At 38.6% G+C, this 144,179-nt stretch overlaps 1 protein-coding gene and 1 pseudogene across 1 annotated transcript; one reads left to right on the forward strand and one right to left on the reverse strand.

The window, feature by feature from the left end:
- Positions 1 to 3,314: 3,314 nt before the first annotated feature.
- On the reverse strand, positions 3,315 to 3,412 carry LOC126033192 (uncharacterized; annotated as a pseudogene).
- A 1,130-nt stretch (positions 3,413 to 4,542) lies between these two features.
- On the forward strand, positions 4,543 to 98,873 carry MRPL1 (mitochondrial ribosomal protein L1). The gene is made up of 9 exons (XM_049790284.1): positions 4,543 to 4,602; positions 18,018 to 18,129; positions 36,015 to 36,273; positions 38,280 to 38,363; positions 39,988 to 40,059; positions 44,199 to 44,310; positions 64,269 to 64,375; positions 97,090 to 97,171; positions 98,753 to 98,873. Exons 1-9 carry the CDS (start codon positions 4,572 to 4,574, stop codon positions 98,869 to 98,871), a joined length of 978 nt encoding a protein of 325 aa, XP_049646241.1. The 5' UTR covers positions 4,543 to 4,571; the 3' UTR covers positions 98,872 to 98,873.
- The last annotated feature ends 45,306 nt before the right edge of the window (positions 98,874 to 144,179 follow it).

The raw sequence follows: 144,179 nt of genomic DNA on the forward strand, positions 1-144,179 counted from the left end.
GGGGGCCTTAGGGAGAGACTGAGAGAAGTTTATTACAAAATTAGATTTTGTCATACCTTCATCATGACTTCATCAAAGCCTGCAGTGAAGAGAAAGATTGATGACGAGCACAGACAATTTCAGGAAAAGTGGGAGATGCAGTATTTCTTTGTTGAGCACAGGGTCATCCCCACATGTCTTGTTTGCTCAGAGAAAGTTGCCTTGCACAAGGAATACAACTTGAAACACCATTATTCAACTAAACATGCTGAGGAACGTGCAAAATACCAAGGAAATGAGAGAGCCAAGCGGGTTGCCAATCTTAAAGCATGTCTAATGAGGCAACAAGATTTCTTTAAGAAAGCAACCAAAGAGAATGTTGTATCAGTCGAAGCTAGGGCCCGGAGAGTTAGCACAGCGGCGTTTGCCTTGCAAGCAGCTGATCCAGGACCAAAGGTGGTTGGTTCGAATTCCAGTGTCCCATATCGTCCCCCGTGCCTGCCAGGAGCAATTTCTGAGCAGACAGCCAGGAGTAACCCCTGAGCAACGCCGGGTGTGGTCCAAAAACCAAATCAGTCGAAGCTAGTTACATGGTTAGTGAGATGATTGCTAAGGCAGGGAAACCATTCACAGAAGGAGATTTTGTTTAAAAAATTGCATATTACAGGCTGCAAGTATTATCTGTCCAGAAAAGAACAGCCAGTTTAGCAAAATCAGCCGTTCTGCCAACACTGTGGCAGAGTGCATTTCTGACATGTCAAGTGACATTTATCATCAACTGTGTGAGAAAGCCAAATGTTTTGATGCATACTCAGTTGCTCTTGACGAGGGCACAGGTATAACAGACACTGCTCAGCTCACAATTTATGTCCGTGGTGTTGATTGCAATTTTGAATTGACAGAGAAGCTGCTCACAGTAATTCCAATGCATGGCCAGACCACTGCTAATGAGATATTTCAGCATCTGTGTGATGCCATTAAGAATGCAGGGTTGCCATGGAAGAGGTTTGTTGGAATAATAACCAATGGAGCGCCATTGATGACAGGGAGGAAAAGTGGATTGGTGGCACTTGTTCAAAAAAATAAAAAAACTTGAAGAGGAGGGTGTAGAGAAGGCCATTGCTCTTGATTGCATTACCCATCAGCAGGCCCTTTACAGTAAATGCCTGCCGTGTGACAATGTGATGTCTGTTGTGAAATGCATCAACCAAATCAGATCCAGGGGCTTAAAGCACAGGAGGTTCCGTGCTTTGTTAGAGGAAATGGAGTCAGAATATGGAGATGTGCTTTATTTCACTGAGGTACGTTGGCTCAGCAGGGGAAATGTCCTGAAAAGATTTTTTGAGTTGAGAGAAGTGAAAGCCTTCATGCAGAAGGATGGGAATGCTGTTTCTGAGTTGAGTGACCACAAATGGCTCATGGACTTAGCTTTTCTTGTTGACATAACACATAAGCTGAATGTACTAAACAAGATGTTACAAGGCCTGGGCAGCTTATAAGTGCTGCCTATGACAATGTGAGAGCATTCTCGACAAAACTTGTGTATGGAAATCCCAGCTCTCTCAGACAAACCTTTGCCATTTCCCAGCATGCAAGAAACTTGTGGATGCAGGCATACCATTCAGTGGTGAGAAATATGTTGATGCTATTTTTAAGTTAGAGAAGGAATTTGATCACACATTTGCAGACTTCAAAAAGCACAGAGCCACTTTCCAAATTTTTGTGGACCCCTTTTACTTTGATGTGCAAGATGCCCCTCCTGTGTTTCAAATGGAGCTCATTGACCTGCAATGCAACTCTGATCTCAAAGCCAAGTTCAGGGAGATTAGTGGAAAAGCAGACATGCATGGGCAATTTTTGAGAGAATTGCCCCCCAGCTACCCTGAGCTTTCCCAAATGTTCAAGTGCATCATGTGCCTTTTTGGGAGCACATATTTGTGTGAAAAGTTATTCTCCACATTGAACTTTAATAAGTCAAAGTACAGGTCTAGACTTAATGATGATCATCTTCAAGCCATACTGAGCATCTCAATTGCTTCCTCTCTGAAGCCAAATGTGGTTCAGATTTGTGAGAAGAAGTGCTGTCAAGTCTCTGGCAGCAAAGGATAGGCAAAAGATGCCAAGTTCAGAAGAACTGTTCATGATCTTCACTCAATATTCTATTCATGTTCAGAATAAATAATTAAAACTGTTAATAATGATGTTTGAGGACTTTTTTTTTTTGTGAAATCCCTTATGCGGCCCTGCCTCACCCCGAATTTGGCTCCTGCGGCCCCCAGGTAAATTGAGTTTAAGACCCCTGGCCTATGCAAAAAAAAAAAAAAGAAAAAAGTTGGGACGTGAATTACAATATTTCTGTATTTTTCTACAAAACTGAAGGGAAAAAAGGAGAATGAAGGTCAGGTGCCAAGTGGTCTCTGGTGCATTGAAGAAAAAAAGAAAGAAAGAAAGAGAGAGAGAGAGAGAAAAGAAATTGGGCTGGAGAGATAGCATAGCAGTAGGGCATTTGTCTTGCATGCAGCCAACTGAGGATGGATGGTGGTTCAAATCCTGTCATCCCATATGGTCCTCTATGCCTGCCAGGAACAATTTCTTAGTCTAGAGCCTGGAATAACCCCTGAGCACTGCTGGGTGTGAAACAAAAAACCAAAACAAAACAAATAAACAAACAAACAAAATTACTTTTGATGGACTCTGAAGACAATATTGGGTCAGATATCAAACCTGGGTTAGCTGCATGCTAGGCAAGTGCCCTACCTGGTATATCTGTTCCAGCCCTGAATTTTTTTTCTATATATGGTTCTGCTATGCCTCTCTCTCTCTTTCTCTCTCTCTTTCCTTCTTTCTCTTTCTTCTTTTCCTTCTTTTCTCACACCTAGCTTTCTGAGGACTTACTCCTGGTACTGTGTTTAGGATCAGTCCTGACAGTGTTTGGAGGATCAACCATATGTCATGTGCAAGTTAAGAATCCCATATAATTTCATGTCCCATATATATTCATTTATTTAAGCAAACATTATAGTCTTCCTTATGTGCAAAGTACTGTAGTATATGTTGAGAAAATAAAAATGAGTAAGACATGATTTCTGCCTAGAAAAGAGTTGAGGTTGGTGGAGAAAAGATACTATGGTTCTACAGCTCTGAAAACACTAAAGAATATTGAATTAGTGAGTTTTATGGCATGTGGATTTTATGTCAGTAAAAGTGGTTAAAGTAAAATTCGTTATCAGTCCCTGGGCAGAGTATAAAACCAGGAAGAGGGGCTGAAGTTGCTAAACTGTCTGGGACTGAGGGATAATTTATTAGTGATCAAAATCTAAATTGAAATATTTTTTTAAATCATGGAACGCTTTATAAATTTGCGTGTCATCCTTGTGCAAGGGCTATGCCAATCTTCTCTATACTGTATATATATATATATATCTTAGTATATGTGCTGCTGAAGTGAACACATATTGAAATCTTAAAACAACAAAGTTATCTTGGTAATGTGGAACAAATTTTTCCAAATGGGACAGGAATTTCTCAAGTCGTGCAGGTGTGTGTGTGTGTGTGTGTGTGTGTGTGTGTGTGTGTGTGTGTGTGTGTGTGTGTGACAGGAATGGAGCTAGAAGTTTTTATTTAATTGGGAAGTGATAATACATGATCATATTTGTTTTAGATAAACCACACCAACAATTATGATGTCATGGAAAGGATGCTAACTTTTATCCCTCTCTGAGAATAACCTGCGCATAGATCTGCGAATGGATAACTAGAATGACCACAAATTTGTTAAATATTACTACTTGATTGATGTCAATGGCATATTTTGTCAGCAGGTGGTAAGTATGGAGTTGAATAATTTAAAATCAGGCAGTTTGTTTTGTTGTTGTTGTTTATTTGTTTTGGGGCCATATCTGGCAGTGCTCAGGGTTTACTCCTGGCTCTGCACTCAGAAATCGCACCTGACCTGGGGGAACCATCTGGGATACTGGGATTCGAACCACTGTCGTACAGGGTCGGCCGCGTGCAAGGCAAATGCCCTACTGCCCTCCAGCCCAAAGCAGAGCTTTTAAAAATGTTTTTTTTTTCTTTTTTACACACAAGTGCAGCCACATACACAGCCTCCTTCAGTGACAGTGAAAGATCATAAACGAATTTTGACAAAGCTGCAAACGTAGTCGAAGCTGGCGAGTTTCTTTAAATTTTTCTCTTCTCTTGATTTTCTCAGCACTCTCGTTAAAAAATGATGGTTTTTGCATACACTTGCAGAATCAAAAACAGGTGGGGCGGTGTTTCAAACAGGATATGGTTACGGAGACCTCATTTTCCTAAAAGAGTCTATTTCCTTGAAGATAGGTCCGTTGTCGTTCCGGAACTACGCGACCGAAGGGCCTAGGGAAGCACGGAAGACTTGACTTGTAACACCTCCTCCTGGCATCGGCGTCGCCCACGCCCCTGCCGCTGGGACTCCGTCTGGTTCCCGTCCCCTTCTTTGTGTGCCTTCTAATTCCTTCCCCGCGTCACTAGTTCCGGATAGGAACTTTTGATCCAGGTCTCCCGTGTTGGGGTGTCGGACCCATTTCGTTAACACCTTCCGGATTGCCAACATGGCGGCGGCCGTAACGTGCCTCGGTAGAGGTAAAGCAGGGGGTTGTCTGAACCTGAAGGGGGAAAGTGACTTTGTGGCACAGTTTCCAGATGCAGCCAAATGCAAACCAGACACCTGGGCACTGGGAACTTGCAAAACATCCTCTTTCTGAGCCCTCAATTCTCCAGGGATCATTACTTCTTAAAAGCAACCATGGGCCAGAGAGAAGATAGCACAGCAATAGGGTGTTTGCCTTGCACGCAGCCGACCCGGGACGGACTGTGGTTCGATTCCCGGCTTCCCATTTGGTCCCCCAAGCCAGGAGCGATTTCTGAGCACAGCCAGGTGTAATTCCCGAGTGTCACCAGGTGTGGCCCGAAAAGCAACCCCCCCCCCCCCCAAGAAAAGAAGAAACTATGAGATTTCACTCACTGCATTATTGGGCCACCAGCCCTTGGGTGGCTTGGAATGAGGCGACTTGGATGGGAACTTCTCCACGCCTAGTTGGGGCCTTGGCTTAGCTAGCACAGGTACTCCGATGTGGGGATGTGGATGTGGGCTGCAGTTCTGCAGTTTCCTTACCAGAAGCAGTTCAGTTCTGAACCAGAACTGAACTGCTTCTGGTAAGGAAAAGTGGCATATTTGAGTGGCTCACATCTGTAAACTTAACAAGCTTCCAAAATGCTCGTGGGTACCTTGGAAGTTTGTTTCGACTGTGATTCCGAGTCGTAAAATTCCAGATATTATTTAGATGCCACCTGTACAGTAGTATTGTTTCTTAGCACTTTTAAGAAGTTAATATAAAATTTGTTGACTATAACAACCCTATATTTGTTTGTTGTGCTGCTTTATTTTTGATTCGTATTTCTTTATGAATGGTAGGTGTTGCTGTTTAATAAGGATAGAGATAGAAAAAAATTAAAACAAGGATAGAGATAATAGCTATTTACATTATCCTTCTTTTACAGAGATACGTCTAACCTTTTAAGGATTTGGTTTAAATAATTTAATTATTATATGGCAACTGAAGAATGGAAGGTTGTATTTCTTGGTCAGTAATTTTTTTTTTTTTAAACAGCTTGCTGGTTTTTTGTTTGAACTTGAAATAGTGGTTATTTAAAAGATAGGAGTTGCAGGCCCTAATAACTGCTAAGGGAACAAAGAAAAAATTTATCTTTACTGAAAAGAAACTGATGACATCTTCATTGCCGTAGAAATAACATGTTTAATAAACCAAAGAAACGGAAGAGTTACATTTTTCTCCTTGACACATTGCATCAAAACACCTCACTGCCTTCATCATCTCTGTCATCATTCCTCACATTTACTTTGTGAATTTTTTTTTTTTTTTTTTTTTTTAGTTTTGGGTCACACCCTATGGTGTTCAGGCATTACTCCTGCGTCTGTGATTAGGAATCACTCTTGGATACACATGGGATGTCAGGGACCCAACTCTAGTCATCTGCATGCCAGGCAAGCACTTTACCTGCTGTGCCTCCATTATTTTTTTTTTTTCTCTCCAATCTTTTGTCTTGGAACCACACAAGTTCCATCCTTTATTCCATCCCTTATTTTCATGTCTTTTGTGTCTGAATTCTCTCTTAAGATCTCATCCAATTCTTGTGACTGTTAATTTTTTTAGGGTTGGTAGTGTGTTGGACCACACTTAGTTGTGCTCAGCTCTGCACTTAACCCTGCTCTGCTTTTTCATTCCTTGCAGAGAGATCATTCTTTTTGGAGCTCTGGGAATTGTATAGGGTCCCGGGGATTGAATCCTTGCCAGTACTTGCAAGGCAAGTGTCCTACCCACAGTACTATATTCCCGGCCACCAGAATCTGACTTACTGCAATGAAGTAATTTACTTAGTAAGTGACTAGTCATTTACTTAGTCACTTACTTCCCTCAGTTAGATTTCTCTATAAGATCAGTGAATAGTAAAACCGACTCTTCAAGAATTGATATCGTCATATCATTTCTCACTGACTCTCCCTACCATTTAAGAAATTAAATTGGGGCCACATAACAGTTTTATGTAGGGGAATATCTTTCATGGACTCCAAGTAAAGTTGCTGGGGCCACGATAGCTATATCTGGCATTTTTGAAGGCTGGAAGGTAGACATGTGAATGGGGATAGAACTTAGGGTTTTACATTATAACTACATTTCTGGCCCCCCAAAAACAAAGTTCTTAAAGTGACCCCCAGTTTTTTTTTTTTTTTTGGTTTTTGGGCCACACCCGGTGACGCTCAGGGGTTACTCCTGGCTATACGCTCAGAGGTCACTCCTGGCTTGGGGGACCATATGGGACGCCGGGGGATCGAACCGCGGTCCGTCCTAGGCTAGCGCAGGCAAGGCAGGCACCTTACCTCCAACGCCACCGCCCAGCCCCATGACCCCCAGTTTTTGCTCCATTTTGTAATTCTATTATTGAGCATTTCACATCTGGCTAATCTGAAGTCAATTTACTGAATTACTGAATTAAACGACTTAAAATTATGCATATGGCTTGCATTCTACTTATGCTGTGATGTTTAGAGCTTTCACATCATCTGGGTTCCTGGTTTCACCCATCACCACTTGTTCAACTTTTTTTGGGGGGAGGGCACACTGGTGACACTCAGGGTTTACTCCTGGCTATGCACTCAGAAATCGCTCCTGGCTTGGGGGACCATGTGGGACGCCAGGAGGTTGAACTGTCGTCCATCTTAGGCTAGTGTGGGCAAGGCAGATGCCTTACCACTTGTGCCATCACTCCAGCCCCTTGTTCAACTTTTTAAATTCTTCTCTACACTTCCCCTAGTTGACAGCTCTAGTTCTAGCATGTCAACATCCTTTTTTCATTTTTCTCTTTGTTTTCTTTTGGTTTTTGGGCCAATCCTGGTGGTGTTCAGGGGATACTCCTGACTCTGTACTCAAAAATTACTCCTGGCAAGTTTGGAAGACCTTATAGAAACCAGGGATTGAATCCAGGTCAGCCACATGCAAGGCAATCTGCTGTGCTATTTATTGCTCAGGCTCCAGACATCCTTATTTCATAAACACAATGAGAAATCTTCTGGCTTGGAAGGACATTTTTCAGAAGTGGAATGTGCCATGAACATTTTTTTCTTTCTAAAATAATTGTATGACTAACTTTTCTCATTTCTTAACAAGTTTAAAATACTACCTTAGCCAGCCACTTTCCCCTTAACTCCCAGTTTTATTTACTGGGTTCTCAAACTATGACTGATATATATCCCATTAGGATGTAAGCTTTTTGGTGTTGTTTGTTCTTGGGCCACACCTGACTGCTCAGAGATCACTCATGGAAGGCCGAGGGGAGGCCATATAGGATGCCAGGAATCTAATACATGTCTGCTGTGTACAAAGCAAGTAACTTACCACTGAACTTTCTGATCCCTAGAATGTAAGCCTATTGAGGACACGGATATTTGTGTGTTTTGTTCACCAAGTGCTTAAAGCAGTGCTAGCATGTTTTGTTGATTTTTGTGAAATAAATGGAAGAATGGAGTTTCAACAAAGTGTCACCCTCTCCCCTTTACATTTGTTGTAATGAATACAATTTAAAGTAGTTTGAAGCAGTATTTTTTGTTGTTGTTGTTCATGATATCTTCATTCAACCAGTATTTATTGATGTCTCGTTAGTGACCACTGTTAGGTGTTAAGAACAGAATGCTCGGGTTAATTATCAGTTGTGAGGCAGACAATAAGTGGATGATTATTTCTCTAATTACAAATTAAGTGTTGTGAGAAGTATAAGGTGCTATAAAGAGTATAAATGAGGCAGTCCATTCTAAGTCTATTGGGAAGACTTTTCTGAAGAAATAGAGTCCAAAACAGATCCCTGGATAATAATGAACTAGCTATGGAAGGGAAGTAAAAATAATTAAGGAGAATGTCCTAGATAGAGGGATAATTACATTTGAAAGCCCTGGAGTGGTAAAAAGTAAGATGTGTTTCTTCTCAATGGAAAAGAAATGTATTTATTTCTTTTTATTTTGCATAGTGCCAGGAATTGAACCTAGGTCTCTTGTATGTTAGGCATGTATTTTTACCACTGAACCACATCTCTGCACTCAGCTTTTGTATTTGAAATAAGGTGAACATCACAGAGAGTGTGTTATTGATGAAATTCACTGTAGAAATCAGAAGAGGTTCATGGACTCTCCTACCAGTTTATTAGGGGATAGAGATATAGCTCTGTATTTGAGTATTTGCTTGCATATGTGACCTGGGTTCAATCCCTTGTAAGAGAGTCAGAGAAAGACTAAAAATAGGAACCAAAGAAAGTACCAGTTCTAAGAAGGATACTACAAATTCTTCTATTTAGTGGTAGTGTTCAGTTCCTTTTATTTGAAAAGTAACATCATCAGATCAGGAATGTGGCTCAGTGCCTGAGCATTTGTCTTGTATGTTGCTGACCTGGATTACATCTCCATTAACTCTGGTCCCATCACCAGGAGTGATTACTTAGTGCAGAGCCAGGAGTAGGCTCTGGGTATCACCTTGAGTAAATCTGAGCACAGCCCATAGGGCTTTAAAAACAAACAAAAGAAAAAAAACTCATAAAAATGAATGTTTTAATTTCTGGTTGTCATTGGGGATTCCTACTAGTAGTGGTTGAATAATAGTTTATAATGGATGTATCCCAGAGAATTATTTTGAGTATCTTTCCAAGGTTATTATTTAGTACAATGAAATTATTGTTTGAAAGTATTTGCTAAACCTTAAATAGTTACTTATTTCTACATTAACCATATAAATATTTAGATGAGTGGCTTTAAAAATATGAAGGATCATCTCTTAGACTTTAGATTTTGGAGATTGCTCGCAGCGCTACTTGGGGGCCAAGTGGTGTCAAAATCATAACCAGGCCTTTTTTTTTTTTAATTTTTTTTCTTTATTTAAGCACCATGATTACAAACATGATTGTAGTTGGGCTTCAGTCATAAACAGAACACCCCCTTCACCAGTGCAACATTCCCACCACCAGTACCCCCCTCCCTCCTTCCCATCCCCTGCTTGAATTCGAGACAGGCATTTTACTACAGTTATATATTTTTTTTAAGTTTAGTAAGCTGTTTTTGTTTCTTTCTTTCTTAAAGGATAAGTGTTTAAAAAAATACAGTAGTAATGGTGTGAGAGTGGCAATTGCCATTGTTTGCATAGGCCCAGCAAAATATGGGGAAAACGGAAAAAAAAGCCTCGGCCTAATTACAAGGAGACCTCACCCCTGAAGTTTTCTGGCATAAGACCGACTCTGGGCTTCAGGCATACCAGGCTGCCCAACCCCTGAGTCATTCTCCATGGTCCCGGCGAAACTTTTGCACATTAGCTGTTGCTGGTGCCAGGTTCCTGTAGTTAAAGATTCTGGTTTCTGCGCATTTAATTCATTGAGTCAGGTTGATTTGGAGCGTCCTCTAGTTTCACTTCACCATTAGATGAGGAGACACCTGCTCTGAAAGCAGGTTGTTGCTGTTGATAAGTTGTCTGGGTGTTAAGAAAGTACTCTTTGGAGTAAGTCAGTGAGTGGTAGGGACTTCCCTGGTAGAGGTTTACTTCCTGGTAATGTTATAGAAAATTGTAGTTGTTTCCATAATGGTATCCATGGTTCAGGGGTGTATAGGCAATGCTCATTCTTCTGAGGTCTGAGCCAAGTTATTATTGCCAATGTTCAGGGTATAAGGCCTAACTGCATTACAAAATTTGTGTTCCCATCTCTATTAGATAAGAACTTGTTTGCATAATGTAATATTTTCCCATTTTAATGTGTCTATGCAAAAGAGGAACAATGCCACAAGGTATTATTGGTAAATTTCAGGGTTGAGGGAACAAGTCCAACATTCCCTGTAACTTGGTTTTCTAACATGAATTCTATACAGAGAGAATTCCTCTTCTACCAGAATTTCTTATTGAACAGATACCAAAAGGGGGGGGGGGAAACAAACAAACAAAAAATAACAGTGGGAAAAATTGTCACTATATAAGAGGATATTCAAAAAGAGTTATAAATGTTAAGAGAATACATCTGGGGCCGGAGAGATAGCACAGGGGACATTTGCCTTGCAAGCAGCCGATCCAGGACCTAAGGTGATTGGTTCGAATCCCGGCGTCCCATATGGTCCCCTGTGCCTGCCAGGAGCTATTTCTGAGCAGATAGCCAGGAGTAACCCCTGAGCACCGCTGGGTGTGGTCCCCAACCCACCGCTCCCCCCCCAAAAAAGAATACATCTAAGATATACAAAGGAGATACACATGTCCCTTTTATGTCTTTAGAAATAGTTGGGGGAAGGGTGTTGAGTACGAAACCCAGGCCTTTTGTAAGCAAAGAGTACACATTAACCTGTTTCCAGCTATAAATATAAGAATGTGAATGGAGGCAAGGAATTGCATATTCTAATTTTCCTTTTTCTACTTACCTGCATTGTGATCTTTGTCCCACAGAGAATTCCCAGCAATAAAGAACATTTTTTTTTGTTTTTGGGCCACACCTGGTGATGCTCAGGGGTTACTCCTGGCTTTGTGCTCAGAAATCTCTTCTGGCTCCGAGGACCATATGGGAGGCTGGGGATCGAACGCAGGTCTGGTTTGTCCTGGGCAGCTGCATGCAAGGCAAATGCCCTACAACTGTGCAATCACTGCAGCCACAACAACCTTTTTTTTTTTTTTTTTTTTGATTTTGGGTCACACCTGGTGGCGCTGAGAAAAATGCATAGGAAATTACTAACATGGGAGTGTGAGAAAATATACTTTTGTAATTTCTAAATAAAAAGTTTTCTGGGGCCGGAGAGATAGCATGGAGGTAAGGCGTTTGCCTTTCATGCAGGAGGTCATCAGTTCGAATCCCGGCGCCCCATATGGTCCTCTGTGCCTGCCAGGAGCAATTTCTGAGCGTGGAGCCAGAAATAACCCCTGAGCACTGCCGGGTGTGACCCAAAAACCACAAAAAAAAAAAAAAAAAAAAAAAAGTTTTCTAATATTTCTTTTTTTTTTTTTACTTTTTATTGTGACCAAAGTGCATTATTTATAAAGAATACAGCATCTGTGGGGGTGAAAAGAGTATAGCATGTAAGGCTCTGGCCACCCCCCCCCCAAAAAAAAAACAACAAAGAACAAAAAAAACTCAAATAAAAAACCAAACCAGGGGCCGGAGGGATAGCACAGCAGTAGGGCATTTGCCTTGCATGCGGCTGATACAGGATGGACCTGGGTTTGATCCCTGGTGTCCCTTATGGTCCCCCGAGCCAGGAGTGATTTCTCAGCTCATAGCCATGACTGAGCATCACCAAAAAAAAGTCAAAAACCCAAACCAATAATATAGCATAACTAAAGCACAACTTAAAGCTCTTATATACATTGTTAAGCGTAATACATATTTAACACGGGCCAGAGCGGTGGCGCTAGCAGTAAGGTGATTGCCTTGCCTACGCTAGCCTAGGATGGACCTCAGATGGATTCCTCGGCATCCCATATGATTCCCCAACCCAGGAGCGATTTCTGAGCGGATAGCCAGGAGTAACCCCTGAGCGTCACCGGGTGTGGCCCCCCAAAAAAACAAAAAAAAAGTTATCAGGGGCCGGAATGGTGGTGCAGTGGTAAGGCATTTGCCTTGCAAGTGGATAATCTAGGACAGACCAAGGTTTGATCCCCTAGCATCCCATATGGTCCCTCAAGCCAGGAGCGATTTTTGAGTGCATAGCCAGAAGTAACCTCTGAGTGTCACTGGGTGTGGCCCTAAAAACAAAACAAACAAACAAAACAAAAAAAGGAGAAAGAAATTCTTATCAGGGGAACACAGAGATAACTTAAATGTTAATTCACATACCTAGCATGTAGCAGGGCTCTGAGTTTGATTCTTTTTTTTTTTTTTTTTTTGGTTTTTGGTTTTTGGGCCACACCCAGCGGTGCTCAGGGGTTACTCTTGGCTGTCTGCTCAGAAATAGCTCCTGGCAGGCACTGGGGACCATATGGGACAACGGGATTCGAACCAACCACCTTTGGTTCTGGATGGGCTGCTTGCAAGGCAAATACTGTTGTGCTATCTCTCCGGGCCCCTGAGTTTGATTCTTATCCCTATCCCTAGCACTTAGGACTCACACCTTCATCACAGTAGAACCAACTGCTCGGTTTGTCCCCTATTAGTACCTTCTAAGGCCCAAGAGCCTTACAGTGGTCCTCAAACTATGGCCCGCAGGCCACATATTGTATTTGTATCTGTTTTGTTTCTTCATTGCAAAATAAGATATATGCATTGTGCATAAGAATTCGTTCATAAGTTTTGTTTTTACTATAGTCAGACCCTCCAATGGTCTGAGGGACAGTGAACTGGCCCCCTGTTTAAAAAGTTTGAGGACCCCTGCTTTAAAACTTTTTCATTTACTTATTTTTAGACATAATTTCTTTTCCAGAATTTCTATATCATTCTCTTATGTTTCTGTATGGCTTTAATGCATATTAGATTTTCTATTGAGTATATACTTATTTATACTTATATACTTATGTATTTGTGTCCCTAAATATAATACTGTTTAGTTATGATTTTGAATTTTATTGTCCTATTTTTAAAAACAATTTTTAGTGATGCAAGGTAGTTGTTTTTTAAGATTTTAAAAAATTATTTTACTTAAATATCCTAGTTTATAAGGTTGTTCATAATGCAGGTTATTTTCCCCCATAGTTACAAAGTTCATGATTAAGTTTCAGTCATACATTATCCAACACCCTTCCCCAGACCCCTTCCCTCCACCAATGTCCCTTTTCCTTCCTGCCCTCTTCCTTGCTTGCCTCTGTGACATTTTTCTTCTCCTTCTTTCTCTCATCTTAATTTTTTTTCTTTTTGAGACTGTGGTTTGCCAGAGTGCTACTGAACTGTTGTCATGTAAATTGCTTTATCTCATTTCAGCCCAGTAAAGAACTTTAAAGAAAAGTTTCTTTCTCCACTCATCTGTTTTGGGGCATTTGAGTTATTTTGATATTCTGACTATTTTACTATTCTGCGAGTGGTGCTGCAGTGAGCATAGGAGTACAGATGCTTTTTTCTGCATTGTATTTTTGGGCCCCTAGGGTATATTTCCAGGACAGACAAGATATTTTAAACAAGGTTTTAAAATACCCAAAATAAAAAAAAACATATATTTGATTATAGCAAACACATGCATAATTCACAGGGCACTCATAGTCACACTCATACACACACAATGTTTTCCCATCCCTGTTAACTTTAGACTTGGGCATGTATTTTGCTTTGAGTAATAGTGTATTCACAACATATCACTTTCAAACAGATGGCTTTTAAAGAATTCTTTTTCCCCCCTTTATTTAACCACTGTGGTTACAAAGTTGTTCATGATTGAATTTCAGTCTTACATGTACACTACCCTTCATTTATGAATGTTTTCCCTTTACCAATGTCCCCAGTTTTTCTCCCACTTCACCCTGCCTGCCTCTGGGGCAGGCATTTTACTCCTCTCTCCTCTCCCTCCCTCTCTCCCTCCCTCCTTACCTCCCTTCTTCCCTCCCTCCCTTCCTTCTTCCCTTTCTTCTTTCTTTTTTATATTTTTAGACACTGTGGTATGCACTATTATCAATGAAGGGGTACCATGTATATCACTATTTCCATTCAACACCCAGTTCTTGTCCAGAGTGATCAATTTCAACTATCATTTTCATAGTGGTCCCTTCTCCACCCTAATTACATTGCTCCACTATTTGTGGCAAGAGTGAAGCAAGGTAGTCTTTATCAAATGCAACTCAACCAGAAAGATATTAAGGAAGAGAAAGAGGAATATATATTTAAAAGAGAACCCAGGCAGCAAAGAAACAGAAACAAGCAAGCAAGATAGATGTTCAAAGAAGAACATCTTGAAGAGCAAGCCTATTTTGGTTTTTGGGTCACACCAAAATTGGCAGCACTCAGGGGTTACTTCTGGCTCTGTGCTCAGAAATTGCTTCTGGAGGGGCTGGAGTGGTGAAACAAGACGCAGCGTGTTTGCCTTGTACGTGCTAACCTAGGACAGATTGTGGTTCGATCCCTGGTGTCCCATATGGTCCCCAAGCCAGGAGTGATTTCTGAGCTCATAGCCAGGAGTAATCCCTGAGTGTTACTGATTGTGGCCCAAAAACTAAAAAAAAAAAAAAAAAAAAAAAAGGCCCGGAGAGATAGCACAGCGGCGTTTGCCTTGCAAGCAGCCAATGCAGAACCAAAGGTGGTTGGTTGGAATCCCGGTGTCCCATATGGTCCCCCGTGCCTGCCAGGAGCTATTTCTGAGCAGACAGCCAGGAGTAACCCCTGAGCAACGCCGGGTGTGGCCCATAAACCAAAAACCAAAAAAAAAAAAAAAAAAAAAAAGTTGCTCCTGGAAGGGTTGGGGGACCATATGAGATGTTGGGATTCAAACTGGGGTCCATCCTTTGTTGGGAGTGTGCAAGGCAAAATGCCTTACTGCTGTGCTATCGCTCTGGCCCCAAACTTGACTTTTTTTGGCTCAAAATTATTTTGTGATATTCATGTTCTGTAGTCTGTTTCATTCCTATAGCATTTGAGTATAGAATTATATCACAATCTGACCATTCTATTACTATCGATAAATGTTAGAACTAATTTTTGAAGTTTTGCCGTCATAATGTTATTTATTTTGGGGGGGGTCATAGGAGTTACTCCTGGCACTGTGCTCAGAAGTTATTTCTGGCAGTGTTTGGGGATCATATGGGATGCTGGGGATTGAACCCAAGTTGGCCGTATGCATGGTAAACATCCTACCCACTATACTATCGCTCCAGACCCCATAATGTTATGTCACTAATGGAGCATGTCTCTCAGTACTTTTGTGTAGTATAGTCTAAGGCACTGTTTCTCTATGGGGAATACATGACTCCATGTGAGCCCCTAGGATGTTCCAAGAGGGCCACAGGTGAAAAATCTCATAAATGGTGTGGTGATGGGAGCATAATATGAGTCTAGAGGACTAATAGAACTACAGAGAGGAACCAAGAGGTTGCAGTTGGAAGAAGATTAAGAAACTGCTCTAGGGTACATGCCTAGGAGAATTGCTGCATAGCTGAGATGTGTACTGGGATGTGTGTGCTCCACCTCACCAGGCCACACTATGTTTTTTTCCCAAGTGATATTTTCTTTCAGACTTGTCTTTGTGTGAGATTTATCATTATTTAACATTTTCAGCAACCTGAGATTGAAAAAAATGTTTGCCAATCTGATACACGTAAAGTAGCACTACTTAAATTATCTTATCTCTAGACAATTACTGTTCACAATAAGTTCAAATACTTCCTTTATGGGGAAAGTCTAGTGAAAACAGTTTTATCAACCCATGAGTTACAGACTTCAGGATGTGGTTGATTTGCTGTTGATATGATTGCATTTTGCTTGCAGGCTAAAAACAGAAAGGCCCATTGACCACTTTTGAAACATTACTGTAAAATGATACTGTGTTTTATATTAATATTTGCCTGATTACTAAGGGATTGTATATTTTTCTCTGCACTTCTACATCATTTGTTTTCTTTTTAAATTAGAAGCCTATGCATCTCTTGTTTGTTTTCTTTTTGTTATTTATTTAGGTTAATATCAAGTATGCAATATTAGAATATTTGCTGGCTTCTGACTTATTTTTTCACTTTCTTTAAAGTACCTTTTGATAAATATTCCAAAACGAATATCACTTTTTGTTTTTGTTTTTTTGCTTTTGCTTTTTTTTTTTTTTGGGGGGGGGGTTTGGACTGCACCAGGTGGTGTTGAAGGGTTTTACCTAACTCTTCATTCTTATTCTCTGGCATTGTTCTTCACTACTGGGATTTGAACACCAGCCACTTTTATGCAACCTGTGCTTCAGTGCTGTGAGCAGATTATTTCTCCAGCCCTAATCACTTTTTGGGTAGTACTTTTGAGTTTTGTTTGTGAGTTATTTCCTCCCCAAATTTATAAAGATATTTTCCTGTATTATAAAACCCTGTAAGAGTTGTCACAAAACTCACAAGCTTTGTCCATTAGGTTAGATTTTGTGTGCATGAATATGTTTGAGAAGGATCTAAACACAGTTGATCTATGAACTCTGTTAGATTTGCTTTCTCTCTGTACAGTTGAAAATATTTGTATACATTTTGCATCACCTGCAACCTAACTGCTGTTAGCTACTGCATCAGTAACTGCTGAATGAAACATCAACAGTCAGTTAACACATTGCTTATATGTTACATGTATTTCATACTGTATTTTTATGACGAAGTTAGAGCAAAGCAAATGCTAAGAAAAAGTATAAGAAAAGTACTTCCACTGTACTCTGTGTTTGTAATATGCCATCTGTTGTTTACCCAGTGAATCATCTCAGTATCTACATAAGTCCTGTCTCATGTTCTAGTATTATAAATATCTTATGTAGACATGTCTGTATGTACATAGATCTGCTGCCCAGCTGTTTATTGTTTTATTAGCTTGATTTTTCTATCTAATAATAATGCCAAAATATTTTAGTTATCACAGTTTATAGGAAATTTTGATCAGGCATTTCACTTTGCTCTTAACCTTCAGAAAGAATTTGGACAACTCTATAAATGTACTGTCTATTTAAAAAACAAACTATTTTAAAAAATTCAGGATGCATATACGTATTTCATAATAAGCATACTCTGTTGAACTGAAACTAGCTTAAATTAAAAATAAATGAAATCAGAGTTTTTAGTTAGATGTATTTTCTTGTCTTTAGTTTTGAGAATTGTGGTTTTTATTATTTTGCTGTTTTTGTTTTGAACTTTGGGCCATACCTGGCTTTGCTCAGGACTTTCTACTGTGCTCAGGGATTACTTGATGGGTTGGAGGATCATATGGGATATTTACAGCATACAAAGCAAGTTCCTTACATGCTCAACTTCTCTCTGGCCCCATCTGTTTTACAAAGGTTGAGTCCAAAGAATTGAATATTTTTTTTCATGCTTGTTTGAAAACACCGATTACGAATATTAAAAACCTGGGAAATGGAAAGAGAACACAGGATTAAAACATTTACCTAGCATATTGCCAACCTAAGTTTGAGCTCTGGCACCATGTCTGACCCTTGGATCAGGAGTGACTCCTGAGCACAGCGCTGGGAGTAATGCTGGGAGTAAGTCTTGAGCATAGCTCTATGCTTCTGTTCCTTGCCAAAAAAAAAAAAGAAAAAAATATATGAAGTTACTTGAGCTTTGATAACAGATCTGAATTGGGGGAGAGGAAAAAAGGCAGATGGACATCATTAAAGCTACTGTAAAAATGAAAAGATCTGAAGGTAGACTGCATGGATAATATTAGAGGAAAGGTACTAACTTGTTTCATATGCAGCTTGTTTGAATAACCCACATGAATGGTTCTAGAGCACTGTCTAGAGTCACTTCTGAGCACAGAGTAAGAAATAGCATAAAAAAGTAATTATTTAATATAAATATTTTACATGTTTTTTTTTTTTTTTCCCCAAGCCTTGATACATCATCAAAGGCATAGTCTTTCCAAGATGGTATATCAGGCACCTCTTTATCCTGGTTCTGTGTATGTTCGAGTGCCTAACAGACATTATGCTGCTGCTACAAAGTAAGTATTTTTTTTTTTAAACTTATTTGTTATCACCCAAACATGTAATTAAAAATATACTTGTTTCTGTAAAAGCATATTAGGGCATCTTCTTAATAGAGAGCTTGTCAAAAGTTAGAAATATTATCATCTTTGCTTCTTTGACTTTATAGTAGTAAAGAAGTAAAGGATAGCTATGATTTAAAATATAATAATATTTAATACTTATTGAGAACTGCCATTCACTGTGTAATTTCTATAGTAGAATTATGTAGAAGCTATTGCTATGTACTTTTTCTATTTTGTTGTGTTGTGTTTGCTTTTGCTGCCACACTCAGTTTCATGCTTCTAGTGGAACTTGTGGGCCCAACCAGTGTCGGGGGTTGGTTTCATTTAGTGCAAGAGCCTTAATCTTTAGATTTCTCTATCCCTATACTCTTATTGTTTTTCCATGGTCTTTTTCTGTGAAATGAAAAGCTAGACAGGAATAGATTGTCTGTTACTTGCCCAAGGTTACAGAGCAGAATTAGTCAGTGTTAGAATTAGGTTTTCGTGACATGGTAAGACATTGAGTTTGTTTCTTTGAGTTTCTGACAAGAATTTTGAAACTCTGCTGCTATCTCCTGAGTGATTTGAATGAAGGAGTATCTTTTGCTTTAGTTTTTGGCTTAGTTCCCGATACAAGGCTCCTAAAAGCCTTATGCTGTTTTTTTGAGTACCTTTTGTTCTATTAAAACGATTCTTTCCCATATCCTTCTCCTGGGGCATAGATATCTGGAAAGATCAAGACCTTGTTTACAGCTTGGTATTTTCAGCCTTCCAGATTGGGTTTAGGTTGATTGTTACCTATGTGTTGATGGTGCCTTGGTAAGAATTCTGAACCATGGGCTTCAGAGAGCTTCTGAATTTGTAATTACATCTACATGCTGATGGATGGTGCACTCAGCCAAGCTTAATGTACTTCAGGCCATCTGGACCTTAACTTATATAACTCTTTGATGTTCTATATAACATCTAGATGTTCATGTGTCTCCTTTGTCTTAGTCAATACTTTAATAAAAAACAACAACAGTAAATCTTAAGTAATTCTCTGAGTTCTGTAAGCTCTTCTAGTAAAATAGGAGGAAGAGGTCTTGGGAAGCCAGTTGTCTTGCTTGTGATGGGATCTGAAGTGGGGGTTGTCTTGTAGGGATGAACCCTTCCCTTGTGGAATCTGATGCTAAATCCAGGTAAACAGTATTGGATTGTAATGAACAATAGGATGTCCAATAAGATATCCATCTGGTGTCAGAGTGCTCATTGGACCACACAGTTACTGTGAGGGGAAAAACTCATATTTGATGTTAGAATTGTGAGAGGAAAATATTTTCATATTTAGTGATAAGTAAACATCTTGTTAGTTTTTAATTAATGGTATATTTGAGGATAGCTTTTTTCAAATAAAGCTTTCTAGTCATTTAAAAAATTGAGTTATTATTGGCAGATTAAATTATACTCATTCAGTATAAATAATGATTACTTGAGTATTATTCCAAAATGTCTCATTAATATCCATCACCATACAAAATTTATCATTTTTTTCTTTCAGTTACATCTTTATGAAGTAGCTTTTAACCTTTAACCCTCTTCACTTTCTCTCTCTTTTTATTTTTTGAAGGAGGTGGGGAGTGGTGTGGTGTGGGTCATACCAATGATGTCTAGGAGCTCCTTCTGGCTCTGCTCAGGATTTCTCCCTGAAGTGTTCAGTGGATTATGTAGCATTAGAGTTCAAACTTGGGCCTGCTGCATGCAAAGCATGTGCTCAATCAGTTGGATTATCTTTTTGGCTTCCCTCTTCATTTATTTTAACTGTTCTGGCCCTCCTAGCAACTACTAGTGTATTCTGTACAGAAAAGTGAGATCATATGGTATGGCTTCCTCTGAGTTTTTCAATTTGCACTATGCCCCTTATGTTTGTGTTTTCACAAATGGGAGAGATTTCATTAATTTTCTATGACTAAACTTTTTTACATTGTATATCTTATACATTACATTTGGAGGGGGGATTTGGCCATATTCCATGGTGCTTAGGGCCTACACCTGCCTCTGTTCAGGAATCACTCCTTGTATTGCCTGGGGGGAACCATACATTGTGCTAGCATTCAAAAGGGGGTTGGTCATGTGAGCCAAGTACATTACCTCTTATATTCTTTTCCTAGTCTTCATAAAGCAGTCAGATGAAGTTCCAGGATCAGTCAGCTTTATTTCACGGTCCTAACCACCTTGTGCATTTCCTCACACATGGCTCCTATGCTAAGCCTTTTCCAAGCAGCCACTTCTCTGTTCCTACTCTGGCTCTCCAGTCTATCTCCCTTTCAGCTGCTTTCCAGGCTTCCTTCTTGACTGACTCCCTTTGCTGACTCTAACTTTTCTTCTTCTTCTTTTTTTTTTTCCCTTAATTTTTATTGCGGCCAAAGTGAGTTACAAATCTTTCACAGTAATGTTTAAGGTACATAGTGATAATGAATAAAGAGAATTCCCACCACCAGTGTTGTCCTTTCTCTATCCCTTTTCCCAGCATGCGTCCCACTTCTCCCTCCTTTATCCTCGAGGATGCTAGTGTAACTGGTCCCCACTTGTATAGCTTGTTGTAGATTGGGTATCCATTCTGTTGACTTTGGGTTTGGTGTTCTAGTCTGATCATTTTTATTTCCACTAAATGTTCATATTGCTGCCTAGTCCTGGTACCGTCCATTTTCCTCTTCAAATTATGAGGCTGAGCAAGATTATTTAAGTAATGTGGTTTTGTTGGAAGTATGAGAAATGAAAAGGGAAGAAAAAAAAAAAAGAAAAAAAAAACCCTAGAAGGAATAGTCTAGGTGTTATTCTAATTCTTCTTATCCCCTGGGTCTGGCATGGGCAAGATAAGTGCTTTACGCCTGTATTATCTTTTCAGCTCTTCTGGTTAATTTTAAAAACATACTTTGGTAACTAAGAAACATAACATAAGGAATATGTATGGTTCAAAAAACTTGGAAGAATCATTTTTAGTAATTTTTTTCATGTCTGATAATGAGTTGTTTGATAACTTGATAAAAGTTAGAGTATTCATAGTTTTAGTTGTATTTGTAATTTTTAGTATACCGACCAAAAAAGTTTAGGTTTTTCAGATCTTTCTTGTCAAGATCTGAAAGCGGGTAGTGTCTTGTGCTTGCCCTCTCTCTCATTCATTCTGAATGTCTTCTTTCTGCTTCATGTGTACATATACCCAAAGTTTGCCAGCATCAGTGTCTCATTAAAAAGACTATTAAAAACAAAATCTTGGGCCGGAGAGCCTTGCATGCAGCCAGTAGTAACCCTGAGCACTACTGGGTGTGACCCCCACAAAAATTAACAAACAAACAAGACCCCCAAATCTCTGAGTCTGATTTGTTTCTTTCCTCACAATACGTTTTCATGTTTGTGTCTCTCACAATTCCCCCCCCCCCCCCCCCCCCCCCGCATGCTAGGCATCTTATTCAAAGCAGAGGAAACTAAGGTACTTAGTATTTTTACTTTGAAACTGGCTTGTCTGGGGCCAGAGTGATAGTACAGCAGATAGGGCATTTGCCTTGCACAAAGTTGAACCAGCTTTGATTCCTGGCATCCCACCAAGTCCCCTGAGCACCGACAAGAGTGATTCCTGAGTGCAAAGCCAGAAGTAACTCTTGAGCATCTCTAGGTGTTTAACCCCATCCCACCCCCACCAAAACAGAAATGAAAGGAAGCTGGCTTGCCTTTTCTTCCATCTGCACTGAATCCACCCAATAAGAAGGTGAGTGAGGTTTTGCTTCTGTTGCTGTGGTTACCTTCAGCCTCAAATTTTTGTACTTTCATGTTCAGGGCTAGGGGATTGGGTGGCTAGAAGATTTTTCTCAACATTCTTGCCTTTCCTCAGTTTTTTGCCAGTCTGCAGCTGTAAGCCAGAATGGGGTCTGTCTGTCTGTCTGTCTGTCTGTCTCTTCTCTCTCTCTCCCCCCTCCCTCTCTCTCCCTCCCTCCCTCCCTCCCCCTCCTTTCTCCTCTCTCAACCCTTTTAAGCTGTTGACTGCTGTTGTTCATTTTGCCCATTAAATTGGTAATGTGTAGATGAGAGATTCTGTTTTCCAAATAAAGCCTTCATTTTAAGCAGGCTCATTTGGCTCAGGCCTTGGAGGTGGCCTGTTCTCAGTTTTTATTTTTTTTCCGTTTCCTTTTTTTTTTTTTGGTTTTTGGGTCACACCCAGTGGCTCTCAGGGTTATTCCTGGCTCTGCACTCAGAAATTGCTCCTGGCAGGCACGGGGACCATTGGGATGCCTGGATTCGAACCTTTGTCCGTCCTGGATCGGCTGCTTGCAAGGCAAAAGGCCTACCACAGTGCTATCTCTCTGGCCCTGACTTTTCTTATTTTTTCAGTCATCTTCACTTGTTCTTGTGAGCCACTCACCATGTTAGGCTTTACTCCCAGGACTATTAATGCCAGAGATCAAACCTGGTCTCCTGTATGCAGAGAATGTGCTCATCTCAATGAGTTATCTTTCTGACTCCTAAGTTGAAAATAGAGGGCAGCCTTTCTGTGTGTTGTGTGTGTGTGTGTGTGTGTGTGTGTGTGTGTGTGTATGTGTGTGTGTGGCTGTGTTTTGAGTCCAGCCCCTTTTACAGGCAAGGCAAGACCTTTACCACTGAGCCATATTCCCAGTCTCTCCTCAGGGGTCACTTCTGGCACTGCACTCAGAATGACTCCTGGTAGGTTTGATGGGCCATACCTGCCTGCTGTGCTCTGGCCCCACCACCCTTTAGATTTAGCTGATTTTTTTTTTTTTTCTTATCTGCTCGTCTTCTTTCACTCTGCCATAAATGTGCTGATAGACTGTGTGCGTGTGAGAGGGGAACAGAGACTGACTCATTTTGCCCCATGGGTTTCAGTTTTGTTATGTAAACAAAAAAGTTGAAATTTTATTTGATTCTTTCTCATTGTATGTTGACTGGGTTCTATTCTATCAGCTTTTTTCATTGCAAGTGGAAGCAGAATGCTGTATTTACTTTACTGAATAAATTAGTATTGGAGATGCTAGTCAACTTGGTTGTGTGATTATACTGAGAAATAAGAATTCCATTCCATTTGTTTTTTATTAGTATTTGTCTACTAAGAGCATTTTCCTTTTAGTTCAGTTTAGTTTGACAGGCCTGTTTTTTTTTTATTAATTTTTTTGGGGGGGCCACATCTGGTGATGCTCAAGGGTTACGCTTGGCTATGCACTCAAAAATAGCTCCTGGCTTGGGGACCATATGAGACGCTGGAGGTTCGAACCCCTGTCTGTCCTAGGTTAGTGTGTGCAAGGCAAATGCTCTACCACTTGCGCCACTGCTCTGGCCCCATGACAGATGTAGTTTTACCCTCCACTCCTGTCTAACGACTCCTTAGTGTAAAAAAGATATTCTTTAGCCTTGAGAAGACCTGATTTGGTCTTTCTGGGATGAGAGGTCTTCAAAAGCCTTGAAAAGACTTGGATTTGGTCTTTCTGGGATGAGAGGTCTTCAAAAGACCGTCAACATTATTTTAGCACTGATTGTTTTCTTATTTGATTTCATTTCAATAGAAGCATGGAATGACTTTTCTCTCATGCTTTATTAGCTTGGGGACAGAAGAGGCAGAGAGAAAGTTATTACCTGAGTATAGTCTCTTATTACTCATTTAATCTGTGGGTTTAGTTACCCTGGTAACTGCACCTAAACTCTGTTTTCGTGATCCAGACTGCCAGGTTTCTCTCTCACCTTCCTTCCCCAAACCCTTGGAGTCAAATTTATTTTCCCTGGGAGCCATAGTATTAAAGCTCTCTTGATAGGGCTGTGCCTAATTGCATGAACAACAAAAGTTCTTCTGGGCGTGATTTTTATGAATAAATATATTTTGTGGAAGGTCATAGAAGGTTGTGAGTCTATAAAATTAACTATTATTTGCAAATTTTTTCTATCTAATTTTTATTATAACACTACGATTGCCAGTTGTTCATAATACAGTCATTTGAAGCATTAAATGTTCAAACACCAGTTCCACCACCAGTGTCACTTTCCTTTCATCATCATCCTCAGTACTTATCCATCACCATAGTCTGCCTCTATATTTATTTCATGTTGCTTATCACAGCACAAAGGCAACTAAAATGATCGAATCTTAGATCAGCACAGGTCAATTTGAAATGACTGTTTTATCTCTCCATGGTATTACTAAAATCAGTGTCTTAAGGATTTACTGGTTTGCAGTTTGGTGTTAGTTGAACCTTCTGTGCTAATAATGGTTAAGCTCACTAGGTGGTTAGAGTACTATGGAATTTTCCATCAGACTTCCTGTCATACTACTGATTGACACCGCAAATACTGAGGTGAAGTTGCATGGTTCTAGATCTAAAACAAATTTAGGTGGCTTGGTGTAGATTAGCATTAAGTACTTTTATCTGTTAACTATGTCGGCCCTCCACCCTGAGGTGGATTGAGTCTGGTCAATAAAAAATATCAGGGGCCGGAGAGATAGCATGGAGGTAGGGCATTTGCCTTGCATGCAGAAGGATGGTGGTTCGAATCTTGGAGTTCCATGTAGTCCCCCGAGCCTGCAAGGATCAATTTCTGAGCATAGAGCCAGAAATAATCCCTGAGTGCTGCCAGGTGTGACCCCCCCAAAAAATTTATCACAGGGAGGAATCTCCCCTGACCCCCATGCTTTTCTCCTTTAAGTCTATCTTGTTTTCCTTAACCCTTGTGGTGCCCTTGCTTCACTCATTCACCTGGGATTGAATGACAAGTGGAATCTTCACAATTCAGAGGTTTGATTTATCAAACTTAATTCACAGAGCTGGGTCCTTTCTGTTGGAGGGTGTCAGGGATGGTGTTGGGCTGTTGTAATTCATGCAGAATGGGGAATTTGCCTCCCTCCTTTCTGATAAAGTCACAGAGGTATCAGCCTGGACTGAAGGACTACCTGGGAAATACGGGCAGCCTCTATTTTCTTCTGTTTCATGGCTTTTTAAGGAAAAGTTTTCCTTAACGTTTTCTCTCTTTATTTTGTGGAGGAGAGGGTGGCTTCCCAAATTGCTCAGTAGTTATAGGGGTCATTCTGGGATATTTGACTTGTGGTGTGGGCCTAGTGTACAGGGCCGTTAGGGCTGCATCCAGTAGTACTCTGGGGCTAGAACAATTGTACCTAGTTGTACTCTGGGTACCATGTAGTGCCAAGAAGAAAAATCAGGCTCTCTACATGCCAGGAATGCATTGAACCCTTTGAGCAATCATCCCAGCTCAAGTTTTTTCTTTTTTAAACACTTATAACCACAAGGTAGCAAAATTCTAGGTCATATAAACAAAAATGTCAAGAAAGGAGAAAATCGGAGGGGAGCAGGGAAAGAAGAAGTCTGGAAGTAACATAGGGACAAGGGTTTTGGGCCTTGGACTCATGTCAGGGTGTCTGTATATACCTGAACCACTACACCCAACACTATCAGAGACTTAGGATAAAAACTACAGCAATGAAATTGAACAGTTTGTCTGTCAAGGAGTCAAGTGGCATTGGAATCTGGAGTTGGTTGATGGTTAGGGCTATGAGATCTTGGGACTAAAGATGGGGACATTGTAAATCTATATAAATTCATTGTAAAACACCTATATAAAAATGTTGTCTAAATAAAGCAAAGCATTTTCACCAAACTACCTCAGATATTTTATGAAGCAGGCCCACAGTATTATAAAAGTAAATTTTGGCCTTTTCTTTGGCAAATCCTGGAGATTTGTCCTCAATTCAACCTGAGATACACACTGTCTTCTTTCACTTGCTCCACATGTCTCTAAATAAAATTGTTTCACTTAGGCAAAAATGAAAAAGGAAAATGGGGGTGGTATGGAGCAACACCCTGTAGTGTTAGGGCCTGTTACCTGAGCTCGCTCTCTGGTTAGGGAATCTGTGTGGTGGTTTGGGAGATCAAATGATGCTTGGGATTGAGTCCAGGCCTCCCACATGCAATGCATGTATTTCTTTTTTTTTTTTTTTTTTTGGTTTTTGGGCCACACCCGTTTGACGCTCCGGGGTTACTCCTGGCTAAGCGCTCAGAAATCGCCCCTGGCTTGGGGGGACCATATGGGACGCCGGGGGATTGAACCGCGGTCCTTCCTTGGCTAGCGCTTGCAAGGCAGACACCTTACCTCCAGCGCCACCTACCCGGCCCCACAATGCATGTATTTCATCCCTTTGAGCTTTCTTCTCAGTCCTAAGAATGTAGGTGCCATTATACCCAACTCAGTCTCTTTTACTGAGATTTGCAAATAGTTTTTTTTTTTTTTCCTCTTTGAAGTGAAGAAACTGCTTTTGTTAAGAGAGAAAACTAATTAAATTTTTTTTGGGAGGGGGTCCATACCAGGCTGTGCTCAGGGCAGGCGTCAGGGAGCCATATAGGATTATGATGATAGAACCTGCATCATGCAAGACAAGCACTGTAAGACAGGATACTAATTCTAAGGAAAATGTGGCATTCTCCAGAATATACGAGAGAGAGAGAGAGAGAGAGAGAGAGAGAGAGAGAGAGAGAGAGAGAGAGAGAGAGAGAGAGAGGAGAGAGGAGAGAGAGAGAGGAGAGAGGAGAGAGAGAGGGGAGAGAGAGAGAGAGGAGAGAGAGAGAAGTGAACAGGAAAGGAAATCTGTGTCCTAAATACAAATGCCTGAGAGAGAAATAGAGAGAGAGAAATAGAGAGAGAGAAATAGAGAGAGAGAAAGAGAGAGAGAGAGAGAGAGAGAGAGAGAGAGAGAGAGAGAGAGAGAGAGAGAAGCGAAAAGGAAAGGAAATCTGTGTCCTAAATACAAATGACCTGAACAACCCTGTAAAGGAAAACAGAGATTATGCATCCAGAGTTGGGAAGCAAGTGACCATGAAGTAGAATCCACCATATAGGAAAGGCTTTGCACACTTATAACAGATGGCTGTGGGTGACTCCAAGATAGAGTGGGCCATAGAGAAATTTTTAATTTTTTTAATTTTTAATTTTAGGTGGACATGGGCAGTTTCAGGATGGAGGTGTGACTGCAAATACTTACAAATAAGTAGAAATCTTATTTCCGTCCTTGAGAATTAATATTGATTGCCAACTAAGTGGACAGGTTCATCTTTGATGAGAGCTAGAAAGTTGAAATCAGCTTTTGTGTAAAGGAAGCCTGTAGGCTATAAGTCAGGCATAACTATTCTATTTGTTTTAGATTAGGTTAGTGTATTGCTACAACTGACTCCTAGGTTTCTTCTTTCATGCTCTCTGCTCTTTTATGAATTATAAAATGAACTTCTTCAGTTGGAAGGCTTGGAGATTTGTGCTGTTCTTCCAAGGTAGATTTTGAGGCATGTTGTTTCCATTGACTCAGGCACCTGCTTAGACTTGTTAGTAGTCCAGACAGACACCTGTGTCCTATTAACAGATGAGTGTAGTCATTAATGGCTGCCCTGTGGAATTGCTGATTACCTGGGAGGCTGTACGTTTGGTTGTGATAATAAGGATTCATTGAGTGCTAAGAGTGTGAAAGGAATTGCTGTGAGTTTTGAAGACTAAAAAAATTTTGATTGCCATTTTTTTTTCATCAGTTTTCTAGGAGTTCCTATTAGTTTTGTATTACTACCAGTTTACCTCGTTTATTATCTTGCAGTTCTGTAGTCCATAAGTTGAACATAGATCTCTCAGGGATAGATCTCGGGGATCTCATCAAGGTGTCACAAGAGCTCATTCCATTTTAGAGGACTTAGAGAGGATGTTTCCTTGCATTCCCAACTTGTAGAAGCTGCCTACATTAATTTACTTGTGATGCTATTTTCTCCATCTTTAGAGCCTGGCAAGCAGGCTTGGAGTCTTTTTCACTCTCGAATTCCTACTATTTCTGCCCATCTCTTAGTTTCAGATGGAAGGGGGAAAGATGTTTCTGCTTTCAAACATTCTTTTAATTAGTTATAGTCCATCAGCATGATCTTATATCCATTTAGGATATCTTGAAATCTTTCAATTTCAATTTCAATGTCAGAGATCTCTATATGATCAATATGGACATGTTTGGGAAGTCATTCTGCCCAGAAGTCACACTTATTTATAGGTAGTTACTAATGTACAAGTTTCAAGGTTAAAAACTCTTAAGGAGCAACTGAGTTTAATAAAGAAATATATCACCTCTAGTTCTGTGTTTTCTTCTTATCTTCAAAGTATCATCTGCATTTGTTGAATAGATTTTATTAGCTCTTTTGTAAACCTCTTATCTTGCTAGTAATAAACCATCCCACAATTATTTGTCATTACCCACACATCATCTCTGTGTCACCTAGTATAAATAGATTTGAATGGTGTCTCTGATGACCAGCTCTGAATCTGCAGCTCAGCTGAGAGTGTCTAATCTAGCCGAAGGCACTGGGAGCAGCTCTGTTCACATGTCTCACGTCCTTCCCCACCTTTGGGCTAGTCCAGTCACGTTCTTCTTGTGAAGGTGGCAGAAGTAGAGATATACAAGTGGAAAACTGAGAAGGCCCTTTTAAGATCGAAGCTTAGATCTGAGAAACTTAATTTTGTCGCCAGTGGCTTGGTTAACTGGGGAGCAAGGGAGGTAAACTCTAGAAGAGTGATTCTACTGCGCTCTGTTCCTCCTACCTTGCCTACCAGCACTCATGTCCTGCCAGTCTCATGAGGCAGCCTTCAAGCTACACCTTGAATCCACTTGGTCTGCACAACATGGGAGATGATCCTTATTATTTTCTTGGGGAGCTCTGGACTCAGGCTGGAGTGAGGAATTGTTCTTTTGCAGGAAAAGGAAAATCAGTCCCAACTTTAGCACAGGCTTTCTGGGTCTGTTTTTTTTTTCCCTTTCACAGAAAAGAATCTCAAGTGGAGGCGAAATTTTGAAGCCAAGTAATTTTTGTTGAATTAAACTTGCTTAGATCTGAGAAGAAAGAAAGAGAGGAATTATGTGTGCAAGAGAGAACAGTCTTCCTCAGAGTGGAAATGAGCAAAGAAATAGAGACAAGCAAGTGAGATACGAAGTCAAGGGAGACTAGGCTTGAAGATCAAGCCCTAAATATCTTTTGGGAGGAACTTGTATGATTCTTCCAACTGGGCTTTTCTGAAGTTTTGAATACATAAAAGTTAATCTTGTGCCAGAATATAGGGAAGAGAGGACAGATAAGAAAAATAATCGGGGACGGGGAGAACAGGAAGTAATGGTAGAACAGAAGTCTGAGCTTCAGGTATACTGGTGATATGGGAAATGAATAGCCAAATTGTCAAATCATATATTCAACAATACTGCAAACATGAGATCCAAATTACAAAGAAGGACTTTAAAATGTGCCTGTTAAGGTGGCAAGTTTGGGGTGGGATAGGGAAGTAGGAGAATGCAAGGGACACTATTGGTGGGAAGTTGACACTGGTGGCTGGGTTGGTGTTGAACTATTGTATGCCTAAGTCATCTATCAATAACTATAAATCATAACTCTTTAAATAAAAATAAGTAAAAAGAGTTAATCTGGGCATTGTCATAGGAAAACCTTCTACCGCTGATGGTCATCTCACAATTTCATCCTTTGCACTGTTGATTGTCCCTTCATGATTCCATAGGCTCTTCTGTAACGTCTCCTTTTCTTTTTTTGGTTTTTGGGTCACATCCAGTGGTGCTCAAGAGTTACTCCTGGCTCTGCACTCAGAAATTGCTCAGGGGACCATATGAGATGTTGGGACTTGAATCACTGTCCTTCCTGGGTCGGCTGCATGCAAGGCAAATCCCCTACTGCTGTGATCTCTCTAGCCCCTGTAGCTTCTCCTTTTTATTTTGTTTGTTTGTTTGTTTTTGTTTTTTTTTTTTTTTTTTTTTTTTTTTTTTTTTTTTTTTTTTTTTTTGGTTTTTGGGCCACACCCGGCGGTGCCCAGGGCTTACTCCTGGCTGTCTGCTCAGAAATAGCGCCTGGCAGGCACGGGGGACCATATGGGACACCGGGATTCGAACCAGCCACCTTTGGTCCTGGATTGGTTGCTTGCAAGGCAAACGCCACTGTGCTATCTCTCCAGGCCCAGCTTCTCCTTTTTAGAGGTTCCAACCTTCTCTGGACTTCTGCATCTTGGTGGTACCTCAGTTTCTCTTCAAATATTTCAGGATGTGATTATGTCAAAGGGGTGTCATCTTTATGTCTTTGGGCTACTATTCAGGGCTAGGTAATCTCTTCTTAAATTTTATTATTTCCCAAAAATACATTGCCAGGGCCCCCCTACCTATCTGCAACAATTTTGTTTTATTCTTTTGGTCCAAAATATCACCTAAGTCAAAGTTTCTGGGAGATATACTTCATCACGTGGAAGGATAATTTCAGAGTAACTTTAGCAAAGGAACTTGAGTGGAAGTGAACTTTAGAGGGAGGTGAAGAATTGGGGCAGTGATGCAATTAAACTCACACTCAAATACTTCATTGTTCCACACCTCACTCATCCCTGTGACTAACTTCCTCCCAAGAATCTGGTTTTGTTTTGTTTACTTCTGATACTTGTACAAGTTATCTATCTAGTGACCTGAATTATAAACTGCAGAAGTGGGAGACTGGAAAGATACATAGCAGACAGAGTTTGCTTTGCATGCAACCGGACCAGGTTCGATCCAGAGTACCCTGTATAGTTCCGCAAACCCTCTAGGTGTGTTATACCTGAGTACAGAGTCAAGAGGAAGCCCTGAGCACAGCCAGGTGTGCCCCCAAAACCAAAGCCAAAACCAAACCAAACCAAAACAAAACAAAACAAAACTGGAGCAAACAAATTGCTGAAATATTCTAGGTAGAGTTTCTTTATTTTCCTCTTTTCCTTATCTTTAGTATTAACCTTGTAAATATCTCTTCAATCTTTTATCTTCTTTAGATTGTTAAGACTGTTACCATCACTACTCTTAAAATCTCCTTAAGAAGGAAAGGAGTCTCTTAATTGTTTTCTGTCTTTTATTTATTTATTTGTTTTGGGGGGGCACACCCGTTTGATGCTCAGGGGTTACTCCTGGCTAAGCACTCAGAAATTGCCCTGGAGGACCAGCGAGGTGGCACTAGAGGTAAGGTGTCTGCCTTGCAAGCACTAGCCAAGGAAGGACTACGGTTTGATCCCCCAGCGCCTTGGTCTAAATACAGGGAGACCCTACCCCTAAAGTTTCCTGGCATAAGACCAACTCTAGGCTCCAGGCAAACTAGTTTGTTCAATTTAAGTCATTGTCTGTAGTGCCAATACAGTTTTATTTTTCACGCAGTCTCTATTGTTGGCATCAGGTTTCTGTATTAAAGATCCTGGAATCTGCACATCCTACGTTGAAGTCAGGCTGGTGTGGAGTATCCTCTAGTTTCACCTCTCAATGAAGGGGCAATACAGAAAGCCCTGTCCAGTAAGCAGGTCATTGTTGTTGTTAAAATCTTCTCAGTGTTAAGGGAAGTCTCTTTTGAGTAGGTCGATGTCAGAGCAGTGGTAGGGTCTTCTCTGGTAGAGGATTGCCTCCAGGTTATAGACAACCTTGGATGTTTTGTAGATGTCTTCCCTAGATCAGGGGTGAATGGAGAATGCCCATTCTTCTGAGGCCTGTGCCAGGTCATTATGTCAATGTTCAGGGTGTAAGATCCCATGGCCCTACAAGATTTGTGTGTTCCCATCTCTATTAGATAAGAACTTATTTGTATGTATTTTCCCGTTTTAATGTGCCTAAGCAAACAAGAAATAAAGCCACGTGGCTTTATTGGAGTATATGGGAGCATAAGAACCGATCCAATAATACCCATGACTTGGTTCAAACATAAGCATTAAACTGAGGGACTCTTTCACCAAATTCCCTATTGAACAGTTCACAAAGAGAAGAAAAGATAAGAAAAAAAGAGAAATCGTCAGTGTATAAGAAATATTCAGGGGCCGGGCGGTGGCGCTGGAGGTAAGGTGCCTGCCTTACCTGCGCTAGCCTAGGAGACGGACCGCGGTTCGATCCCCCGGCGTCCCATATGGTCCCCCAAGCCAGGAGCGACTTCTGAGCGCATAGCCAGGAGTAACCCCTGAGCACTGCTGGGTGTGGCCCAAAAACCAAAAAAAAAAAAAAAAAAAAAAAAAAAAAAAAAAAAAAAAGAAATATTCAGCAAGAGTTATAGCCGTCAAAGAAAACACACATAAAATGTTGAAAAGACATACGTGTACATTCTATGCCTTTTGGAATAGTTGGGAGGGTGCTAACTCCAGGGCATCACTATGGTCTGTGACTTAGGATTCTATAGTACTTAAGTTAAAAAGGGTAAATGTGGAGTAATGATGATAGGGGTTAAGAGAGTTAAAGAGAAAAATGATCTTTTGTAGGGGTGTGCAAAAGGGCAGAGTACAAAAATGGACATTCTGAATATACAAAAACATAATTCAATGATAGTGAGAACTATTAATGTAGCGCCCCCGTGCGGTTTTAAAAATATAGACTGGTAAGAGATTACCAGTGACTGCTTTAGTGCAACCCAGAAGTAAAGCCTAGGGCAACCTTCAAGCTCAGCTGAGGGACCCACCTCGCTGGCTTGCCCAGGCATGTGGCCCGGGGAAGCCCTGGAGATCTGGAGCAAGGCGGTAGAGGGGCTGGGGTCACCCAAGTCCTGCACTCCCACCCAAGCCTGGTTAAGAAGGCCTCTGGCATGGGCGGAGGCCTGCCGAACCCCATGCTGGTAGAGACTCTGGGCTCCCATGAAGGAAAGAGAACCTTCAAGAAGCTGGGAGGCTGGAAGTTCAGGATCCCCACCCAGACCCTCCCTTAGGAGCCCCGTGGGGAATGGGGTGGGGAATGGGGGAAAGCCTAGGGCAACCTTCAAGCTCCGCTGAGGGACCCACCTCGCTGGGTGTGGCCCGGAAAAAAAAAAAAAGAGAGAGAAATTGCCCCTGGCTTGAGGGGACCATATGGGACACCGGGGGATCGAACTAGCGCTTGCAAGGCAGACACCTTACCTCTAGCTCTACCTCACCGGCCCCTTTTTTATTTTATTTATCTTATTTTTTTAATTTTTTATTTATTTTATTTTATTTTTTATTTTTATTTTATTGGTTTTTGGGTCACATTTGTCAGTGCTCAGGAGTTACTCCTGGCTCTACGCTCAGAAATCGCTCCTGGCAGGCTTGTGTGGGACCCATATGGGATGCCGAGATTTGAACCACCGTCCTTCTGCATGCAAGGGAAACGCCCTACCTCCATGCTATCTCTCCGGCCCCAGTCTTTTATTTTTAAATGACTGGGTAAAAAGAACAATAATTTGTGACATAAGAAAATATGACATTGAAGCTGTTTTTCATGAATGAAGTTTTATTGGAACATACATTCATGTTTGTATTGCCTATGATTGCTTTTATTTTACAGTGGTAGAGTTGAGTAATTAGGACAAAAGACCATAGCATATTTTCTCTCGGTTCCATTACATAGAAACTTGGCTACTCCCTGCTTTAGTCAGAACCTTTAATAGTTCCCATGTGCACCATTTCACTTTATGCCTCAATATGTTTATTATGTTGTTTTTCCTCCAGGCTAATCCTATTTTTAAATAATAGCTTCATTAAGATATAACTTAATCACTTTATTGAGATATTATTTTCTTTACAAATCACTAATTTATAAGATACCATTCAGTGGCCAGAGAGAATGTACAGGAAATAAGGTGTTCAGACCAGTTTAAATCCCCAGCACAAAGCCAGGAATAAGCCTTTAGCATTGTCAGATATTGCCCCAATTTAAAAACTAAATAAAAGGGACTTGAGTGATAGTGCAGCGGTAGGACATTTGCCTTGCACGCGGCTGACCCAGGACCGACCTCTGTTCGATCCCAGGCATCCCATATGGTTTCCCGAGCCAGGAGTGATTTCTGAGCGCAGAGGCTGGAGGAAACTCTGAATGTCACATGGTGTGGCCCCAAATCAAAAACTAATAAAAATAAGTAAAAGATGTAATTTATTGGTTTTATATATATTCAAAGTTGTTTGGCAACCCTCTCATTTTCCAAACATCTTTATTATCTTCTCTAGAGGCTCATGATCATTAATTGCCATTACTTGTTAGTAGTCATTACCTGTTCTTCAACCTCCCTACCCCACCCCTAGACAACTGCTGAATCTATTTTTAATATCTAGATCTGCCCATTTATGATATTTCATGTGATTGGAATCATCTAATGTGTGAACTTTTGTGACTAGCTTGTTTCTTTTTTTTTTTTTTTTTGGTTTTTGGGCCACACCCGGTGACGCTCAGGGGTTACTCCTGGCTATGTGCTCAGAAGTCGCTCCTGGCTTGGGGGACCACATGGGACGCCGGGGGATCGAACCGCGGTTCGTCCTAGGCTAGCGCAGGAAAGGCAGGCACCTTACCTCTAGCGCCACTGCCCGGCCCGTGACTAGCTTGTTTCACTTAGCCTAGTGTTCTTATTGCTTATATATATTATAACATATATCAGTATTTCATTCCTTTTCATTACTGGTTACTATTTCAGTTGTATAGTTTAACACTTTTTATATATTTGTAAGTTGATGGACATCTGGGGTCTAAATGGTTTTTCTATTATTGTTAATGCTGTTCTAAAATTTTTGTACAAGTTTTTCTGTGGCTGGTTATGTTTTCATTTCTCTTTAACATATACCTAGCTTAAACTTTTCCATCTGTTTCAGAATTGACATTGGGGTCAGCCTTTCCCAGAACCCATCCTCACTTTGCCACAGTGGTTGCCTTTGCCCTAAAGCTCTTATAAACTTCTATAGTACTTACTCTATTCAATAGAATCTATTGTATTAAAATGATCTATTTGTATGCTTGTTTTCTTAGTTCCTGGAAGCAACATTAATGTCTTACTCAACTTCTCCTCTATTGAAAATAATTCTGAAGCTCAACTACTGTTTGTGAACTGAAAAAGCTGTAAAACTGTCTATGCTTCTGAATTGAAATAAGTTTTATTTTTTTGTTTTGGGGGGGGCCGCATTTAGTGGTGCTCAAGGCTTACTCTTGGCTCTGTTATCTCAGTCATCACTCCTGGCAGGCTCAAAAGATCAATGGGGTGCCAGGGATTGAACCCTAGTTAGCCACTTGCAAGAATTTACCTCCTATTAATCTCTCCAGTCTATTAGGCTTTATCTTTTGCTGTTCTTTTTTTTTTCTTTCTAATTTTTATTATAAAACTGTGTTTTTCCAAGTTGTTCATAATACAGTCATTTCAGGCATTAAGTGCTTATCACTAGTGTGACCTTTTCACTAGTGTTCCCCACTCTACCACTACCATAGCCTGCCTCCATGCAGGCACAAATTTCTATAACTTGTTATAACATGAAGGCAAATGGAATTATCACCTAGATCAACAAAGGTTAATTACAAATGATTGTTATATCTTTTTAAAGTGTTACTCAAGTCAGTGTCTAAGGATTTACTGGGCTGTGGTTGGTACTAGTCTAGCCTTCTGTGTTAGTTTAGACTTGCTGAGGTGGGTAGAAAACTATGTTGTTCTCCCATCAGATTTCTTGTGATACTGCTAGACTGACACTACTATAAAATATTAAGGTATCATGGGACTGTGTGGTCCAAGATTTATAGATCTAAAACAAACATGGTGGATTGGAAGTTTGATAAGGTTAGGTTGGGCTGTTTCTTTTGTGATGGGGTTAAAGAGATGGTGTTTAGCTACTCCAGTTTGTGTATAAAGGGGAATCTACTTCCCACCACCCACCAATGCCCCCTTTCTGAGAATACCACAGAGGTATGAGCTAGGACTGGACTACCTTGGAAGTATCAACAGCCATTATTTTCTTTTTTTTTTTTTTTGCTATTTTTTTTTTAATCTTATGTGCATCAGCTTTTAAAAAATTTCTTGGGATACATATTGACATAATTTATCTTCTTTTTAAAGGCCTGCAAAAACGTCAAAAAAAGATGCTAAAAAGAAAATATCAGATGAAAAAATAATTGATATAGAAAAAATAAAGTCATACCCCTATATGGAAGATGAACCTGAGGATGATGTCTACTTAAAACGCTTATATCCAAGACAGATATATGAGGCGGAGAAAGCTATTCTTTTGCTTAAGAAATACCAGATTCTGGACTTCACTAATCCAAAGCAAGGTGTTTATCTTGATTTGACACTGGATATGACATTAGGGAAGAAGGTATGTAGATGCAATTTTGTAAACAGTGTTTATATGAATTTTTTTATGTAACAAATATTTAGCCTCAATAATTTTTAGAAAATGTAATATTTTTCTATACTTAGACATGAAAATTAAAAATGCAAATAGAATTATGTTGTGGGTACACTCTATAGATTTTATCTCCTTTTTACCTTGAGAATAACTGGTTGGGCTGGAGAGATGGTACTGGGGTTAAGGTCTTGCCTTGCATGAGGTTAAGTCTTTCTATCTTGACACTGAAGATAGTCCCCTCAGCACCTCCAGGAGTAATCCCTGAGCATAGAGGAGATGTTAGCCCTGAGCACTGCCGAAAAAAAAAAAAAAACACAACCAAACAACAATAAAACTTTGGCATACCTAGCTGGTATTGGGGCCGGAGAGATAACTCAACTGGCTATAGCACATGCTTTGACGGTGCCCAGTTTTGATCCCTGGCACCACCTGGTTCTCCAAGGATTCCCAAAAGCAACCTCTGAGCCAGGAATAGCCCTTGAGAACTATTAGTTGTGCTTACCAAACAAAAATGAAAAATTACGACTTTCTGATATGAGTCCAGGGAGAAATCTCAGAGGGCTGGAGTTTGTGACTAGTGTGTGCAATGCCCAGATCTGATCTATGTACCACATGGCCTCCCATGTATCAGTGTGTGTATTCTGGTGGTCCCAGAACCATTGGGGATATCCCAAAACAGAAAAGAATAAGTGCTAAAAATCTCAACAAATGGAGTTTCTAAATGAATTGAGATATTGCTGTAATTTTGTTGACTAAGTTATCTACCTGGTCATGATTTTTTTTTTTTTTTTTTTTTTTTGCAGAGGGCTTTAGATAAGCCCATTCATTATGGATGACCTTTAAATGTGTGCTTTCTGGTCCTAGATTGAGACTAAGATTGTTAGACTGTGTGCTAAGCCCATCACTCTTGCTTCAACCAGAATCTTTCTGCTTTCTCTATTTAAATATGCAATTTCATGTGAAGACTTAACTGAAAAAAACCCTTTAAAACCAGGGAAAATATTGGATTAGAATTGAGACCCATCACAGCTCTTACATTTTTGTTTTTGTTGTTGTTACTGGTTTTTGGGGGGAGGGTCACCTGGTGATGCTCAGAGTTTACTCTTGGCTCTGCACACAGAAATTACATCTGGCAGGCTTGGGACCATATGGGATGCTGGGAATAGAACCCGGGTCTGTCCCAGGTTGGCTGCATGCAAGGCAAATGCCCTACCACTGTGCTATCTCTGCAGCTCCTAAAGATGCTTTTTAATGATATTATAAATTTTTATATATTTTTTAAATTTTAACTTGTAGCAAATATTTATTAACATCTATCATGTAGAAAGTATTGTGCTTGGTCTGTGAAGATATGTATAGGCAAGTTCTTCTTTGTGTGGGGGTGGCAGGGCACCCCAGGGATGTTCAGGGGTTACTAATGGCTCTGTTCACAAGCATTAATTCTGCCAGTGGTTGGGGGACCATATGGGATACTGAGGCTCAAACCTGGGTGGTTCTTTTGCAAGGCAAGCATCCTACCCCCTGTGCTATCTTTCTAGAAAATTGTTTTTACTATCCAAGAGATTATGATGAATAATATTGATATAGAAGCTATGGGAGGATGGAACTGGGAAGAGAGTTTGTTTGTTTTTTGTTTTTGGGCCACACCCAGTGATGCTCAGAAATTGCTCCTGGCTTGGGGGACCATATGAGACACTACAGGATTGCACCACGGTCCGTCCTAGGCTAGTGTAAGCAAGGCAGACACCTTACCGCTTGCATCACTGCTCCGGCCCCTGGGAAGAGAGATTTTTATTATGGTTTCTTATAAAAGAAATATAACCCCTTATACCTTTAAATTATAACCAGTAAGTAGTTTTGGATTAATGAGAGGTCATATGGTAGACTCAGAACAATAAAAACAAGTCAGTTTTTTAGATATGAGAGCAGTAGAAAAGGTGAATGAATTTTAAATAATATTTTTTTTTTTTTAGAAAAAAGTGGAGCCATTTGCCAGTGTTCTTAGTTTCCCATATCCATTCTCTTCAGAAATCAATAAGGTGGTTGTATTTACAGGGGTGAGTAACCTTTTTTAACTTCTATATTATTTACTTTGTTTTTTTACATACAACATTGGTGAATGGATAAATGGTGAATAGAATAAATGAATGGAATGAGTGCCAGAAAATCTTAGTATTCACTTCATATTATTTTCCCCATTTGAAGCTTAAATGAAAACAAGTTAAATGACTTGTTTAGAGTTATATTACTGGTTTGAAAAATGAGTTAAATGGGAATATTAATTTACCATGATTAGTCTACAACATTGTTTCTCATAAGAAACTAAAGAAAATTATAGGATTTATCCAAACTCTTGCTTCCTATTTAAACTTCTCTTTCAAACAATTGCAAAATGATTATTTTGAATCTAGGGACATAGTTGATGCTTTGCAGGTAGTAATTATTACCAAAAAAACCTAGCCTGCAAAATTAAGAAAGTCAGGGATATTGTAAATATATTATGATGATTTGATTTTTGTGGGTTTTGAATATGAAATTTGAAACAAATAATTTTTCATTTTGGGTGCTTAGGGCTTACTCCTGGCTGTACAGTCAGAGATCACTCCTGGTTGTAATTGGGGTTGGTTGTGTGCAATGAAAGCACCCTACCCACTGTACTATCTCTTCAGCTCTAAATGATTTGGCAGGGTTATTTTTTGTTGTTTTTGTGGTTTTTCTTTTTTCTTTTTTTTTGTTTTTTGGGTCACACCTAGTGACGCTCAGGGGTTACTCCTGGCTATATGCTCAGAAATCACTCCTGGCTTAGGGGACTATATAGAATGCCAGGGGATCAAACTGCGGTTCGTCTTAGGTTAGCACATACAAGGCAAATGCCCTACCGCTTGCACCACTGCTCTAGTCCCAATTTGGCAGTATTTTATATTACAAATATTTGCATATGAATTTGTTTGATACCTCCATAGCCAATTCACTTTCTTCCTAGGAAAATGGTAAATGTAGCTGTTAAATGCCACAAAATTAACTAACGAAATGGCATCAATGAATACTATATAGAAAAAAAAATAACATGTCTATACATTCCAGTTTATTTTTGAATTTTCAAACAACTGGCTAGATTTTGCTTCTGTCATCTCTTGTTAAAATATTTTTTTCAGGGGCCTGAGCAATAGTGCTTGCTTCTAACAAGGCTGACCTAGGGCGGAATTGCGTTCGATCACTGGCATCCCATGTGGTCCCCTGAGCCAAGAACGATTTCTGAGCGCAGAGCCAGGAATAACCCCTGAGTATCACCTGGTATGGGCCCAAAACAAAAACAAAACAAAATAAAAACCTATTCTTTTTTTAGTTGGATTGATAAAATGGCTTTAAGTTAGTATTTTATATTTTTCTTTTATAATATGATGTATTGCGAGCACTAAAGACTTACGTTCCTAATATGCCACTTGAATGAATTTTCTTATTTGTTAGTCAAAAAACTACTGAATCATACAGATGAAACTCATTTTGGAGACAATATATCTGATAAATCTAATTAAAAACAGCTGCATTTTCAATTAAAAGTAAAAAAAAAACAACAACAAGATTTTCCCTTTTTGTACTATAATACTGTTTTGGTGAAAGTACTTGAAGCCAAATGGAATTTGTTTAAAGATTGCTTTCTAAACGTATTTTATTTGGTAGAATGCCTCAGAAGTTAAAATAGCAGAGGAAAATGGAGCTGCGTTTGCAGGAGGAATTGATCTGATTCAAAAGGTACAGTATTGTTTTCATACTCATCAATTATATATATGGTTCTGTTATCTTTACTATTTATTGATTTATTACTTGTGGAACATAACCACTTTGCTTATTATATCTTACTGAATGGTTAGTAGGGAAAAAAACCTCCAAAAAACCATTGTTGTTACTGTTGTTGCCTGGGCTACAGGGCCACTGGTAGGGAGCTTGAGACATGGTGGGGGTACAGTGCTACTTCAGCCTGGGGCAAACAGGGTCACAATCAGCAATGTTCAATAATTCAATAATTCATGCAGTGCTGGTGATTGAACTCAGACCCCATGGTCTTGCACCATCAAGGCTTGTGTTGTGCCACTTACTCTGCATCTCTGGCTTTTTCTTCTTTTTTGATCCTTGTAGTCTAGCTATTCAAGAACCAGATTGAGGGTAATTTCGCTTGATTTATACTGGGGCTCTTATTTTTATAACTTTCTGTGTATTTGTGAGAGTTTTGTGGGTAGTCTAGAAAGAACAATTTAACTTTTGTGGTTTTGAATGTGAAATTTAAAACAATTCAAAAAGAGTTCACACAGACATTTCAGTTATAAAAATTAAATTTTGGCTTGCTTTGTTGGAATAAAATATGTGATTGACTTTAGTAGATTCAAGTGATAGAAAATATATCACTTTTGTAAATAATGGAGCTTTTAGTTACTTTTAATTTTGGGGGGTTATTCCCCAAATATTTCTCAGGAAACCTGGGATCCCCACTCAGCAACTCTGTCAATCTGAGTTTGATCATATGAAAGAAGACCTTAACCTTTTATTAATTTCCCAGGCCCAATTTACTCTTTCACTTTTACCAGCCCAGTGAGTTTAGAGTGACTACTGGCTCAAAAAGAAGGTAATAAATGATTCTGTTGTCTGTCTTGAGAAAATAATCAAGACATTGGGGTGTCTGCTTGATTCAAAAATATATATATTTTAAAAGCGATCTGAGGAACAGTCATACTTGCTAAATTTTGGGAGTTTTATCTAGACCACTTTTCTAGAGGGCAAAGTGATAATGCATCGGTTAAGGTTTTTCATGCAGTGGACCTGGCTTCAATCTCTGTCCCCTAAACACTGAGAACCAGTCCTATACACAGCCAGGTATGGCCCTAAAATAAAATAAAGTGAATAAAATCTATTCTTCTAAATTATCCATTAAAGTATGTAATACTGCTTCTGGAACAAGAAGAGATTTAGAAATTCTCTGTACTCAGCATTTCATTTGTGGTTATTCTAGCTGGGTCTTTCCTTTGAGACTAGAAGCATTGTTTGTAGTTTATTTTGTGTTTTTTTTCTTATGTTAGCAATCTAAATATGATATAGAATCTGGATTTTTAACGTGAGAATGACTTGAGGAGGCAGAACTAATGGAACATGTGGAGAAATTATATTTTCATATAGATTCCAGGTCAAAGTGAAGAGGCAATATCCAATTCTTTTGAGATCTTCTGAATACTAATTTATCAAAATTTCTATATTTTTAATGATCAAAAAAATAATACAGATTCCTTGGAGTTTGAGTATATACACTGATCCTTGGACTTACGAATCAGAAACTATTCTTATATTTGTTTACTGCTTTCCATCTGTTTTCTTCCTACAAGCTTAGTATCTTGTAGAACTGTCATAGCAACAATGGAATTTAAATAGAATCCTCCACTCCTTAAATGTTAAGTTACTTCTCCAGAAAGGTTAAGAAGCAGGAAATGTTCTGCAGCCTTTAAGTTTATTAAGTAAATATATTTGAAAAAAAAAAATGGTCCAGAAGGAAATCAGGTGCATTTAGGAGCATTAGGAGTACAGAATTTCTATATATATTTAGTGATATAATATTTGTTTTGATTGGGAGGGAGCACACCTGTCAATGCCCAAGGGTTACTCTTGGCTTTGCACTCAGAAATGATTCCTGGAAATGCTCCAGGAACTATTTGGGATGTTAAGAATCAAACTGTGGTCTGCCGCATAAAAGGAAATCACCCTATTGCTTACACCCTACGTTGTACTGTTTCTCCAATTCCAGGTGATAAAATATTTGAGAGAAAATGCCACCTGATTTTATAGCCAGAGTATTTTTGCAAGTCATCCCTATGGTATCTCTTAAAGTTATCCATGTTATTTTTAGAAGATACTAAAAATTATTACTTAAATTTAATTCATTTTTATAAATAATATGGCTGGGATTTTTTAAAATACATTCCCATATACATATACATATATGTATATATGTTTTTTTTTTTTTTTTTGATTTTGGGCCATACATGGTGATGCTCAGTGGTTACTCCTGACTATGTGCTCAGAAATTGCTTCTGGCTCAGGGGACCATATGGGACGCTGGGGATTGATCCGCTGTCCGTCTTGGATCAGCCGCATGCAAGACAAATGCCCTACTGCTTTGCCATCGCTCCAGCCCCACATTCCCATATTTTTAGTTGAAATAGTTTAATTACTATTTGTAGAGGTAAATAAAGAATAAATTTACCTAATGTCAAACTTCTCATTACCTGGCTGAGACCTTTCTTTTCTTATTAAAAATCTGTTTTTGTGCTATACTTAGCAGTAGTTGCCTTACATGAATGTTGTCATACAGAGAGTTCATTTACATTTCAATATTGTGTCAGGAGGCCTAAGAGATCACTCAAAGGGGTAGGTTACATGGCCTTGTATCCTTGAAGTCCTGAGTTCCCTCCTGGACTCAGTAACAATTAACCCAAGTAACTCTGCATCACTGGACTGGGCACTGAATTATCAGACACACATGTCTAGACTCTCAAGCACCTTGAGGAATTCCCAATTTATAAAAACAAAAGACTGTGGGAGAGAGCTCAACAGACTGACCATATGCTTTGCACATGGGAAGCTTGGATTTGACCCTTGGCACTCCATGGTTTCACAAGCACCGCTGGGAGTGCCCCACCCCACCTCCATTTTAATATTTCTAGCAGTGAGAGGCTTGGTTCTGGGCCCACACTGCCTTTGTTTATGTTCTGAGTCTGTCTTTTATAAGTTTACAGACATACTCAAATTTTGCATCCCTAGGTATCTGTATCTGAAATAAGTGGTCAGTATTAGTACTAGCCATGTTATATCTGGATGTTCTAAGCCATGTCGGATATTTAACAGAGTGCTTGCGTCATGATAAATACTAGTTTAATGTAAGTTGTTGTTTTGGGGAACACAGTATTTTAAGAAATAAAATAATTGTAGAAAGAAGTTACTGTGTAATATCATACCAAGACTTTGAATACATATTATGGTAAAGTTTTTTTGCAAATACAAACCATTGAGAAAAACATTTGTTGTCTAGGCATATTATTATCAAAAGTCCAGTTTATAACCATTTAAAATTTAAAGGTATCATAATTTGGGTGTTTTTCTAAATTAATTGAAAGTGTCATTTATAAGTTGACTTATAGTGGCAGAAGAAATATCAGAGCGGTATGACATTTGCCTTGCACATTGCCAGATTCAGTCTTCAGCATCCCATATGACTGAGTACAGAGCTTAGAGTAAACCTTGAATAAAATCGAGAATAAAAAAAAAGAATATTTTATCTTCCTTTAGAATTAGATTATGTACATTTTGATTGTCCTTCTCTTTTATTTTTATTATTTTTGTTGTTGGAAGCATTTTTAGTTTCAGTTCATATTATTGTGGACATAATTATAAATTTAGTTTTGTTGGTGCTGTGAATTCAGGAAGGTAGTATAGTTGCTGTTGATTTGGTAGCTAATGGTCACTGGTTTTAAATGTATCTGTTGTAAAGTTTTGAGCATGCTGATATGCTTTTAATGAACAGAGAAATTCAACTTTTGAGGATATAAGCCTTGTATTAACCGTGCTATATTCTAATTTATAACACTTTTGACTAACACATCTCCATGGAGAGAATTGAAGCCATAAAAAAATTGTTTTCAACAAATGGAGCATGGCTGTTGTTAAAACATTGGGAAATGTTTAGCTTTCTGATTGCTTTCATAATTATTAAATATGTTCATGTTTCTTGTGTGTTAAGAAACGAATTGCAATCAATGTCTGTTTCATTACTATAAGGGAAATTATTATTTTTCAGAAGCATAAGGCCTTTTCATATAAACTAAAGTTATCTATTTTCCTCTGGCTTTTAGATTTTGGATGATGAAATTCAATCAGATTTTTATGTCGCTGTTCCAGAAATAATGCCTGAGCTTAATCCACTAAGGAAAAAACTACAAAAACGATTTCCAAAATTAACCCGAAGTAAGAGATAATTCTTTCTTTTATTTAAAAATGCTGTCAACAACTTTGTTGTTCAACTTTGTTTAGTTAGAAAGCAGAATTGTTCATACTTATGACAAATATGTCCTGGTATAGGTTTTATGTTCTATAAAAATGGGAATTTTATTTTTATTTTTTTGACATTGTTAATAACATAACTTGAGAATGTGGTTGTTTTGTAATACTAGCTCTTATGTACTAGGTATGTTACTATCTTATTATTTTATGCCTCTTTTCCAATATAATACTATGTTTATTAATGTTATCATTCAACAGCATATATACTAATGTCATATATATAAATGTATACTGTGTACACAGAGCCTGTGACTCTGCAGGTATTTTCCTTAGGGGACTTTCTTCTTATGGATATGTTGTTTGTATGAAATCTACTAAGATTAGGAAGGTTGCTGCAAAAATAGCCGTGCTATGAAGTCTGAAGTATTACAAATGCATAGGGTGATGTAGGCATTTAGTGGAGGGGGAATTTGCTATAGATGTGGGGGGGTCATCAGGGACGTTATTATGAAGGTGGTGGCATAGTACCTTGATGGAGCAGGAAGATGGTTTAGTGGTTAAATAACTGTCTTACAGTAGGCATGAGGCTTAGAGTTCTATTCCTAGCTCATGCATGTGCCTGGTGAGCATGGCACCTTCGCTTTGTGTTGGCAGTTCTGATGTCTTGTGTCCCTGGCACCACATGTGATTTTTGGCTGCACTGTAGCGGTACTCATGTTAAGTACTTAAATATACTATCTGAAGGATACTGCTCTTTCCTAAAAGCTTTATCCCAAAAGCGTGTGTGTATGCCCCAACCAGGAATGTGAGCATTCTACCCCACAGCCTCGTTCCGTTTGTGTGTGAACACAACTGAAGATTTTGATCCTTGTGAGCCCTTTGACTTTGTGTGTGGCCATCACAGCCAGATGTGTGTGTGACCCCATCATTGAAACAGCAACATCACACACTAAGTACTGAACATTATATTGCTGAAACTCAATCATAAACAACTTTGTAATTGTGTATTCAAGGAGATTCAATTAAAAATGTACTTTTTAATAAAAAAAAAGCAACATCAGTAGAAGGGTGGGAAAAGGTTTATTTAAGAAAAATTTTAAAGAAAGAAATTACCTTGAATATTTGAATTGGGTCTGTAGATTATGATTTTTTTTCTCTTAATGTTAACATCTATTCAACTTATAAATATTAATTGAATTTCTTTTTAGGAATTTTTTTTTTTTTTTTTTTTTTTTTGGTTTTTGGGTCATACCCGGCATTGCTCAGGGGTTACTCCTGGCTGTCTGCTCAGAAATAGCTCCTGGCAGGCACGGGGGACCATATGGGACACCGGGATTCGAACCAACCACCTTTGGTCCTGGATCGGCCGTTTGCAAGGCAAACGCCGCTGTGCTATCTCTCCGGGCCCCCCTTTTAGGAATTTAAGGGAGTGTTTTTTTGTTTTTGTATTTTAGGTGACATTTAACTTTATTATGGAAAGGAATGTGATCTTTATTTATTTTTTTATTATCTCTGGGACTAAGTGATAGTAAAGTGGGTAGGGCATGCAACCAATCTGGGTTTAATCCCTGGTATCTCTCATGGTTTTCTAAGTACTGTTAGGAGTAATTCCTGAATGCAGAGCCAGGAGTAAAATAGCTGGGTATGGCTCGAATTAAAACTATTTTAGGGGCCAGAGAGATAGCACAGCGGTAGGGCATTTGCCTTGCATGCAAATGACTCAGGATGGATGGTGGTTAGAATCTCGGCACCCCATATGATCCCCTGAGCCAGCCAGAAAAGATTTCCCAGTGAAGAGCCAGGAGTAAACTCCTTGTAAGCGCTGCCAGGTGTGTCCCAAAAATCGAAAACAAACAAAAATTTCATTCTTTATTTCAAACAGTAATTTCAACATATAAGGTTAATAAGTAGTAATTTCCTTTAGAATTTAAAGAGTGATGATAACTTACCTTCATCTATAATTAGAGATGAGCTAAACTATCATTTTAAAAACTTTAATGCAATGATAATGGTTTTTAGCTTTCAAAAAAGTGTTTCCCTCAATAGAAAGAAAGAGGAGCCATACTTAGCACAAAGGTGTTTTCCTGAAGAGCTGGAATGTGTGCAGGAGTCCTGGATCTGTCTCCATCACTACCTGGTTACCTGAGCACAGCTAGGAATGACTTCCAGTAGTGTAGGATGCCCCCAAAACCATATCTTACTTAAAAGTGAATAAGATGGGCTGATAGTACAGCAGGTGAGGCACTTGAACTTGCATGTAAACAACCCAGGTTTAATTTCCAGCCCTCCATATGTCCCCAAATACTGCCAGGAGTGATTCCTGCATATAGAGCCAAGAATAACCCCTGAGCATCACTGGATTTGGGTCTCCCCCAAAGTCAAAAAGAAGTTTTCTCCAATTTGAATTGTGTGGTTTGAGATGGTGCTCAGTCCTCCCACATACAAAGCACTTACTTCAATCTATTGAGCTATTTTTTTTGGTCTATGCCTTGATAATTTAAGCCACATTAAATTAATTTTTTCATACCTTACTCCTTTATGATCTTTGATATCCAGGTATCAAAGTGGGATATCCAGAGGAAAATCTTCACTTTCTTTTGGAGTGCAGGCACTATGTATGTATAAAATTTAGGAAGAAACTCTTAATCTTCAGATTATTTTTTTACTTTAAATTAAAAAATTTAAATTTAATCATGATGAAATACAAAATTATTCATATTTGGATTTCAGACATACAGTGTCTTTGTAGCAGTCCCTTAACTCTCTACTTCCTTCCACCAATGTCCCCAGTTTCCTGCCTACCCCTCAGCCTGCTTCTATGACAGGCACTTTCTCTTTTTTCCCTCTTAGACACTATGGTTTATAATACTGTTATTGATAGGGTATTATGCATATTACTTTTCCCCCTTTAAGCATCAAGTACTTGCCTAAATCAAATTTGTTTTGTTTTGGGCCACACTTCGTGATACTAAGAGGTTACTCCACATTTTGTGTTCAGAGATCATTCCTGGTGAGCTAGGAGATCATACGTAGTATGAAGGATTGAACTCAGGCTGGCTTCATACAAGGCAAGTATCCTATCCATTGCACTTTTGCTCTGGCTTTCCAAATTATTTGGTAAACAATTCTATTGTTTATTAATTCCAAGCATTTTAAAAAACTACCATACTTTTTTTTCTCAGTTCTGACATGTGTCTTTCTCAGGGGCCATGCCTGGCTCTGTGCTCTGATACTATGTTCCTAATAGTGTTTGGTTGACCATGTGGTGCCAGGAGTAGAACCTGGGCCTCTTACATGCAAGGCAGGTGTTCCAGCCCACTAAATTATCTTTAGTCTCAACTGGTGTATTCTTTTGAAAATATCATAGACGAAGTTTAGAAAGTTACAAGTTAACCAGGCTTTAAGTTGGACCCAGGACAGGAAAATAATTTTCAAGCAATCACTTCTCCATTTTCCAGTTGGAAGTGGAATTATTGGGGGCAAGGTAAGAAAAAGAAACATTGAGTAGGATACTAGATTGTGTCTGGGCCCTCCTGCTCTTAAATTTTGTAAATTGAATGGGTGGCGGGTTTGGAGAGTTGGTGCAGCTGTTACGTAGAGGTACAGATGCAAAGACCACCAGTGACCCGCAGTTGAGTTTTACTAACGTTAGAGACAGGCCTAGACCACCCTGGGAAATAAGAGGGTTTGAAGGCTCAGCTGGTTCCTGGCCTGCCTAGTGATAGTCATAAAGGCTGATGTGGCTTAACTGTTTGATCATCACTGAGGAAGGAGGTAGTCATTTGAGAGAGAATTCTTGACTACACAAACTTCTTCATAACTCTCTGGAGCCATGTGCCTTCACAACATGTTGCCTTGGGAATACTGGGAGTAATAGGTGATGAATTCCTGTTGTAACATTTGGTTTTTACAAAGCACTTTTCAGCTTCCATTCCAAGCTGTAGTTGGAAAATGGTCAATAGTTCCTGTCAGTCAGTGTTCCCCATGACATGCAATAAGATGCTCTCAAGTTCTTACTGGTATTGTCTGCAACATGTGTCGCTGCTAGAGAGAATTGCTATGTACCTTCTCTCTGTGATACATTCTTTTAGGATCACTGAGAGGCGATCTCATTGGATTGAGACTTGAGCATGGCATCTCTCTGGCCTCATCTCTATTTAATCAGCACTGAAAATTACAAAACTCCCTTTGGGAGGGTCATGTAACTCTCCAGAAGGCCTGGGGTATGATAAGGGTTTGGAGGCCACACTTTCACTTGGGACTGCAGTTTTCCACTGCTTCTGGCTTCCTCAAAAATATTAAGTGTTCAAATTATTTTGACAGTGACAGCATCCAAGTCTTTTAAGTCTAAAGCTGGGTCCTGATAATATTAAGACTTGGACAATGGTGTGTCTCATCTCAGAGGTTCCAAATTTCTGTCCATCTTGGGTCTGCTTGTGTAAGATGACTATACAGATCCTCGACCTGAACTCTAATAGCCAGCCAGTAAGATACATGGGGAGGGTAGAGATACTATAACGAGCAAGGTAATTGCCTTGTACATGGCCAACTGGAATTAATCCCTGGTACTACATATGGTCCCCTGAGCACTTCCAGTAGTGATCCCAGAGTGTAGAGCCAGATGTAGCCTCAAAATCAAAACCAACAAACTAAAAAAGATATTTTGTAAGTAGAAAGAATCTGTTGGTCATAGATACTGAAGTAAGTTAGAATTATTTTTTGAGATACTAAAAGACTAGTGGATATATATATATATATAGTCCTTATATTAAAATGAAGGAAAGTAATGGGAAAGACAAGTTTGGAAAGTGTATACTGATGCAAAATGAGAGAGCTGTTGAGAAAAATACCTATACTTTGGGTGGAGGTCAGGAATCTCTTAGTTAATTCTGTAGCACTTTAATCTAGCAAGAGTTATTTTTTTGTTTATTTAGTTCGTTGGTTGATTTTTGGGCTACACCTGGCTGCATGCAGGGCTTACTCCTAGGTCTATGCTCAGAAATTATTCCCAGCAGACTTGGGGGACCATATGGGATGCTGGGGATCGAACCCGGGTTGGCCACATGCAAAGCAAATGTCCTACCCTTTGTGCTATTACTCCGGCCCCTAGCAAGAATTTATAAGATGTATTGGCATGAAGCAAATTTAGAGGTAGGGACCAAAGAGAAAGTTGCCTTGTATACAGCAGGTCCTGGCTTGATTCCCAGCACTGCCTATGGTTCCCAGAGCACCATCAGAAATGTTCTCTGAGCAAAGTGCTTGGAATAAGCCCTTAGGACTGCCAGGTCTGGCACCAAAACAAATTAAAAACAAAAAGAGCCCCAAAAACTAGAGGTAGGGAACTGAGTTCATATGAAATCACAAGAGAGTAATAGTCTTTCTAATTAGACTATTAAGTTGACAGTGAAGATGAAAGTGAAGTGGAGATGATCTCATCAACATTTTGTTGGACTTTGCACTAAGGACTTAAGAATGGACTTGTTGAGAGCGACAAAGGGGAAGAATCAGGTGATTCTGAGATTCAGTTATTTCCCCTCACTAAATGGAGTTTTTTTTTTTTTTTTTTTTGGTGAGGGGGCAAATCTGGCTGTGCTTAGAGCTTACTTCTGACTCTGTGCTCAGGGATCACTTGGGGCTCAGGAATTTATATGGTGCTCGGGATCAAAACAATTCACACATATTCAAGTAAGCACCTTCCTGTTATACTATGTCTCTGGTTCCCACTGTGTTTTTTTTTTGTTATAGCTATTGTTGCACATACTTTGTTGTGTTTTTTTCAGGGTTCTCACATCTAGGTACTAAGCCAATGTTCACCACAGGTTATAGTCATTTAGCTGTATGCACATCTTTTTTTTTTTTTTTTTTGTAGTTTGGACCATTGTCAACTTTCTGCTAGGGGAATTTCTCCTGTGCATCTTGGGGGACCATATGGGTGCTGGTGCTCTCTCTTTGCCCAACTCCCACTTGCATTCTGATATAGTGCTGGTACATCGTTAGGTGCAGTGCTTCTCAGGGGGTCACACTTTAGTTGGCAGACTTACACCCGGCTGTAGTGCTACAGAGATCACACATCCTATTGCATCACTGGCAGTCTCTGTTGCAGTAGAGTCATCAGGATCATGTCCAGTACTTGTGGGCATGCACACTTACAATGAAGCTGCTTTTGGCCACTTGGCAATTGCTTGGGACCCTTGTTGAGATGTTTAAGTTTCAGTATCTTGTCTAAAAGTTGATGACATGGGCCCGGAGAGATAGCACAGCGGCGTTTGCCTTGCAAGCAGCCGATCCAGGACCAAAGGTGGTTGGTTCGAATCCCGGTGTCCCATATGGTCCCCCGTGCCTGCCAGGAGCTATTTCTGAGCAGACAGCCAAGGGTAACCCCTGAGCACCACTGGGTGTGACCCAAAAACCAAAAAAAAAAAAAAAAAAAAAAAAGTTGATGACATTAATAAAAAATAAAGGGCAAACATTTTAAATAAGGTATGGGAAAATTTGGTGTGTGTTTATTTTTTTTGCCAGGTACATTGGTAGTGCTGTTGTCTTCTATGGCTAATTAATGTAAACAGTATTTTATAATATAAAGAAATGTTATATTTTTTGGGGGGAGATTTGTCTTCAGATTTCACTGCCAGTTGAGTGGAAAATAAATCCTGCTAAAACTCTTCATACTTGCTAGCCACTAACATGGATTTGATTATAGATCATGTTCTTTATCTTGAACAAATTCAAATGAAGTCTCCATTTTGTTGTACTAATACTCTGCTTTGAATAGCACATTTTTATTAGTTATTGGACTTAGACATCATTTTTAGTAAGATTTTCAGTTTAGTAGTTTGTTGTGGATTCAGACTTTCATAAAAACTGGAATTGAACATTATTTTAAAAACTAAGCAGTTATTGTTGAAGTTGAACATAAACATTTCTAATTTTATTTCTAATTTAATTCAAGTTTACCAGAGTTGAGCAATATTAAATGTAGTCCATTAAAATTGAATATCACATTATATTATAATTGTATATTTTTCACAACAATTAGTTTTGTCGCATTTGCTTTCTCCCTTCTCTGAATAATCCTCTAGTCCCAATTTTCTTTATCCTTGAGTTTTATTAATTGCCATTTCATTTCAAAACTTGGGAATATTATGATAAATAATATTTTCAGATAGTGCAATCAGGAGGTTTATTAATAGAAATTTTTATTAGTATCAGTAGACTTTATTTCTACTTTTAAAATGACTCCTAGCTTCCCTAGCCCAGGACATGGTAAAGTTACCTCAGTTTGATCTTGCCACATTTGCTTAACAAAGCATTTTGAAAACAGAGTGGCCTTTCTCTTTCTCTAACCTTTTCCTCTCACCCCCACATGATCTGTTAACAGCACTGGCAAACATTTGTGTTCGTTAAACATGACCTGTCAGAAATGTTAAAATAGAACACACCAGATGTGCTTTAGAACAAGTGAAGCTTGTTTGCTGCGTTTTTAGAGCTTATTCAGATTCTTCTTTAAGAACATTTGATTCCCCTTACATCCAACAGAAGACTTGAGGGTAAAATAGAAATTATGTTTGGAACAACTGGATGAAATTAAAAAACAAACAGCAAGTCCCTGCAGCTGAGCTCATTAGTTTCCCATTTTGTCTTATATTTTGTTTTACTAATGTGAGTGGGTGTAACCATCTTGGCTTGAAAATGCACATTTTAAAGCATGTTTAATGCTGTGGTTTTATTTGTTTTATTTTAATTGCTTATGTAATGGTAGGCAAATTCTCTGTTTATCAAGTGCACAAAGTCAGTGCTTTTCTTAATTTTTTTTTCTTTTATGCTGTAAAATTTTATTCTTAAATTAAGTTGGGCTTTATTTTGCTTGTCAGCTATCTTTTTGTTTAGATGTTTTTGGTTGTTTTTTTTTTTTTTTTTTTTTTTTTTTTTGTGGGACATCTGATGCTCAGGGATCAGTTGCCCTCTAAAGTGTTATTGGGGAGCATATCTTCTGGAATTGTTTTATCGTGGTTGTAGACATTATTTTTTTTTTTAATTTCAGATTTACTGATTTTTTTTTTTTAACATTTACTGAATAAATACCAGGATAAAACATCTCTTTTGGGGGGAGTTGCTGAGGATGCTTTGGGATCCTTTCCATTGACTCTTGGTGAAGTGGGCCATTGGTTCCTAGGTCCTGCTTGGACCCTGCAGAGCCATCTACTTCAGGAGATCTTATTATTTTCTTTTTCTTTTGTTTTCGTTTTCCTTTTTAGTGAAGCAGTATAGTTTTTATTGAACAAAACTTTGCTTAGAAGATGTGAGAGGAAAAATAGAAAAAAATAGAAAATCCGACTTATTTATTGATCAGCAGATTTTGTTGTTGGTTTTGGTTTTAGGGCCTTACCCAGCAGTCCTCCAGGCTTACTCCTGTCTCTATACTTACGTATCATTCCTGGGCATGGGGTACCATATGTGGTACCAGGGGTTGAACCCGGATCAGCCATATGCATGCAAGGCAAATATCCTATCTTCTGCAATGTCTCTCTGGCCCAATCAGATGATTATTATTTTCGGGGGTGGAGAAAGGTTTGGGGCCACACCCAGTAGTGGTTATTCCTGACTGTGCTCAGGGTTCATTTCTCATGGGGCTCAAAGGATTTACTGTGCTTAGAAGTTACTTCCAGAATTGGGAAAATTTAAATTCATATTACCATGGTTTGAAGAGAAGACAAAAAGGAATGGGAATATATAAGGCCAAAGGAAGGTTGTTGTTTGTTTTATGATGGAGTCTTAAGATTTCATGCTCAAAACCCCTGAAATCTGTACTCTCCCCTACTGTATCTCTTTTTTTCTAGTGTCTTACTTTAATTGTAGACACATTTCCCCCAGTATTTCAGCACCTTCACCTCATTATTTTTGTGTGTTGGTTGATCGGTCAGTTTTGGTTTTTGATCTGTGGTGCTCAGGGCAGTCCTCATGGCTTATCTCTGGTGCTACACTCAGAGATTATTCCAGGTGGGACACAAGGAACCTAATGGCGTTCTGGGGATTGAAATAAGGTTGGTCCTATTGGTTTACTATCGCTTTGGCTCCCACTAGTTAATTTTGTTTCTCTTTGTTTCAGTTTGGTGTTTTGTGTTCAGTTTATTTTAATTCAGAACTGTTTCTTCCTCTTTAAGTATTGTTTTGCCCACTTGTTATCTTTACAATATCATGATGAAATTACAAAATTCATCCTTTTTTGGTTTTTGGGCCACGCCCAGCGGTGCTCAGGGTTACTCCTGGCTGTCTGCTCAGAAATAGCTCCTGTCAGGCACGGGGGACCATATGGGACACTGGGATTCGAACCAACCACCTTTGGTCCTGGATCGGCTGCTTGCAAGGCAAACACTGCTGTGCTATCTCTCTGGGCCCCAATTCATCCTTTTTTTGAAGGGGGGGGGGGCAGGAGCCTTCCAGGCAGTGCTCAGGGAACCTGAGTAATACTCAACTAATCAGAGTCAATGCTCAGACCAAAGGATGCAGTGGTGCTCAGGTCCTATACTGCAAGAGACCATCAGATCAAGTCCTGCATTACTCACAGGCTTCTGTGGCTGTACTAATGATGCTTACTTAGCAAGCTCTGTAGTGCCAGGGATCCAACCTAGGCCAGGCGCATTCATCATCTAACCACTTACCTTTCTTTTGGTCTTTATTCTTTTAGCAAATATGTCATAGTCTTCCTGTAAATTATTTATCTGCCTCAAGGTGTCTAAATCAAGTAGGTGGGAAATCAAAAAAGAGCTTGTGATTACAGATATGATTTGACAGCTGTCAGTGGAGAGATGATGTTTGAAGTCTATGTCTGGAAAAAATTATTTATGGATTAAAAATAAGCAAAACAGATCAAATGACTGAGCTTTTAGGTTATTCATTTTGAGAGATTAGCTAAATGATGGTCACTGTGGTGACAGAAATCAAATGGAACAGTCAGTGAGAACAGTGAGTCAGAGGAAAAATAAAAGTGTTCTACTACATGCTGTAGTTGGGTCAAATCAGGGACAATGTTCACTGAATTTTGAATTTGCCAAAGTGAATGTCAGTGTCACTTTGATAAACTTTTTTAATGTCACAATAGGGATGAAAGTCTGATTGGAGTATGTCTAAGAGAAAATGGAAGAAGGGATACAAAGTAGAGAAGTTAAGGAGAAATGTAAAATGGTTTGGCCAGATTCTCCAGCACTCACATTAGAATGTGCAACTGAGGGGCTGGAAAGATAGCATGGAGGTAGTGAGTTTGCCTTGCATGCAGAAGGACGGTAGTTCGAATCCCAGCATTCCTTATGGTCCCCTGAGTGCTGCGAGGTGTGACCCAAAAACCAAAAAAAAAAAAAAAAAAAAAAAAAAGAATGTGCAACTAAAAAACAGTACTTTGTCATTCATTATTCCAACTCCATATCTTTTTCTACAGGTTGTGTAGAAAAATCATGAAAGTCCTGATTTTCTCTTTCTTTTTTTTTATCTTACATATTCCGATAAAACAAATTGGATGCACATAATTTTCTACTAAACTATGGATAGAAGGTGTCCCATTTCCTACGAGAATTTGACTCCATTTTTTAATGTGTTGAATCTAATATTCACTTATAATGCTTTTTTTTGAGTATGCTTTTTTTAAATTTTTTTCCCTTTATTTAAACATCTTGGTTACATATATGATTGTGATTAGGTTTTAGTCATGTAAAGAATACCCCCTTCACCAGTGCAACATTCCCACCACCAATATTCCCAAATCTCCCTCCACCCCACCCCACCCCCACCTGTACTCCAGACAGGCTTTCCAATTCCCTCATTCATTCACATGATTGTGGTAGTTCTTTATGTAGTTATTTTTATAACTGCACTCACCACTTTTTGTGGTGAGCTTCATGAAGTGAGCTGGAAGTTCCAGCCCTCCTCTCATTGTCTCTGAGGATTGTTGCAAAAATGACTTTTATTTTTCTTAAAACCCATAGATGAGTGAGACTATTCTGCATCTCTCTCTCTCTCCCTCTGACTTATTTTACTCAGTATGATAGATTCCATGTACATCCATGTATAGGAAAATTTCATGACTTCATCTCTCCTGACGACTGCATAATATTCCATTGTGTATATGTACCACAGTTTCTTTAGCCATTCATCTGTTGAAGGGCATCTTGGTTGTTTCCAGAGCCTGGTTATTGTGAATACTGCTGCAATAAATATAGGTCTGAGGAAGGGGTTTTTGTATTGTATTCTTGTGTTCTTAGGGTATATCCCTAGGAGTGGAATAGCTGAGTCACATGGGAGCTCAATTTCCAGATTTTGGAGGAATCTCCATATCGCTTTCCATAGCGGTTGGACTTAGACGGCATTCCCACCGGCAGTGGATAAGAGTTCTTTTCTCTCCACATCCCCACCAGCACTGCTTGTTCTCATTCTTTGTGATGTGCGCCAATCTCTGCGGTGTGGGGTGGTATCTCATCATTGTTTTGATTTGCATCTCCCTGATGATTAGTGATGAGGAGCATTTTTTCATGTGCCTTTTGGCCATTTCTATTTCTTTTTTATCAAAGCGTCTGTTCATTTCTTCTCCCCACTTTTTGATGGTATGAGATGTTTTTTTCTTGTAAAGTTCTGTCAGTGTCCTGTATATTTTGGATATTATTAGCCCCTTATTTGATGGGTATTGGGTGAATAGTTTCTCCCACTCAGTGGGCGGTTTTTGTATCCTGGGCACTATTTCTTTTGAGGTGCAGAAGCTTCTCAGTTTAATGTATTCCCATCTGTTGATCTCTACTGTCACTTGTTCGGAAAGTGCAGTTTCCTCCTTGAAGATGCCTTTAGTCTCAATATCATGGAGTGTTTTACCGACGTGTTGTTCTATCTACCTTATGGTATCAGGTCTGATATCAAGGTCTTTAATCCATTTGGATTTTACCTTCATACATGATGTTAACTGGGGGTCTATGTTCGCTTTTTTGCAAGTGGCTAACCAGTTCTGCCAGCACCACTTGTTGAAGAGGTTTTCCCTGCTCAACTTAGGATTTCTTGCTGCTTTGTCAAAAATTAGGTAATTGTATGTCTGAGGAACATTCTCTGAGAACTCAAGCCTATTCCACTGATCTGAGGGTCTGTCTTTATTCCAATACCATGCTGTTTTGATAACTATTGCTTTGTAGTACAGTTTAAAGTTGGGGAAAGTAATGCCTCCCATTTTCCTTTTCCCTAGGAGTGCTGTAGCTATTCGAGGGTGTTTCTTATTCCAGATGAACATCATAAGTGTTTGATCCACTTCTTTGAAGAAGTCATGGGTATTTTTAAGGGGATCGCATTAAGTCTGAACTGTAGATGGCTTTGGGGAGTATTGAAGAATGTCATGGGTATTTTTAAGGGGATCGCATTAAGTCTGAACTGTAGATGGCTTTGGGGAGTATTGCCATTTTAATGATGTTAATCCTGCCAATTCATGAGCAGGGTATGTGTTTCCATTTCCGTGTGTTCTCTCTTATTTCTTGGAGCAGGGCTTTATAGTTTTCTTTGTATAGGTCCTTCACGTCTTTGGTCAAGTTGACTCCAAGATATTTGAGTTTCTGTACCACTAATGTGAATGGGATTGCCTTCTTGACTTCCTTCTCTTCCCTTTCATTATTGGTGTATAAAAAGGCCATTGATTTCTGTGTGTTAATTTTGTAGCCTGCCACCTTGCTATATGAGTCTATTGTTTCTAGAAGCTTTTTGGTAGAGTCTTTAGGGTTTTCTAGGTAGAGTATCATGTCGTCTGCAAACAATGAGAGCTTGACTTCTTCCTTTCCTATCTGGATTCCCTTGATATCTTTTTCTTGCCTATAGCAAGAACTTCCAGTACTATGTTGAAGAGGAGTGGTAAGAGCGAACAGCCTTGTTTGTACCAGAATTTAGAGGAAAGGTTTTTAGTTTTTCTCCATTGAGGATAATATTTGCCATTGGCTTGTTGTAGATGGCTTCAACTAGATTGAGAAAGGTTCCTTCCATTCCCATCTTGCTGAGAGTTTTGATCAAGAATGGGTGTTGGACCTTATCAAATGCTTTCTCTGCATCTATTGATATATTCATGTGATTTTTATTTTTCTTCTTGTTGATGTTGTATATGATGTTGATAGATTTACGGATGTTAGACCATCCTTGCATTCCTGGGATGAAACCTACTTGGTCGTAGTGTATGATCTTTTTGATGATGCATTGAATCCTATTTGCCAGGATTTTGTTGAAGATCTTTGCGTCAACATTCATCAGGGATATTGGTCTGTAATTTTCTTTTTTGGCAGCATCTCTGTCTGGTTTTGGTATCAAGATGATGTTGGCTTCATAAAAGCTGTTTGGGAGTGTTCCCATTTTTTCAATATTATGGAAGAGCCTAGCTAGGATTGGTAGTAGCTCCTCTTGAAAGATTTGAAAAAATTCATTAGGAAATTCATCTGGGCCTGGGCTTTTCTTTTTGGGCAGATGTTTGATTACAGTTTCAATTTCCTCAGTAGTGATGGGGGTGTTTAGATATGCTACATCCTCCTTACTTAAATGTGGAAGTCTATAAGTGTCCAAGAATTTGTCCATTTCTTCTAGGTCTCATGTTTAGTTGCATAAAGTTTCTCAAAGTAGTCTCTGATTACCCTTTGGATCTCTGCAATATCTGTCATGATCTCCCCCTTTTCATTTCTAATGTGGGTTATCAGATTTCTCTCTCTTTGTGAGTTTTGCCAATGGTCTATCAATCTTGTTTATTTTTTTAAAGAACCAACATCTGCTTTCGTTGATCTTTCGGATTTTTTTTGGTTTTCCACTTCATTGAGTTCTGCTTTCAGCTTTGTTATTTTCTTTTGTCTCCTTATTTTTGGTTCTTTTTGTTGGTCATTTTCTAATTTTTTGAGCTGCGTCATTAAGTTATTCAGGTATGCCCATTTCTTCCATCCTGATATGTGCTTGTAGAGCTATAAATTTTCCTCTCAGGACCGCTTTTGTGTGTCCCATAGATTCTGGCAGTTGTGTCTTCATTATCATTTTTTTCCAGGAAAGTTTTGATTTCCTTTTTGATTTCATCTCGGACCCACTGGTTGTTCAGTAGCAGGGTGTTTAATTTCCAATTGTTAAAGTTTTTCTTCTGTGTGGCTTTGTAGTTCACATCTAATTTCAGAGCCTTGTGATCAGCAAAGGTAGCCTGCAAAATTTCTATCCTCTTGATTTAAGGAGGTATGTTTTATGTGTCAGCATATAGTCTATCCTGAACAATGACTCATGTACATTGGAGAAGAATGTGTATCCAGGTTTTTTGGAATGGAGTGTCCTACATTTATCTACTAGTCCTCTTTCTTCCATTATTCTTTTCAGGGCTAGTATGTTTTTGTTGAGTTTTAGTCTGGTTGACCTATCAAGTGTTGATAGGGCCGTGTTGAGGTCTCCCACAATTATTGTGTTATTATTGTTTTCTTTCAGATTTGTCAGTAATTGTATTAGATATTTTGCTGGTCTCACATTGGGTGCATATATGTTTAATAGTCTAATTTCTTTCTGTTGCACATATCCTTTGATTAGTACATAGTGTCCATCTTTGTCCCTTACCACTTTTTTTAGTATAAAGTTGGTGTCATCAGATATTAATATGGCCACCCCCGCTTTTTTGAGGGTGTTGTTTGCTTGGATGATTTCCCTCCAGCCTTTGATTTTGATTCTATGTTTGTTCTGACTATTCCGATGTGTTTGTTGTAGGCAGCAGAAGGTTGGATTCATCTTTTTGACCCATTTTGCCTCTCTGTGTCTTTTAATTGGTGAATTTAGTCCATTGACATTGAGGGAGATGATTGTCATAGGATTTAATGTCATCTTTGTAGATAAGCTTGCTGTGTTAGTTGATCTCTCTTGTCTTAAAGTAGACCTGTCAGTTTTTCCTTTATGGCTGGTTTTTCATCTGTGAAGTTTCTGAGCTGTTGTTTATCCATGAAGCTATGTATCCTTCCTCCAAACCTGAACGTGAGTCGAGCTGGGTGCAGTATTCTCAGTGAGGCATTCATTTCATTCAGTCTAGTCACAATACCCCACCACTGTCTTCTGGCCTTGGGAGTTTCTTGTGACATGTCTGCTGTAAGTCTTAGGGATGCTCCTTTGAATGTAATTTCCCTTTTTGATCTTGCTGCTTTCAGTATTCTATCTCTATCTGTGGGATTTGTCATTGTAATGAGGATGTGTCTTGGGGTTTTTCTTTGGGTCTCTTAGCTGGTACTCTTCGGGCATGCAGGATTTGATTGCATGTAGTCTTTAACTCTGGGAGTATCTCTTTGATGATGTCTTTGACAGTTGATTCTTCCTGGAGATCTCCTACCAGGGCCTCTGGGACTCTAATGATTCTTATGTTGTTTCTATTGAGTTTATCAAAGACTTCTATTTTCATCTGTTCGCATTCCTTTAGTACTTTTTCCATTGCCTTTTCGTTTGTCCTAAGGTTCTTTTCCAGTTTCTTCTGCTGTGTTGAGTTTTTCTGCATCTCATCTTCCAGTACTCCGATTCTCTCCTCAGCTGCTGTTACCTTGCTGTCGAGGCCATCCACTGAAGTTTTCAGTTGAGCAACCATGTTTTTCAGATCTGCTATTTCAGTTTGGAGTTTTCTGATTTCTGTCTTTTTGTTCTGTTTAGATTGATCTATGCTTTCTTGGAGTTCTACAAACATCTTCCATATTTCTAATTTAAGTTCCTTATCCAAGAGGTTAATCAGATGGTTGGAATTTTTTTAGGTCATCCAAGCTATCGTCTTCATTCTCTGTGCATGGTGTTTGCCTGCGAGTTTTCCCCATTGTCATGCTAGTAGTGTGGTTTTTCCTGCGTGCTGTGGTGGGGCTTATTGGTTAGATATCCGCTTTGCTTCACGGCTGCGCTCTTCTGGGGCCTCTAGGTGACAGTTTTTGGGAGTTCGCTTCCCAGGGCTCAGAGGAGAGCTTCAAGAATTCTGGAAAGACAGAGAAGCACAGGACAGGGCTCCCTTCAGGTCCTCAGTTTTCTCAGAAGAAGCACAGCAGGGCGGAGACTCCTGCAGGTAGAGCAATCAGCACTCCACCTGGCAACCCCCACAGCCAGGCCTCTGCAGGCCAGAGAATTCATCTTATTGGACGGCGACCCCCACAGCCAGAATTTACTCACTGGGTAGTTTTAAAATGCAGTTTTTTGGAGGTGCTCTCCCTAGGCCTCTGAGGAGACCTTCAGGTATTCAGAAACATGGGCAGACAGGCACAGAAGTTTCCCTTGAAGTCCTCAGAGTGAACAAAGGTACTGAAAGTCATGAATTTCATTTATATCTGTCTAGTGGCTTATAAACCATGCTAAATAACTCCTATTATCCCTAGAAGTAATAACACTTAAAGATCATTTATGCTCTTTTTATAATGAGATCTTTACATCATTAACTTATCCTGAAAATGATTGACTGCAGGAAGCATAGTAGGAATGGAATGTCTTCAATGGCACATTCCTCATTGTGTTTTCTTTCTTTTTATTTAGTATTAATATCTTGAGTCTTAATAGTTCTTCAAAAGTTCTGAATTCAATAACATCAGAATACTTTAATTTATGCATTTAAGCCACAGTATTGTGATCAAAATTCATAGATTTTTCTCTGCTGAATCATTGACTCAATGTTTTGTTGCTGTTTTTTGCCTTTTATTCTTCACTGTTTATACTTTTGATGATGTCTTTGACAGTTGATTCTTCCTGGAGTATATAAAGTGAGTATAGCGCCCATGATATTAGCCTATGTATGAGCCATTGAGAGCAGAAGTTTTATAAAAAGAATTATATTAGAGGTTCAGTAATGTCTAGCTCTCTACCTTTTAAAAAAATGTTCTTTATTTTAAACACCATAGTTTACAGAGTTGCTTGTAATACAGTTATTTCTGGCATTCAGTGTTTCAATACCAATTCTACCACAAGTGTAACATTTGCTTCACCCTTGTCATTAGTTTCTGAACCCTCCCCAAAGCTGCCCCTTGGCAGGTATGAATAATTTACTTAATATTGCTTCATACAACTAAATGGTAATGGAATTACTGGAAAAAGACTTCATTAAAAGAACATTTGTGAAAATTGTCATATCTCACAATGGGGTCATTATATCATGTCTGAGATTTACTAAGCTGTTTTTTTTTACTAGTTGAGTATTCTGTTGTTGGTTTTGTTTTGTGAGCTTATGGGGTTTCTGTGATCATTTTACACCTAATTTGATATATTCCTACTGGGAAGTCAGATTTAAAATTATGGCGATGTGTGGTCCAGTACTTTGAAGATCTGTGGAGTTGGGCTGATGAGCTCATTTGGCAATGGCAGTGGTTGATAAATGCTGCTGGGACTTCTGGAAGTACAGAGGCTCCAAACCATCCCTAGAGACGTCAGCCACAAAATCAGCATACCTGGAGTTTTGGGCAGCTGGGAGTCAGTGCAGAAATTAATGGAAAAGTGCTGAAGCTGGGCCATTCGTGTGGCAGCAGTTGTAGGGTGATCTGTTGTGCAGCTGCAGGGTTTCAGCAGGACTTGATCCACTTGTACCCACTCATGTGGAGTGTTCCAGTGCTGTCACCCTCTAGGCCAGTATATTCATGAGTTTTTGCTGCTAGTTTTATCTCTGCTTTGTTTTTAATAGGTATTATGTCCAAGGATGTAAGGTACCAGGGCTGCATTAGGAGGTTCTTGGAGCTATGTGCTAGGGATCAAACTTTGTATGGGCCAGGCCCTCCATGGTTCTTTTTAGAATGATTTTCCCAATCTGAAATTGGTTCTCAGTCTAACATCCTCAGGGCTAAAAAATGAGAAGTTGCTGAAAAGTCACTGCAAAGGCTCCTGCATTTGTCACATTGTGATTGTGACTGATTATATGGAGTGAATTCTGATCAGTTTTGCTCAGACTTGTGTGTATTGTATTTTAAACTTAATATCATATATGCAAAGTATGTACTCTATCATTGAGAGAGATCTCCTATTGCTCATTGGATTTACTATCTATTTAAGTAATTCTTATTTTATACATGCAAAATTGAAAAAATTTAGGAGTTGGAGCAATGGCGCGGAAATGTAAGGCGTCTGTCTGCCTTGCCAGCACTAGCCTACAACAGACCGAGATTTGATCCCCTGGCATCCCATATGGTCCCCCAACCCAGGAGTGATTTCTGAGCGCATAGCCAGGAGGAACCCCTGAGCGTCCCTGGGTATGGACCCCAAAAAAAACAAAAAGAAAAGAAAAGGAAAAATTAGGTTAACTGTTAAGTTATTGTTAAGTGTTAAGACATGTATTTTTATGTATTAGAGTTAAGATGTTAATGACTGGCCGGAGAGATAGATTGGAGATAGGCAGGACAGTGGTTTGAATCCCTGCATCCCAGATGGTCTCCCGAGCCTGCCAGGAGCGATTTCTGAGTGTAGAGCCAGGAGTAACCCCTAGGTGCTGCTGCCAGATGTGACCCAAAAACAAAAACAAACAAAAAATGTTAATTACCAAAGCTTAGGAAAGTATCTTTTATTCTGAGGTCTTCTAGGCGATCCATTTAAATTGTATTATTTACCTTGGCTGTTTTTCTCCCCTTTTAGTTGTATTGCTTTTTATACCCTAATAGAGTGCAAAGTAACTTTAAATAAAATTGTAGAGTTATAGTCTGCTTCAAGACTGTGTCATTCATTTCTATTATTTCCACAGCTAAACGTTATAAGTTTATAAGAAAATTTATGAGTTTCTTTCTTTTTTTGAGGGGATGGGGCACCACAGGGAGGTTTGGGCCACATCTAGAGGTGTTCAAAAGTTACTTCTGAGTCTGCACTCAGAAATTACTCTTGGTGGTGTTTGGAGGACAATATGGCAACCTGGGATTGAACCCAGGTTGACTGAGAGGAAGGCCACTGGATCTTCTTCTTTTGTTTTTGTTTTAGGTGAATTTGGCATGAAAATAGCTAATAAGTCTTTTTAAAAAGTCTATGACTTGTACTTTTAGCTTTTACCATCATAGCTTATTTTAGAGATTTTTAGTTTTTTTACTGATGTTTCTAAAGTATCATCATTGCATATACTTATTAATTATCTAGTACTGTGCATTGATATTATGAAAGACTTAGTGTCTTTTTTTGTTTGTTTGTTTTGTTTTAGGGCCACACTGTGCAGGGCTCAGGGGTTACTTCTGGTTCTGAGCTCAGAAACTGCTCCTAACAGGCTTCGGGGACCATATGGGATGTCGGGAAACAAATTTGGGTCTGTCCTGGGTCTGTCAGTGTGGAAAACAAATGCTCTACCACAGTGCTATCGCTTTGGCCCTAAGATTTAGTGTTCTAAAACAACTTCTGTGATTTTAATTTTTTATATCTGGAATATTTACAGAGGTTCTCTGCTTCAGAGTCTAAAAAAACTAGTCAAAGTGCAGACTGGGGATTGTACTCTCATCTAAGACATGGCTAGGGAAGGAAAGATCTGCTTCCAGACTTGCTGATCTTTGGTGGAATTTAGTTACTTGAAGGCTGCTGGACTGAGGGTCATGGTTTCTGACCCTGTGACCCTCCATTTGGCACCCTGCAGTATTACAACTTGTCCGTCATCAGTCAGTAGGAACAGTCCTCTTAAGACAGGTATTGAAGTTTTATGTATGTCACCATGAACACATGCTCATTTAATCTCTGGGTTAGAAACAACTTGCAGTTGCAGCCACTTTCAAGAAGAGAGGCTCTCACGAAAGAGCTAACTCCCCTGAAGTTTGTCTATAATTATTTGCTATGGTTTAATATGATGAATAAGAGAGGATATCACACAAGAGCAAACTTCCCTGAAGTTTGTCAATAATTATTTGCTATGTTTTAATATGATGAAAGTTTCTAATTTTTGTCATTTAAAATTGTAATTTATGACTTTTATAGATGTAGTAATAGGTGTTGATTTTTTTTTAAACTAGATTCCATTGGTCGTGACATTCCCAAAATGCTTGAATTATTTAAAACTGGATGTGAAATTAAGGTAGATGAAGAAAGGGAGTACCTTCTCCAGACCAAAATTGCAACAGTAAGTCACAGCGGAAGTTATTAAATAACTCTTCTTTTTTTGTTTAACTAGTTCTTTGATAATTTATGGTATGAGATATACTAGACACTTATTTTTTCTTGTTATTAGCATTGGGAATGACATTAAACATTACACATAGGTGATTTGTTTATTCTTTAGATTGAACTCATAAATTTTAATGTTACTTGAGAATTCTTTCCAGAAAGAATTATGTGCCATTCACTGACATTTACTTACACTTTGCATTATTTAATGATCTAGTGTATATGTTATTTTTGTTCCCTAATATTTTAAGCTAATTAGATTGTGTCTGTCCTTTAAATATTGCATAATGATGATGGCATAGTTTTACAATATTTAATATATTAAATTTTAGTACATAGTTATGCCTATTCAATATTAAATGCTTAGTACATAGTTATGTATATTCAATACTATTTTTGTAGAATTGAGTAATATATTTATTGTTGTGAATTGTTTCTGATTACTTTTGTTTTTAAAACTGTCCACCTACTGAGGGGGAAATAATGGAGGTTACCAAGATCAAACAGTCATATGAACATTGAGTAGAAATAAAAAATGATCAGACTTAGGTATCAAATCCAAAGCCAATGACAACAGGATCGATATCCAATCTACAACAAGCCAGACACAGAGGGGACCACTTATACTAGCAGCCCGGGGAGCAAAGGAGGAGGATATGGGATGCATGCTAGGAATGAGGGGAGAAAGGGAGGACAACATTGGTGGTGGGAATGCCTCTGATTCAATGTCACTATATACCTAAAATTATACTGTGAATGATTTGTAGTCCACTTTGGTCAAAATAAAAATATTTATTAGAAAGAAATAAAAGAGATGGCTAGGTGAACCCCACCAAAGATTAAAGATTCAGAAGGATTAAAAGAAAAACATCAAACTGTCCACCTAGAGATAAAGCTAGAAATTGATTTCCAAAGTTGTTAGGACATTCATATCTGTTTGTCAGATTTATAGCATCCAATTTATGTTGGTTTGGGGCCTTTACTCAACAGTGTTTACTCCTAGTTTAGTGCTCATGGATTGAAGCAGGGTTAACTGCATGCAAGGCAAGAACCTTGATCCCTATAACTCTCTCATCCTAATGACACTATTTTTTTGACAGTATTGATAGTATAATGGTGAGCATAGATCCCTTCCAGTAGTACTATATTTTCATATAAATTTTTGTTAATATCTTTCATACTAAAGAATTTCCAAAGTGCCTACTTAACATTTATAATTTTTAATAAGTACAGGAGTACTGATAATATCTGTAGCAAAACTTAAAGTATTATCTACTTAGTACCAGTTATGTTTTAAGCACTTTGAATATATATTTTATCTTTTAACCTTTAATTCTGTCAGAAGAATTATCATCTCTGATTTATAGATAAAAGCATGGAAACTAAAAAAGGTTAAATAATCTTTCCAAGTTCTCACAGCTAGTATGAGGTAGAATGGTGTCACCTTCACTCTCTGTTCTTTACCTCATGATTCTGTGACATGATTAGAGTTTTGAATAGGTATTATTTTTCATCCCATCCTACTTCTTTTTTTCTTTTTTTCTTTTTTTTTTTTTTTTTTGTTTTTGGGTCACACCTGGCAGTGCTCAGGGGTTATTCCTGGCTCCAGGCTCAGAAATTGCTCCTGGCAGGCACGGGGGACCATATGGGACACCGGGATTCGAACCAATGACCTCCTGCATGAAAGGCAAACGCCTTGCCTCCATGCTATCTCTCCGGCCCCCCATCCTACTTCTGTGAAGAATTTAGTCTTATACGTAATAGCTGTGATCATTATAAATCATCAGAAATATATAACTAATACTCAACTAGTTTTATGAAAGGAAAACTGTCTTATAAATGGGGCAAAGCAGATTTAACATAATCAGGTATTTGAAAAACTCTTCCTTGACATCAAATCTGAGCTCTAGTTCATTTGGCATTAAGCTCTTCTGGAATCTGTTGTTGGAATTTCCTTGTCCCAAAAACTGGTAGTGCTTCTCATTCCTTAAGGATGCCACATCAAAATGTAAGAAGTAAGCAATGAAACAAACATATTAAGTGAATATTTTGGAATTTGGAAAACTTAGATTTGAGTACCTGTTCTAATTGAAGTATGGCGGTCTTTAAATAAGTTTCTTTTGGTGCCACAGTGATAGTACAGTGGGAAAGGTACTTTCCTGGCAAGCAACTGGCCTGGGTTCAATACCTGCCATCCCATCGGTTTCTCCAAATATCACCAGGAGTAATCTGATTGTGGAGTCAAGAGTAAATCCTGGGGCCAGAGCGGTGGCACAAGCAGTAGGGCATTTGCCTTGCTAACCTATGACGGACCACAGTTCTATCCCCAGCACCCCATATGGTCCCCCAAGCCAGATGTGATTTCTGAGTGCATAGCCAGGAGTAACCCCTGAGCGTCACAGGTGTGACCTGAAAACCAAAAAAAGAAAAAAAAGAGTAATTCCTGAGGCAAAGCAAATCAAAACAACAATGAGAAACCATAATACCACAGAGACTGGCATACATCACAAAAATATAAGAACCACCTGTGCTGGCATGGATGTGGGGAGAAAGGGACTCTCATTCATTGCTGGTGGGAATGCAGACTGTTCTAGCCTTTTTTGAGAAACAATATGGACATTCCTCAAAAAGTTAGAAATTGAGCTTCCATATGACCCAGCAGTTCCACTTTTAGTGGTATGTCCCAGGAACACAAAAACACGATACAGAAATGCCCTCTGCACTCTGATGCTCATCACAGAACTGTTTATAATAGTCAGAATCTGGAAACAACCCAGTTGCCTGACAACAGATGAGAGGCTAAAGAAACTATGGTATATATGCAGCTGTTAGTAAACTTGCTTATGGATGGACATGGAGATTATTATGCTCAGTGAAATGAGTCAGAGGGAAAGGGATGGACATAGAATAATCTCAGTCATTTGTGTGATATATGAAAAACCAGAGATAGTATGATGATATCTATTATCTAGATATCTAGAGACTAGAGATATAAGGGTCAGAAGGTCCAGTCCAGGCTAGAAAGCTTGCCACAAAGAGCAGTGAGTGCATGTAGAGTAGAAAAGGGTTGACTATGACAATGATAGTTGGAACTAATCACTCTGATCAAGAACTTGGTGCTGGCCCATAAAACATATCTTCCTAAAGTCAAGAGGATAGAAATGGTACATACTACCTTCTCAGATCACAAGGCAATGGAATTAGTAGTGAACTACAAAGAGACACAGAAGAAAAACTCTGACTCCTGGAAATTAAAGAGTGTACTACTCAACAACCAATGGGTCGGAGATGAAATCAAAGAGGAAACCAAAACATTCCTGGAAACAAATGACAATGAAGACACAAATTAACAGAATTTATAGGACACAGCAAAAGCAGTAGGTACTAAGAGGAAATTTATAGCTTTGCAAGCACACATCAGGAAGGAAGAAGGGGCTTACATAAATAGCTTGATGGCACAGTTTATAAAATTAGAAAATGATCAACAAAAGGAACCAAAACTAGGTATGCAGAAGGAAATAACAAAGCTTAGAACAGAAATCCATGAGGTGGAAATGAAAAAAATAATCCAAAAGATCAATGAAAGTAAAAGTTGGTTTTTTTGAAAATAAATAAATAAATAAGATTGATAAACTACTAACAAAACTCACAAAGAAAAGGAGAGAGAGAAACTTAATAAACTATATTAGAAATAAAAAGGGGAGATCACCACAGATACAAAAGATATTCAAAGGGCAATTAGAGACTATTTTGAGAAACTATGCCATGAAACATGAGAACCTGAAGAAATAGATACATTTTTGGACTCCTACAGTCTTCTACGGTTAAACCAGGATGATCTAGCATATCTAAAAAGACCCATTACTACTAAGGAAATTAAATTGGTAATCAAAAGTCTTCCCTAAAACAAAAGCACAGATAGATTCACTAATGAATTGTTTCAGACCTTTCAAGAGGAACTACTACCAATTCTTTTCAGGCTCTTTCCTGAAATTGAAGAATCAGGAAACTCCCAAATAGTTTTTATGATGCTAACATCACCTTGATACCAAATCCAGATAGAGATGCTACAAAAAAGGAAAACTACAGACCAATATCCCTGATGAACACAGATGCAAAGATCCTCAACAAAATTCTGGCAAATAGGATCCAATGCCTCATCAAGAAGACCATATACCACAACCAAGTAGATTTTATTCCAGGTATACAAGGATGGTAGGATGGTTTAACATACATAAATCAATCAACATAATACACCATATCAACAAAAAGAAAAATAAAAACCATATGATTATATCAATAGATGCAGAGAAAGCTTTCAATTAGGTTCAATACCCATTCTTTATTAAAACTCTCATCAAGATGGGAATGGAAGGAACTTTTCTCAATATAATAAAAGTCATCTACCACAAGCCAATGATAAATATTCTCAATGGAGATCAGCTAAAAGACTTTTTTCTAAAATTTGGTACAAGAGAAGGCTGCCCTCTTTCACCACTCCTATTCAACATAGTGCTAGAAGTTCTTGCCATAGTGATTAGGTGAGAAAAAGATATCAATGGCATCCAGATAGGAAAGAACGAAGTTAGGATCTCCCTGTTTGCAGATGACATGATAATATATTTAAAAAACCCTAAAGACTCTACCAAAAAACTTGCAGAAACAGTAGACTCATATAGCAAAATGGCAGGATACAAAATTAACACACACAAATTAATGGCCTTCTTATACACCAATAATTATAGAGAAGAAATAAACATTAAAAATCAGTCCCATTAACATTAGTTCCACACAAATTTAAATATCTTGTAGTCATCTTAACTACAGATGTTAAGGATGTATTTAAAGCAAACTACAAAACCCTGCTTCAAGAAATAAAAGAGGTCATAAGGAAAAATGAAGAAACATACCCTGCTCATGAATGGGAGGATTAATAGCATTAAAAAATCAGTACTCCTCAAAGCATTGTACAGATTTAATGCAGTCCCTCTAAGAATACCCATGACATTCTTCAAAGAAGTGAATCAAACACTTCTGAAATTCATCTGGAACAATAAACACCCACGAATAACTGGAGCAACCCTTGGGAAAAGAAATATGGGAGGCATCACTTTCCCTAACTTTAAACCATATTACAAAGCTATAGTCATTAAAACACCACAGTATTGAAATAAAAATAGACCCTCAGATCAGTGGAATAGACTTGAGTATTTATATAATGCTCCCCAGACATACTAATCAACTAATCTTTGATAAAAGAGCAAGAAATCCAAAATGGAGTAAGGAAAACCTCTTCAACAAGTGGTGTTGGGACAGCTGGTTGGCCACTTGCAAAACAACCCCAAAAACGAACTCATATCTCCATGTAACACCTTGCACAAAGGTCAAATGTACATGGATTAAAGACCTTGATATCAGGCATAAGGTGTACAAACCATAAGGTGTAAGGAACAATACGTAGGTAAAACACTCTAAGACTTTGAGACTAAAGGTATCTTTAAGGAGGAAACAGCACTCTACAAACAAGTGGAAGCAGACATAAACAGATGGGACTATATTAAGCTGAGAAGATTCTATACCACAAAAGAAATAATGCCTAGGATACAAAAGCCACCCACAGAATTGGAGAATCTATTTGCCCAATACCTATCATATAAAGGGCTTATATATAAGTTATATAAGGTACTGACTGAACTTTACAAAAAAAAAAAAAAAAACCATTTACCCCATCAAAAAATGGGGAGAAGTGAATAAACAATTTCTCAAAGAACTAGAAATGGCAAAAAGGCATGTGAAAAAAATGGTCCACATCACTAATTAGAAAGATGCAAAACAAACAAAAATGAGCTACCATCTCACACAACTCAGAGCCTGGCACACATCACAAGGAAAAAGAACAATAAGTGTTGGGGCCAGAGCTGTGGCGCAAGTGGTAAGGCGCCTGCCTTGCCCACACTAGCCTAGGACGGACAGCAGTTCAATTCCCCGGTGTCCCATATGGTCTCCCAATCCAGGAGCAATTTCTGAGTGCATAACCAGGAGTAACCCCTGAGCATCACTAGGTTTGTCCCCCCCCACCCCCCCAAAAAAAAAGTACAATAAGTGCTGGCAGGGATGTGGGGAAAAAGGAACTCTTATGGAACTCTCATTCAGTGCTGGTGAGAATGTTGTCTAGTCCATCCTTATGAAAAACAATATGGAGATTCCTCAAAAAAACTGGAAATTGAACTCCTATATGATTTAGCTATACCACTCCTAGGGATATACTATAGAAACACAAAAACGCAATACAAAAATTCCTTCTTCCTATATTCATTGCAGCGCTATTTACCATGGCCAGACTCTGGAAACAACCAAAATGTCCTTTAACAGGTGAATGTCTAAAGATACTGTGGTACATATACACTATGAATATTATGCAGCTGTCAGGAGAGATGAAGTCATGAAATTTTCCTATACATGAATGTACTTGGAATCTATTATGCTGAGTGATAGTAGTCAGAGAGAGAGAGAGAGATACACACACACAGAACGTCTCACTCATCTATGGATTTTAAGAAAAACAGACTTATTGAAATAATTCCCAGAGATGAGAACCAGAAGGCCTGGCTCACAATATGAAGCTCACCAAAAAGAGTGGTGAGTGCAGTTAGAGAAATAACTACACTGAGAACTATTGTAACAATGTCAACGAGTGAGGGAAATAGAAAGCCTGTCAGGAATACAGTGAGGGAGGCATGGTGATGGGAATGCTGTACTGGTGAAGGGGGTTGTTCTTTATATTACTGAAACCCAACTACAATCATGTTTGTAATCATGGTGTTTTAATAAAGATATTATTTTTAAAAAGTTCAGTATTGGTGATGGGAATGTTGCACTGGTGATGGGTGGTGTTCTTTACATGACTGAAACCCAAACACAATCATGTATGTAATCAAGGTGTTTAAATAAAAAAAAAAAGTTCAGTATTGTCTTGATACCAAAAAAGAGTCATAAAAGTGGTACTGCTGGACAGAGATATAGACAGGAATTAAGACACTTGTCTTACATGTATCTTACCAGGTCACCCCTGGTTTGATACCAACACTGTATATCATTCCCCTGAACAACATCAAGAGGGATTTCTGATCTTGGTGCCAGTAGTAATATCTGAGCACTGCCAAGTATGACCTCTTCCTCCAAAAGAATAAATGTTATTTTCTTTTATAAACATAGGTATTAAAATTATAAGCCAAATTTTAGCAAATATCCAGCAGTAAATAAAAAAGAATAACATGATCATATAGGGTTTTATCTAATTTAATTTCAACAGAATCCAACAGTCAGCAAAACAGAAATAGTACTAAATACCTTCACCTTGTTAAAGGACAAATGGAAAACTGAACTGATATGCAGTGATGAAAGACTGAATACTTTCTGAGTTTTTTTATAAGATCAAAACAAGACAAGGATATTCATTTTCTCCACTGCTACTTAACATAGGTCTATTGGTTTCTAGGCACTAGCTGTTAGGCAACAAAGAAGCATACAGTTAGAAAGAAAGAAAACATTATTTGGAGATGATATGATTTAGCCACTAAACAAAGGAGTGAATTACAAATTAAATTTTAGAAAGACTGAATAACATTTCTAATAAAAATGTAATATTTGGAGATAAATCTGACAAGGTATATGAATATTCTAGACACTGGGAACATGATTGAGAGAAATTAAAGAATAAATAAATGATGAGATGTATCATTTTGTGAACCAATAAACTATAAGATTTGTCTGTTTTGGCCGGAGAGATAGCATGGAGGTAAGGTGTTTGCCTTTCATGCAGAAGGTCATCAGTTCGAATCCTGGCATCCCATGTGGTCTCCCGTGCTTGCCAGGAACAATTTCTGAGCATGGAGCCAGGAATAATCCCTGAGCACTGCCCGGTGTGACCCAAAAACCAAAAAAAAAAAGCTAGAATTAATCTTGATAATAATACATCTTTGGAGCTGGAGAGATAGCATGGAGGTAAGGCATTTGCCTTTCATGCAGGAGGTCATCGGTTCGAATCCCAGCGCCCCATATGGTCCCCCGTGCCTGCCAGGAGCAATTTCTGAGCCTGGAGCCAGGAATAACCCCTGAGCACTGCCGGGTGTGACCCAAAAACCACACACAAAAAAAAGATTAGTCAGTTTTCCCAAAGTATAAACTAAGCACCTTCTTAGTCAAAATCTTCTGTGTCTGTGTATGTGTGTGTGTGTATTTATGAGTATGTTTTGAGGGGTGGGATGGGGGGATGGATAGCATCTAAACACTGTTGAGGGAAGGGCCAGGATAACAACTCACAATACTCATCCCAGCTATCCTAGCCGGGTGTCCCACCTGCTGATGCAGCGTTTCTTGGACCCGGTGAGATTGGAGGCCACCAGAGCTGCCCTGGTGTGCTCTGGAGCTTTACAGTGCTAGGAATGGAATTTGGGGCCTTTGCATGGAAAAACCATGTGGTTTTAACTCCTTGAGCTATTTCTCTGCTCTAGACTAGACTATCTTCCCTTGCCCAAAACATCTTGATTTTGTTTGTTTTTGTTTTTTTGGGTTACAACTGGTGGTGCTCAGGGTTTACTCCTGGCTCAGCGCTTAGGATTTAGTCCTTTGTGGTGGAATACCAGGGAATTGAACCTGGGTCACTCATCTGCAAGGCAAATGCCTTACCTCATTGTACTATCACTGAAGCCTTCAGCATCTTGGTTTTTAATTTATCCTTATTGAGTTAACACTGGTTTATAATGCTCTTGTGGTTTCCAAAGTTTAGGGGTACAGCTTTTCCCCACATCATGCTTACCACCGTCATTCCACTGCTGTCCTTTGAACCCATCCCACTCTTTCAACCAACCCTGGTCTCCTCGATCATCTCTATTCTATTTCCTCCCATTCAATGTAATATCTTTTATGCTCTAATGATAGTTTTATTTTCATTTTTGTTTTTTGGGCCATACCTGGTGACACTTAGGGGTTACTCCTGGCAATGTGCTCAGAAATCGCTCTTGGGGACCATATGGAATGCTGGGGATTGAACTCAGGTTGTGCAAGGCAAAGCCCTACAGCTGTGCTATTGCTCTGGCCCCTCTAATGATAGTTTTCTTTGCTGTGCATAATCTTTTTGATTTGTTGTAATTCTCATTAATTTATTTTTGCTGAATAAGTCAAATTACCTAGAGTTCTCTGAAGCTGAGAAAGCACAGGTGTTTTGCTTGTATTTTATTTATGAAATGAAAGCTATATGAACACTGTTTAGCAATAATAAGGACCACATTATAGATATATGCTGCTATAATGTATTATTGAAATATGTTCTATTTCAATCAGTTCTCTAGGCTTGAATAAGGGATAGGCTTGTTTAGGATACAAATAAGTTATCAAAACATCAGAATTAAGGGAATGATATTTTTTGGGTGGAGAATACCCCTCAGTGTTCAGGTCATACTTCTGATTCTGTGCTAGTGATGAGTCCAAGCTATTCTGAGGTAGCCATATGTGGTGGTTGCATGTAAGACAAGTGTTTTATCCTCTGTATAATCTCCTTGGCCCCTAAGGAAATGATCTTAAAGCATAAAACTAGAAATAAAAAGATTTGCTTAGGAGAAAAAGCACATTTCTTCTGAACTCTGAGTTAAATTTTTGTCTCAACAAAAACAAACTGAGATATCTACCTAGCAGTTTAATTTAAGGTAGTGATTACTTTAGAGAGGATTTATCTAACTTTATAATGCAAGAGAGAGAGAGAGAGAGAGAGAGAGAGAGAGAGAGAGAGAGAGAGAGAGAGAGAGAGAGAGAGAGAGAGAGAGAGAGAGAGAGAGAGAATGTAGTGGTTATAGTTACATTGCCTGTATAATTCTCCACTTTTCATCGAGGTGGGGAGGCAGGGGTGGATTTTGGATCATGCCTAGTGGAGGAGTTCAGGTCTTATTCCTACCTTGGCTCTCAGGCTCTCTTCTGGCAGTATTCAGGGATTGAACCATTATTGGCCACATGTAAACAAGTTTCCTACTTGCTATACTATCATCCTGGAACCATTATTTTTTTAAAAACATTTTTTTTTGTTTTGGTGGCCACACCTGGTAATTCTCAGGGTTCTAATGGCTCTACACTTAGGAATTATTCCTGGCAGTGCTCAGGGAATATGGTCGTATGGAATGATGGTGATCAAATCTGGCTCGGTCATATGCAAGGCAAGCACCCTGCCAATTGTACTATTTCTCCAGCCCACAGCCCATTTTTTTTTTAATTTTGATTTTGAGTCACTCAGAGCAGTGCCCAACCATTATACTTTCAACTCAGTTCTTTGGCATTAAACCCAAACCTCCTACATAAATACAAAGTTCAATGTGCTATAGCCCATTGAGTTATCTCTCCATCCTCAACTCTTGTTTTTTTTTTTTTTTTTTTCTTTCTTTTTTTTGGGGCGGGGGGGGTCACATTGGCAATGCTCAGGGGTTACTCCTGGCTCTGTGCTCAGAATTTGCTCCTGGTAGGCTCGGGGGACCACATGGGTGCCGGGATTCGAACTACCTTCTATCCTGGTTCAGTTGTGTGCACGGCAAACGCCCTTTGCTGTGCTATCTCTTTGGCCCAACTCTTGTTATTTTATAATTTTCAACTTTTGGGGCGGAGAGATAGCACAGTGGTAGGGCGTATGCCTTAGACTCAGAAGGACAGTGGTTCGAATTCTGGCATCCCATATTGTCACCCCAAGCATGCCAGGAGCAATTTCTGAGTGTAGAGCCAGGAGTAACCCCTGAACACTGCTGGGCGTGACCCAAAAACAAAACAAAAACATTTTTTTCAACTTTTTATACATTTTTCTAAATTCAAGCAGTTGTCCAAAAAATAACAAATCAGTAAAGCCGGGGCCGGGCGGTGGCGCTGGAGGTAAGGTGCCTGCCTTACCTGCGCTAGCCTAGGAGACGGACCGCGGTTCGATCCCCCGGCGTCCCATATGGTCCCCCAAGCCAGGAGCGACTTCTGAGCGCATAGCCAGGAGTAACCCCTGAGCGTTACCGGGTGTGGCCCAAAAACCAAAAAAAAAAAAAAAAAAAAAAAAAATCAGTAAAGCCCTCCCCCTTTTTTTGGGCGGGGGACACATCTGGTAACACTCAGGGGTTACTCCTAGCTCTGTGCTCAGAAATCAACCCTGGCTTGGTGGGGGAAACCATATGAGACGCTGGGGGATCGAACTGCAGTCTGTCTAGGCAAGTGCCCACAAGGCAGAGACGCCTTACCACTCTCCACCATTGCTCTGGCCCCAAGCCCTCCCTCTTTTTATATATAGCTTTATTTTGACCTTCTAGCAATGTTAAGGAATAAATATATGCTCCTCTACAAAAATCCATTAATACACCAGATACTATGTATGCCATATTTACTGTTCTTTTCCTTTCTATTCTACTTAGTCTATCATAGAGATCCTTAGTAGCATAGACGGTCATTCACATTCTTTTTAGAGTTTGTACACTTAGAACTTTGTAGAGTTATATGCCACTATATATGTGTTATTATGAATTCCCTATTGATGGACATTTTAGTATGTGTACATTTTTTGCCATTTCAAATAGTACTTCATGAAATTTTTTACAGTTACATACTACCAGGCTTTTGTTGTTTTGGTTTTGGTTTTGGGGCCACAATCAGTGGTGCTCAGGTTTTACCCTGACTCTATTCAGGGATATTCAGGTAGAGTAGTACCCTATCTGCTGGATTATCACCCCACCCTTTCCTTTTTTTTTTTTTTTTCCAAGTAAAAGAAGGTTAATTGGGAAATGAGTGGGAGGAGATATGAATATTTGCTCGACAGAGATATAGACTTCTCCAGACTGGAAAAAAACAAAAAACAGTATATATTCCAAGATATGGAGTGGGATGCAGAACAGTGGAAACGAACTTAATGTAAGAAAGTACGTATCTTGAGGGAAACACTGGCAAATGCCTATATACCCATTTTGATTCAGCTGTTTTCAAGGGACTTTCATATCAGTACCTCAGTCATGATACAAAGTGATTTTTCTTCTAAGTTTGAACTAGAGGGCAGCTCAGAACTGGGAAACAGCACTTTACCATATGTTAATCTAAGGATTAAGGTTCTTTCCTTTGTGTTTTGTCATCTTCTAAATCTTTTATTTTGTGTAGTTGAATCTTGCATCTTTCATATTGAATTTATAGCTTTGTGTTGGAAGCAAGAAGAGTGGAGCACAGCAGCTTTCAAACATGTGCCCTGTGCCATCATCACTTTCAGCCCATCCTTCGGTGATATGGTTTAGTTGAAAGTTTGTGCTTTGTAGTACCTAGTTGAGTGACTATGTGCACAGCTAAAACCCCAATTATTTAAAAGAGGGTAGATTTGGGAGATGATGACTTAAGATTTTTGCCATAACTGAGTAGGGTGGTGAGAGCAGAAAGGAAATCAGGAAACCTAAAAAAGTAATATAAACCAAACCAAATAAAAGATACATGTCCCCTTTTTATCTTGATTATTGCTATTTCCCCAGCTCCTAAAATAGTGCCTGACAAATAGCTTGTCATCACAAATAATAAGTGTTCAATGAATAAATATATAAGTATAGATAAATAAAAGGCCCTACCAAAAGATACTAGCTTAGAAATTAGTTAAAATCTTTTAAATATATACTGAATTAATATGGATCTATAAAAAATTTGACTGGCTCATCCCAGACTTTTCAAAAATTCTTCTGGTCTAATATTGAAAGTGGGAATATTAATTCCTGAAATTTGACAGAACAAGACTCAAAGCCTTCTGCTCATTACAGGAAGTAATGCTTTGCCAGGTGTGTATCTGACATTTCACAAGAAAATGAATATGTGTCTGGCTATTCTAGCGTAAGCCTGCTGGAATAGACTTTGAAGTAATTTTCAAAGGATGCCTGTTAGTTTTTATAACATACCACAGATACATTTTAATGTTAGGTGTGAGGCTCTCAGAATTTCCTTTGCCTTTCCTCCTGGTAGATTCCTTGTGTAATATAAGATAATTGAACCCCAGCCTTCTTTTCATGAGTACTTCTAAGTGTAATTGTAGACCATTTGCATTGTTGAATGGTTTCTTTAAACTTCTCTTCTAATTTTTATTAATACTGACTTTTCTGTGTTACAGGAACACACATAATATCCTTATACTTGTCAAAAAGTATTATTATAATGTTCCCTCTTTTAACTTTGTTAATGTTGATGGCTTTACTTGGTTTTAAGTCTATCTTACAGTTTTATTTATTCAGAGTGGTGAAGATTAAAGGATAGAACTTACTACCAGGAAAATACTATAATGTAAAATAGGACACATTAGTGCTTGTGAAAAACATTGATCAAGAAAAGGAAATGAACTGTTTAAAATTTTTGAATAGTTTATCCTCTCATAGTATTTAATACTACAATGAATTATAAGAATAATGGCCCATTATTATAATAATTAAAAGAATCTATAAATATATATATAAATATATAAAATAACTCAAGTTTCTGTATATATGCCAGGTAAGAACTGTTATATTTGAATCCAAATTCATTAGATTGCATATGTTTGTTTATATAGCCTTCATGACTTTTACAGATTTTATTTTGAAATTATTTAAACTTAAAAAATCACTTGTGGTTAGCATATCAGAAAAATTTTAGGATAGAAATATGGATTACTTTATAATTATACACTGGGCCCTTAAAATGATATAGTTGTCCTATATCCTTTGTGTCATATTTTGTCATTTTGGCTTATTTTAAGTGCTTTGCTGTCAGTAATTTGGTAGAATTTTTTACACGTTATTAAAAATCTGACTTCCATATTATAAAAAAATAAATAAATAAAAAAATCTGACTTCCAAATAAATTTTAATGAAAACCTGTTCTATTTCTATGAACTTTTCTGTTTTAGCCTTTTACTTCATAATCGGAAAGAATTATTTAGGGTGCAAAGCTAAAACAAGTTTTAAGAGACGTTTTTAAAATGATATTACCATATATTATTACCATAATATTATTTTTATGAAAAAAAAAACTCCACAGAAAGAAGAGTCTTAATGCTTTATCTTAGTTTTGTAGAACAATGGAAATTTCTTGAATTTATAGCACTTTTAAAAAAGAAAAACCTGGGGCCGGAGCAATAGCACAGTGATAGGGTGTTTACCTTGTATGTGGCTGATCCAGGATGGACCTTGGTTCAATCCCCGGCGTCCCCCAAGCCAGGAGCAATTTCTGAACGCCTAGCCAGGAGTAACCCCTGAGCATCACAGGGTGTGGTTCCCCCCCCAAAAAAAAAATAAAAAGAAAAGAAAAACTATGACAGAAAACGGAGCAGAAGGGTTAAGACACTTGCCTGGGGCAGGGCGGTGGCGCTGGAGGTAAGGTGCCTGCCTTACCTGCGCTAGCCTAGGAGACGGACCACGGTTCGATCCCCCGGCGTCCCATATGGTCCCCCAAGCCAGGAGCGACTTCTGAGCGCATAGCCAGGAGTAACCCCTGAGCGTTACCGGGTGTGGCCCAAAAACCAAAAAAAAAAAAAAAAAAAAAAAAAAGACACTTGTCTTTGCATGTTGTTGACCTGGATCCAATCCCTGGCACCACATACAGTCTACAAACACCTTCAGGAGTGATTCACTGAGCACAGAGCCAAGAGGAAGCTCTGAGCACTACTGGTATGGACCCCTAATTTTAAAAAGCAGGAAAACCTAAATAGAAATTAAACCATGATGGGGCCGGAGAGATAGCATGGAGGTGGGGCGTTTGCCTTTCATGCAGAAGGTCATTGATTCGAATCCCGGTATCCCTTATGGTCCCCCGTGCCTGCCAGGGGCGATTTCTGAGCATAGAGCCAGGAGTAACCCCTGAGCACTGCTGTGTGTGACCCAAAAACCAAAAAAAAAAAAAAAAAAAAAAAAAAAAAGAAAGAAAAAGAAAGAAAGAAATTAATTAAACCATGTTAATAATAGCATTTTAGGTAAGGAAATAAATGAATAGCACAATATTTTTTTGGTACTGTGACTTTTATAAAGCTCTGTGGTATGCTACCCTGCATTCCCCCTCTCTTTCTCACAAAGCTCCTGCCCACTGTAGTCCCCAGTCCCCAAAACTCCAAGAAAGGGTAACGTTGAACAGAGGAAATATGAGTAACTGACTGTACGATCACCTGAGGTTTGGTTTTTATTTTGCAGAAATTTAAACACAGAAATCTGGCTTCTGCTAAGTAGCAGAATAATATAATCTCACATTACTTTCAAACCACACTTTTTTCCACCCATATATTTTGCTTTCTTTCCCTTTCTCTCTTTTACTAATTTTTTAACTTATTAATTCAGCATATCATGCCAAATACATTGAAAGTAGAAATATGTGGTTTTTGGGGAGTGGATACACTGGCACTGCTCAGGACTTACTCTTGACTCTGTGCTCAGGGATTGTACCCAGCTAATCCTGAGTGTGCAAGGCAAACACCCTATATGGAATCTTATTGCTTTGGCCTGGCATAATATTTTAAATAACCTTACAAGGACTGACTGATGGCTTTTATTACTTTCTTACTACTCTACCATAAAATGCAGAGACTGAAGAATAAAAAGGGTTTGCAGAATGAGATTATTTTTATTTTCTCTTTATGGTATTAAAAAAGACTAACATTGTTCTTGTAGAGCTTAATATATCTAAAAAGTTCTGAGATAGTGACCAGAGAAGATAGTACAGTGAGTAGGGTTCTTGCCTTGCACATGACCAACCCAGTACCTAGCATAATTCTAGGTACTATTTACCAGTGCATCAACAAAGGAGATAGGAATTCCTTTTGTTCTGGGGTGTATATGTGTATAGATGTGTATGTCATATATATTATACACACAAAGAAGATAAATAAAATACCTGGAAATAGGAGATCAAACAAATAAGGTTTTTCTTTCTTTGTTTGAGTTACACTCTTTAATGCTCAGGGCTTACTCCTAAGTGTACAGGGATGACTCCTAGCAGGTTTAGGGGACCATACAGGGTGCCAGGAATTGAACCTAGGTCAACTGCATCTAAATCAAGCACAACTACCCTTTGTCCTATCTGGCACCACAAATAAGTGTTTTAAATATACATTTCAGATAGATGTTCTAGAGAAAAAAAAAGATTAGAAGAAATGTACATCAGTAAAATAAATAGGCGGTTGGAATTTTAAATGGTCTATCTCATGAAACCATCACTGATGCAAAGAAAGTGGTTGAAGAGAGTTATAAGTAGAAGGAATAGCAAAAGCAAAGACCTTGAGGTGTGTATTTTGCATGTGTGAGGAGTGTATTTTGCATATGTTGTACACAGAGCAGGAAGGCTTTGGAAGAATTTAGGCACAGAAATTACATGAGCTGACTTTTTTTTTTAAACACCTTGATTACATACATGATTGTGTTTGGGTTTCAGTCATGTAAAGAACACCACCCATCACCAGTGCAACATTCCCATCACCAATGTCCCAAGTCTCCCTCCTCCCCACCCGACCCCCACCTGTACTCTAAACAGGCTCTCCATTTCCCTCATACATTCTCATTATTAGGACAGTTCAAAATGTAGTTATTTCTCTAACTAAACTCATCACTCTTTGTGGTGAGCTTCCTGAGGTGAGCTGGAACTTCCAGCTCTTTCTCTTTTGTGTCTGAAAATTATTATTGCAAGAATGTCTTTCATTTTTCTTAAAACCCATAGATGAGTGAGACCATTCTGCGTTTTTCTCTCTCTCTCTGACTTATTTCACTCAGCATAATAGATTCCGTGTACATCCATGTATAGGAAAATTTCATGACTTCATCTCTTCTGACAGCTGCATAATATTCCATTGTGTATATGTACCACAGTTTCTTTAGCCATTCATCTGTTGAAGGGCATCTTGGTTGTTTCCAGAGTCTTGCTATGGTAAATAGTGCTGCAATGAATATAGGTGTAAGGAAGGGATTTTTGTATTGTATTTTTGTGTTCCTAGGGTATATTCCTAGGAGTGGTATAGCTGGATCGTATGGGAGCTCGATTTCCAGTTTTTGGAGGAATCTCCATATTGCTTTCCATAAAGGTTGAACTAGACGGCATTCCCACCAGCAGTGGATAAGAGTTCCTTTCTCTCCACATCCCCGCCAATACTGTTCATTGTCATTCTTTGTGATGTGTGCCATTCTCTGTGGTGTGAGGTGGTATCTCATCATTGTTTTGATTTGCATCTCCCTGATGATTAGTGATATGGAGCATTTTTTCATGTGTCTTTTGGCCATTTGTATTTCTTCTTTGTCAAAGTGTCTGTTCATAAGAAGTCAAACTCACTGTTTGCAGATGACATGATACTCTACTTAGAAAACCCCAAAGACTCTACCAAAAAGCTTCTAGAAACAATAGACTCATATAGCAAGGTGGCAGGTTACAAAATTAACACACAAAAATCAATGGCCTTTCTATACACCAATAGTAATAAGGAAGAAATGGACATTAAGAAAACAACCCCATTCACTATAGTGCCACACAAACTCAAATATCTTGGAATCAACTTGACTAAAAATGTGAAGGACCTATACAAAGAAAACTTTAAAACTCTGCTTCAAGAAATAAGAGAGGACACGCGGAAATGGAAACACATACCCTGCTCGTGGATTGGTAGGATTAACATCATCAAAATGGCAATACTCCCCAAAGCACTGTACAGATTTAATGTGATCCCCCTAAAGATACCCATGACATTCTTCAAAGAAGTGGATCAGGTACTTTTGAAATTTATTTGGAACAATAAACACCCTCGAATAGCTAAAGCAATCATTGGGAAAAAGAATATGGGAGGAATTACTTTCCCCAACTTTAAACTTTACTACAAAGCAATAGTTATCAAAACAGCATGGTATTGGAATAAGGACAGGTCCTCAGATCAGTGGAATAAGCTTGAATACTCAGAGAATGTTCCCCAGACATACAATCACCTAATTTTTATTTTTATTTTTATTTTTTTTGGGGGGGGTCACACCCAGTAACGCTCAGGGGTTACTCCTGGCTATGTGCTCAGAAGTTGCTCCTGGCTTGGGGGACCATATGGGACACCGGGGGATCGAACTGCGGTCCGTCCAAGGCTAGCGCAGGCAAGGCAGGCACCTTACTTTTAGCGCCACCGCCCGGCCCCTCAATCACCTAATTTTTGATAAAGGGGCAAAAAATCCTAAATGGAACAAAGAAAGCCTCTTCAACAAGTGGTGTTGGCACAACTGGGTAGCCACTTGCAAAAAATTCAACTTAGACCCCCAGCTAACATCATGTACGAAGGTAAAATCCAAATGGATTAAAGACCTCAATATCAGACCCAAAACCATAAGATATATAGAACAACACGTAGGTAAAACACTCCAGGACATTGAGACTAAAGGCATCTTCAAGGAAGAAACTGCACTCTCCAAGCAAGTGAAAGCAGAGATTAACAGATGGGAATATATTAAGCTGAGAAGCTTCTGCACCTCAAAGGAAATAGTGCCCAAGATACAAGAGCCACCCACTGAGTGGGAGAAACTATTCACCCAATACCCATCAGATAAAGGGCTAATCTCCAAAATATACAAGGCACTGACAGAACTTTACAAGAAAAAAACATCTAATCCCATCAAAAAATGAGCTGACTTTTGAAAGACTCATTTATACTGCTCTTTTGAAACAATACTTAATCTTATATTAATAAGTTTTAGGGTTTTCTTTTTTGTTTTTCTATCCTTTTGGTTTTAGGCTGATTTCACTTCAGCAATAAATCTGAAACTCAAAGATATACAAGACTGTTTATGCAGCACTTTTGAATTTCGATTGGTATTTAATTGGCATTCGCGTGTATATCTCTTTATTGGCATTGTTAATGGTGTGTAGGGGGATTTGTTTTGTGCTATTTGGATTTGGTGTTGGATTATGAAATGTGTAGCTTCCTATCTTTTTGTGCTCAAGAGCAATCTATGTTACTGTTACTGAGAGTTATCTCTTTCAAGTTTTTTAAAATTAAATAAACTTGCCCCAGTTCCTTTCTAGTTTGTCGAATATATGCCTGGGGCCTTCTTTCCCTAGACTTTCCTGCGTGTGGCCTCCTTGCTACATTTAGATTTCCCTTCAGATACCACACTCTTTAGAGAAGCCCTTTTTAAAACTCTTTTTAAAATCACAACCTTCATACTCTCATTTCTTTGTTCATCTTTATCTATTTTAATGAAGTAACTTCTTTTTTTTTTAGAGGGATAGAGAAAAGGTAACTCATTCAAGGGGTGGGGACAAACTTCATCTTGGGAAGAGAAGTGAAAGAGAAGAATTATATGCCCCAAGTTGGGAAATACGTGCTTCCAAAATGAAACACACCTGATCATTTAACGTTTTTTTGGTAATGTGATTACTACTTTTGTGCATGTTTGCCATGCTCTCTAGCACCATGGAGATAAAGACTTAGGTATTTTTAGTAATGTGTTCCATGCGCTGAAAAAATTTCTGGCAAACAATTGGTACTTAACATAAGTGATTTAATACCATTTTTAATTCTTCTCCTGGCTAATAGACTGTGGGTTGGTTTCTCTTCTCTCCACCAGTTTTTGGGCCACAGCTGGCAGTTCTCTGAGCTTACTCCTGAGTTTCCTCAGGGATTACTCCTGGTGGGCTCAAGGAACCATAAGGGGATTGAGTCTAGGTCAGTTGTGTGCAAATCAAGGACCCTGCACGCACTATTATCTTTGATACCCTCTGTTTTTGTTTTTGTTTTTTGTTTTGTTTTGTTTTAGTTTGGTATTTTGTTTGGTTTTGTTTGGTTTTGGACTTTATGAGTCATACTGGCTGTGCTCAGGGAACATCCCTGGTGGGCTTAGGGAAGGAACCATGGGGAATGCAGGAATCGAACTCTATTGGCCATGGTCAAAACAAATATCCTACCTGCCTAACATCCTTTTGGTTTTGCCCAAGTTTTATTTTATTTATTTATTTTTTGGTTTTTGGGCCACACCCGGCGGTGCTCAGGGGTTACTCCTGGCTGTCTGCTCAGAAATAGCTCCTGGCAGGCACGGGGGACCATATGGGACACCGGGATTCGAACCAACCACCTTTGGTCCTGGATCGGCTGCTTGCAAGGCAAACGCCGCTGTGCTATCTCTCCGGGCCCAAGTTTTATTTTTCTTAAGTAGATTTTTTTACTAAAGTTGGGTACATCATTAAAGCATCATCAATTAGCATAACATCATACAGTTAGCAATTTATTTGTAAATGCTCTCAATATTTGCATATTTTTGTTTCAGTTTTTAATTTTAGAATTTTTAATTGAGGGACTGAAGAGTTAGTTCAAATGTTTGTTTCATGCTCTGCACAAAGAACTTTGGTTCTATCTCTTGCACCACATGATCCTGAGCCCTGCAATACTGCTGATATTGGTATTTGCTTATTGGCCCCAAGCAAACCAAAAGGAAAAAAAACACCAGATGAAAGAAGAGAGCTATACAATCTCTGCCTCTCTCTGTCTCTATCTCTGTCTCTCTCTCTTTCTTTCTCTCTCTCTCTCTCTCTTTCTCACACACACACACACACACACACACACACACACACGAGATATACATATATCATATTTACTTGAAAAGCTAGTAAGTTTGCTTAAAGAAAATGCTATTTTAAATATTTAGAGTCACTTAAAAGCAAGTTGCACACTTAACTCGAACATTATTTGCTTTCAAATTCAAGATCTACTGTATGAATTTATTTTATAGTTGTAAGTTTTATCTTTTTTGATGTTCTAATTTTATGAGTTTTATGTGACATTTACAAGTTTCCTGTTTTTTCCTTTTAATAATAGTATAAGTCTGATTACATTTTTTGATACCTAATTTTTTTTGTCAATATTTTCATTAGTTTGTCTTGATACGTTTTGGGGGGGGTTGGGCTACAGCTGATGATGGCTGGAAAGTTTATCTCAGAGGGTTTATTATTTCAGATAACTGGGGAAGATCAACAACTGAAGACACTGAAAGCAGGGAGTTTAAGTGAATATAGATTTATTGAAGACTGAGAAGTCCTTCCTCTATCCCACTCCTCCCAAACCTTTTACTATGTTTTGATTCCCAGAACTTTGCTAGGTCTCACCCTCTAGGCAGGAAAAGATTAAATGAGACTTACTCTTAGTACAAGAATAATAATGAAAGCTCTGCTATGAGCAGCTTTATAATCTTTTCCTTCACATTTGAACATTCATAGTGGCTTTATTCCTAATGTCTGAGTGAAGCCTGCTACTTTGAGTTGGTATAATTAAAAGTAATTCTGAGTTTTGAACCAATTTTTTGAGGCCTTGCTCTAAAAAAGAAAGAAAAGTAATCCTTTGGAACGTGTGATTTGTTTGTTACTTATTTTTCACGTTTCCCTTTCCCATTTTTCTTTCCCCCTCTTTTGTTTTCTTTGTTTTTGGGCCACCCCAGTCATGCCTCGGGCTTACTCCTGCCAGGGCTCAGGGGATTAAACCTGGGTCAGCCTTGTGCAAGGTAAGTCCCATACCCACTTTGGTCCATCTTCCTTTCTCCTTCATTTTCCTTTCTTTAATTGTGCTTTGATGTTTTTCCTTTTTGCTTTCTTTTGTCCTCTTTTTCCTTTGTTTTTCCTTTTCTTCCTTCCTTATCTACCTGTGTGTTGGAAAGACATGGAAAATAATATTATATTAGATTTCTGGGAAAATTTCTATGAATTCATGGGAAATGTGTATCATTGAGTGGTTTTCTGGGACTTTGAGCTTAATTAATTTTGATTACATGGAATATATAATAAAATGTTCCTTGGTAGGTCCTGCCTGAATTAATAATGATATTATATAATTATAAACATGTTACTTATATTACAGATGTCTTTAACATATTTTGAATGTTCTCTAAATGTGTCTAAACTTTCCTATAATATAATTTCCTTTTTATCATTTTCATAAAACTTTCAAATCATATTTGACTGTCACTGAATTGTTACTAGTACCAAGTTAGTGGTACCAGTATTTTTATTATTTCATTGATTCCTCCTATGGATGAGTGTAGTTGTCTTTTGTTTATTTTCTTATATTATAGCACTGATTCCCACTAATGTCCTATAAAACCAAGTTAAATAAAAAAAAAAGTAAATCAGGGGCCAGAACTATGCACAACGGGCAGGGTGTTCGTCTTGCATGCAGCCTATTGGAATTCTATCCCCAGCATTCCATATGATCCCCCAAGCCTGCCAGAATTGATTTTTTTTTTTTTTTTTTGGTTTTTGGGTCGGACCCTGCAGCACTCAGGCCTTACTACTGGCTTTACGCCCCGAAATCGCTCTTGGCAGGCTCAGGGGACCATATGGGATGCCGGGATTCGAACCACCAACCTTCTGCATGAAAGGCAAACACCTTACCTCCATGCTATCTCTCCGGCCCCCAGAATTGATTTCTGAGCACAGAGCCAGGAGCAACCCCTGAGCACTGCCAGGTGTAGCCCCAAACCAAAAACTAAGAAACAAAAATTGTAAATTATTCCAAAAGGTTATATGCTTTAAAATGATTGTTATTTATTGTTTTAGAAAAATTCCTGTTTTAGACCTGAGAATAGGTAATACAGTGAATAAGATTCTTGACTTGTATGTAGCCCACCTGGATTCAGTTACTATTGCCCTGAACACTGCCCAGAATAATTCCTGAGCAAAGAATTAAGCTCAGGAATAAGCTTTGAGCTCTGCTGGGTATGGTGTCCCCCTTACCCTCCCAGTTTATATCAAAATTTGTGACTATTTTTATTCTTTTTCTTTAATATGTAATAACATGGGCCCGGAGAAATAGCACAGCGGCGTTTGCCTTGCAAGCAGCCGATCCAGAACCTAAGGTGGTTGGTTCGAATCCCGGTGTCCCGTATGGTCCCCTGTGCCTGCCAGGAGCTGTTTCTGGGCAGACAGCCAGGAGTAGTAACTCCTGAGCACTGCCGGGTGTGGCCCAAAAAAAAACAAACAACAACAACAACAACAAAAAATATGTAATAACATATTAAAATTAAATTAAAATAAATTAAATAAAACTAAATAACATTAAAGAAAGAGCATAACTAAACATGATACAAGTTTTGAATAAAAATAGATAATGTGAAATAAAAAGATATCTTAGGTACAGTTAAAGGGAAAACAGCTATAGCTTTTATAGTTGTGTTGGCTCATTTATAGTTATGTAAATATACAGATTGAGGACTAATAATTAAATGATATGGTCAAATCAAGCCCAGGTTTATTTTTTAAAAAAATAAAAATGGGTAGAACAACTCAAATTTATGTTCATATCAAATCATGCTTAGACTTGATTTAACTCAAGTTTCTTGTCTAAGTCTCAGTTATACTTGAAGCTTTGACATAATAGAAAATTAGTGTCTTTGATGTGGTTTTTTTTTTACCTTCTTTTTAAAGTTGTGGATACAGCTCATTTATAGGCATGTATCACTATGTTTTGTTTCTTTAATAGTGAATTGTTTTGTGTCAAGTGTGTTGTCAGCCTGGCAGTTGATAAAAGCCAAAGTAAATGGTAACAAAATAAACAAGTCTAGGGCAGGGTAATATAAGCAGTAAAACCTTGTGTTGGAATCAGAATTTCAGTTTTAATGAACATGAACATGTTACAGCAAGAAAATTGAATGTACTGGAGTTCAGTGAAACAGTAAGTTGGAGAGAGCATTGCATAGAAATTGAAGGCTTATTTTAATCCTTTAACCTAAACAACTAGGTTCTGAAAATTGAAAATGTGACAAGGAAGTAATATTATTTAAATCAATTAGATACAGACAGTTGTTGAATAAATGTATCAGTCCACTGGGCCATGGCACCCTGCCACTTCCCTTCCTGCTTTCCTTCATTCCTTCCAGTTGATGATTAACTGTTTGTTTTATTTTTGTATTCTACAGTGTGCTGTGACAGAGATAAGGGAATTAGAAAGGGAGGGAATAAACTGGAATATAAAAGTCAAAATCTGTACTTATTATTTAAAAGTAAGAAAGTAGATTGTCAACAAATCTTAAATCTCCAAGAATATAGAGGATACGTCCAAGAAATTTATTGCAGACAAATGATGTTTTCTGATACAAGAGTTGGCAAACAGTAGCTTTATGGCCTGTACTGAGCTTAGAATGTCTTGTAAGGAGTCTTAAAGGTTGTATCAATATTTTTAACAAAGGAAGATGCCACAGGGTATATGACCATCAACTCAAAGGCTAAGATATTTAATAGTTTGGTCCTTTACAGAAAAAGTTTGTCACCCCTAAATTATAAATTCTTAACATACAATCCTAGGAAGTTCTGGCTCTAGGTAAGATGATATAATCATGTAATACCCTGTCTCTCCCACTGATTGCGTGCAGTTCCTATTTGAAGACTGAAAGTAAAGTAAATAGTAACAGGTGAATTGGGTAAAACCAGAATTTGAAGTACCACCAAATTAGTGGTGAATATGCAGCTTTTGCTCTGGTTTTGCCAGAGGCTGGTCTCTGAAGCCAGGAAGTACATCAGTGCCAGCAGAGCTACAGTGGAGGATGTCCTTGACTTCTGATTTGAGAAGTAACGAGGTTCCTAGCAGTGAGTGTGTGTGCCAAGGTGGACATAGGAACTAAGACTTTAAGGAATGGAATGGCCTGTTGGATGAGAGGCTCTGTGGTCACAAGAGGGTGAGACACCATCTTTGCTTTTTTTCCTTTGTCTTCTTGCCACTTGGTTTCCAAAGCAGAAACAGTTACAGAAAGTGGGTAGCAAAATGAGATAAAGTCTCTCAGTTTTCTGGGAAGGGTCCCAAAAAGGAGAGCTACAGGGTACCAGGAAACTATGCAAAGTAGCATCATACACATTATTTATACACTCCTAAAATGAAGTTTGTGGAGATGACCGAAGAAAAACTCAGAAAATGTGAAGATAGATCATAGAATTTATCTTAGTTGAAAAACAGACATAAGAGAGCCTTAGGGAACCAAAACAAGAGTCAGAGGGTCCTTAGGGGACAGTAACACAGATCTAACAATCAAAGCATTGTGGTCCCAAGAGGAGAGGAAGTAATATCATGCAGAAAATAGCTTTTAAGAAATAATGGCAAAGTTAAGAAGAAACTTTTTCCATTGCTACAATACAGTAGAAAAGTATAATGATACCATATCAAAGCTGAACTAAATAAAACTAAACATATACTTACCATTTGACCTAGTAATTCTACTCTAACATTTAGCCCCATAGAAATGAAGATTTCCAAGAGAAATCAAAACTTATATTCACAGGACTAAGTGTTCTTATAATTGTTTGTAGTGCTTATATTGATAATAATCAAAAGCTGGAGAAATCCATTTGTCTTTTTGTGAATTGGCTTTTTAACAGACCTACTAGTACAACATTAATACAGTAAAGTACAACTCTGTGACCAAAAGAATGTGAAATATTAATGGATACAACAATTAGGTCTCAAACAGTAGCACACTGTCACTTGGGTGACAGCAGTCTGAAAAGTTTACATTAATGACACCAAAGCTCAGACAAGATCAGCTAGCTTTCATAAATTAAAATAAGATGTTTTACTTTTGATTTGGGGTCATATGCAGCAATGCTTAGGGATTACTTCTGGCTCTGCACTCAAGGAATTACTCCTAGCAGGACTCAGGGAACCATTATCGGATGCCTGAAATTGAACCTGGGCTGACCAAGTGCAAGGCAACCCTACCTGTAATACTATCTCTCCTTTCTCTCCAATCCATGATTTCATAACATTTTAAACTTGTTCTCTAAGGAACTGTCACAAGAGGGATAACAACCCACCAATGTCAAAGTATTTTTAAATCAAATATTTAAGACACATATCTAGAATATATAAGGAATGCTCATAATTAATTGAGTAGCAAAAAGCTTAATTTTAAAAATGAGGAAAGACTGAGAATAAACATTTCTCTAAAGAAAATATACAGTGGCCAAGAAACACATAAAAATGCTCAGTTTTAGTCATCAAGAAAATGCAGTTTTATGAGCCAAAGTGATAGTACAGTGGGTAGAATGCTTGCTTTACATGTGGCTGACCTGGGTTTGATCTCTGGCACCACATATGTTTGTTTCCCTGATCACCACTAACAATGATCTCTGAGTACAGCTTCAGGAGTAAGCCCTGAGCATGGTCAGGCATGACTCCCAAACAAACAACAAAACAAAGAGAATGTAGTTTTAACCCAAAGTGAATTTCTACCTCATCCTTAGTGGATACATTTTATTATTGAAAAACAACAACAGCAACCCCAATCAGAAATTACAAGTATATCAAGGCCAAATAGAAACTCCTGCATTACTGATGGAGATGAAAATTTTATGAGCATTTCTCATAAAATCAAGCCATTGCCAAAATCCATCCAATTTTACTTATAGATAAATCCTTCAAATAAATGGAAACAGATTTAAACCAGTAGACACACATGATGTTCCCAGTGTCAATTTATTCACATTAGCCTAAAAGTGGAAGCAACCAAAAAGGTCCATTGAATTGGCAGGATAAAGTATTTGAGGACCATGGATGTTACTCATTTTCAGAGTACTTGCTTGCATATATGAGTCCCTGGTACTGAATCCCTAAGCACTGGGGTGTGGGGGTGGGGGTGAGTGGAGGGAGGGTGGGAAGGAAGAGAATAGGCACAATGGAATACAATGGAATATTATTTAACATTTAAAAAAGAACATTCGGACACATGGCACGACATGTCAACCTTTTAAAACATTATGCTAAATAAAATAAAGGACAAATATTAAAGGATTCCACTTATATGAGGTACCTAAACCAATGGATTCATGGGGATAAAAGTGGAATGGTAGTAGAATGGTTGCAGAATTTGGATTGGAAAAGCTGGAAATTAGTGTCCAATAGATATAAGGTCTTAGATTGCAAAATGAAAGTCGTCTGAAGGTGGTTCATGGTGAAAGTTGCAAAAGAAGATACTTAATACTATTGAACTACACTTCAAGATACTTAGAATGAACATGTCCGACCCCTTGCCTCAGCACTACTTTCTAGAGCCCAAATTTGGAAACAGTCCAGCTTTCCATGAACAGAAAACTTGGATACACCCTCTCCCTCCCTCCCTCCCTCCCTCCCTCCCTCCCTCCCTCCCTCCCTCCCTCCCTCCCTCCCTCTCTCGTACATACACACAACAAAATCATATAGTTTGCTAGTCCTTAAAATTAGAGGGGATCATGCTGAGTAACATAAGACAAGAGGGACAGGCATGAAGATGTGTCTCCTAAGTAGAATATAAAGAAGTGTAGTTAATAACAAATGGCCAAAGGCAACAGAACATAAGCAGTGGTCTCTAATACTGAGCCTAGTATAGCTGCCAAGTGCAGAGGTGGAAAGGGAGGGGGAATTGGGCTGGGCCGGGGACCCAGAGTTAGTGGTATAGGATATGAAACTGGAAAATTGTATTATGGAACTCTGTCATGAAAAGTGTTGTAAATTATGGGGACTAAAATAAAATTTTAAATACACTCATAGGCAAAAAATAGTTATAATATTAAAGTTGATTAATATTACTATTTTAAAAAACATGAAGAAAGGGCAAGCTTACACACTACTATTCCATCTGTATGACATTTTAAATCAGATAATACCAATAGGTATTGATATAGATTAATGATAACTGCCTAAATCTTCTAACTTTTGAATAGTTCTAATTTTCCAGAGTGGTCCAAATAAAAATCAGGCAGTGTCAACTTTTAATTAATTATAAGTGAACAAAGAATCAGTTTATTAGAAAAATACAAATACAGTTTTGGGGAGAAAATTATGTTAATAGATGGTAATTCCACTTCAATGTTGAGGTCACATTAGACTAGAAATATAGAACATATTAAAAATGGTCATCATACAAGATCTCTAGCTACAGAGGCATGATTCTATCACTCACGACAGAGTGGGAAGTTTCCAGGTACCACAGAAGGATCTAGGGGAGTGTTAAAGAACATGTACGGAGCCTGAGGATATTTCCATGACATTATACTTTAAGGGCGGAGAAACTCTTTATCTCTCAGGCCAAAGGAATTCCCTTTCTAATACCCTCAATATTTACTGTGCCTATGCAAGAAAAAAGAAAACAGAGAAGCACAAATCAAAAATTATTTTTAGTTTTGTTATTGTTGTTTGTGTATATGTGTATGCTTTGTTTTGTTTTCTTTTTTTTTAATTTTAGGACTGTGGTTAGAGTGGCTGCTGTCTATATTGCTTTGGTGCTTTTCGATTTTTTTGTTTGATTTTTTTTTTATCTTTTTTTTTTTTTTTTGTATTGTTATGTTTTTCTTCCTTTTCCCTTTCTGCTCTTAAACTGATAGATATAGCCTCTAGGACGCCTCCCATTTTTTGCTTGTTTGATTTTTGCTCCATTTTATTTTACTTATTTATTTTTCTCTTTCCGTCTAACAGAACCACACAACTTGAGCCATCTGGTTCTGCCCCACAAATGGAGGGAAAAATAATGGAGGGTACCAAGACCAAATTATTAAGTAGAAATAAAAAAAAATGATCAGATTTAAACACCAAATCCAAAGCCAATGACAACAGAATTGATACCCAATTTACAACATTCTAGACACAGAAAGGACCACTTACAAATAGCAGCCTGGGTGGTAAAAGAGAGGGATATGGGATGCATGCTGGGAACTGGGATGGAGGGAGGACAACATTGGTGGTGTGAATGCCCCTGATTCATTAGTAATCCACTTCGATTAAAATAAAAAAAAAAGGTCATCATAGTGACAGGCTGTCAGTGGCTATGAGTAGCTAAGAGAGATCACAAGGGGAAGGTGTTTGTTTGAGGTGGTGGTTACTCAAACATATATGAATTAAAATTCATGGAAATTTGCATTACCTCATAAAAGGTTACTCTGACTGCCTTTTAATTAAAAACCTGATTAAATACATACAAGCCTGTAGTAACATAATTAGCCGTGATGGTGGGGAGGTTGATGGAGGACAGACACTTGTGTCTGTCCCCCATAGTGATAAGATCCTAAATTTTAAAGAAAAAAGAAGTAGCATCTTGAGAACTAGCTAGTTTTTATCACTTTAAGTATTATGACAAAACTTTTAACAAACAAGTACATAATATAATATTAGAAAAATACTGTGAGAATATAAAATCATTCAGAAATTGCCATTGGTAACATTACACTAATTTTTATTACTGTTCTTTTGTTTATATAATTGCTTCACTAATCACTAAATTTCTTCCAAAGTATTTTAATAGTCTTATTTTAGTGTTATGTGGATATATTTTAATTTCTTCAGCTGTATTCTTTTCTGTTTTGCATTTAGACTTTCTAATTTTTCAGTGTTATAAAATTATTCTCATAAACATCAATTTGCAGTTTTTTAAAATGCAACATTTTTTAAAATAGGGCTGGAGCAATAGTATAGTGAATGGTTAGGACATTTGCCTAGTATGTGGCCAACTCAGTTTTGATCCCCAACATCCTATATATTTTCCTGAGCATCACCAGGAGCGATCCTTGAGTGCAGAACCAAGAATAATCTCTGAGCATTGCTGTGTGTGTCTCCCACGCTCAAATAAATAAAATAATTTTTATTTGCAACTTCTTTTTTTCTACCCTAGACTTTGGAGTGCTGCATTAGTTTGACTTATTTATAAGACATCTTGCTTCATTCTCTTTTTTAGGCCTGATGCCAATCTACATTTTTTTGGTACCTGTTTTCCTTTTGGGGAGGGTGGGATGGATGGACTCACACCCAAAAGTACTCAGGGAGTACTCTTTGTTCTGTGTTAAGGGGTCACTGTCAACTGGACTGGGAGATTCATATGGCATGTTGGGGACTGAACCCAGTTTGCCTACATGCAAAGTAAGCAGCCTACCCTCGGTACTCTCTTTCCAGCCTTTGTTTTCAATTCTCTTACCAGCTTTTATAAACTGGATACTTTTTGTAGCACATGTTCAACTAACCAATTTCACCTTTATGCTCCCCATTTTTTGAGGTATCCCTGAGTCTTTCCTACTTAGGGAGATGTTGATTATGATGGTTGTTTGAGATGTTAATTGTCTGTATTTTTCATTAGAAGATTTTAATAACTATTCTTTTTGCTTTCATAATTGAATTCTGGTTGTCAATTTAGAAACTCACCATATAGTATCTGGTTTCAAATTCACATACAAAATTATGACAACTCTTATAATGTTGCTAAGCATTTTTCCGACTATTAATTTGAGTGGCAGAACAATCTTAGCCTGACAAAACACTCCTTGTCTAAGAGTAGATGCATAATAAAATATCCAAAACTTGTTAGACTTCCATAGAGCTTTGTTAACGAGCACAACAAAGCAAAACAGTTTTGCTCCAGTAAGTTATTGATTTTATCTGTTCAGTTCAAAATTCCTCTTTGTCATCCAAACCTCAGGTAGCACAAACTGGCCTGAGTGAGAGCCAGCTTCAGCTCTCAATCTGATTTTGTAAGTGATGTTTGGTTGGGTTATAATAGCCGAGTCAATTTTTTATGCATTAAATGTGTTTGCATTCATGCAACAGCAGCCAAATCGTGTAGTTGCAATGGAGACTGATCTGCAGAACTTAAAATATTTATTCTGACCATTTACCAGAAATGTTTGCAAACACGTTTTATTTCTATAATTCTTTCTCATACACATATTGAGATATACTATTTGTCAACTTAGAAACATCCAATAGCTTCTCACTGCTAGCAGTATATTGTAAAATCTTAGTTTTGCATTGAGATCTTTTGGCAATGTAATCTCACCACTTTATCCATTTCAAATGTATCTTCTCATCTTCTCAATGATTGTTCCTGAAATCTAGAGTTACCAGTGCGCAGCCTAAAGCATAAGGTTAAATTTGGCCCTTTACTTTTTTGAGCTCATATGGTTCTATTTTATTTTGTTGAATCAGTATCTTTAAACTGAATTGTTACATAGAAATCTACATTTTTATTTTCAGGGCCAGAGCTATAATAGTACAGAATTGGTAGAGTGTTTGCCTTGCACACAGTCAACCTGGGTTTGATCCCTGGCACTACATAAGGCCCCTAAACCCACCTGGAATGAGCTTTGAGTACAGAGCCAGGAGTAAGCTTTCAGAGGTAAACAATACGGGGTGCCAGAGAACGAATCTGGGTCCGCTGCATGCAAGTCAAGTGCTCTGCCTGTGTTACTATCGATCTAACCCCAGACCCTAGAAAGCAGAATTTTGTTTGAGCTTGAACTTGAACTCTATTTTTTGCCACTTTCACTTGGAATTTGTCTTATGTACTTTTTTGTTTGTTTTGTTTTGGGGCCATACCCATTGACGCTCAGGGTTTACTCCTGGCGATACCCTCAGAAATTGTTCCTGGCTTGGAGGATCGAACCACAGTCTGTCCTAAGGCTAGCACTTGCAAGGCAGGTGCCTTACCTCTAGTGCCCACTCCGGCCCCTGTTTTATGTACATTTTAAAAAATTTTACGAAGAGCAAAACTCTTTTATACTAAAATATGTGACTCCACCCTGGATTTAGGTGTACCTATCTGAGACCCGCCCATTTCTGGGAGGGGTCTTGGGAACTGAATATTAGGTGTGACCTTACCTGCAAGACCCCGCCCATTCCTGGGAGGGGTCTTGGAATAGGTAGATAAGCCTTGGAGCCAGGGGATTAGGCCCCGTTTGCCCTACTGGGCTCTCTGGCTTTTGGGTCTCTGCTTTCTGGTCTTTGACCAGCATGGAGGTCAAAGGAAAATGGCTGAAAGGAATTAAGATGCAGGGCTAGCGAAGTATGGCTGTGCTTGAAAGGTTATGAGTAGGCCACACACATGTGGTGAATAGGGCATGAATAAAGTTGATGCTTCCTGATGCCTGTCTCTGGATTAAGTCTGATTCCGCCGTTCACCTGGGCCTGGGACCCGCCGGCTGGATGGGGGTTGTGGAGCCATGTGGCCTGGAATGGCATCCACCTCCATCATTAATTATTTAATGCTACAAAAATATATTGTAACTGATTTAGATTTACAGCAAAGAAAAATAACATGCACTGAACTTGAATGAGAAGCCCAAAGATTTTTCAAAAATATAAACTAGGCTTAGGAATTTATTGAATAGAGATTTTTCACTATATATTCCCTTACTGGAATTTTTCCTTAATAGCAGATGATTATCATAGAGTATTAACAAAGCAACCTAAAAATGTCATATATGAAAATATGATACATGTTTACTAAAGTGTTTGTAGACGTGTAGGTTTTATTTTTGGTCTAAATTATAAAAGCATTTCTCAACATTCTCTGGATTTCTTTAAAAGAAACAAATAACTAAAAAAGAAAATACCACTAATTCCTTGGGGGTAGTGAAAGGAGGAGAAATGACGTATTCCACTCTGGATACGCTTTGGGGAAATTGCTTGGAAGTAAAGGAATTTCAGGTGGAGCATCTATAAAACACTTTGCTATAATTTAGTCTATAAGGTAATTAAGTCTTGACATGTAAAGACATGTACTTGTAGCATTCTAAAGGAAATTATTTGATTTTTTTTTTCATATAGGAGCTAAATAACTATTTTCTCTCAGTTGAATATTTGGAAAATTCTGCCTAGGAGAAATACAGCCACGGTTACAATATAATAATCTTGTAACTTTCACATTATTAATGTCATATATTCTTTTCTCTTAGCTGGATATGCCAAGTGACCAGATAATTGCCAATATGCAAGCAGTTATAAATGAAGTTTGTAGGCACAGACCACTGAGTTTGGGTAAGCAGTTTTTTGGAATCGATTTTGTTATAGCCTTGTAAATTAATGAAAATTTAAAATATGAAGAAGTCAGGTTAATAAATGAGGTACAATAGTAGTTTCCAAGAATTCAGTAAATAAAATTGACTTCTGCAAAGGATTCCTAATTCCCTTTGTAATATATATTGTAGTTGTTCAGAAAGGAGGACTTGATAATTCTAATAAGAAGTGCATACTAAAACCATTGCAAATCCCACATTATACCATTAAATACAAAAATGTTTGACAGAAAAAATGTAGCCTTAAAGTTTAGGCTAACTGTATCCTTTAATTAACCTTAAAGTTAATTGTTGGATGAAAATGGAAATTATTTATGAAATGGTGTTTTGTAGCCAGATTATCACTGGCACCAGTGATTGGCTTTCTTGATCTAATTTATTTAAGAAAGAAAATTTGGGGGGTCGGGCAGAGATATAGTACAGCAGGTAGAATGCTTGCCTTGCTCAGTTCTCAGCAACCCTTATGGGATCCTAAGAGTGATTCCTAAATCCTTAGTCGAGTAACTCCTAAGTACCACTTGGTGTCCTACCCTCATCCCACCCTCCACAATAAAAAGTACAAGTTTTTAATATTGTCACTTCTTATACATAGAACAATGTGACTTGACAAGATGTGGAAGCTATGTGGTTGGCTACATAGCACATCCAGTGACCTTTTCATGGCATTACAAGCCACTCACACTCTTAAATTTCATGTTAATAGTTGAAACCATGCCTGGTTTCTTTATGCTCAATTGACTTTCCACCTAAATGGTGAGATTTTAGGCTTGCTATTACAGAAAATCTGTCAGGTTTTGTTTTATAACCAAGATTATAATTAAAACACAAACTTCAGTTATTTTTTTTTTACCTCCTCTGGGAGTTAAACATTTTATAGAATAAGTACATCACTTGTTTGTATGGATTCTTATACTCTGTGGAGAGTTTGGTTTCAGTATAAGATCCTCTGAGACTAGCAAGACTAAAATTAGATGGAAAGCAAATACCTCAAAGTAGTCAGAATTTCTTTTTACCATTTAAATTGTGTGGTAGTGGTGGTGGTAGAGATGGTATGTTGGGATTGAATGTAGGGCCTCATGCAAAGTAAACACTCAGCTACTGAGTCACATCCCTGCCCCTTTGCCATTCATTTAATTGAAGTTCTTTTAATTTTTTTTTTATGAAAAGCTTTTAGTTTTTAGAAGATTTTCTGTTGGGTACAGATTATTTGTGCTATTTTAGGTAAATATTTACACTATTGCCTACACACATGAATATTACCGCCTGCTTACTTTACCTTTGATGTTGTAATACAATGAAATTTTTCTGGAAATAAGAAATGAATTAGTGAAAATGTATAGTTTCAGAGTACAACTAGCTTGTCTTCATCTCTAGAAATGAATGTCTTCCTTTTCTTACAATTCAAAGTAGTAATGCAGTAATATCAGTATTTTTCTATTTGAAACTATAATGAGTTCTATAAGGTTTCTTGTTTTATATTTTATTTTTTTTTAGAAGGCATCTATGAATCGAAGTGAAAGTTGACTCTTGTTTTTATTTCCAGGACCTTTTGTGATACGCGCGTTTCTTCGTAGTTCAACAAGTGAAGGCCTGTTAATAAAGATGGATTCTTTGTTACCTAAAGAAGTAGAAACCAAAGAAAGTAGTAAAGAGGTTTCCTGAAAGTGTTGTATTATGAAGCTATTTGCAGTGGATTAAGAAGCAACAGAGAAAGTTATAAAACTATATTATTTCTATGCTTATTGTCTCATTTCTTGATCATTACTCCTGAAAGAGTTTTAGTACCAGAAAAAAAAAAAAAAAACAACATACATTTAAAAAGTAAGAAAAGCATTTTTTCCTCTAAGTTTTTCTTTTTGGTTCTGTTCAAGTTCGTTCCCTTAGGCTGGAGAGATGATTGAACAGGCAGTCAGTCCCCAACACCACATTGCCCAAGTTTAATCCCTGACAAGATCTCTGAGCACTGCCAGGAGTGACCCTTGAGCACAAAACCAGAAATAGCACCCAAATCATAAACAAATAAAAGGTTGTTCTTTAGAATTTATACTCAGATGCCTCTAATTATAGCAGCAGTGTTTAGTTTACCCATTTTCTCTTGAGACCTGAGGCAAAAGGAATATGCCAAATTCCCTCAAGACAGAATGGTAGAGTTACTAATTCACACACAAAAGAATGACTATTTTATAAAGAAAAATTGGAAAATCTTCATGCTAAAAATTTTAAATGCTATTTGCAAGAGTATTAATTTAGAAAAATTGTATCATAATATATAGATGAGAAATTTTTTCTCTTAGAAATTATTATTTTTTTTACTATAGTAGTACTATGTACGTTAATGGTACATTGCAATACACAAGGTGAATATATGGTATTTTAACATATATGACCTCATCTGATCCTTCATTCCCCTGGTTATTGTTTATTAAATGAAGAGCCCATGAGATTGAAAGAGTTTATAGATGAAGAACCAGGCAATTATCAGCAAGTTCCAGTTTGCACACTGGTGTAAATTCTTTTGTTTTATTTGTTTAGGGGCAGTTATTCGGCAGTTCACAGTTTATTTCCGGCTTTGTTTTTAGATAGTATTCTTGGCAGGCTCAGGGTATCACATGGGTTACTGGAAAATCAAATTTGCGTTGACTGCAAGTGTCCCACTTGCTGCTTATGGTTGTAGACCCTGGTGTTGGTTCATGAGTGTTCGCTTTTATCTTAAAAATATAAGACTAGGGGCCGGGCGGTGGCGCTAGAGGTAAGGTGCCTACCTTGCCTGCGCTAGCCTTGGACGGACCGCGGTTCGATCCCCCGGCGTCCCATATGGTCCCCCAAGCCAGGAGCAACTTCTGAGCACATAGCCAGGAGTAACCCCTGAGCGTCACCGGGTGTGGCCCAAAAACAAAAAACAAAAAACAAAAACAAAAAAAAAATAAGACTAATTTGGGTATGCAGTTGATAACTGTCCATTCTTGGAAGTGAGTTGCTTTACTTGAAAACTACCTTTACCTGTTTAGACGACCTCCAGATGGTTTCTCAGAGTCAGGATGCTTGCTGTCAATTTGTTAGTTTGAATAATGCTCACTTTGTAAGAATATTTTGACAGCTCTGTCTAGTCTCTTAAATTGTTTTTGAATTTTAATGGTCTGTGAAAACCAAGTGACTGTGAGTAATGACTTCTTCTCAAAGTTTTTCCCCCACAGAAAAATTAAAATTGAAAGATTGCTTAAAACAAGCATCTAGAGCATTAAATATGATACAGTAACAGGAATTCCTTCATTTGAGGCAACTGCTAGCATATGCCTTATATATATATATATATATATGCATGTATAGCCTTTCATTTCATCTTCAGAGCAATTCAGAGATGAGGATGGTACTGTTTTACAGAGAGAAATAAGGATTTCTGAGGTCCTGTTAGTGGCATCATAAGATTCAGAGCTAGATCTGATTTGGAAGCCTATATTTTAACCAGTTGCCAACCTTTCTGTTTATTCTAAAATAAACTTTTTTTGTGAATGGGTTTGTATTATTTAAGTTTTGAATAATTTTAATTCTATTTTTTGGTATCTAGTTAAATGAACTTATGCAGAACTGATACAAGGAAAATAGAAATGGGACTGGAGTGATAGCAAAGTAGGGAGGGTATTTGTCATGCACACAGCCAACCCAGGTTCAATCTTCTACATTCTGTTTGGTCTCCCGAACTCACCAAGTGAACTCACCATAGCGCCAGGAGGAAAACCCCTGAGCACTACCAGGTGTGGCCCAAAAACAAACAAACAAAAAAGAAAAGAAAAGAAAAAAGAAGGAGTTTGAAGGCATGCATAGGTTTAAAATAGTGCAGGAGAGAGAAAAGATTTTCTATAGTCACCATCTTTTGAAAACTTAGCTTGTTATGAAATGAGGATTTTCTCATTTTATTGAAAATCTAGAAAAAGCATTTTAATGATTGGGCAGCATTTCATGCTGTTGATGTTCTAATTTGTGGACGTATTCCCCAATTGTTGAGCATTTAAGTTGAGCACTTACTTTTCAGATCCTACATTCCCCACCCAGTGCTTTTAAGAAAATCTTTGAGTGTAATTATTTTTTCTCGCTTTTTCTAGAATAAATATTCTTGTTAAAAGGTCCAAAATGCCCAACATCTTAATGATATCTTAGGAAGATGCCTTTTTTATTAGCACAAACTAGAACAGGGAAATATCACTAAAAATCTTGCTTTGGGCAGAACAGTTCAGGATTTTATTAACAGGGCTCTGAATAAGTTATTCTGTGCCATTCCTTTTAAGCATTTTTCCTACTGCTTAAGTAGAACTAATGTTGAATATTTATCATATGCTTTTGGAGTAATAATAGAACAGCAGTAAATTATTCAATGTAAATATTTTTCTCTGTAGATTATTATTTTTCTTTGCAATAAATTCTGTTTTTATTTTTGTTGCAGCAACATGGTTCATATTTCTCTATGCTTTAGTAGTTTATCTTCCTATCTCTTCAGAGTGGCATATCACACCATACTACTGCCAAAATGCCCATCTAATACTGTCTGGGACCCCTTAACCCCGAGTGTCCCATGCACTCTCAACTTTGCAGTAAGAATGTAAGGATTGGTTTGGCATTAGTGTTTTCTATTCCCTTGCCAGTTTGAGATTATCCAATAACATGTTGATAAAACCCTAGTAAAAGAAAAACACGGTTTTCTGTAGTAAATACAAATTACCATTAAGCAGTATCCCAGTCACCAGAAAGCATAAATTGTTGGACTTCTTACATAGAACTAGGTTACATTTTGAAAATCTACATTTCTTTTTTTTTTTTTTCTTCAGTGTGTTGTGGCTGAAGTGAACTACAAATCTTTCACAATAATATTTAAGGTACACAGTGACAATGAATCGGGCATTCCCACCACTAGTGATGTCCTTCCTCCACCCTTGTTCCCGGCATGCATCCCATATCTCCCTCCTTTACCCCCCAGAATACTAGTGTAACTGGTCCCCCCTTGTACAGCTTGCTGTGGATTAGATATAGATTCTGTTGTTGTTGACTTTGGGTTGGATGTTCAGGTCTGATCAATTTTTATTTCCACTAAATGTTCATGCGAGTGTCTGGACCTGGTACCATTCATTTTTTCCCCCTCTATTTATGAGGCTGAACAAGATGATTCAAGCATTTTGGTTCTGTTGGAGATATAGAGAAAGAAAAAGGAAAAGAGAAAATAAAACTAGGAGGGGTCCTTCTAGGTGTTATAAATATCAATTTAGAAGAGGGAAGGGAAAAAAGGAAGAAAAAGGTAACAAGAAAAAACAACAAATAAAAATAATGACAAAAAACTAACAAAGCAATAATAAAAGAAAAATAAAAAACAAAACAAACAAAAAACGACAGAAAAAAAACCAACAACAAAAAAGTCAGAAAACCCCAACCAGCAACCACATAAAAAGGTTTGTGCTGTTTCTTTTTTTGTTGTTGTTGTTGTTTTGCAAAGGCATAGTAAGTATTGGGGAAGTTAGAAAGGGAATTTTCTTTTGTTTTTTTTTTTTTTTTTTTTTTTTGGGCCACACCCGTTTGACGCTCAGGGGTTACTCCTGGCTATGCGCTCAGAAATCGCCCCTGGCTTGGGGGGACCATATGGGACACCGGGGGATCGAACCGAGGTCCTTCCTTGGCTAGCGCTTGCAAGGCAGACACCTTACCTCCAGCGCCACCTACCCGGCCCCAGAAAGGGAATTTTCTTAGCCTAAGAGATTTCGGGTTTCTCCATCCTTGAAGCATACTGTTATGAGAACCACTACAGGCTCCGTACATGCCCTTTTTCTCTCCCCGAAAATCATTTCTAAAACATTCTCTGTGATGTTAATGTTGCTGGGCAGGGAACCACTTTGAAAACCAATGGTATGTCCTCAAGTGTGTGTATGGGGGGCATTGTTTTTAGTTTAGTTAGTGGGCCGAGAAGGGCCCAGCAAATCGCGCTCCTAGAGTTGCTCAGGCCGAAAAGCCAAGGAACACTGATTCTGAGAGTAAAAATCGGCTATCAGTGGTAACTTGCAGAAAGGCAGGTCCTCTGTGAAGTCAGGCCAGAGGAATTTGCCCTTGCTGTGTGATTACCAATTGGGAGACTGTGCGTGTCTGTCTACTGTTCTGTATCTTGAACCTCTCCTGAGTGGACCCAGAAGGGCCCAGCAAAATCACTCTCCTAGAGGCTCCAGAAGAGCACGGCCCTCTACTTCGCTTCGCTTTGTGGCCGTGTGCTTTCTAACCAATGAACCCCACCATAACATGCAGGAAAAATCACACTACAAGCGTGACAATGGGGAAACCTCGCAGGCAAAGACCATGCACAGAGAATGAAGATGATAGCTCTGATGACCCCAAAAAATTACCAACCATCTGGGGCCGGTGAGGTGGAGCTAGAGGTAAGATGTCTGCCTTGCAAGCGCTAGCCAAGGAGGGACTAGCCAAGGAGGGACCGCGGTTCGACACCCCCCCTCCCTCCCACATAGTGCCCCTAAGCCAGGGGCAATTTCTGAGCGCTTAGCCAGGAGTAACCCCTGAGCATCAAATGGGTGTGGCCCCCAAGAAAAACAAAACAAAAAAAACCCAACCATCTGATTAACCTCTCAGATAAGGAGTTTAGAATAGAAATATGGAGGATCCTCATGGAAATCAAAGAAAATATAGTTCTAGCTGAACAGAACACAAAGACAGAAATCAGAAAACTCCAAACTAAGAATGATAGTATGCTGTATTTAAGAGTCAGGATTAGGGCCCGGAGAGATAGCATAGCAGCGTTTGCCTTGCAGCAGCCGATCCAGGACCAAAGGTGGTTGGTTCGAATCCCATATGGTCCCCCGTGCCTGCCAAGAGCTATTTCTGAGCAGACAGCCAGGAGTAACCCCTGAGCACCGCCGGGTGTGGCCCAAAAACCAAAAAAAAAAAAAAAAAAAAAAAAAAAAGACGACTAGTTTCTAACTTTCTGATATGTTCCTATATATAACTAACTTAAATTCTGGGCTGTAACCATATGGGAAGATAATGGGGTTTTCTGTAGGAGGGCATCATATGAGTCCTTGTAAAGTACTAAATTGCTTTTTAAGAAAATAAATGCCATCTTTCACATGTGGCATTTCACAGTGCTAGAAGTGATAAAATATAATTTAATATTAATTTCTCAACATTAAATTCTTATAAATGTTAGATAGCATTTACTGGGAATTGAATAGGGACTCAAGATGGTATTTTTTAAAAAGTATCCAGTAGGTGGCGACAATAACCTTTCAAATATCTGTGTATTGGCGTGTTTTTTTTTTTGATATGCAAATAAAATACTAAATGCTTTGAAAATTTATTTTTGAAATGTATTCCACCATGTTGTCCTATTTGGGTCATGAACAGGCTACTTTAGGACTCTTTATAATAATGTAAATGTGAAGCTATTTCTAGCTTAACTTATAGTTTCAAATAAACAAAAATATGAGCATAACCAATACCCATTAACTCATCACCCAACATTAGCAGTGATCAACTTTATGTAACTTTATCTATGTTCTACTTTCTTTTGCTCATTCCATTAATTCTACCCCAACCACTCCCTTATCACCTCTTCCCTCAGAATAATTAGAAGCAAATCATATAAATTGTATAACTTGGTCTATAGTTTTAAAAAGAATCCAAATAAAATTACAAGACTTTTAGGTCCATTTTAAGAACTCTGTTTTTATGTTCTCTCTAGCCATGAGGACATTTACTATTGTATTTTTCATATAATGAGAAAACACTTATTTCTAGTGTTTTGAATACTTCAGAGTACATAGTAACATACCATATGTGTCAATACTTTTTAAAAATAAAGAAGTTATGGGGCCGGGTGGTGGCGCTAAAGGTAAGGTGCCTGCCTTACCTGCGCTAGCCTAGGATGGACCGTGGTTCGATCCCCCGGCGTCCCATATGGTCCCCCAAGCCAGGAGCGACGTCTGAGCGCATAGCCAGGAGTAACCCCTGAGCGTCACCGAGTGTGGCCCAAAAACCAAAAAAAAAAAAAAAAAAAGAAGTTATTGTCACTTAAACATGTATATTTGAGATCAAATATATAATTAGAAATGTATTAGTTTGGACTGGAGAAATAGCACTGCAGTAGGGTATTTGCCATGCAAGCAAGCAGCCAATCCAGGACAGACGGTGATTTGAATCCCAGCATCCAATATGGTCCCCCATACCTGACAGGAGCGATTTCTGAGTGCAGAGCCAGGAGTAACCCCTGAGTGCATCCTGGTTAAAAAAAAAAAAGAAATGTATTAGTTTGAAATATTTAATTTCTATTTTAAGGTACCCGAAGAACAAAAGATATTTTACATAGAATATGCCTCCAGGTCTCTTGTCACAAAAGAGTTTCTTCACTTTTTATGGCTAAGTAATACTATGTTATGTGTATATGCCACACTATCAACGTTGTCCATTGGTGAACCTTTCTGTTCTTTAACTTTTAAATAACACGACAGTAATATCATTGAAAATGTATGTTCCATTTTCTTTATCTTTATGCCAATAAGAATAACTGCTTAATTATATGATAGTTATCTTCTTAAAAATTTTTTGAGGAGCATTTATACAACAGTGACCATGTTCTGTTGCAGTATCTGCATTTCCACTAACAAAACACAGTGTTCTCAAACCTACATCATTTAATATTTTTTTGTCTTTTAATAATAGTTACTCTATTCGTAATATCTTGGTTTTTATTTGCTTTTCCCTGATATGTGATATTGAGCATTTGTTCATGTGCCTATTAGACACTTGTATTTCTTCTTAGGAAAAAATGCCTATTTAGATCATCTGCCTGTTTTTAAATCTGGTTACTTGATTTTTCTACTGAATTCTATGACCTCATCATATGCTTTGCATATTAATTCCTTAGATATAATGTGCAAATATTTTATTTAATAGACTTGATTTTTTTATTTTGTTAAGATTTTATTTGTTCTGCAGAGCTTTTTAGTTTTAGATAGAGCACTACATTTTAAAAACTGATTCTTAGTATTTCATAACTTAATATCAATTCTCTGTTGACAAACATTTAGGGTTGTTTTTTTTGTGAAAAATGTCATTATTGTTTGTCTCTTATGAGTCAGCAATTCTCTAAGCAGTGTAGTAATTAAGAACACAGTTCCTGCAACCAGTCTATAAGAATACAAACTTCAGTTCTGATATATTCTTTGTAGTGTTGCCCAGTAAATGTTCATGTGTCTCCTAAGCAGTACTCAGAATCTTCTGAGACCTGGCTTATGCCAGGCATCCTTACTGCTGAACTGTCTCCTCAGGGCTTTAATGGAGCTCTTAATTGACTCACAGCATAACTTTGGAAATATATGCAGTTAGTGGTTTTCTCAGAATACAGCTGCATCTAGTACATAGGTTAAGAAATAGATCAAAGGGAAATAGATTTCCCTTTGAGAAACAATACACATTCGAGGTAAATGTTATTATTTTAACACCATGTATTTTGCCTATTTTATGAATCGAGTCCAGGGTTTGCATAGGCAGTGTAGTGCTCTACTACTGGGTCACATCCCTGGACCCTGTTTTGTATCTTTTCATAAGAGAAATAATAATTACCATATGCATGTTAAGATGGATGTTTGATTTATTCATTCAACTATTTTTTTGTTTTGTTTTGGGGCCATGCCCAGTGGTGCTTACAGGTTACTCCTGGCTCTGTGCTCAGAAATCACTCCTGGAAGGCTCAGGAGACCATATGGAATGCTGGGGATCGAACCTGAATTGGCTGCAAGCAAGGCAAATGCCTTACCCTCTTGTGTTTTCACTTAGGCATTTCAACATTATTTTTATGAGATTCATTCATTTTACTGTTTATGGTTGCATTTTGTTCATATTATTGTATTTTATTTGTGGATGTATCAGTTTATTCTGTTGCTGATGGTAAATATTTATTTATAGTGGAGAATGCTCAACATTGCTGAACAGTAGTGGTACTAGTTCCCACTATGAACAATATATAAGATCTCCAACTATTGGGCTGGAGAGATAGTACAGCAGGTAGGGAGTTAGCTTGCTGCCAACCTAGGTTCAATCCCAGCCACCCATATGGTCTTGAGTACTACCAGAAGTGATCGCTGAGTACAGAGGCAGGAGTAATCTCAATACTGCTGATTGTGGGCCCAAAACAATTCTAAATCTTCCATGTGTTTGTCAACTCTTATTTTTCTGAATTATTTATTTTAGTTTTGGGGTCATACTGGGAGATACTCCTGGCTTGAGACAGCCTATGGAATGCTGGGGATCCAATCCAGGTCTGCTATATGTGAGCAATTGTTCTTATTTGCTGTGCTATCCCTCTAGCCCCAAACTGTCAAGTTTCTTTTGGGGAGGGTTAATTTGATTATTGATTATTGTTTTAGGGTGGGCACACTCAGTAATGCTCAGAATTTACTCCTGGCTCTGCACTTAGGAATTATTCCTGGTGGTACTTGAGGGACCATACTGTTAGGCTAGTGATCAAACCTGAGCCTGCCTAATGCAAGACCTAGTGCACAGACAGACCCTATCAAGCCTTTTATTTTTTTTAAATCTTTGTTTCCCTTTTAGTTAAACACCATGGTTACAGAGTTGTTCATGATTGAGTTTAAATCTTATAAAGTACATGACCTTTTTCACCCATACATTTTTCCTGCCAAAAGAGTACCCAGTTTCTCTCCCACTCACTCCCTGCCTGCCTCTGGATTTGCCTCCACCCCATCTCTCCAGCCCCTCTTTTCCCTTTTAGACACAGTGGTTTGCACTATTGTTAATGAAAGGGTACTGTGCATATCACTTTATCTCTATTTAGTACCCAGTTCTTGTCAAGAGTGATCATTTCCAACTGTTGTCATTCTCTACTCTAACTGCACTTCTCCACTATTTGTGGCAAGCTTCCTACAATGGTTTGGTCCTCCTGGCCCTCATCTCTGTCGTCTCTGGATATTATTACCATCCTATCTTTTTTATTTTCTTGTATCCCAAGTGAGATTATTCTAACTATGCTTCTTCCTTTGATTTATTTCACTCAGCATAATTTTCATTTGTTTGTTTTTGGGTCACACCCGGCAGCACTCAGGGCTACTCCTGGCTCTAAACTCAGAAATCACTCCTGGCAGGCTCGGGGACCATATGGGATGCCAGGAGTGTTTTACCTATGTGTTGTTCTATATACCTTATGGTTTCAGGTCTGATATCAAGGCCTTTAATCCATTTGGATTTTACCTTCTTACATGGTGTTAGCTGGGGGGTCTTTGTTTGCTTTTTTGCAAGTGTCTAATCAGTTGTGCCAACACTACTTGTTGAAGAGGTTTTCCTTGCTCCATTTAGGATTTCTTGCACCTTTATCAAAAATTAGGTGGTTGTATGTCTGAAAAACTTTCTCTGAGTACTCAAGCCTATTTCACTGATCTCAGGGTTAGTCAGAAGAAAAGGTATGACTACAGAATTATATCTCTTCAATGTGGGACCTATGGCCTTCTGTTTTTTGTGTCTAACCCCTAGTCACATGCTCAAGCACTCAATTTATCCAATTTTATCACCAGCCTCCTTAGAATAACCTGGGGGCATATAGGGTGGCTATGTGGCCCCCAGTTGAGATACATGGATCTAGAGTATATTGATTATGGTAGACTATACATTGACAATAATTTGTCACTTGAAGTTCAAATTAAAAGTAATGATAGTGATTTTACATGGTTGTTTTTCAAGTGGAAGGTTAAAAAAAATGATTAGTTTAAATTTTAGGCTATTTTAAGATGATAAAACTGATGATTAAAAAGTCTAAGTAAGGGGCCGGAGAGATAGCATGGAGGTAAGGCGTTTGCCTTTCATGCAGGAGGTCATCGGTTCGAATCCCGGCGTCCCATATGGTCCCCCGTGTCTGCCAGGAGCAATTTCTGAGCCTGGAGCCAGGAATAACCCCTGAGCACTGCTGGGTGTGACCCAAAAACCACAAAAAAAAAAAAAAAAAAAAAAAAGTCTAAGTAAAAGATAAAACTTGAGGGGTGGGGAAAATAAGAGTGGAAAAATAAGCTTGGGGCCAGAGAGATAGCACAATGGTAGAGGATATGCCTTGCATGCAGCCAACCTTGGAGGGACCTGGTTCGATTCCTGGTATCCCATATGGTCCTCTGGCCTGCCAGGGGCGATTTCTGAGCCAGAAGTAACCCCTGAGTGCTGCTGGGTGTGGCCCAAAGAACCAATCAATCAATCAAGTTTAAATAAAAATGAGCTTGGTGACACAATTAAACCATAAATGCCAGGAACATTTAGAGATGAGTTTTAGTATTAATAGTGTATGTTAATTCAAAGTTCTAACTCCAGCGTTACTGAGTGCATTACTTTGAATAATCATTCACTTGCCTTTTAAGCCTCAATCATCTGGTTTCTAAAGTAGTAATAAGAAATGTCACATTTGGGCCGGGAAGGTGGCGCTGGAGATAAGGTGTCTGCCTTGTAAGCGCTACCAAGGAACGGACCGCAGTTCGATCCCCCGGCGTCCCATATGGTCCCCCCAAGCCAGGGGCGATTTCTGAGCACATAGCCAGGAGTAACCTCTGAGCGTCAAATGGGTGTGGCCCAAAAACCAAAAAAAAAAAAAAAAAAAGAAATGTCACATTTTTAAATGTGAAGTATTATGAAAACCAAATCTGTAATGTAAATGAAGGAACCTTATAAATTAAAATGGTGATCAACTACTGGTATAATACTGAGACAAGTATGTGAGCCTTGTTATACAAAAAGCCCAAACTAGAATTTTTAAAATTCTGATCCTCATTTTTTGACAAAAATGAAATAATTAGAACTGTGCCTGCCAACTACTTCTATGCAACTAGAAAGCTATAAAATCTGTAAAGGAATGATATTTTTTCCTTTTCTTATGCGAGAACCATATGTGATGCAGGGGATTCTCACTGTACTGAGCCACATGCCAGGCAAGTGCTTTGCCTGAAGTACTATCTCTTCCACCCAATTATTTTCTGGCTATGTGAAATAGGCAGTACAAAAGTATGCTTTCAGGATGAATGGAAACAAATAGGGTGAATTCATCATAGGAGGAAAAAAGAGAATCAAGGAAACTGATATTCTCTCTATAAAAGACACTAAGATTGGGACCGGAGAGATAGCACAGCAGTAGGGTGTTTGCTTTGTACGCAGTCTATCCAGCACGAAAGGTGGTTCAAATCCCGGCATCCTATATGGTCCCCTGTGCCTGCCAGAAGTGATTTCTGAACACAGAGCTAGGAGTAACCCCTGAGCATGCTAAATGTGACCCCAAAACCAAAAAAAATAAGACACTAAAATTATATTTTATACTGGTTGTATCAATCTTGTGAGGCACAGTGCCAGAGATTTTAGAATATCTATGGAATATTGAATATTGTTGAGTATTTTGTTGTAGGATAAATGTGCATACTCACAGAATGAAATTCCAGGAGACTTGAAAATAACAGATACTGGTAATTATGTTATTTTTAATATGATTTTTATTAAGACCATGATTTGCAAAATTGTTCAGAGTAGATTTATTTCAGACATATAATTTTAATAACAATTCCAACACCAATATCCCTTTCCCTCTAATAAATCACAAAACTTATAATGCCTGAAGAACATTTATATTTTGACTCAAAGTAGAAACCTCTTTCATTAGATGACCCAGAGTTAAGTTTTATAATTGAACTAAAAGAGCTCTCAAGTAAAGACTACTCAAAACCATCACGAACAAAGGTTAAAAACAACATCAAGGGCCCGGAGAGATAGCACAGCGGCGTTTGCCTTGCAAGCAGCCTATCCAGGACCAAAGGTGATTGGCTCGAATCCCGGTGTCCCACATGGTCCCCCGTGCCTGCCAGGAGCTATTCCTGAGCAGACAGCCAGGAGTAACCCCTGAACACCGCCGGGTGTGGCCCAAAACCCAAAAAACAAACAAACAAACAAAAAAAAACAACAACATCAAAAAGATCAATGTGATTGTCTAGTACCTCATCTTTGAAGTTAACTCACTTTAAAGCTCTGTTTTCCTCTTCATATTTATTTTATAGACTCAGGTCTAGTATCAAAATCTTTAATTAAGTTTGAATTGATTTTAGTGCATGGTATTAGAAAGAGGACTGAGTTTATTTATTTATTTATTTTTCTGGGATGCCAGGATTCGAACCACCATCCTTCTGTATGCAAGGCAAATGCCCTACTGCTGTGCTATCTCTCCGGCTCCAAGTTTATTTATTTATAGCATGTAGATGACTATTTTTCTCAATACCACTTGTTGAAGAGACTTCCCTTGCCTCAATTTATATGTTTGTTTCTTTATATTTGAAAATATATCTCACGATATTTAAGTCCATTCCTTTCTGTCTTTATTCTAATACCATGCTGTTTTAATTACTATAACTCTAGGAGAGTCTGATGTTTTAATTACTATCGCATTGTAGGAATCTGAGGGAAATGATGCCTCCCATCTTTCCCCCAAAGTTTTCTTTAGCTATTTCAGTCATTTCTTGTAGAAATAGTGTAAGACTAAACAAGGAAAAAAAATGCTTTTTCAAAAGCTAATTTTGAAGGTTGCTATTAAATAAAAGTATTCTTCAAAATGAGAGCAACACAAATTTCTTTTGGGAAAGCAAAAGCACAATTTATTTCCAGCAGTCCTGATTTGTATGAAATGGGAAAGAAAGTTATTTATCACATTTAGTGTATATTTATATGTATTCTAGTTTGAAGCAATTATGAATAAAACTTCTATGAATATGTATAAGCATATTTTGTGAACATTCTCTTTTCTTTCCATACATAAATAATGTATTTATATATTAATGCTTAGGTCATATCATTAGTGACAACTTTCTGAAGAAACAGCCAAATAAGCTGCCAATGAGCTCTTATCATTATACAGCCCCACCAGCAATGTCTGAGAATTGAAATTGCTTCACATCCTTGGAAACAGTTGGATTTTTATTTAATTTAATTTCAGCTTTTCTGGTGGGTGTATAGTGTATCTTATTGATTTTAATTTGCATTCCCCTGGTGACTAATCATGCTGAGGATTTTTTTAAATATTCTAATTAGCCATTCTTATATTTCTTCATTAATTAGTACAGTTTCTAGTCAAATCTTTTGTCCTTTTAAAAACTTGGACTGGGAAGATAGCTCAAAGCATATTTTGTGTGCTGGAGTTCTGGGTTCAATCCCTGGCATGGTAGGGTGTGCCACCATCATTGAAGTCCAAGAGTGACTTCAAAGCTCAGAATCAGAAATAGCAAATAAACACCACTGGGTGTGGTCCAAAGACTGACATTTTTTAATTAAACACTTTTGTTGTATGTCTTATTATTATAGAAATATTTTTATAATCAGTTCATTGTCAAACTTTGTAACTGTGTATCTCAAAGTAATTCAATTAAAATTTATTTTTAAAATGTAGTTGTTATAAATATTTTCATTCAGTGTAGCTTGAGCTGACATTTTAGTTGTGTATTTCAAAGCAGAAATTTTTAATTCTTATAATGTCTTATTCATTTTTCATAAAAGTAGATTATTAAAATATATTTTTCTGGGGAAAAACAAAAATATATTTTTTCCTTTCCTTCCTTCCTTTTCCTTTTTTTTTTTTTCACCTTTCCTTCCTTCCTTCCTCCTTCCTTCCTTCCTTCCTTCCTTCCTTCCTTCCTTCCTTCCTTCCTCCTTCCTTCCTTCCTTCCTTCCTTCCTTCTTCCTTCCTTCCTTCCTTCCTTTCCTTCCTTCCTTCCTTCCTCCTTCCTCCTTCCTTCCTTCCTTCCTTCCTTCCTCTCCTCCTCCCTCCCTCCCTCCCTCCCTCCCTCCCTCCCTCCCCCCTCCCTCCTTCCTTCCTTCCTTCCTTCCTTCCTTCCTTCCTTCCTTCCTTTTTTTTTTGGTCACATCCGGTGACTCTCAGGGGTCACTCCTGACTATGCACTCAGAAATCACTCCTGGCTTGGAGTACCATATGGGACGCTGGGTTTAGAACCCAGGTCCATCCTAGGTCAACCGCGTGTAAGACAAACGCCCTTTACCACTGCACTATCGTGATGGCCCCTCTTTTTTTTTTTTCCTTAATGTTGCAAAATTATCGTTTTGTATTTCTTCTCTGCGGTTCATACTTTTAACCTTTACTTTTAGGTTTATGATTTATTTCAAATAATTTTTTTCTTTTATATCTTGTAATGATTGTAATGTATTTTTTTCCCATACAGACATACTTGTTCCAGCTGCACATGTTGAAAGAACTGTTGATTTCCACAACTAGCACTTTGGTCAAAAATTAATTGATCAGGGGTCAGAGTGATAGTACAATGTAGTACATACATTGTCTTGCATGTGGCAGAACTGGGTTGCATCGCAGGCATCCCCTATGATCCCCCAAGTCCGCCAGGAGTGATCACAAGTGTAGAGCCAGGAGTAAGCCCTAAGCACTGCCAAGTGTGGCCACAAAGCAATATAATAATAATAATAATAATAATAATAATAATAGATCACAGCCTGGAGAGATAGCACAGCGGTGTTTGCCTTGCAGCAGCCGATTCAGGACCAAAGGTGGTTGGTTCGAATCCTGGTGTCCCATATGGTCCCCCGTGCCTGCCAGGAGCTATTTTTGAGCAGACAGCCAGGAGGAACCCCTGAGCAATGCCGGGTATGGCTCAAAAACCAAAAAAAAAATAATAATAATAATAATAATTGATCACATATGAGTATGTCTATTTTATGAACCCTAAATTTTGTTTCACTGCATGTATACTAAAACCATATTTCCCTAATAACTGTAACTTGTCATTCTTTTTTTTTTTTTTTTTTTGGTTTTTGGGTCTCACCCGGCAGTTGCTCAGGAGTTACTCCTGGCTCCATGCTCAGAAGTTGCTCTTAGCAAGCACAGGGGACCATATGGGACGCCGGGATTCAAACCGATGACCTTCTGCATGAGAGGCAAATGCCTTACCTCCATGCTATCTCTCCGGCCCCTTGTCATCATTCTTAAAATCAAATCTTCTAAAGCACTCCAAATTCATTCATTTAAAAAAACATTCTTGTTCTTTTATGTCATTTATATTCCAATTTATATTTTATTTTATTTTGGTTTTTGGGCCACATCTGGCGGTGCTCAGGTGCTCAGAAATCATGGAAGGATTGGAGGACCATATGGGATGTCAGAAACTGAACCCAGGTTCGTCTCAGATTGGCATAGCCAATAGTAATGCCTCAGTGTCACTGGGTGTGGCTCAAAAAATGTGAAGGCCAGCAGGAAAGCTGCCAGGGAAGTAGGGGCAAGAGAGGTCACAGAAATTAACAAAAACCTAGCAGGAATTACATCCTATCCTGAAAATAATTAGCAACAATTGTGGGAGGCATTTCTGTCTGAAACAGTGCAGAGAGGGCAAAAACCCTCACAGACTATCTCTCCAGGTAACTAGATTCTAGGGCACTATGTTACTATCTTCTCTCCTTCAACAGCTGTTAAAGTCAGGAGAGATGAAGTCATGACATTTTCCTACACATGAATGGACATGGAAACTATTCTGCTGAGTGAAATGAGTCAGAGGGAGAGAGATAGACTCTGAATGGTCTTACACATCTATGGATTTTAAGAAAAATTAAAGACATTTTTACAATAATATACAGAGACAATAGAGATGAGGGCTGGAAGGACTGGATCACGATATGAAGCTTACTACAAAGAGTGTTGAGTTCAGTTAGAGAAATAACTACACTGACAACTATCATGACCATGGTAGTGAGTGAGAGAAGTAGTATGCCTGTCTTGAAATCAGGAAGGGGTGAGGGAGGAGGGAAATGGGGGGTATTGGTGGTGGGAAGATTGCAATGGTAAAGGGGAGTGTTCTTTATTATAACTGAAACCCAACTACAAACATGTTTGTAATCGTACTGCCTAAAGATATTGGGGGGGGGTTAGGCCACACTCGGTGATGCTCAGGGGTTACTCCTGGCTATGTGCTCAGAAATCACTCCTGGCTTGGGGGACCATATGGAATGCCTGGGGATCGAACTGCAGTCTATCCTAGGCTAGCGCTGGCAAGGCAAATGCCTTACTGCTTGTGCCGCTGCTCCAGCCCTTGACCTTCACATTTTCCCTAGAGAATTCATCACCTCAGAAGTCATGAAGGGGAATGTGGACAAAGGTCCATCTTCTGTAACTTCTTCAGGCTGGCAAAGAACTGTAGACTCTACCTATAAAAAGAGGTGAACTATCAAGCTACCTACCTTAGCTCTTAATGAGGGTCAAGGTAATTGACTGGTTTGTGTTTGCAGTTATTAACATCTGAAAAAGATCAGATCAATTAGACAGAGGAATCAGGTCATGGAACAATAATGATACTCTCTATCCTTGGGAAGACAGAGCAGTATAAGATGCACTCTCTGGGATGATAACACAGAAGTTAAGGCAACAGAAACCAAAGCATCATAGCACTATACCTGTTCCATGAGCATCTAGGCATCTGTGTGAGAACATACTGCCAATCTTCTTTAGAATAAGCTCTTTAGTGCAATATAGGTGTTGCCTGGAGAGGAGGCCCAGGACTCCCACTTGGTTTAGTAATAGCACAAAAAAGCACAGCTCTGAGTTACTTCACCTACTGTCCTGTTCAACATGTTTCCTCTAGTAAATTTCTGGCCTCCACTATCCTAGTCAGACTAGTGATAGCAGGTATATCCTGACCAGCCTGCTACAACCAGTAAATCCACTAGAATACATTTAATTCCATCAGTTACAGATAAAATAGTTTTTCTCTCCACTTTCCCCTTTATCATTGCCAGATAGCTAAAAAAATGTTGACATCTTCCTTTGCATAAACCCAGCAAGACTGGAAAAATCTTCATTTGGTGCATTACATTATTTACAGAGAATTTCTGAGGATTGGTCTAGGACAGAGCAGATGGTTTATCAATAAAGGCATTAGTTCTTTGCCTGTCATGTCAAGACTACCAGGCTTGGCCAATGAAATTGATGCATAGGTCAGGTCAGCATGATAAGCAGGAGGTGGACCCGGCCTCTCCTGGTAGGAGAAATCCCTCTCTAGGGTGGGAGAAATTCTGATCTCCAGAACTTTTCTGAATGCCGAGAGCAGTGCCCAGGCTGTGATCAGTTAGTGCAGATCTAGACATTCCTAGATGATCTCCGACTTTTCTAGGTCAGTCAGCCTCTATGGTCTCTCTAAGGTTAGCAGAGTACTTACAACAGTACCAATTATTACTGGACCTGCCATTTAAACACAACCCCTTTCAACTGTTTCCCTGGCAGAGGACTCTGGGGTCCCCTAGCTGACTTTTAAGATTTCTTGTCTTCATGAGTAGTAATCCCTACTACAGAGAAGGAAAACTTCATGCCTGTATTTATGCAAACCAACATAGTACCATGAAGCATAAAAAATACTGAAGGTGCCAAGAAAAGAGAAAAAGCAAATGGTTCTCAATTTACAGAAAACAGAACAATTATACATATAATTTTGAATTCCATTTGGAAAACTTTGATTTCCTGTCATTTCTAAAGCTCCAGTTTTCTAAGAGCACTGTAACATGAAACTAGAGTATCAAACAGCTAAGCTCCTTTTCCATAGAATTCTCGAGATTATTTCTAGTTTAGAGAGATACTAATAACAACCGAGTTTGACCATACAGTTTCTTTCCTTATACATCCTCAAACCTTCTGCACTGCACATTCCTTTACATTCATTCTCTAACTTTTCTTTATTCCAATTTGCAACCATTTGGTCATACTTTCATAGAATTCCCTTCCTTTTTTTTTCCAACTTTTATAACTCCATTCATTATATTTCTTGCATAAAACACACATCCTCATTCATCCTCACCTTCTTTTCCTTCAGCCTCCTCCAAAACCAGCTCTAGGAGGAAAACTTAAAACTTTCGATTTGGAAAAAAATTGCTAGACAGGCTTACAGCTAAAAGAACCAAATTATCCTTTGTAGTACTTATTAAAGACGGTTTAATTCAGTTTATGGATTTTTCCATCTTTTCTGATATTGACAATCAAAGTATCATTACATTTAGGCAGCATTTACTAAGATTATCATGACTGATTGATATTTTCACACCTATAAAGCTATCTTAAGACCAACATTAAGTTTGATAACTTGGTCACAAAAATTGAACTTGAACAATTTGAGTAGAACCTTAACAACTATCATGCATTTCCATTGATTGGGCAAACTAATTAACAGTATAACCCTGAAAAAAGTCAGAGTAATTTGCAACATCTTTACTACCCTAACTACTTCTTTTTTTAAAAACAGTATAAAAGGAATAAAACTGCTAAAATTAAAGCCGCTCTTAGTAGTTCACTTGATTTTGTTTTAAAATGGCAAATTTTCTTTTTCTTTTCCTGATATTCTGTTTATTTACAGATGACTCCCTTAACCAAAGACTAAATAAATGCCCCAAACTGGGGGAATTTCTGAGGGGGCGATTAATAAAAAAGGGAGCTAGACCTTGGGCTTCTTTAGCTTTTTCTCCAGAGGATTTTCTTTTATTTCTCTCTCTCTCTTTTTTTTTTTATTTATTTAAAGAAAATACATCACATAGTTGACACAATTGATCATAATACATTTGTTTCAGGAAGAACAAAGATAAAGTTATTTAAAAATAGAAAGAAAAACTAAAGAGATGAAATAGAAAGGAAAAAAGAAAAAGTTTAGTAGCAAGTATATTTTTGAAGATTATTGAATCACCGATACCTCATTAAATCCCTAGCTGAAGGTTTAGTAAGCTCGTTTTCTTTTTTTTAAGGATAAGGGTTACAGAAATACAGTAAAAAAATGATATTAGAGTGGCAATTATTGTTGTTTGCATAGGACCCAAAAAAGTATGGGGGGAAAATGAAAGGAAAAGCCTTGGCCTAAATATGAGGAGACCTTACTTCTGAAGTTTTTTTGGCAAAGACCAGCTCTGGCTCCAGGCATACCTAGGTTATCTAACCCCTGAGACACAAGACTCAGCTACAAGCAAAAGCACAACACACAATTTTGCTGAGCCCAAACCAAATTCCACCAGCCCCCCAAGGAGTGGCATTTTCCTCTAGAGTTTCCCTGTTTCATAGTCCTGACCAAGACAATACAAAAGACTGAGAGACAATGACAACACAACAAATACAAAAAACAGATGAAGGAAAGTAGGGATGTCTCTGCTTGTGCTCCCTCCAAACCTTGTAGCTCCTGCCACAACCTTTGACCCTCTCTGGGACAACAGGTCAATGGTTCTACTTTGCAGCTCCTGCTGCAACCCCTAGGACTTGCTGCAAACCTCGCAGCACCTGCTAACAAACTTCCTGGCTCCTGCCATGATCCTAGGGAGGAGTAAGGCATCTCTGCACTACATTTGGCCTGTGGGCAATTCCACATCCCAGTTTTTCCCCTCAGGCCACTCCGGAGCGCTGTCTCCCTTAGGCCCTCAACCAACCTCAAGGAGGTCTTGGAATATCCACAGGACCTTCGTAGCTATGTTTATTCCATCTCCAGCAAGCTACAAACTGACTGAACAGGGCCACATTCTGCAGGAGGTGACCCCATGCATGGGTCATAAGCCAGATTATTTAGGGCTAGAAGCAGCAAGGTTTTGAGCTTTCAAATGGACTGGCTGTTGTATAGGTTGTATTCATCATGTCCTTTATGGCTATATGTCTTGGGTTTTATATTGTAGTTTCTAGGGCCTCTGTGTCATTATTATTGGAATAGAAAATTAGTCCTAATAAGGCTTATTAGCTTTAAATGAAAACAGTATTGGGTTGACAAAATGGAGTCCCTTCTTCTCTAGGCTTCACAAAAGCACTGTGATTTACAAACTTATTTATAATTGAGTTTTAGGTATACATTATTTCAGGAACAATCCCGCCACCAGTTGTCAACTTCCTTCCACCAAGTGTTCCCATATTCTCTCACTTACCTCTGTTGGTCTTCCTCAGAGAAGTGTCTGTTCATTTGCTCTCCCCACTGATGAGGTTTTTAGGTTTTGTGGAGTTAACCTTTATGAATACTTTGTATATCCTAGATATCAAACCTTTATCTGATGTGTTGAGTGCAAAAATTTTCTCCCAATTTGTTAGCTGTCTTCTAATTTTAGCCTGTGTTTCTTTTGCCATACAGAAACTTTTTAGTTTAATATAGTCCCATTTATTCAGATTTGAACTCAGTCTGTCCTGTCCTATTTCGGCCACATGCAAGGCAAATGCCCTACTGCTATACTATCTCTCTGGCTTTTTTTTTTAATATCTTTATTTACCTTGATTGTACACCAGTGCAACATTACCATCACCAATGTCCCAAGTCTCTCTCCTCCCCACCCCACCTGTACACTAGATGAGCTTTCTACTTCCCTAATTCATTGTTTTATGAATTGTTATGAGTACATTGTTTATGATAGTTCTCAATGTAGTTATTTCTCTATCTGCACTCATCACTCTTTGTGGTGAGCTTATGTCATAAGCTGGACCTTCCACCCCTCCTCTCTTTTGTCTCTGAGAATTATTACAAAAATGTCTTTCCATAGATGAATGACACTAGTCTGTGTCTATCTCTCTCCCTCTGGCTTATTTCACTCGGCCTAACAGATTCCATGTACCATTCATATTATAGGAACATTTCAGGACTTCCTCTCTCCTGATGGCTGCATAATATCCCATTGTGTATATGTACCACAGTTTCTATAGCCATTCATCTGTTGTAAGGGCAGAAGAAACAATCTTGGTTGTTTCCAGAGTCTGGTTCTTGTAACTAGTGTTGCAATGAATATAGGTGTGAGGAAGAGATTTTTGTATTGTATTTTTGTGTTCCTAGGGTATATATCTTAGAAGTGGTATAGCTAGATCATATGGGAGCTCAATTTACAATTTTTGGAGGAATCTCCATATCACTTTTCATAAAGGTTGGACTAGACAGCATTCCCACCAGCAGTGGATAAGAATTCCTTTCTCTCCACATCCCTGCCAGCACTGATTGTTCTCATTCTTTGTGCTGTGCTCCTATCTCTGTGGCGTGAAATGGAAACTCCTTGTTGTTTTGATTTGCATCTTCCTGATGATTAGTGATGAAGAGCATTTTTTCATGTGCCTTTTGGTCATTTGTATTTCTTTTTTGACAAAGTGTCTGTTCATTTCTTCTCCCCATTTATTGATGGAATTAGATGTTTTTTCTTGTAAAGTTCCATCAGTGCCTTGTATATTTTGGATATTAGCCCCTTATCTGATGGGTATTGAGTGAATAGTTTCTCCCACTCAGTGGGTTGCACTTGTATCCTGGGCACTATTTCCTTTGAGGTGCAGAAGTTTCTCAGCTTAATGTATTCCCATCTCTATATCTCTGCTTCCACTTGTTTGTAGAGTGCTATTTTCTTCTTAAAGATGCCTTTAGTCTCAATGTCTTGGAGTGCTTTACCTATGTGTTGTTCTATATACCTTATGGTTTCAGGATCTGATATCAAGGTCTTTAATCCATTTGGATTTTACCATCGTACATGGTGTTAGCTGGGGGTCTGGGTTTGCTTTTTTGCAAGTGGCTAACCAAGTTATGCCAACACCACTTGTTGAAGAGGCTTTCCTTGCTTTATTTGGGATTTCTTGCACCTTTATCAAAAATTAGGTGATTGTATGTCTGGGGAACATTCTCTGAGTACTCAAGCCTATTGCACTGACCTGAGGATCTGTCTTTATTTCAATACCATGCTTTTTTAATAACTATTACTTTTTAATACAATTTAAAGTTGAGGAAATTAATGCCTCCCATATTTCTTTCCCCAAGTATTGCTTAGCTATTTGAGGGTGTTCATTGTTCCAAATGAATTTCAGAAGTGTTTGATGCACTTCTTTGAAAAAATGTCATGGGTATCTTTAGAAGGATTGCATTAAATCTGTACTTTGGGGAGTATTGCCATTATAATGATGTTAATCCTGCCCATTCATGAGTAGGGTATGTTTTTCCATTTACGCGTGTCCTCTCTTATTTCTTGGGGCAGGGTTTTATAGTTTTCTTTGTATAGGTCCTTCACATCTTTAGTCAAATTGACTCCAAGATATTTGAGTTTGTGTGACACTAATGTGAATGGGGTTGTTGTCTTAATATTCATTTCTTCCCTATCATTATTGGTGTAACAAAAGGAAATTTATTAGAACAACACTGGAAGTAAGCCACTAAATGAAAAGAACTGAACTTCTAAATGTTAGAAGTTTGGAAAAGTTTAACAGGAACTTTTCTGGAAGCAAAATGAATTTTCTCAGTTCAATGTGCTTAGAGAAGGTGGGAAGATGACTCAAAGTACTAGAGATACATTTTGTGGAAACTCCAGATTTTTCTCTGAACTGTATGATCCGAAAGCTCTTTGAAGTGTGACTCAATAACCAAAACAAATCAATGTAAACAAAAGCAAGGGTGTTCATAGATTATCTTCTCAAGAGTCAAATTATTGAGAGGGAAAAAAACTGGTTTAGAAAAAAGGAAAAAAAATCACCTAGAATTACATATATTCTGTGACTAAAATCAGGGAATAATTTTGGAAGAAGGTGATATTGTATGAAAAGCATTCCAGCAAGACAAAAACAATATATGCTATTGTGAGTATACCTCTTAAGGATTAAGACTTATGAATAGACCTATAAAGGGCTTTGTCAACGTCTAATCAATATTATTTTAATTAATGTTCATGCTTGAAATTTGCTAATCTAAATAATTTTTTTTTTTTTTTTTTTTTTTTTTTTTTTGGTTTTTGGGCCACACCCGGTGACGCTCAGGGGTTACTCCTGGCTATGCGCTCAGAAGTCGCTCCTGGCTTGGGGGACCATATGGGACGCCGGGGGATCGAACCGCGGTCCGTCTCCTAGGCTAGCGCAGGTAAGGCAGGCACCTTACCTCCAGCGCCACCGCCCGGCCCCTAATCTAAATAATTTTTAATCTTTGTCTCTGTTGCATTCATTTATGATACAGACTCAATCGTGTACTCAAACACAGAGGAGTTAACACACAAGGTTGCTGCTAAGCAACAGGATTGCAAAAGTGAATTAAGCATAGTCCCTGCCTTAAAGTTTTGATTTTATATGATGAAAAGAATCATAAATAATATGAATAAATTGGAAGTGGCTTAATAGAACTTGCACTAGGATGAATATCAGTTCTTAATATCAGTTCTTAAAACCAGGGAAAAGTATTCTAGAGTTTAGAATTTCAAAGGAGGAAAAAGCAGATTAGTAGTCAACAGAACAGAAGCTATGCATATTTAGCATGAACATGTAATTTAAGAATTTAAGAATTTGGGCCGGGCGGTGGCGCAAGAGGTAAGGTGCCTGCCTTGCCTGCGCTAGCCTTGGACGGACCGCGGTTCGATCCCCCGGTGTCCCATATGGTCCCCCAAGCCAGGAGCAACTTCTGAGCGCATAGCCAGGAGTAACCCCTGAGCGTCAATGGGTGTGGCCCAAAAACCAAAAAAAAAAAAAAAAAAAAAAAAAAAGAATTTAAGAATTTAGTGTATAGCTCTATGTGTGTTGAGAGAGATGAAGTAGAGAGAATGGTTAGTGATGAGTTTGGACAGGAAATTAGGAACAAGATTGTGCAGGCTCTTACTAACCAAGATCACATATTTAAACTTAATCTTTTTCATAGTGAATATGCATGAAGTGTCCAGAGCAAGGAATATAATGACCAGATTTCATATTAAAATGAACATTTGATGGCTGTGTGTGACCAATAGATTGAATGAAGAAGGATTTTAAAAAAGTGATAAGGCCTGGGGCCTGAGTGATAGCACAGCAGTAGGGCATTTGCCTTGCATGCAACTGACCCAGAATGGACCTATGTTCGATCCTTGGCTTCCCATATGGTCCCCCTCGCCAGGAGCGATTTCTGAGCACGTAGCCAGGCGTAACCCCTGAGCATCATCGGGTGTGGCCCAAAAACCAAAGGAAAAAAACTATGATGTGTGGTTTTTTTTTATAAAAATCACTGGTTTCCAATAACAGGAAATTGAACTCAAATAAGAAAGGAGTTCGGGCCCGAAGAGATAGCACAGCGGCGTTTGCCTTGCAAGCAGCCGATCCAGGACCTAAGGTGGTTGGTTCGAATTCCGGTGTCCCATATGGTCCCCCCGTGCCTGCCAGGAGCTATTTCTGAGCAGACAGCCAGGAGTCACCCCTGAGCACTGCCAGGTATGGCCCAAAAACCAAAGGAAAAAAAATGATAAGGCCTGAGTGTGGACAATGACAACTGGAGAGGAAGTAAAGATAGTGTACAGTATATTTAGAAGAAATAAGGCAAGAACTATGATGTGTGGTTTTTTTATAAAAATCACTGGTTTCCAATAACAGAAAATTGAACTCAAATAAGAAAGGAGTTCATTAACTCACAAGATTTCAAAATTCAGAAGAGATCTTGTGTTAGGTTACCAATGTCACTTAAAAATGAGCTATCTGGGACAAGAGAAATAGTACAACTGGTAGGGTGTGGCCTCGCATGTGTCCTACCTGGGTTCTATGTCTAGCATCCCTCTTAGCAATTCCAGAAGCAATTACTGCGTACAAAGCCAGGAGTAACTCCTGAGCATCATTGGGTGTTCCCCAAAGACAAAACAAATAAATATCTGAGAGATAATAGAGCAGGAAGAGGGTCCGGAGTGATAGTATGGTAAGTAGGGCTTTTGCCTGGCACTCAGCCATTCTGACTTCAATTCCTGGCATCCCATTTGGTTCCCTGAGTACCATCAACAATAATTCTGAGTGCAGAGCTAGGACTAACCCCTGAGCATCATTAAGTGGGGCCCCTACAAAGTCCAAACAACTAAAACAAATAAACACCCCTCCCAGTAGGTAGAGTGCTTACCATTTATACTACAGAATTGAATTCAATTTCTGGCACTGCCCCAAGCACTGCCAAGAGTGATCCCACAGTCAAGAGAACTACCGGGCATAGCCTAAAAAAACAAAAAGAGGTTGAATTTTTTTGAGGGGGTCTCTTAAAACTATAGAAGTTAGATTGACACAACACACACAAAAATAATAACAACCAGTGTGGATGTGGGCGGAAAAGAAACCTCACTATTGTGTGTGGGAAGGTAGAAATGTTGACTGGTCCAGTTTTGTGGAAAACTATATAAACACCCTCAAAACTAAGAACTAAACTTTCATATGACCCAGCAATTACACTTCTTAGCGTCTACCCTAAGGATCCAAAAACTCTATGCAGCAAAGACATTTGTGCTTTTATGTTAACTGCAGCACTATTTCAATAGCCCAAACCTGGGAACAACTCAAGTGTCCAAGAACCCAGTGAACTACTACTGGCCCATTAAAAGGTTGAAATCATGCGATTTGCTTCTACATGAATGGATCTAGAGAGTGTCATTTTGAATGAAGTCAGGGAAGGAACAAGTACAGAATGACATCCCTCATACGGGAAACATAAAAACTCTTATTAAGGGAACAACAACTGTTCAAAAGCAACAGAATGTAAGAACTGGTCTATAGAAGTGAGCGAGCATTTGTTTCATGGTGAGGCAAGGCAGAGGGTATGTTAGAATGAGGTGAGGGAACACTAGGACAATGGTGGAGGGAAGCAGACATTATGGTGAAGGGTATGAGTAGGAATATAGAATGCATGAAGCCCTACCATTAATACTATTATAAGACATGGTACTTAAAATTGGAAAATAGATTTTGGGGACTTCTCCTGGCATCCCCTGACGGCTTGCCTCGGCTGAGGCGTGTCTCCTGAGGCGTGTGTTTTCTGTTGGAGTTGTGGATTGTGGACATTTGGGGACTTCTCCTGGCATCCCCTGACGGCTTGCCTCGGCTGAGGCGTGTCTCCTGAGGCGTGTGTTTTCTGTTGGAGTTGTAGATTGTGGACATTTGGGGACTTCTCCTGGCATCCCCTGACGGCTTGCCTCGGCTGAGGTGAGTGTTTGGGGGCCGGAGTTGCGGATCAGGCTGACTGCTGGACCCCTAGGCCCGGCAGACATTTTGGAACCTCCCCCAGCCTGCATCAACCTGGGAACTTTGACCTCCTTCAGCATTAATCTCTTCAAGGCGTGTCTCCTGAGGCGTGTGTTTTCTGTTGGAGTTGTGGATTGTGGACATTTGGGGACTTCTCCTGGCATCCCCTGACGGCTTGCCTCGGCTGAGGTGAGTGTTTGGGGGCCGGAGCGCAGCCTTTCCGCTGCCCTTCGCGGCCGCACACTCCACCTAGCCAATGAGTACCACCACAACACGTAGAAAAACCCACAGCGTAAGCGTGACAATGGGGAGACTACGCAGACCAACTTCAACCATAGAGAATGAAGATGGAAACTCTGATGACCCAACAACGACCAACTACCTAAGCAGTCTTTCAGAAATGGAGTTTAGAGACGAAATATGGAGGTTGCTAACAGATATCAAAGAAAGTATAAATCAGAACACTAATAAAAATCAAGAGAATATGAAGATAGAAATCAGAAAACTCCAAACTGAAATATCAGATCAGATAACAGGTCTGAAAAACTCAGTAGACGAATTGAAGAACATAATGGATGAGCTTTCCAACAGGTTAATAGCAGCTGAGGATAGAATTAGTGCTTTAGAAGACGAGATGCATAACAACTTTACACAGCAGAAGAGATTGGAAAAAAGCCTCAAATCAAATGATCAGACAATGGAAAATTTACTCAAAGAATATGAGAAGATGAAAATAGAAGTCTTTGATAAGCTCAACAGAAACAACTTTAGAATCATTGGAGTTCCAGAGACCCAAGAAGAAAATCTTCAGGAAGAATCAATGGTTAAGAACATCATCACAGGGGGCTGGAGAGATAGCATGGAGGTAAGATGTTTGCCTTTCATGCAGGAGGTCATCGGTTCAAATCCCAGCATCCCATATGGTCCCCCGTGCCTGCCAGGAGCAATTTCTGAGCCTGGAGCCAGGAATAACCCCTGAGCACTGCGGGTGTGACCCAAAAACCACAAAAAAAAAAAAAAGAACATCATCACAGAGAAACTACCAGAGTTAAAGAAAACATGTGACCAAATCCTGCATGCCCGAAGAGTACCAGCTAAAAAAGACCCCAGTAGAAACACCCCAAGACACATCATAGTCACCATGATGAAACCCACCGATAGAGATAGAATACTGCAAGCAGCAAGATCGAAAAGGGAAATTACATTCCAGGGAGCATCCTTAAAATTTACAGCAGACCTGTCACCAGAAACACTCAAGGCCAGAAGGCAGTGGTGGGACGTAGTGGCAAAACTCAATGAAATAAATTCTTCGCCAAAAATATTGCACCCAGCAAAACTAAGTTTCAGGTTTGACGGATGTATACACGGCTTCACAGATAAACAACAGCTCAAAATCTTTGCAGACTCAAAACCAGCCTTAAAAGAAAAACTGAAAGATCTACTCTAAAAACAAGACAGAACAAAAAACACACCAAACTTCTACACAAAGATGGCAATAAATCCCATGACAATTATTTCTCTCAATGTCAATGGACTAAATGCACCAGTTAAGAGGCACAGAGTGGCGAAATGGATCAAAAAACTGAAGCCAACCTTCTGCTGTCTACAAGAAACACACCTGAATAGTCAGAATAAACATAGACTCAAAATCAAAGGCTGGAGGAAAATCATTCAAGCGAACAACACCCTTAAAAAAGCGGGGGTGGCCATACTAATATCAGATGACACAAACTTTATACTCAGAAAAGTTGTAAGGGACAAAGATGGATATTATGTACTAATCAAGGGATTTGTACAGCAAGAAGAAATCACTCTCCTAAACATATACGCACCGAATGAGGGTCCAGCAAAGTATTTAATATAATTGTTGACAAATCTGAAGAAGGATATCAATAATAACACAATAATTGTGGGAGACCTCAACACAGGCTTGTCAACACTTGATAGGTCAACCAAATGGAAACCCAAAAAAAAAAATATACTAGACCTGCAAAGAGAAATGGATGAAAGAGGCCTAGTAGATATATGTAGGGCACTCTATCCTCAGAAACCTGGATACACATTCTTTTCCAATGTACATGGATCATTCTCCAGGATAGATCACGTGCTGGCACATAAAACATACCTCCATAAAATAAAAAAGATAGACATTTTGCAGGCTGCCTTTGCTGACCACAAGGCTCTGAAGTTAGATGTGAACTGCAAAGGGACACAGAAGAAAAAATTTAACACCTGGAAGTTAAACAGCCTCATACTCAATAACCAGTGGGTCCGAGATGAAATCAAGGAGGAAATCAAAAGGTTCCTGGAAACAAATGACAATAAAGACACAAACTATCAGAACTTATGGGACACAGCAAAAGCAGTACTAAGAGGAAAATTTATAGCTTTGCAAGCACACATCAGGAAAGAAGAAGGGGCATACCTGAATAGCTTAATGACACATCTCGTAGAGTTTAGAAAGTGCTCAACAAAAGGACCCAAAAATAGGGAGACAGAAGGAAATAACAAAGCTGAGAGCAGAAATCAACGAAGTGGAAACCCAAAAAACAATCCGAAAGATCAACGAAAGCAGAAGTTGGTTCTTTGAAAAAATAAACAAGATTGATAGACCATTGGCAAAACTCAGAAAGCAAAAGAAAGAGAGAAACTTGATAACGCGTATTAGAAATGAAAAGGGGGAGATCACTACAGATACTGCAGAGATTCAAAGGGTATTCAGAGACTACTTTGAGAAACTCTATGCCACTAAATATGAGAACCTGGAAGAAATGGATAAATTTCTGAACTCATATAACCTTCCACGGTTGAATAAAGAAGAGGTAGCATATCTAAACACCCCCATCACTATTGAGGAAATTAAAACTGTAATCAAAAATTTACCCAAAAACAAAAGCCCAGGCCCTGATGGATTCACGAATGAATTCTTTCAGACCTTTCAAGAGGAACTACTACCAATTCTGGCCAGGCTCTTTTATGAAATCGAAAAAACAGGAATACTTCCAAATAGCTTTTATGAAGCCAACATCACCTTAATACCAAAACCTGATAGAGATGCTGCCAAAAAAGAAAATTACAGACCAATATCCCTGATGAACACAGATGCAAAGATCCTCAACAAAATCCTGGCGAACAGGATCCAGTGCCTCATCAAGAAGATCATTCACTTTGATCAAGTAGGTTTCATCCCAGGAATGCAAGGATGGTTTAACATCCGTAAATCTATCAATATAATACACAACATAAACAACAACAAAAATAAAAATCACATGGTCATATCAATAGATGCAGAAAAAGCATTTGATAAGGTTCAACACCCATTCTTGATGAAAACTCTCAGCAAGATAGGAATAAAAGGAACCTTTCTCAATATAGTCAAAGCCATCTACCAGAAGCCAGTGGCAAATATTATCCTCAATGGAGAAAAACTAAAATCCTTTCCTCTAAATTCTGGTACAAGACAAGGCTGTCCTCTCTCACCACTCCTATTCAACATAGCACTGAAAGTACTTGCTATAGCGATTAGGCAAGAAAAAGATATCAAGGGAATCCAGATAGGAAAGGAAGAAGTCAAGCTCTCACTGTTTGCAGATGACATGATACTCTACTTAGAAAACCCTAAAGACTCTACCAAAAAGCTTCTAGAAATAATAGATTTGTATAGCAAAGTGGCAGGATACAAAATTAACACACAAAAATCAATGGCCTTTTTATACACTAATAATGATAGGGAAGAAATGGACATTAAGAGAACAATCCCATTCACATTAATTCCACACAAACTCAAATATCTTGGAGTCAACCTGACTAAAGATGTGAAGGATCTATACAAAGAAAACTACAAAACACTGCTCCAAGAAATAAGAGAGGACACGCGGAAATGGAAACACATACCATGCTCATGGATTGGCAGGATCAACATCATAAAAATGGCAATACTTCCAAAAGCATTGTACAGATTTAACGCGATTCCTCTAAAGATACCCATGACATTTTTCAAAGAAGTGGATCAAATACTTCTGAAATTCATCTGGAACAACAAACAACCTCGAATAGCTAAAGCACTCCTTGGGAAAAGGAATATGGGAGGCATTACTTTCCCCAATTTTAAGTTGTATTACAAAGCAACAGTTATAAAAACAGCATGGTATTGGAATAAAAACAGACCCTCAGATCAGTGGAATAGGCTTGAGTACTCAGAGAAGGTTCCTCAGACATATAACCACCTTGTTTTTGATAAAGGAGCAAGGAATCCTAAATGGAGCAGGGAAAGCCTATTCAACAAGTGGTGTTGGCACAACTGGTTAGCCACTTGCAAAAAAGCAAACTCAGACCCACAGCTAACACCATGTACAAAGGTAAAATCCAAATGGATTAAAGACCTTGATATCAGAACTGAAACTATAAGGTATATAGAACAACATGTAGGTGAAACACTCCAGGACATTGAGACTAAAGGCATCTTTAAGGAGGAGACGGCACTTTCCAAGCAAGTGGAAGCAGAGATAAACAGATGGGACTATATTAAGCTGAAAAGCTTCTGCATCTCAAAGGAAATAGTGCCCAGAATACAAAGGCCACCCACTGAGTGGGAGAAATTATTCACCCAATACACATCAGATAAAGGGCTAATATCCAAAATTTACAAGGTACTGACAGAACTATACAAGAAAAAAACAACTAACCCCATCAAAAAATGGGGAGAAGAAATGAACAGACACTTTGAAAAAGAAGAAAGGCAAATGGCCAAAAGGCACATGAAAAGATGTTCAACATCACTAATCGTCAGGGAGATGCAAATCAAAACTACTATGAAGTACCACCTCACGCCACTGAGATTGGCACACATCACAAAAAAGGAAAACAAGCAGTGCTGGCGGGGATGTGGAGAGAAAGGAACTCTTTTTCACTGCTGGTGGGAATGCCGTCTAGTACAACCTTTATGGAAAGCGATATGGAGATTCCTTCACAAACTGGAAATTGAGCTTCCATACGATCCAGCTATACCACTCCTAGGAATATACCCAAGAAACACAAAAATACAATACAAAAATCCCTTCCTTACTCCTATATTCATTGCAGCGCTATTTACAATAGCCAGACTCTGGAAACAACCAAGATGCCCTTCAACAGATGAGTGGCTGAAGAAACTGTGGTACATATACACAATGGAATACTATGCAGCCATCAGGAGAGATGAAGTCATGAAATTTTCCAATACATGGATGTACATGGAATCTATTATGCTGAGTGAAGTAAGTCAGAGGGAGAGAGAAAGACGCAGAATGGTTTCACTCATCTATGGGCTTTAAGAAAAATGAAGGACATTTTTAACAGTATCTCAGAGACAAGAGAGATGAGGGCTGGTAGGTGCAGCTCAGGACATGCAGCTCATCACATAGAGTGATGAGTGCAGTTGCAGAGATGACTACACTGAAAACTATCATAAAATGTGAATGAATGAGGGAAGTAGAAAGCCTGTCTCGAGTACAGGTGTAGGGGGGTAGGGAGGAGGGAGATCTGGGAAATTGGTGGTGGGAATGTTGCACCGGTGAAGGGGGGTGCTCTTTACATGACTGTAATCATACAACTATAATCATGTTTGTAATCACGGTGTTTAAATAAAGATAAAAAATAAATAAAGAAAGAAAAAAAAATAAAATTGGAAAATATTATTTTTTTTCTTTTTTGTTTGTTTGTTTGTTTTTGGGCCACACCCGGCATTGCTCAGGGGTTACTCCTGGCTATCTGCTCAGAAATAGCTCCTGGCAGGCACGGGGGGACCATATGGGACACCGGGATTCGAACCAACCACCTTTGGTCCTGGATCGGCTGCTTGCAAAGCAAACGGCGCTGTGCTATCTCTCCGGGCCCGGAAAATATTATTTTTAAAAGGAAAGTTTACATAAGAATGCTTTTATGTTGCAGTTTTGTCTTCCATAGTGTCAGATTATTTCAAGTCTGGTTTTCTTCCTAGTTAAAAAAAAAATGGATTGCAGTGAGAGTTTTAGATAACACCTCAGAAAAACACACTCCAGATTAAGTAGTCTCTTTTAGAGAATCTCTTGGAACGGGGAGAAGTCCAAAAAGGCTCTTATTCCCTTTTTTCACCTAATCCTAATAACCAAGATGATTTCAAATTTGCTTCAACTGGTTTATCTAAAAACAGTTGCTTTTGCAGAGGAGGAGTGAACATGTGAAAATAGGGTGAAATTCTCCTATGCAGAGGACCTTCAGGAATGGATGGTGTGGATTTCAAATTGAGAGTGGGGTGAAGATAAGTGCTAAGTGGGACTCTAAAGTAAGATGTCATCTATTGATGTGTACTTTTCCAGAGTATTCATAGTGGCAGGAAGAGGGGGTTGAAATGTGTGTTGCTCACTGCTTCTCGCCCCGTTTCCAAGTCTATACACCTGAATGCAGTTTTCTCTGCTGTCTAGTAGAGCTTCATAGTAGTTTTCTGAGAAATTGGTGTGGCCTACTACAAAGTAATGGCTGTGTGTGTGTGTGTGTGTGTGTGTGTGTGTGTGCACATGTGTGTGTTCTGATTACCTGCTTATAATAGAGATATACCGGGCCGAAGAGATAACATGGAGGTAAGGCGTTTGCCTTTCATGCAGAAGGTCATTTTTCGATTCCCGGCATCCCATATGGTCCCCCAAGCTTGCCAGGAGTGATTTCTGAGCTTGGAGCCAGGAGTAACCCCTGAGCACTGCTGGGTGTGGCCCCAAAATTAAAAAAAAATATCTCTAGGTTTTTATAATGTCTTCCTGTGTTCTTTATAGAATTGTGAAAATGCAATGCTAATCATTACTGCTTATCAGCAACATATTAAATGCACTTAGGAATTATTTTGGCTTTAATTATAAATAAATATTTATAATTATACATTTTTATATATAGATATATGCAGCAAAAGAGATAGTACAGTGGGTAAGATACTAGCCTTACACATAGCTGACCTGGGTTCAATCCACAGCATCTCTGATGATCCCCCCACAAGCCTTGTTAGGAGTAATTCTTGAATACTGCTGGGTTTGGCCTGAAATCTCTATATATATCCCCAAGATTTTGGGTGTGTGTGTATATTCAGGAATTTCAGGTTAAATGACTGTGTGGTAGATCTGTTGCAAAGTCAGAGTTGAACAATGGTAGGGGAAAGTCAATACACTCTCTTCCATTTCACTTAAGATTACAAAAAGTAGGGCCGGGCGGTGGCGCTAAAGGTAAGGTGCCTGCCTTGCCTGCGCTAGCCTTGGACGGACCGCGGTTCGATCCCCCGGTGTCCCATATGGTCCCCCAAGCCAGGAGCAACTTCTGAGCACATAGCCAGGAGTAACCCCTGAGCATTACCGGGTGTGGCCCAAACCCCCCCCCCAAAAAAAAAAAAGATTACAAAAAGTAAATGAAGTGGGAACTGAAAACACACTCCATGTTTTACTTTGCAAGATAATGCTGAGGCAGGAATTTCATTTCTTGGAAAGACCTTCAGCCTGATGAAGTGAATGGCTCCACTGGCTAGAGATGAACACTTGAGTCATTGTGCATTAAGCCCTAACAATCAATGTGTGAGACCCAGTAGCTCACTCTTTGATTCAGCGCAATAAGAACCATTCCCCAGAAAAAACAAATTGTCAGATTTTATATGAAATTCTACCAAAAATATGACAGTTTATTCACCCAACGAAGAAATCCCAAATTGCTGAGCCGTGTTTCTTCAACTAGAAGAGCATTAGAAATGAAGATGAATAAAAATCGTTGTGTAATGTAAAATAGATGATCCTTCCCACTGCCTTCCCACTGGCAGGAGTACTGTTCTGGTTGGTTTCTGCTTCCAAGCCAGTCCCTTTGACAGCAGCTATCAAGTGAGAGTATCAGACAAAAGCTTCTACGAATCCCTGTAGCAGCTATTGACCTAACATGATTTATTCTTCATCACTCACTTCCTGATAAATAGAAACATGGTCAAAATGATTGAGTGTCTTAAAGGGTCAGTGTTTCTCAGTCTGGAAATGCATACTACTTTGCTCTCCCCATTTATTTCTCATCAGTGAATTTGCTTTAGCAGTCGTCTAGCAGCAGGAAGAACATTATTGCATGAAAATGTTTGGTGACAGTGACATTCACTCAGTTTTCTAAAGCTCAGCGAGGACCCTGGACTCTATGGAGCCTTCTAAAAGCATGAAGCGAGCAACCTACATCTAAATCATGATTGGTTGCATAAAAGAAAAAAGGAAAAACTTATGCTTTAGCACATTTAATGAGAGCATAGGTAATTTTTCTCTAAAAATACCTAGAAATAAAATCCCTTGAAAATCTGAAAATATTATTTATAATCATATATAAACAAACTTCTTTCTATATTCCTTCTTTCCTCAAAACCTCTGTGGAGTAGCAGCATAGATGTTTGCTCTCAATTTTCTATAGGGATGGTAAAAGTAGTAAGTTGCATCTAGAGCAGACCTAGGCAAAATGAAGAAAGAAAGAAAGAAAGAGGAAGAAAAGAATAGCCAAACACTCTTTAATCTATCACTGATTCTATCTGTTTTCATCTGTCCTTTTTGAACTAGCAGCCTGTTGCAAGTCAGCCCCTGAAGAGGTTGACTGATGGACGGATGGAGGATGAGGTTTTTCCCTCCAGCTCAGAGCACGCCTCTGCCACCCTGTCCAGCTGACAGTTCTGAAGTGAAACGGCGGGTAAACAGCGCGCAGACAGTCAGGCTTGTGGAAATATTAGCTTTATTCGGTGGACAAGACTGAAGTCCAAAGACTCAGCATAAGTTCTAGCCAAAAGCCCCTCCCCTTCCATAGACCTTTGTTTTTAATACCCCAGAATCAGGTACCACCCAATGGTGGGATCAGATACCACCCAATGGTGGAAGCAGAATCAGGTACCACCCTAGGGTGGGGGCAGAATGCCAGGTCACACCCTAGAGTAGGGCACAATCACCGATCAGGGTAGGGTCAGTAACATAATAATCCCCTAAAATATTTACATACACAACAGCAGCCTATATGATGTAAGATTATCCTATTACTTAAACAAAGGCACTACTTTTACTACATGGAAATTAATGTTTACTGTGCCCTTAATTATTATCATCATCATCATTATTATTATTGAAAAAAATGACACAAAGAATAGTTATTCACCTTTGTCAACTTTGATTTGGGTACAAATGCACTTTATCTTTAGGGTTTAATAGTAAGAACTAGTTTGTGCATTAGATTAATATTTATATAACATTTTTTAGCTCTTGGGTTACTGCTATATTTGTAGTTTTTGTCTTTCTACAAATATTGACTACAAAGCTGTGTTTTGCTTATTTTCATCTCACTATATTCTTGCTTTTATTACTCTCTCACTATATTTTATTATTTTATTTTATTTATTATATATTATATTTTATTATTTATATTTTATATTTTGCTCTCATGACCAGATTTTATTTTCCTTTAGGTCAGAGATCCTTTTGTTTGTTTGTTTGTTTGTTTTTTGGGGACCACATCTGGCAATGCTCAATGGATTACTCCTGGCTCTGCCCTCAGGAATGGAATTACTTTTGGCAGTGCCAGGGAACCATTGAGATGCCAGGTATCAAATCCAGGTCAGCAGCATGCAAAGCAAACACCGTATCCACTATACTATCACTCCAGCCCCAGAGATCCTTTGCAAAAGTCCCAACAGAATATGCCTGAGTCAGATTCAAGTCAACTATTCAAGTAAAAATCGAAGGAAATAAATCTAGCTTTAAAAAGAAAAATTTGAGTAAATAAAATCTTATTTGTCTGCATTGCTTTATTTGAAAAAGAGGCACATAATTTTTATTTACATATCCAGTTTATCTATTTTGAAAATCAATATACAGGGGTAGAAGAGTAATCACTCTGATGATTTTCATACCAAATTTAAGAGAGAAAAAAAAGTCACCCTCAAATTCTTTGCTCGGATGTGTCTGCACAAATATCTCCTTGATTTGCTGATGTTGTGAGTACCTGGGCATTTTGCCATTTGAACCCATTCCTGAATCTATATATGAACTGCTTTAAAGGTTTCTCATTTCACTGAAGAGCTGCTCTTTGGATTTAGTGTAATTTCGGAATTTAATTAGGAATCAGAGCAGAGGTCAATTGGTGTCTCACTGTGTGGGCTGAGCGAGGCGGGTTGAAGATGATTACATTTTTGCTTGATGCCCAATGCTCATTTTAAGAGAGACAGCAATGGTGGGAAGCCAGGTGTGTTAATCCATCTGCTGTTCCTGAGAACTGAAGCTACTTCATCAACATTAATATGCTCTGGCAGGTGCATATCTTTAGGAACAATTTGAATAAATAATTGCTTCCCTTACCTGAATGCATCCTGGGATACAATCTTAACTTCACTTTCTGTCAGTGTAAAAAGGGTCTTCAGGATAGGATAGTCTTCAGTAATTCTTTCTACTCCCATTGGGTTTAGAGATCTTCATTAGAGGGTAGGCTTATGTTAAATATAGTTTCACCATTTGACCCAGTTATTTCCTGAGAATTTTATTAGAATAAAATAAAGCTCAGTTGTGATATTCATGTAGAAGTCATTTGCTTAACATATTTATAGTATTAAAATTCTGAAAACAGGGGACCAGAGAGATAGCATGGAGGTAAGGCGTTTGCCTTTTATGCAAAAAGACGGTGGTTCGAATCCCAGCATCCCATATAATTCCCCGAGCCTGCCAGAGGCGATTTCTGAGCACAGAGCCAGGAGTAACCCCTGAGCGCTGCCGGGTGTGACCCAAAAACAAAATTCTGAAAACAATAAAAATGCTTAAATATGACAGGGATTAAATAATGATGCAACCATGGAGCAGAATTCTATTCGGTCAATAAAATTAATTTCTTTGACAGTTAGGAAACTGCTCATTATATGTTACAAAATTAAAAAAAGCCAGATGCAGATTATGTAAATATACATAATTTTCTTTTTTGTTTGTTTTTGGGTTACACCCGGCAGCACTCAAGGGTTACTCCTGGCTCTGTGCTCAGAAATCGCTCCTGGCAGGCACGGGGGACTATATGGGATGCCGGAATTCGAACCACCGTCCTTCTGCATGCAAGGCAAACACCCTATTCCATGCTATCTCTCTGGCCCCAATATACATAATTTTAAAAATCACACACATACATATGTGTTTGAAAATACATTTTAGAAGTACATTTTATAGTTAATGGGATTATAGCTTTTCTAGTTTTCCCAGATTTTCTTAAAGTTTTCAAAAGTTCTCTCCCAGGAGCCAGAGAGATAGCATAGCTGGTAGGGCATTTGCCTTGCACAACGCCGACCCAGGTTCAATTCTGAGCATCTAATATTGCACCCAGGAATAATTTCTGAGCGAAGAGCCAGGAGAAAACCCCAGAGTGCCACTGGATGTAGCCCCAAAACCCAAATACAAAGCAAACAAAGGAAGTTCACTTCCAGTAAAAACTAGTTCAGGGGCCTGAGCAATAGTACAGCGGATAAGGTGCTGGCCTTACATACAGTAAAACCGATACAAACTCTGGCATCCCATATAGTCCCCTGAACCCAATTTTATTTATCCCTAAATAAAATTCAGGGATCAGGAGTGATCCCTGAACATAGAGTCAGGAGTTTTACCTGAGCTTTGCCGGGTGCCCCTCCCTCAAACCCCGCTCTGCACCTCCGCTTAGCAAACCCAAAAGACATAGTTCGGCTGTTTTTCTAGGTGACAGTCAAAGCAATGATTCATATTGTGTAGGGGTCTCTGAAAATGCAGAGAACACAAAGGTAGAAATCAGGGTAGCCCAAACGCCAGTTCAGGAAGGCAAGCGCCTGCTCACAACTTTGGATTTGGGTTACTTTGGCCTACACCACTGAGGAAAGGTGGAAGCACCATGCCACTTCACACACATTTGGAACTCAATGCTACTTTCTAGTGATAAACTATGAACACATACTTGATAGAAATAGGGAGACAGCCAATTCAGCAGACAGATCTGGCCTCCTGGCTAAGGTAGAATCTGAAAGCAGAGGTAATGGGGCAGAGCTTGTGTTAAGTGGGAAGGAAGAAGTGAGCCCGGCAAGCAGAAACATGAAAAAGGTTTCCCATCAGATTGACAGAACATAGCCATGGGGAATTCAGAATGAGTAATGTCTGGAAATCCAAAGTTAGCAGAGGGAGTTTCAAAAATGTGTCTCCTTTGTTACTTTGCTCAAAAACCCTCTAAGAGCAACTCAGCTATGACATATCAATCTGAAGAAGGTGCCTTTGGCAAATCAAAGTGCTTGCTGTCTTCTTACAGTTCTTAGACTCCTCAAAGACAACACTCTGGAACTACTGACTCCTGAACCTAGAGCCCTACAGCAGATTTAATCCAGAGTGTAATCCTTGATAAATTGATGCAAATTGAAATCTAGCCTGAGGGGACATAGGAAGGTTAGTGAAGTCCAGGATTTGGTTCAGTGTTATTGTCATAGTGCCCTTGGGCTAAGCACTATTGTACAGACATCTAATCCTCTGATCCATGCAAAAATCTCCATGCCCGGGATCCACTGATAGCAGGTTTAAGTACGTAGCAAGGCTGCAAATTTGAGATTTGCTTGCTGTATTTCATTCATTTCCATCTCCAAAATGTGAATTTACTCCATTTATCTTTGCTATTCACTGATGACTGAGATGATATGTGATAAGTAAACATCATGGCAAGGTAGGATCGGGAGCAAGAGGGACAGGAAAGAGAAAAGAGAAAAAATTCTCTTGTTAGTGGTGTCAGAAAGTGGTCCACAGAAAACCCAGGAGGGAAGGTCAAAAGAGGTCAAAAAAGTGTTAGCTGTATCCTGACTTGTTTTTATCAAAGCAGAATCAAAGTGCTGCCTGCTGTGGGGTTTTGATTGAAACATTGAGTGAACAAGGGCACCCCTGAGGCCTTGGTCTAAATCTACCTAGACTTTTCTCAGGTCAAAGACTGAGTCAGTGAAGGAGCTGAGAATAGAATCCTGAGCTCTCGACACCACTGTGACCTATCTGTTAAACCATTCAGAGCTAGGCATTTTTATTATTAGTGATGAGAAACAGGACTTGCCAAGTTTAGAAACTTTTTTGAAACCAGAGATTCACAATTTTTGTGACCTGAATACTGACACTGAGATTTCTACTCCTTTTTTGTCCGGTGTAAGTGTTTAAATAATAATAATAATAATTCAAAGATGCCTTCCTAGACAGGACTGGTTGTTTTAAAATGGTACTCTTTTTTCTTATTCAAATGTAAAAGGAATCTAAGAAGATGGAATTTAGGAATTTCATTCCTAAATCACATCCTCTTCCCTCTCTCTAAGCTAACACAGAGAAATCAGGCAGGGAAAATCTTTCCAAGATATATTCACTTGTATTATGGCTTTAATGTTTTTAGTTGAGGGGGGCACACCTGGCAGTGCTTAATTCTGGCTCTTCTCTCAAATATCACTCCTGGCATACTTGGGGGACCATATGAGGTGCCAAGGTTCAAACCTTAGTTAGTATGGTGCAAAGCAAATGCATTAAGTAGTAGACACTGTACTTATCTCTCCAGTCCCAACATTGACACTAATGTTTAGTGTCAATAATAATACATCTGGGCCTCCATTTGAATATAGTTCAAATGACATAGTTGTAAAAAAAAAGAGAGAGAGAGAAAGATTCTGAAAATTGATTCTCTTTGGAATAAAAGATATAGTGCTAAAAATAAATCCTAATACACTAACTACTAAACAACTACTTTTTTTTTGTTTTGGGGCCACACCCAGTGACACTCAGGGGTTACTCCTGGCTATGCGCTCAGAAATCGCTCCTGGCTTTGGGGACCAGATGGGATGTTGGAGGATCAAACCGTGGTTCGTCCTAGGTTAGCGCGTGCAAGGCAGACACCTTACTGCTGTGTCACAGCTCTGGCCTCTCTAGACAACTACTTTTTTTTTTTTTGGTGGGGGGGGAAACTTACTTTTTGGGATAAAATCTTATCCTTGAGAAAATCTAAAGGAAAAGAGATAACAATGATAGATACATATGCTATGAAATTTCATCTCTCCCCAGCTTCCTTTTTTTTTTTTTTTTTAGCTATGGGAAAATTAGTCTGTTGTTACAGAAAGAATTAAAAATGCAAGAAACACAGCTTTCTCCAGAGAGGCACTTTTCAGTGAAACTTCTATAAACTGGCACCCAGGTGACTATTCAATTTCTTCATTCTGCTGGTCAGATTCAGCCTGGCACTGGGTAGTAAAAATCATTACTCTCCAGCTTATCCATTATATCCGCTTACCTCAGATAGATAGTGTGGGGCTGAGTAGATCAACTTCTTACCTAGTTCTTGAGTTGGATTCTCATTATTCCAGCCTTTACTAAATTAAATGATTCAGAGATGAAATGATTTTCTGGGCCCAGAGAGATAGCACAGCGGTGTTTGAGAGAGGAAATGAACAGACACTTCTCTGAGGAAATCTAATAGATGGCCAACAGGTACATGAAAAAAATGCTAATCATCACTTATCATTAGGGAAATTCAAGTCAAGATAACAATGAGATATCATTTTATACAAGTGAGGATGGTATATATCAAAAATACTGAGAAAATCTCTGTTGGCAGGGATGTGGTGAGAAAAAAAACTCTCATCCACTGCTAGTAAGAATGCTGCCTAGAGGGCCCAGAGAGATAGCACAGTGGTGTTTGCCTTGCAAGCAGCTGATCCAGGACCAAAGGTGGTTGGTTCGAATCCCTGTGTCCCATATGGTCCCCCGTACCTGCCAGGAGCTATTTCTGAGCAGACAATCAGGAATAACCCCTGAGCACCGGGTGTGGCCCAAAAACCAAAAAAAAAAAAAAAAAAAGAAATGATTTTCCAAGTCATATATATTTATATGTTTATAAATATATATATAAGAAATTTTGTGTATGATTTTCCCAGCCACAATACTTTTTACAGAGCAAGAAAGGCCTGACTATGCATAGCCTAAGAACTTGCTTTCATGGTCAGACAGGAAGGACATATTTCTTGCGTCCCAAAACAAATGAGAAAGCATTTAGTTATAGGAGTTGCAGATAACTGTCCTGCAACATAAGGAAAGTTAGCTTAATTCAAAAAGCAAAGGAGGATACAGCCAAAGGAATGGCAAAAGAAGGGAAAGAGTGGGAGGAGAAAGAAGGGAGAGAGAGTGTGATAGGAAGGCTGGTAGGAAGGAAGAAAAGAAGGGTTGACACTGATGCTCAAGTATGTTCTGTAGTCTTTCTAGATAAATGAGTCAATATACTGTTTTATTATTATTTAAATCTGTTTGAAATTTGTGCTTGCAAAATAGTAAGAAAGCATAGATACATATTCCTGTCCTTTTTCTGTGGTATCTTCAAAGCAATCATGTATCCATCCATGAATCCAAGAGTAAATGATGTTTTTTTGTCATAACCCAGATTAAAAGTTCTATTTTTTCCCCCCACTCAAACTTTTTTTTAAAGAACCTTATTATTTTCTTATTAGTCCCTGATCACCAGCAATTCACTTCAAAATTGATTTACATTACTTATAAAGTGAAACACTATCTGCTCCTCAGTTTAATTACTGAATTTTGATTGCTTACATAAATAAGCAACTCTGCCTGTGACAGTCTAGACACTGCTGACCTCAGATTGGTTGAATTCATTTGTGATCCCACTGATGATCAATGATACTCATGTGTAGGAGTTCTGAATATAACGATGCTCTGGTGCAATGAAGTAATGTTGCATAGTTTCATTTTCACAAAGTATGTAATTGCTTTTTTTTGGTCCTAGATGTATATCTAATAATATCTATTTCAATAGATTCTTCAAACTATCTTCCAATAGAAATAACTGAAAATGCTATTTGTATTATTAATTGCATCTAATTTAATAATTATTAATCATAATAAAATATAACTAAAATATAATCAAAATTTTATGAAGATAATGCATTCTTATTTTATAGTCTATAAATACTTTCTTGTAACTGAAGTGGTATCTGCTTGGATTCCTGTTGTTGGTTACTGAAGATACAATTGAATTTATCTAAAAGAAAAGGGAAAATTACTGGCCATAGATCTGAGAAATCTAGGGACTCTCAGTGCGGCTAGATTAGAGGTTCCAACAGAACAACTGAACAGCAGAATTCAGCTCTCTATACCATGCTCTTTTTAAAATTGAATCACCATGAGGTAGAGTTACAAATTTGTTGATGGTTGAGTTTCAGTCATACAGTGTTCCAACACTCATCCCTTCACCAGTGTTCACTTTCCTTCACCAATGACCCCAGTTTGTTCCCGCCCACCCACAACTCATAATTCATATCCCAGTCTGTTACTGAAAGATTATTATGCATATCACTTAATCTCTTTTTCATACCCACTTTTTGTCTAGAGTGTTCATTTTCAACTGTTATTGTCACCATGTCATAACCAGGTCTCGTCTCTGTCATAACCCCCCTCACCCTTTGTGTCAAGGTTACTACCAATTATTAGTCCTCCTGTCATTGTTTGTATCGTCTCTGTTAATTACTCTCATACTATGCTTTTTAAAATTCCTATGATGAATTGATCATTCTTTGTCCCTCAGACTCATTTCACTCAGCATGATACTCTCTATGTCTATCCAGGTATAAGCAACTTTCATGTCTTAATTTTTCCTAACAGCTGCATACATTGTATACATGTACCATAGTTTCTTTTTATCCACTCATATATTCTTGAACACTTGGGTTGTTTTCAAATTCTGGCCATTGTGAACAGCTCTTAGCTCTATTCTTAATTGCACCTGCTCTATCCTCAGGTTCCATACTGTGTTTCCTTAACAATTCCAGATCCCCTTCTATCTTTAGCTATAACAGTAGAAATTGCAGTGATTGACCAGACCCAATTTTTGTGACTGTGAGTAAAAATATATAGTATATTACAACTACAGACACACCTTTTAAAAGTAACAAAAATTCTATATATGCAGACTTTGCATATTTTATCTCAAAGCAGGAGATGTGGGTGACAGGAAAAAAAGAGATAATGAAATATCAGTAAAAAAAAAAGTCATTCACCATTCTTGTCTTTGGTTTCCAGGGTACTTATGGTGATTGAGCTGAGACTTTTTTTATAATTTCTAATTTTTATTTTTTATTTATTTTAAAAATCACTATTGATTTCTGAGGCTTTGATACTGGGAATTGAACCTGAGTTGGCCGCATGCAGGGCAACCACCCTACATGCTGTGCTATGGCTCTTACCCATTAATTAAAAGATGTCTGTAATTAAATCTTCAACTCCAAATGAACACATATATTTACATACTATAGAAATGATCCATGAAATTATAGTTTATGAACACATAGAAATGGTCCCTGAAAGTATAGTCTTTGAATACATATATTTACAAAAATCAAGGAGAATAAAATAGAGTACTGCATCTCACACAATTGCCTCTGAACTTTCTATTCAGGCTCTTTGTTCTTCCATTGGGAGACTTCTGTGGTAATCACTGAGATCATTCCCCTAAACTCCTCAAACACCACTTGTTTCTTTTCAACTACTGTGAATAAATCTATTGCATTTGTTCTTTTCAGAGATATATTTCTGAGGAGTTACATTCAATAAAACACATAAGAAGATGGTTATTTAGATATGTTTTAAAAGCAGACACATAGAATAATTATCAACCTTAACTTTTAAAATTTGAATTTTCATAAACATAAGATAACATACACATTAGAAGTACTAGCCAGATACTAAAAGTTTTAAGCATCAAGAAAACAACTGAAAAATCAATGATGAGGCCACCAGGAAAGGAACTAGTATAACCTTTTAAAGCAGGGGTCTCAAACTCAATTTACCTGGGGGCTGCAGGAGGCAAAGTCAGGTGAGGCAGGGCCGCATAAGGGATTTTACAAAAAAAAGTCCTCAAACGTCATTATTAACAGTTTTAATTATTTCTTCTGAATATGAATAGAACATTAAGTGAAGATCATGAACAGTTCTTCTGTACATGGCATCTTTTGACTATTCCTTGTTGCCAGAGACTTGACAGCGCTTCTTCTCACAAATCTGAACCACATTTGGCTTTAGAGAGGAAACAGTTGAGACCCTCAGTATGGCTTAAAGATGATCATCATTAAGTCTAGACCTGTACTTTGACTTATTAAAGTCAATGTGGAGAATAACTTTTCACACAAATATGTGCTCCCAAAAAGGCACATGGTGTTGCTTAAACATCCAAGAAAACTCAGGGAAGCTGGGGGGCAATTCTCTCAAAAATTGCCCATGCATGTCTGCTTTTCCACTAATCTCCCTGAACTTGGCTTTGAGATCATAGTTGCACTGCAGGTCAATGAGCTCCATTTGAAGCATAGGAGGGGCATCTTGCACATCAAAGGAAAAGGGGTCCACAAAAATTTGGAAAGTGGCTCTGTGCTTTTTGAAGTCTGCAAATCTGTGATCAAATTCCTTCTCTAACTTAAAAACAGCATCAACATATTTCTCACCACTGAATGATATGCCTGCATCCACAAGTTCCTTGCATGCTGGGAAATGGCAAAGGTTTATCTGAGAGAGCTGGGATTTCCATAACACAAGTTTTGTGAAGAATGCTCTAACGTTGTCATAGGCAGCCCTGATAAGCTGCCCGAGGCCTTGTAACATCTTGTTTAGTACATTCATCTTATGTGTGATGTCAACAAGAAAAGCTAAGTCCATGAGCCATTTGTGATCACTCAACTCAGAAACAGCATTCCCATCCTTCTCCATGAAGGCTTTCACTTCTTCTCTCAACTCAAAAAATCTTTTCAGGACATTTCCCCTGCTGAGCTAACGTACCTCGATGAAGTAGAGCACATCTCCATATTCTGACTCCATTTCCTCTAACAAAGCACGGAACCTCCTGTGCTTTAAGCCCCTGGATCTGATTTGGTTGATGCATTTTACAGCAACAGACATCACATTGTCACACGGCGGGTATTTACTGCAAAGGGCCTGCTGATGGATAATGC

The sequence above is a fragment of the Suncus etruscus genome, chromosome 16 (assembly GCF_024139225.1).
Source record: "Suncus etruscus isolate mSunEtr1 chromosome 16, mSunEtr1.pri.cur, whole genome shotgun sequence".
Taxonomy (NCBI): domain Eukaryota; kingdom Metazoa; phylum Chordata; class Mammalia; order Eulipotyphla; family Soricidae; genus Suncus; species Suncus etruscus.

Coding starts and splice junctions, on each gene's coding strand:
- MRPL1 (XM_049790284.1), top strand. CDS start 4,572: ATGGCGGCGGCCGTAACGTGCCTCGGTAGAG. Junction 64,376..97,089: donor TCCAGACCAAAATTGCAACA/GTAAGTCACAGC, acceptor CTTTTCTCTTAG/CTGGATATGCCAAGTGACCA. Junction 97,172..98,752: donor GCACAGACCACTGAGTTTGG/GTAAGCAGTTTT, acceptor TTTTATTTCCAG/GACCTTTTGTGATACGCGCG.